This window comes from Pseudorca crassidens, chromosome 12, assembly GCF_039906515.1.
Source record: "Pseudorca crassidens isolate mPseCra1 chromosome 12, mPseCra1.hap1, whole genome shotgun sequence".
In the NCBI taxonomy this organism is placed as follows: domain Eukaryota; kingdom Metazoa; phylum Chordata; class Mammalia; order Artiodactyla; family Delphinidae; genus Pseudorca; species Pseudorca crassidens.
Genome location: NC_090307.1, coordinates 75,588,107 through 75,708,159, shown reverse-complemented (window position 1 = coordinate 75,708,159; position 120,053 = coordinate 75,588,107). Strand labels below are relative to the sequence as shown.

The 120,053-nt window shown below is 47.1% G+C and overlaps 3 protein-coding genes, 2 long non-coding RNA genes and 3 other non-coding genes across 13 annotated transcripts; 2 read left to right on the top strand and 6 right to left on the bottom strand.

The window, feature by feature from the left end:
• Positions 1 to 10,552: 10,552 nt before the first annotated feature.
• Positions 10,553 to 10,693, bottom strand: LOC137204231 (U4 spliceosomal RNA). The gene has a single exon (XR_010933470.1). It is a non-coding gene; the product is annotated as a U4 spliceosomal RNA (small nuclear RNA).
• Positions 10,694 to 11,358: 665 nt separating this feature from the next.
• On the bottom strand, positions 11,359 to 11,499 carry LOC137204232 (U4 spliceosomal RNA). The gene has a single exon (XR_010933471.1). It is a non-coding gene; the product is annotated as a U4 spliceosomal RNA (small nuclear RNA).
• A 4,090-nt stretch (positions 11,500 to 15,589) lies between these two features.
• Positions 15,590 to 27,870, top strand: SIRT4 (sirtuin 4). 2 transcript variants are annotated; one of them, XM_067700584.1, is made up of 5 exons: positions 15,590 to 15,656; positions 19,011 to 19,508; positions 21,981 to 22,116; positions 22,402 to 22,614; positions 24,786 to 27,870. In XM_067700584.1, exons 2-4 carry the CDS (start codon positions 19,012 to 19,014, stop codon positions 22,552 to 22,554), a joined length of 786 nt encoding a protein of 261 aa, XP_067556685.1. In that variant the 5' UTR covers positions 15,590 to 15,656; position 19,011; the 3' UTR covers positions 22,555 to 22,614; positions 24,786 to 27,870. The 2 variants fall into 2 exon arrangements, with proteins under 2 accessions (XP_067556685.1, XP_067556684.1); XM_067700583.1 differs by having other exon boundaries at positions 21,981 to 22,275.
• On the bottom strand, positions 20,376 to 29,318 carry LOC137203791 (uncharacterized). Of its 2 annotated transcripts, none has more exons than XR_010933293.1 (4): positions 28,565 to 29,318; positions 27,684 to 27,776; positions 26,078 to 27,308; positions 20,376 to 22,665 (listed from the first exon to the last, which is right to left on the bottom strand). It is a non-coding gene; the product is annotated as an uncharacterized lncRNA (long non-coding RNA). The 2 variants fall into 2 exon arrangements; XR_010933294.1 differs by lacking the exon at positions 20,376 to 22,665 and adding an exon at positions 23,270 to 24,388.
• Positions 29,319 to 32,282: 2,964 nt separating this feature from the next.
• On the bottom strand, positions 32,283 to 45,627 carry PLA2G1B (phospholipase A2 group IB). The gene is made up of 4 exons (XM_067701439.1): positions 45,535 to 45,627; positions 37,861 to 38,020; positions 37,246 to 37,373; positions 32,283 to 32,487 (listed from the first exon to the last, which is right to left on the bottom strand). Exons 2-4 carry the CDS (start codon positions 37,965 to 37,967, stop codon positions 32,363 to 32,365), a joined length of 360 nt encoding a protein of 119 aa, XP_067557540.1. The 5' UTR covers positions 37,968 to 38,020; positions 45,535 to 45,627; the 3' UTR covers positions 32,283 to 32,362.
• Positions 45,628 to 48,043: 2,416 nt separating this feature from the next.
• MSI1 (musashi RNA binding protein 1) lies at positions 48,044 to 70,606 on the bottom strand. 4 transcript variants are annotated; one of them, XM_067700578.1, is made up of 15 exons: positions 70,477 to 70,606; positions 70,267 to 70,307; positions 69,623 to 69,704; positions 69,440 to 69,524; positions 66,522 to 66,563; positions 64,917 to 65,009; positions 61,233 to 61,281; positions 60,001 to 60,083; positions 59,393 to 59,510; positions 56,761 to 56,841; positions 55,491 to 55,547; positions 52,632 to 52,700; positions 51,641 to 51,828; positions 51,125 to 51,188; positions 48,044 to 49,842 (listed from the first exon to the last, which is right to left on the bottom strand). In XM_067700578.1, the coding sequence occupies exons 1-14, from the start codon at positions 70,533 to 70,535 to the stop codon at positions 51,147 to 51,149; spliced, it is 1,089 nt and encodes a 362-aa protein (XP_067556679.1). In that variant the 5' UTR covers positions 70,536 to 70,606; the 3' UTR covers positions 48,044 to 49,842; positions 51,125 to 51,146. The 4 variants fall into 4 exon arrangements, with proteins under 4 accessions (XP_067556679.1, XP_067556680.1, XP_067556682.1 ...); XM_067700579.1 differs by having other exon boundaries at positions 51,641 to 51,795; XM_067700581.1 differs by lacking the exon at positions 55,491 to 55,547.
• A 176-nt stretch (positions 70,607 to 70,782) lies between these two features.
• On the top strand, positions 70,783 to 73,905 carry LOC137204167 (uncharacterized). The gene is made up of 3 exons (XR_010933448.1): positions 70,783 to 70,968; positions 71,686 to 71,759; positions 72,980 to 73,905. It is a non-coding gene; the product is annotated as an uncharacterized lncRNA (long non-coding RNA).
• Positions 73,906 to 107,366: 33,461 nt separating this feature from the next.
• On the bottom strand, positions 107,367 to 107,439 carry TRNAV-CAC (transfer RNA valine (anticodon CAC)). The gene has a single exon. It is a non-coding gene; the product is annotated as a tRNA-Val (tRNA).
• Between the last annotated feature and the right edge of the window lie 12,614 nt (positions 107,440 to 120,053).

The following is a 120,053-nucleotide window of genomic DNA, read 5'->3' as shown; positions in this document are numbered from 1 at the left end:
GACAGGACATTGGTGGACAGCCCTGCCAAACCTGAATTCAGGATCCTCATGGTGAGAAAACAGCCTCCAAGAAAGTAGATCCTCCATGGGATCACTCCACGGCCGAATGTTCTGAGGCCCTCTAGTCCATGGAATGTCAGTGTTTTCAGACATGTGCTGTTCCTTCCACCTGGATGGCTCTTGATGCCTCTTCCTGTCCCAGCCCACAGGCCCCTCTACTTAGCAGTGTGGGGTAGAGGTTAAGTGCACAGCTCATTGGACTGACTCCACCCAGGTTCTAATGCCAGCTTTGTCCCTTGCTGGTGGTGAATCTCAGACCATTCACTCTTTGTGCCAGTTTCCTCCTCTGTAGAAAGAAGATAAATAATACCTACCTGTCAGAGTCATCATAGGATTAAACAAGATACTACACCTTTACTACTTAGCATAATCCTTGTCACTAACAAGCACTCTCTAACTCAGCGCTATCCCCTAGAAACAAAATGCAAGCCACATACTAAAAATTTTTTAATTTTAAAATTAGTAATTAAATTTTTTTAAATTAGTAATTAAAAATTTTCTAGGAGCCACATTAAAAAAGATAAAAAGAAACAGTTAAAATTAATCTTAGTAGGGCTTCCCTGGTGGTGCAGTGGTTGAGAGTCCGCCTGCCGATGCGGGGGTCACGGGTTCGTGCCCCGGTCCGGGAGGATCCCACGTGCCGCGGAGCGTCTGGGCCAGTGGGCCATGGCCGCTGAGCTTGCGCGTCCGGAGCCTGTGTTCCGCGGTGGGAGGGGGGGCCACAGCGGTGAGAGGCCCGCGTACCGCAAAAAAAAAAAAAAAAAAAAAAAAAAATTAATCTTAGTATATTTTACCTAATCCAGTCTATCCTAAATGTTATCATTTCAACTTGTAATCAACATAAAAAATATCAATGAGATAGCTCACTTTTTTTAATAGGAAGTCTTTGAAATCATATGTGAATTTTACACTGACAGCACATTTCATTTCCACTAGCCACAGTCCAGTCCAAGGGCTCAGTAGCCACATGTGGCTAGTGGCTACCACACTGGACAACTACCACACAAATGATAGCTGACATCATTATTTGGGGGGGATTTCAACCTAAAAGCCATTTCCCCAGAAAACCATTCCCTGGCCTGGTAGACTATGTCAGGGCTCCTGTTATTAAGACCTTTTTCTTAGCACCCTGAAAGCACTCCTCATAATTATACAGTTGACTCTTGAAAAACACTGGTTTGAGTGGAGTGGTTCCAACTACAAGCAGATTTTTTTTTCCATAAATTCAGATAGTACTACACAACCTATGGTTAATTGAATCTGTGAATGCAGAACTGAAGATACAGAAGGCCGACTATGGCACTTAAGCATCCAGGGATTTTGGTATATTCGGGGCTCCTGGAACCAATCGCAGATAACGAGGGATGGCTGTAATTAAATACTTCTTATGCACTCATTTGCATCTGTCCATCTCCTACCAGATTCTAGGCTTCAGGAAGGCAGAGACTAAGTCTGTCGCATTCACTGCTCTACCCCAGTACCTGACACAGGACATAGCACATAGTAGTTGCTGAATAAAAATATGTTGTGTGAATAACATTTGTTAAGTACCCATTTAATGAATTAAGTTTACCACTGCACTAATTGATGTTGGGAAGAAAGAGGGGATTAAGGGGAAAAAAAGATTTGGAAGAATAAATTCCAGAGCTTACAATACAGATGTGGAAGTTTTCTTTACAAAAACAGTAGTTGTTCATTGCAGAAAGAATTTTAGAAAAACAACAACAGATAAACTGAGATATAAAAATTAAAAGTATCCATAATCCCCCCAAAATTAATGACCAGTTGTAGATTCTTCTAGACCAGCCTTTTACACACACTGACACACATATTGGGAACATTTATTGTTTAGCATGTGGGAAGCAACATGTTAAGTCTTTTACATTATCATCTCATTTAATCCTCACAAAGATCCAATGGGGGGCTTCCCTGGTGACGCAGTGGTTGAGAGTCCGCCTGCCGATGCAGGGGACACGGGTTCGTGCCCCGGTCCGGGAAGATCCCACATGCCACGGAGCGGCTGGGCCCGTGAGCCATGGCCGCTGAGCCTGAGCGTCTGGAGCCTGTGCTCCGCAACGGGAGAGGCCACAACAGTGAGAGGCCCGCATACCGCAAAAAAAAAAAAAAAAAAAAAAAAAAAAAGATCCAATGGGGGTTTTATGCCTATTTTCCAGGCCAGGAAACTGAGGCTCATAAATGAAGTCACGTGCCCAAGGCCACACAAGTAAGAAGTGGCAAAGTTGGGATCCAAACCCAGGACTGTCTGACTTTACAGTCTAGGACATGGCTCCTGAAGGGGAGCTTGGCGACTGTGTCACACACCCCTTGGCAAGTTCAATTTCCCCAGAGGGCTTGGACACAATGCCTTAGGAGGCCCTGCTGTTTCTGAATTTGGGGGGAGGGCACCCCCCCACACACTCATTGTCCTGCTTAAAATCTTCCTGACACCAGAATAAAGCCCAGTGATTTTCCACCAACTCTCTTTTCTCCTTTCTCAGCTCCAGTCACAGGGAAAGACTTCAATTTTTTTGGCTGCACCATGCAGCTTGCCAGATCTTAGGTCCCTGACCAGGGATTGAACCCAGGCCCTCAGCAGTGAAAGCATGGAGTCCTAACCACTGGACTGCCAGGGAATTTCTGGGAATGACTTTCAATTCCTCCAAGAGGCCACATCCTCCTGGCTCCAGAACCCTGCAGGTACTGATACCCCGGCTAAAAGGCATCCTGTCCTCTTTCTCTTGGTTAACTTCTCTCCTCCTTCAGTTCACAGCTCAACACCCCCTCCTCCAGGAGGCCTTCCCTGACCACCACCCAGGCTTGGATAATTGGTCCCACAACCTCCACCAAAGCATATAACTCTGTGTCAGGCACCATGGGGAGCCTTTTTCCTATATTATCTCATTTAATACCCACAAAATCTCTACAGCACTGGCACATTGGAATGACCTGGGAAGCTTTTATTTTATTTTATTTTTTTGGCTGCGTTGGGTCATCGTTGTTGCTCGGGCTTTCTCTATTTGTATTGAGCGGTTGCTACCCTTCATTGCCGTGCACAGTCTTCTCATCGTGGTAACTTCTCTTGTTGCGGAGCACGGGCTCTAGGCACGCGGGCTTCAGTAGTTGTGGTGCACGGGCTTAATTGCTCTGCGGCATGTGGGATCTTCCCAGACCAGGGATTGAACCCGTGTTCCCTGCATTGGCAGGTGGATTCTTTTTTTTTCTTAACATCTTTATTGGAGTATAATTGCTTTACAATGGTGTGTTAGTTTCTGCTGTATAACAAAGTGAATCAGCTATACATATATCCCCATATCTCCTCCCTCTTGCGTCTCCATCCTCCCTATCCCACCCCTCTAGGTGATCACAAAGCACCGAGCTGATCTCCCTGTGCTATGCGCTGCTTCCCACTAGCTATCTATTTTACATTTGGTAGTGTATATATGTCCATGCCACTCTCTCACTTTGTCCCAGCTTACCCTTCCCCCTCCCCGTGTCCTCATGTCCATTCTCTACATCTGCATCTTTATTCCTGTCCTGCCCCTAGGTTCTTCAGAACCTTTTTTTTTTTAGATTCCATATATGTGTTAGCATATGGTATTTCTTTTTCTCTTTCTAACTTCACTCTGTATGACAGACTCTAGGTTCATCTACCTCACTACAAATAACTCAATTTTGTTTCTTTTTATGGCTGAGTAATATTCCATTGTATATATGTGCCACATCTTCTTTATCCATTCATCTGTTGTTGGAAACTTAGGTTGCTTCCACGTCCCGGTTATTGTAAATAGAGCTGCAATGAACATTGTGGTACATGTCTCTTTTTGAATTATGGTTTTCTCCGGGTATATGCTCAATAGTGGGATTGCTGGGTCATATGGTAGTTCTATTTTTAGTTTTTTAAGGAATCTCCATACTGTTCTCCATAGTGGCTGTATCAATTTTCATTCCCACCAACAGTGCAAGAGGGTTCCCTTTTCTCCAGACCCTCTCCAGCATTTATTGTTTGTAGATTTTTTTAAAATAAATTTATTTATTTGTGGCTGTGTTGGGTCTTCGTTTCTGTGTGAGGGCTTTCTCTAGTTGTGGCAAGCGGGGGCCACTCTTCATCACGGTGCGCGGGCCTCTCACTGTCGCGGCCTCTCTTGTTGCGGAGAACAGGCTCCAGACGCGCAGGCTCAGTAGTTGTGGCTCACAGGCCTAGTTGCTCCGCGGCATGTGTGATCCTCCCAGACCAGGGCTCAAACCCATATCCCCTGCATTGGCAGGCAGATTCTCAACGACTGCGCCACCAGGGAAGCCCTGTTTGTAGATTTTTTGATGATGGCCATTCTGACTGGTGTGAGGTGATACCTCATTATAGTTTTGATTTGCATTTCTCTAATGATTAGTGATGTTGAGCATCCTTTCATGTGTTTGTTGGCAATCTGTATATCTTCTGTGGGGAAATGTCTATTTAGGTCTTCTGACCATTTTTGGATTGGGTTGTTTGTTTTTCGATATTGAGCTGCATGAACTGCTTGTAAATTTTAGAGATTAATCCTTTGTCAGTTGCTTCATTATCAAATATTTTCTCCCATCCTGAGGGTTGCCTTTTCATCTTGTTTATGGTTTCCTTTGCTGTGCAAAAGCTTTTAAGTTTCATTAGGTCCCATTTGTTTATTTTTGTTTTTATTTCCATTTGTCTAGGAGGTGGGTCAAAAAGGATCTTGCTGTGATTTATGTCATAGAGTGTTCTGCCTATGTTTTCCTCTAAGAGTTTTATAGTGTCTGGCCTTACATTTAGGTCTTTAATCCATTTTGAGTTTATTTTTGTGTATGGTGTTAGGGAGTGCTCTAATTTCAGTCTTTTACATGTAGCTGTCCAGTTTTCCTAGCACCACTTATTAAACAGGCTTTCTTTTCTCCATTGTATATTCTTGCCTCCTTTATCAAAAATAAGGTGACCATATGTGTGTGGGTTTATCTCTGGGCTTTCTATCCTGTTCCATTTATCTATATTTCTGTGTTTGTGCCAGTACCATACTGTCTTGATTACTGTAGCTTTGTAGTATAGTCTGAAGTCCAGGAGCCTGATTCCTCCAGCTCTGTTTTTCTTTCTCAAGATTGCTTTGGCTATTTTGTGTTTCCATACAAATTGTGAAATTTTTTGTTCTAGTTCTGTGAAAAATGTCATTGGTAGTTTGATAGGGATTGCATTGAATCTGTAGATTGCTTTGGGTAGTATAGTCATTTTCACAATGTTGATTTTCAATACAAAAACATGGTATATCTCTCCATTTGTTTGTATCATCTTTAATTTCTTTCATCAGTGTCATAGTTTTCTGGCAGGTGGATTCTTAACTACTGTGCCACCAGGGAAGTTCCTGGGAAGTTTTTTTTTTTTTTAATTGATTTTTATTTATTTATTTATTGTTTGCAGTACGCGGGCCTCTCACTGTTGTGGCCTTTCCTGTTGCGGAGCACAGGCTCCGGACGCGCAGGCTCAGCGGCCACGGCTCACGGGCGCAGCCGCTCCGCGGCATGTGGGATCCTCCCAGACCGGGGCCCGAACCCGCGTCCCCTGCATCGGCAGGCGGACTCTCAACCACGGCGCCACCAGGGAAGCCCCCTGGGAAGTTTTAAAATATATTTTTTGCCCAGAACTAATGCTCAGAAATTCTGATTGAATTGACCCAGAATGCACCTGGGCAAGAGGATTTTTAAAAGCTCACCAGGTGATTTTAAGTGCTCAGCCAGGGTGGAGACCCACTGGCTTCTGAGATAGATGTGATGATCCTGACACTCCTTTTACAGCCAGAGAACTGAGGTACAGAGAAATTAAGTAAGTAGCCTAGGGTCACGCAGTTAGTGAATAGTGGAGCAAAGATTTGAACCCAGAAAGTCTGGTTTCAAAGCTTCATGGAAAAAAAAAAATCAATTGGTCTCAGTTCATTTCCCCAATGATGGAGAGTATAAGCCAGCTCTCTTCTGAGACAGACACTGAAGGCCCCTTGGGCACAGGATATTTTTAACCTAGAGAAGCCAGTGATTCTTGCAGACAGCCTGCAGGGACTTACACTGGGAAGATTGTTTGGGGGCTGGTGGACCCGTTCCCTGATGAGATACTCCTCAGAGTCCAGCTTTTCTGTCCTCTGGAGCCAGTAGGTCCAGGCTGGCTTGGGCGACAGGGTGGGAGGGGGTGGGGTGGGGGTTGGCTCCATCTGGAACTGATGTTTCCAAGGATATTTCCATACATGGTGGAAGGGGAGAGGGTCAGGATTACCTCACCCAAGCCAGCCCCTTCTCTCTGCTTTCTGCCTGGAAAGGAGCTAGAGAACAACTAATTGTTGGAACTGGATATGAATTCACCCTCCTCCTTCTTCCCCTCCCTAACCCAGAAGAGTCCTGTGAAAGCTTCAGCGTTTCAAACGTACACATCGAATATTCTCCAGACGCTCTCCTATGTGGCTTTGTGGGAGAATACACAGTACAGTCTTGGGGGACCCAACTTGGGGGCATCTTTTAAAATACAAAATATGGGGAAATCCCTGGTGGTCCAGTGGTTAGGACTCCACTTTCACTGCCGAGGCTGCAGGTTCAATCCCTGGTTGGGGAACTAAGATTCCACAAGCTGCACGGTACAGCCAAAAAAAAAAAAATTAAAATGCAAAATGTGAACGGTTTTTGTGCAAGCAATCTCACCTACAGAAATTTCCCCTAGAAACAGCACACTAGTAGGCAAAATTCCCCCAAAAAAACCCTATGAGTAGGCAAAGATGCACATCCAAGGATGCTCATCATAGCATTGCTTATAATTGGGAAAAACTGGGAACAACCCAAATGTCCATCCATAGGGATTGGTTAGCTGAAGTGAGGTATATCCATATGGGAAGAGGGGAGCTATATGCTGACATGGAAAATAGGTCCACCATATATTAGTTTAGCAGAAAGAAAAAGGAAATAGTAGAACTGAATGTAAAATATAATCCAATGTTTGTTAATAATTAGGGTGACACGTAAATAGAACAATTTGGAGGAATAATCTCACATATCTGTGGCTATTTTCTCTAGCCATGGAGGTGGGATTACGGTGATCTTTGACTGTCACTGCCGCATATATACAATGTTTGGATTTTATACACCAACATGCAGTAATTTTACAACCAGAAAAAAATTAGGTTGTGAAACTGAAACCAATAATATGTAAAAATCACATGGATCCACTTGAAGATGGTTAATTTTACATTCTGTGAATTTTACTTCAATTAAAAAAAAAAAAAAGTCATTGTAACTCAAACTACCCAAAGAAAGATTCCAGTAGAGCTGAGAGCAAAATATCACATGTATGCTTTATAAATTTTACCTTTAAAAAAGTTGTTTTGCTTTCCTTAAGCTTTTTGTTCATATTTTTGGTGGGTTTTTAAAAAAAAGTATTTATTATTTATTTATTTTATTTATTTATTTTTTAAGGCAAATCCATTTACTCATTACTTTTGGCTGCATTGGGTCTTTGTTGCTTCACGCGGGCTTTCTCTAGTTGTGGTGAGTGGGGGTTACTCTTCGCTGTGGTGCACAGGCTTCTTATTGTGGTGGCTTCATCTTGTTGTGGAGCACAGGCTCTAGGCACACGGGCTTCAGTAGTTGCAGCACACGGGCTCAGTAGTTGTGGCGCATGGGCTCTAGGGAGCAGGCTCAGTAGTTGTGGCACATGGCCTTAGTTGCTGCACGGCATGTGGGATCTTCCTGGAGCAGGGCTCAAACCCGTGTCCCCTGCCTTGGCAGGCAGATTCTTAACCACTGCGCTACCAGGGAAGTCCCTTGGTGGTTTTTCCATGCTTTTCTTTCTTGTATGCTTACAAATGAGTCATTATTTTACTTACTTGCTATTATAAATTCTAAGAAAATCACACACACACACACACACACACACACACACATTCACATGAGTGTTTGCCAGAGCATCATCTGATTTTCCAATCAATACAAAATTTGCCATGGGAGGGAGCATTCATGTTCTGTCTCCTCCAGGCCTGTTCTGACACCCAGATTATTCATCTTGGCAACCAGCTAAGATGAAAAGAAATGGTTGGAGTGCATTTTCAGACCACACTATCAAGGAAATTTTTAGCTCCTTGAAATTTCAGCCTCTGGGTAGCACACGTCGGCTCCTCTTGTAGTTCCCACAATCGTAGTGGGGTCTTCAGGATGCCCCTTTGGGTAGTTATCTCTGACCCCCTCTTTCCATCATATATTTGCTCAATTGTAATACATTGGCTCTGCAGGGGACTCTTCTTCCCTTTCCTGGGACCACAGGTCCTGAACACAGGGTATTCCTTGGTCCCAGCAAACCTACCCTGGGTTCCAGAGAAGAAGTGACATTAATTTATCTTACTTAGCCATATTTTGATGACTGATCAGGAAGTGGTTTAAGGGAGTAGTTGTGGAAAGCAAAGGGCTTTTATTACCAAATGTCAAGGATTGTTCATTCCACAGATTACTGATTACATAGGGGAAAGTGCACTTTTACAATAGAGAGAGACCAGTTACTGCTTTACCCTGGCGCTTAAACTCAGCATCAATTATAGTGGCAGATGCAATACAAAGTTCATAACGCTATCGCTGAAATTCTGTTGAATCGAATCAAGTCTTGGTTACAGGAAATAAAGGGAACACAGTCAGTGAAGTTGGAATGTGAGGCTTCTACACGATAACTGTCTCGGACTCTTCAAAAAATCAGTGTCATGAAGGAAAGAGAAAAGGCAGCGGGGGCGGGGCGGGGGCTTCCCTGGTGGCGCAGTGGTTAAGAATCCGCCTGCCGATGCAGAAGTCACGGGTTGAAGCCCTAGTCCGGGAAGATCCCACATGCCGTGCAGCAACAGACACCATGTGCCACAACTACTGAGCCCACGTATGGCAACTACTGAAGCCCATGCGCCTAGGGCCTGTGCTCCGAAGCCACCGCAATGAGAAGCACGCGCACCGCAACGAAGAGTAGACCCCACTTGCCGCAACTAGAGAAAGCCCGCGCGTGGCAACAAAGACCGAACTCAGCCAAAAATAAATAAATTAATTAATTAAAAAAAAAAGTCAGGGGCACTTGCCTAGATTTTTTAAAACTGCAGGTGGAAACTAAAATGGAAATGGAAAGCCACTCTGGAAGATAATTTGACAGCTTCTTACAAAACTTGTACAGGAATGCTCTTAGCAGCTTTATTTATGATAGCAAAATACTAGGAACAATTCAAATGTCCTTCCATGGGTGAATGGTTGAACAAACCCTGGTACTTCCATATAATAGAATACTACTCAGCAAGGAAAAAGAATGAGCTAGTGATACATGCAACAACCTGGATGAACTGCAAGGACATATTGTTTGATGAAAAAAGTCTATCTCAAGAAAATCACATACCGTAGATTCCGTTCCTATAAAATTCTAGAAAATACAAACTAATCTATAGCGACAGAATGGGGGAGGGGTAGTGGGGAGAGTTGGGAGGGAGGGATGGATTGCAAAGGAACATCAGGAAACTTTGGGGAGTAATGGATGTGTTCGCCAGCTGGTTTGCAGTAATGGTTTCATGGGTGTATATATGTTCTCAAAACTCATCAAATCGTAGGCTTTAAATATGTGCAGTTTATTGAATATCAATCACGCCTCAGTAGAGCTGTTTGTAAAAAAAAAAAAAGGAATGGGGAGAAAGGTTTCTGTAAGAATTAAATGAAACAAAGCATCTTAAGCACTTTGCATGGAGTCTGGCACAGGAAGTAAGCAGTTCATGCGGAGTCTGGCACACAATAAGTGCTCCATAGTGGGTGGTGTTGGAACTCGGCTGGTCTTCTGGATGGCTCCATCACATCTCTCTATAACATTGGAATACTCTGTAATTATGTTATCTGTTTTCAAAACGGTGAGTTCCTTGAAGCAGGGACTGTGTCTGATCTTGCGCTCGGGCGGTTTTCCACAGTCTGCTGTTTTGAATCAGTAGAGGCTGTTCCACCACCTTCACCCTAACAAGCCGCATTCTTTTGCTAGAGAACAGAAAAATATTTTATGGGTGGTGGCCTAAACAGGTCCAGCTGTATCTGCCACGCCCAGAGCTCGGACTCCTTAGGCCTTCTGTCCGTGGACACGCCTGATCCTTTTAACAACACAAGACTATAAGCAGCCATTATAGTAGAAATCAGTACCCCACTAAGAATAAAGTGATTTAACTGCAAGCGAAGCTGTGCCCAGGACTCTACAGTACAACCTAAAAAAACCCACTGTGTTCTTTTTGTTTACTCGCTTTAAAAGGAAATGTTTGGACGACAGGTTTTCACGCTCACGTCTGTTCCTTCGAAACCGTGATCTTCGAAAAACACGGAATAGGCTCACCCCCTACTTTAAACGATAAGATCTAGTATTGTTTTAGTAAAAATAAGTAGAAAAGCCTAAAACAAATCTCAACAATCCAAACACTCATTCCTAGAAAGTAAGTACTAGAATATCTGTTATTAAACATGCGTCGCTCAGTCTCCGTAGAGACTGTCAAAAATTGCCAATGCCGACTATATTTCAAGTCGTCATGGCGGGGTATTGGGAAAAGTTTTCAATTAGCAATAATCGCGCCTCGGATAAACCTCATTGGCTACGATACTGCCACTGCGCAAAGCTAGAGAGCGTAAGCACGCACCTACCTCCCCCATGGATGACAACTGTCTTTACCGTGAGGGCGAGCGACTAACAACGAGCTGGGAGATATGAAGCATTTCCCTGCACACATTCCTGTTTAAAACACGTGTGCGCGAAGAGCTGCCGGGTATTAGAGCAACTCTTGTCGAACCCTAACCTTTCGAAAATAAGAACGCCTTTCGCTAAGGACGCTGGAGAATTTTATGCAAATTACCATGACATCACCAAGACGCTGCGGGTAAGACTCGCGTTCTAAACAACAGCGACAAGAAAAAAACCGAAACAGAGAGTAATGCGAGACGGGACGAGTAAATGGAAGTGTTGGTGTTAAAGCCAGAAAAATAAATATTAAGTATAAAGAACGAACTAAAACTGAGAAACAGGTATGAAACGAACTGTTAACAAAAGCTAATCGCTTATATTGAAATCGATAACAAAAACGACAGTAACACGTGCTAGGATTTTCTAGCAAGGCAATTCCCTACCTGGCAACGGTGAAAATTTGAAATTGGGTATATAGCTACTGGTCATTTTGAACTCTCAGCGTTCCTTCCACGCTGTTTGTGACTTAGGACTATTCAACGTATTCTCTCGTAGGTTTACGGTGGTTACGAAACACATACTTTTTTTAAACTTGCATTATTCAGTCTCCGTAGAGACTGTCAAAAATTGCCAATGCCGACTATATTTCAAGTCGTCACGGCGGGGTATTGGGAAAAGTTTTCAATTAGCAATAATCGCGCCTCGGATAAACCTCATTGGCTACGATACTGCCACTGCGCAAAGCTAGAGAACGTAACCCCCTACTCATCGTTCCCAATAAGCAAGGTTCCTATTTCAGAAAGGTGAGTTGGAGCCTCAAGGCAAAACCCTTAATTATTAATGGGGTGAAAATTATACAACCATATTAAGATGTCTCGGAAATATATAAGCTGTTTCTCAGTATTCAGTTGCTTGATTTCACTTAGTTTTGAGTGGAGAATGAAGCAAAGCATTGTGGGAGGGAACATGCTAATAAACTTAATTCAGACTATAAATTGGGGAGGATGAGAAATGTGCTCAGTGTAAGGGTGCTGTGGTAAAATACACATAACATAAAATTTACCATTTGAACCATTTCTAAGTTCAGCAACCATCACCACTGTACATCTCCAGAACTTTTTCATCATTCCAAACAAACTTCCCATTAAATACTAACTCCCCATTCCTCTCTCCCACAGCTCCTGGCAACCTCTATTCCACTTTCTATAAATTTGGCAACTCTCAGTACCTCACATAAGAGAATCACACAATTATTTGACCTTTTGTGTCTGGCTTATTTCATACCTTGTTTTTAAGGTCCATCCATATTGTAGTATGTTTCAGAATTTCGTTCCTTTTTATGGCTGATATTCTACTGTATGGAATTTTGTTATCCATTTATTCTTTGATTGACAGGAGGTTGCTTCCACCTTTTGGCTATTGTGAATAATGCTTCTATGAACATTGACATACAAGTATCAGTTTGAGTCCTTCTTTTCAATTCTTTTGTGTTTATATCTAGAAGTAGAATTTCTGGATGATGTGCTATGTTTAACCTGGAAGGGTTTTCTGTGGACATCTTAATTCAGAGGAGAGAGGCTATTTCTACAGTTCATGAGTTTGAAGTAACTTTCACTGTTACTGGCTCGGCAAGTGGAAAGCTACTAGAAACCTATGTCTGAACTTGTTTCAGCTCTGAGCTGTACTCTCCAAAAGACTTTTGGTTTTTGCTACTCACTAAGATGCAACTAGTACTCTGAGAAAATATTTCCCCCAAAATTTCATTATGAAAACTTTCAAACATGAAACGTTCAAAGTATTGCTCACTGAACATTTATGTAATCAACTAGATGTAAAAATGACATAAAAAGGCCTATTTGATGCTGATGTGTAGTTAATTTTTTTTCCACAGCCATAATTGGCAGGGTAGGAAAAAACAGCAGAAAAAAAGAAAGGCTAACAGTCTGATTAATTTAGAGTATTTGATTTTGATCCAGCCAAGGACTTTGTCATTAATTCCTAGTGTGGTGGAGTTGTGAGAAATAAAAAGACAAGGGTCATCCAAAGAACTTCTCAGCCCTTGAGAATGTCTCGATTGGGTGGCTCATTACACCCTGTCAGTAGCTATCAAGGGAAATTGTTTCACCAGCTGTCTTGGATGACTTCATCTTCCACAGATGACTTCCCAGCACTAAGAAAAATAGAAAACTCAGCTAACTTCTCCCCAGAACATGAAATTCTTTGGTGCCTAAAAGCACAATAATCCTGTGTTCCTGGCCAGTCTTTTAATGATGCTTATTCTACTTGAAGAACTGGAAAAATAATGTGGCTCTGAAGTTTTCCACAATAAAATTTGCCTGGGATTGGGGGTAGTGTCATGTTTTGACATTTCCATAGGTTTTAATCAAATACCCATGTGTGCAGAAAATATTCTGGATTACAATTTTGTTTTCTTTTTTTAAATTTTATTTATTTATTTTTGGCTGCACTGGGTCTTCGTTGCTGTGCACGGGTTTTCTCTAGTTGCGGCAAGCGGGGGCTACTCTTGTTGCAGTGCACGAGCTTCTCATTGCGGTGGCTTCTCTTGTTGCGGAGCACAGGCTCTAGGTACGCAGGCTCAGTAGCTGTGGCTCGTGGGATCTAGAGCGCAGGTTCAGTAGTTATGGCGCAGGGCCTTAGTTGCTCTGCGACGTGTGGGATCTTCCCGGACCAGGGCTCGAACCCGTGTTCCCTGCACTGACAGGCGATTCTTAACCACTGCACCACCAGGGAAGCCCTATAATTTTTTGACTTCATAAAAGTTCCCAGTATACATTTTTTTTCCAGTATACATTTTTAAAAATTAATGTATTTGTTTTTACTTTTGGCTGTGTTGGGTCTTCTTGCTGTGTGGGGGCTTTCTCTAGTTGCAGCGAGCCAGGGCCACTCTTTGTTGCCATGGGCGGGCTTCTCATCGTCGTGGCTTCTCTTGTTGCAGAGGATGGGCTCTAGGCGCGCGGGCTTCAGTAGTTGTGGCACACAGGTTCAATAGTGCAGGCTCAGTAATTGTGGCGCACGGGCTTAGTTGCTCCACAGTGTGGGATCTTCCCGGACCAGGGATTGAACCCGTGTCCCCTGCATTAGCAGGCAGATTCTTAACCACTGCGCACCACGGAAGCCCCCCAGTCTCTATTTTAATCCTTTTTTAATTTTTTTCCCAGCCAATGTGGTCAGGTTAACTAAGGTACAAAAGACTCACGTCGGGCTTCCCTGGTGGCGCAGTGGTTGAGAGTCCGCCTACCGATGCAGGGGACACAGGTTCGCGCCCCGGTCCGGGAAGATCCCACATGCCATCTTCCCACCTGCCACGGAGAGGCTGGGCCCGTGAGCCATGGCCGCTGAGCCTGCGCGTCCGGAGCCTGTGCTCCGCAACGGGAGAGGCCACAACAGTGAGAGGCCCGCGTACTGCAAAAAAAGAAAAAAGACTCATGTCAGGTGGCTCTCTCAGCCCAGTGACCTATTTGAGGTGTGGCTGGAGATATTGCTCCCAAACTACCGAAATGGGTTACTTTACCAATATTTACTGCTATGCATTCAATGAGAGTCAGACTCTGACTCCAGCTTTCATACTACTCCTTTGGGCTTCAGTTTTGTTTGTTTGCTTGTTTGTTTTTGGCGGGCACCGAGTGGCTTTCGAGATCTTAGTTCCCCGACCAGGGATTGAACCTGTACCCTCGGCGGTGAAAGCTCGGAGCCTAAAGCTGAAAGCCCTGGACCTCCAGGGAATTCCCCTCACTTCATTTTAAAATGGGGGAAGTGGTTCCTTAGAGTGGTCTTCAAGGTCAGTGCTAGCATATCCTTTGATATGTTCTAAAACACTTAGAAATCGATGTCTTATTTAGGCAATGCTACAGATCAGTGGTTCTCACTGGCTACATATTAGAAACAACTGTGAGGTTTGTAAACCGACTTGGTGCCCAAGTGTCTCCCCAGACCAATTAAATCAGAATTTCTGGGGGTAAGACCCAGGCATTGTGTTGGTTAATTTAGTAAAAACACAAGATGAGAAATAAGGGACTTCCCTGGTGGCGCAGTGGTTAAGAATCAGAATCTGCCTGCCAGAGCAGGTGACATGGTTTCGAGCCCTGGTCTGGGAAGATCCCACATGCTGCGGAGCAACTAAGTCCATGTGCCACAACTACTGAAGCCGGGGCGCCTAGACCCCGTGCTCCGCAACAGTAGAAGCTACCAAAATGAGAAGCCCTCACACCACAACGAAGAGTAGCCCCCACTGGCTGCAACTAGAGAAAGCCTGCACACAGCAAGGAAGACCCAACCCTGAAGACCCAACCACGAAGACCCAACGGAGCCAAAACAAACAAAAAAAAGATGAGAAAGTTGGAGAAGCCACGTGGGTAAACACATTAGTCCCTGTATATTATATTTCACTTTAATTGTTCATTTTAACTGTAAAAACATCAGTTTTTCAGCTATTTGTGAATGTATTTCTTCACAGCTCACTGCAAGGTGGGAACTTGATTCCGTTTCCATGAGTGGAAAGGTTCTGAAACACTGAAGTTGAGGATGAGTCAAACCTAGATCCATTACTAAAGCTTCTAAAGAATGAATTCCTAAGTTAACGCTGTTTGGATGTACTATTTTGCACTCAGAACAATGACGTCCAAGCTCTAACCGCTTCTCTCAAAGAGATGATGGGTAGGTAGACAGCTGCACATCGCGTACCAGGGTTCGAAGCCTCTGACCACAAAAGGCCAACAGGGGACGCTACTGGAAAACCTGGGTCCCTCGATTGTGAAGCCCAGAGGTTTGTGGGACTTGTAGTTTTTCTTGCATCATTTCAGGTTAATGAACTACATTTCCCAAAGTGCAAATACAGCCAGTCGGTCCCCCTGTCGGGCGCGGAGTGTCCCTTAAGCTGTGAAAGGTAAGTGAGTTCTGTGTGGGCTGCAGGTTTCTATAAATTGAGGATTCCACTTCTCCTCTTTGCCCTTTGATAGGACCTGGGAGAGAGCAGCTGTTCCAACAGAGCGTCTTTTCAGCGGGGTTTCCCGAGCCCTCCGGTCTCAGGAATCGGGATTATCTGTTTAGCTGTTCACTGCTGTGGAATGTCAGGGAGAAGTCAGGGTCCTGATCCCAGATCTGGAAAGCCCAGCATAAAATAATGTTTACATATGGGGTGCGTGTCACTAGAGAATTTCTGCATTTTATCTAATACTACATAAAGGCCTTGTTTTTACAGCTAGAAAAAGCTGGGGTAGAATGCCTTGTCAGGTCTCACTACCCTTCACCTTGTCCAAGAAGCCCTATTTGCAATTGAGGGTAAACTAATAGAATATGGGGGAAATAGAATAAAAGGTATGCATGTGCTTAATTACATTAATAAAATCAAAATCTCGAGAAGTCTGAGCAACAGTTTCATCAGCTAAACTGGAACGCTAATGTGCTTCTTTAGTTTATGAAGAAATAAAATAATTCTGATTTATAAAATGGGAAGTAGGTTTATGGGACACACGGTCCCCCAAGGGATAGTATTAATTAAAAATATACATGTATTCCTCTGATAGAGACATCTTTAGATATAGTCATATATTAACAATGAGCAATTAAGGGACTTAAAAAAGATATTGAGGTAAACCATTAACTTTTTGAAGTTTATAAGAAATTCAGTTCTGACCAGCCAGGTGTTACTGAGAGAGACAGAATAGGCCTTATATTATGCTAGAATTCTGCTTTATCAATTTTTTAGTTTACCTCCCTCCTTTTTAAAATAGATTTTATTTTTTAGAACTCCCCCCCCTTTCTTTTCAGAAACCAAAATATGCAGTTTCCCTTGGATGCAGAAAGCCTTGGCAGATTTGACAGCCATAGTTAATTTTCATCTGATGGCCCCAGCATAGGAGAGCTCTGGCTGTAGGTTCTTAGGAGATCAGGAAGACAGATTGGCTTGGGCTGTTATGAAATAGTCTAGTGTGGGGACAAAGTTTTATTTTGTGGAACATATTAGAAATTCTTGACCAAAACAAATTACTAAAAAGATAATAAAAAGGTAGGCTTGTTGTTTCAGGTTGGACTTCAAAGGACCCAGGAGGGTGTGGAGTCAGTTTGTACTGGTGAGGGTCAGTTGTTAAATATTCGGGAATTTACTGGCCAGTTGTTAGATGAACCATTGGTAGCCTGAAACTGGCCACGATAGGATTATTTTATTTTATCTTTTTTTGAGGAGGAGGGTAAAGGGGAAGCCAGTTTACCAACACACCCCTAGCAAAGGTCAATTTTTTCTCTAAGCCTGGGGCCCCAGTGTTCGTTACATCCGTGAGTTATTAGATGCTGAACTAGCTCACACCCTTCCAGATTTTACCAAAGATTGATTTGGATTACAAAGCAAGATTATAAATACCCTCTAAGTGGGGGGAAGGGGGCTTACCTTGCAAGTGAATTGTTTATCTGGGAGCTGTCCTTCCAGGTATTGCGGTCATTGATTAATTCACTATCAGTAGGCTGTTCTCATAAGCATGGAATCCACCCCTGGAAATATGGTCTGGTTGGATAGCTTTCTTTTTTTTTTAATTTTTTTTGCCTGCATTGGGTCTTCATCGTTGCGCGCGGGCTTTCTCTAGTTGCAGCGAGTGGGGGCTACTCTTCTTTGCGGTGCGGGGGCTTCTCATTGTGGGGGCTTCTCTTGTTGCGGAGCACAGGCTCTAGGCATGTGGGCTTCAGTAGTTGTGGCACGCGGGCTCAGTAGTTGTGGCTCGCGGGCTCTAGAGCGCAAGCTTAGTAGTTGTGTTGCACGGGCTTAGCTGCTCTGCAGCCTGTGAGAATCTTCCCAGACCAGGGCTCGAACCCATGTCCCCTGAATTGGCAGGCGGATTCTTAACCACTGTACCACCAGGGAAGTCCCTGGATAGCCTTCTTATTAGGTAAAAACCTGTACTACTCTCCAGTACATTTTTCTCATACCTAGATATTATCTTTCAGAGGACAGTATTGTATGCAATGCCAACAAATTCCTATTCCCCAGCCATTGCTCAATATGGTGCTGTTGGCTCTTGTCACCCTTCTCATAAAATATTTCAAAGTACCAGTTTGCTGATTATTAGATACCTTTTGGGTTGGCAGCTTCCAGATGTAAGTTGAAATCTCATTAGTAACCTGCTCCCAAATCCCGTTTAGGGTGGGCTGTTTTGGGGAAATAAGGATGCTACCCCTCCATTCTTTATTTTTTAGTTTCTTGCCTAGAGTTAGTTAGGGTTTGTCTATATATTTTTAGGCTAAGCTTAGCCCTTTTTTATCTCTATTCTGTTGATAATCGTGTGCTCTTGCTTTCATTTTTGTCTAGATCAAGGGCAACATGAGGCAGGCATATGTTTGAGTTACCTGCCCTAGTTCACTTTGTCTATTTAATTTCAAATATGTTTTCTCCAAATACTATATGACTGCTAAGCTAATATGGTCCAGATATTGGAGTTTTGTCTACCTCTAAGGCAAAGCATTCCACATTTTAGCTTCTCTTCAAACTTCTCCATTCTTTTCTCCCTGTCCCTCCCCCTCCCCCTGCCATTCCCCTCCCCCTTCCTTCTTTTTTTTTTTTTCTCTTTTTGTGGGGGAAGTTTTTTTTTCCTTCATCTCATGGCTTTTGGCATTTCTGTACTTCCACTGTTCTGGGCATACTAGAGCATCTGCAATCCAAACATTCCTCTAAGAAATTACTTTAAAAAAAATTTTTTTTTTTTTTTTTGCATGGCCTGTGGGATCTTAGTTCCCCAACCAGGGATTGAACCTGCACACTCAGCAGTGAAAGCGCAGAGTCCTAACCCCTGGACTGCCAGGGAATTTCCCACCACCAATTTTTTTTTTATTGTGGAGATAGGTAATATAATGAACCCCCATCCATGGACCCATCACCCAGCTTCAACAATTAACAACCCTTGGTTAATCTTGTTTCATTTATATACTCCACATTTTGTTTACCCATTCATCAGTTTTGTGGGTTTTTTTCCATTAAATTAAAATTAAAAAAAATTTAGGTGTAGTTGACATTTTCAGGTGTGCAACTTAGTGATTCATAATTTTTAAAGTTTATATTCGATTTATAGTTATTATGAAATATTGGCTATATTCCCTGTGTTGTACTATATATCCTTGTAGCTTATTTATTTTATATATAGTAGTTTGTACCTCTTAATCCTCTTCCCCATCTTGCCCCTCCCCCCTTCCCTTGGTTACCCTGGTTTTCAAAACCCAGTTTCTCACTTGATGCTTTTTTTTTTTCCCTCTCTAGAATGAGGATGAGCTTTGGGTTAACTTTCAGGACAGCAAAAGGCCGCTGGGTGCCAAACCTCAGCCAGCAGTGCTCACGCGGATCCACTGGGTTATTTGTGCCACCAAGTCCTCCTCTGGACTCTGAGAAGGTCAAAGAGTTACAGCGCTTTATCACCCTTTCCAAGAGACTCTTAGTGATGACTGGGGCAGGAATCTCCACTGAGTCGGGAATCCCAGACTACAGGTCAGAAAAGGTGGGACTTTATGCCCGCACGGACCGGAGGCCCATCCAGCATGGGGATTTTGTACGGATCGCTCAAATCCGCCAGCGGTACTGGGCGAGAAACTTTGTGGGCTGGCCTCAGTTCTCCTCCCACCAGCCTAACCCTGCACACTGGGCTTTGAGCAACTGGGAGAGATTCGGAAAGCTGTCCTGGTTGGTGACCCAAAATGTGGATGCCTTGCACACCAAGGCGGGGAGTCAGCGCCTGACAGAACTCCACGGATGCATGCACAGGTGCAGGAAAGCCTAAACAGTGTGAATGCAGACATGTGCTCCATAAGAGCAGGGACCTTGGCCGTCCTGGTCACTGTTGTCTTCGTTAGACCACGAGGAAATGATTTGGGAGGAAGTTGTTTACTTTGGGGTTGATCCCAGCAAACTCAGTGAGGGAATGGGAAGTGAAACAGGGAAGTGGGAAAGGCAGGGTAAGGTTTTGCTAATGAGTGGGTTACTGCTTGGGGCATCTGGGGCTCAAGCGTGTCAGGGGCTCTCTGACTGTAGAGCAGCTTCAGAACCGTCTCACTGGAAGTCAAGGGGAACTGGGGTGTTTATCCACTGCCTCCCATCCTTCATTGGCTGAGGGTCACTCTGGGGGAATTAACTCCCTAACACTTGACTCTGCTCCTCCGGAGAAGGCTTCCATGGCCAGGGAACTCCCTAAACAGGAGAGACACAGGAACTTATAAGAGAACTGTGGGAGGTGCCCTCTGAGTGTCCCGAGGGAACTATGAGCAGAGCGTATGCTACAAACTGCTGGGTCTCCAGTGCCTAGATACATAGATCACAGGATAGCCAGAACCCAATAAATATTGATGAAATAACCATATGTAGCCCTGGCAGTAACTTGTATCTAATTGGAGACCGTTTCCTTATCTGTAAGCCCCAGAGATCACCCTCTGAGGACTGAAATCAGTCTGCCAGTCATAGAATATTTATTGGGTGTCTGCAACACGTGGTGTGCTACTGGTGTGCCACTTGCTGGTGTGGAGAGGTCAAAACCAAAATATAAAACGTGGTCTGCTTAATATGTGAGAATTTTGTAATCTGTTTGGTGGGAGACCCAAAAATAACAGGTTTAACAACAAACCACTCCACACGTGATTGTTAAATTATGTGGTTCTTGATAGACATGTTTTACAGGTTCAGAGAAACAGAGTTAGTAAAGATTGGAGTAATCTTTTATGGGTGAGGTGGGGCTGGAGAATAGCTCAGGTATGACTAGGCAAAGGAGGGGAAAGAGGGCTTTCCAAATGAAGGGAACTTGTAGAGTCTGGCCTGGTCTCGTTGGAGGCTAGTATGAAATCAGATTGTCTGGGAAGGCTAGACCCAAATCCTGGATGCATTTGAAAATCATGCAGTGCAATTTGGGTCTGTTGTGAGAGACCAAAGGGTACTGTTAGTGGTTTCTGAGCAAGAAAGCAATATGATAAAAATAGCATTTGAGGAAGCCTGGACAGGATTAGAGAGTTAGAGTGGCTCAGGAAAGTCAGCTGGAAAGACTCAGACCAAGGTGGCATCAGGGGATGGGAGAGCTAAGGATGGCTATGGGTCCATTAAAATTTTTTTTAATGATGAAAATTTCAAACATCCACAAAAATAAAGAGAGTAGTATGATGAACTCCCACATACCATCACCCAGATCCAAAGAGTTTTATCAAGATTTTACCGTGTCTACTTATCCTTTCTCTGTCTCTTGAAATATTTTAAAACAAATCCAAGACTTCTTGTCATTTCATAGGAGGCCTTTTAAGTTGAAAAAAAAAAAAGCCAACACAGTCTGATGATTGACTAGATAGAGAGTAAAGGGAGAAAACTGACTAACAAGTTTCTTTCCAAGGGTTTCAGCCCAAGTAACTGGAGGAAGGTGATGGAGAAGCTGTGGAGGGGGATTGAAGACAGAAGTTAAGTTTGACAGGACCATCAAGGAGACTTGGACTAAAGTTTGGGGGAGAGGGCAGGAGTGGAGTCCTGTATAGAGGAGGAAACTGTTAGCACAGAGGCACTGTAGCAGTGACCACAGAGACACCCCAGGAAGGGACAGTGGAAAGAAAACAGGTTGGAGGCTGGAGGAGCAGAAGAGGAACCAACTTCCATTTTTCTTTCAACAGCTATTTAGTGAGTGCCTGCTATGTGCAGACACTGTTATGGGCGATGGGCACAGAGCAGTGGACAAAGGACTCAAATTTCTCTTTTTTTTTTTGGAGGGCCATGCAGCTTGTGGGATCTTATTAGCCTGACCAGGGACTGAACCTGGGCCCTGGCAGTGAAAGCCCGGAATCCTAACCACTAGGCCACCAGGGAACTCCCCAGAAAGTGTTTTAAAGAGAAGATGGCAATGGACAGCGGCAATTACAGCAGATGATTAGAGCAGAGGATGGAGGGGGAAGGGGGAAAAAAATCCCTGGTTTTGGCACTAAGTAAAATGTGGTAAAGGCTTTGCAGTCATGTTAAGGATAAAAGTGAGCTAGCAGAAGGTTTAAGCAGGGAGTGTGTAGTAAGGAAACAGATGCACGTTTTTCTAGAAGGTTGGCAGTGGAAGGAAGGTGGTAGCTAAAGAGGTCATGAAAAGGTATTAATAAAGCGGGGAAAACACGGTGGGTATCAGGGAAAGAAAGTGGTGACGGAGGAACTAGAGATGGTTGGGGGTGAAAGGTCTTCAGTAGCTTCGTGCCTCCCCAGCACAGCTGGCCTCCTCTCTGGTTTCAGGGTCCTCTGCTTGGGCTGCGGTGAGCAGACTCCCCGAGGGGCACTGCAAGAGCGGTTTGAAGTCCTGAACCCCACCTGGAGCGCTGAGGCCCATGGCCTGGCTCCGGACGGTGACGTCTTTCTCACTGAGGAGCAGGTACAGAGCTTCCAGGTCCCGCCCTGCTCTCGATGTGGGGGGCCCCTGAAACCAGACGTCGTCTTCTTCGGGGACACGGTGAACCCTGACAAGGTTGATTTTGTGCACAAGCGGGTAAAAGAAGCCGACTCCCTCCTGGTGGTGGGATCGTCCTTGCAGGTAACTGACTTGGTGTCGGGATGGTAACTGCCCCCTTTGCGGGCTGGGGAGCCCGGGAGAGGCTCCCTATTGGTTTATCTCTTCCTGCCTCTAGAGAGCTCTTATCTGCGTCTTCTGCTCCGACAGGTGTACTCGGGCTACAGGTTCATCCTCACTGCCCAGGAGAGGAAGCTGCCAATTGCAATACTGAACATCGGGCCCACACGGTCGGACGACTTGGCATGTCTGAAACTGGATTCTCGTTGCGGAGAGCTGCTGCCTTTAATAGACCCACGCTGACCACAGCCTGATATTCCGGACCCGGAAACTGGGACCTTCACTTGAATTCTGCTGCCAATGGTAAAATGCCTTCTCAGATACCAGATTCCAGTTCCCGCTCAACTGAGAGCACTGACAAAAGAGAGAAGGGTCTAGATTTCTTAATGTATGGCCATTCTTTTTTTTTTTTTTTTTTGCGGTACGCGGGCCTCTCACTGTTGTGGCCTTTCCCGTTGCGGAGCACAGGCTCCGGATGCGCAGCCTCAGCGGCCATGGCTCACGGGCCTAGCCGCTCTGCGGCATGTGGGATCTTTCCTGACCGGGGCACGAACCCGTGTCCCCTGCATCGGCAGGCAGACTCTCATCTGCTGCGCCACCAGGGAAGCCCTGCCATTCTTAATTGAAACTAATTTTTTAACGTGCATTACGCTATATTGTTCGAAAGACTGATTTTTGAATTCTAGGCACACAGCTATTTAAGACAATGTTCCATAATCTGCCATTGCGGGGCTTCCCTGGTGGCGCAGTGGTTGAGAGTCCGCCTGCCGATGCAGGGGACATGGGTTTGTGCCCCGGTCCGGGAGGATCCCACATGCCGCGGAGCGGCTGGGCCCGTGAGCCATGGCTGCTGAGCCTGCGCGTCCGGAGCCTGTGCTCCGCAACGGGAGAGGCCACAACAGTGAGAGGCCCACGTACTGCCAAAAAAAAAAAAAAAAAAAAAAAAAAAAAAAAAATCTGCCATTGCCTTTTTCCCCATTTTTAAAAAATAACAGCTTTATTGAGATATAATTCCTAGGCCATGAAGTTCACCCTTTAAAAGTACACTTTAAAAGTATATAATTAACGTGTTTTTAGTACACTCACAAAGTTGCACATTAATCACCACTAATTCCAGAATATTTTCATCATCCCAGGAAGAAACCCTGTACCCATTAGCAGTGATTCCCCATTCCCCACCCCCTGGTCCCTGACAACAACTAATCTTCTTTCTGTTTTTGCCTATTCTGGACATTTCATACAGTATGTAGCCTTTTGTGTCTGGCTTCTCCACTTAGCATAATGTTTTCAAGATTCATCCATATTGTAGCATGTGTCAGTACTTTATATCTATTGATATTTTCACCTACGAGTACAACCACTTTAAAAAAATATAACAGCTTTTTTTTCAGCTTTGAGATATAATTCACATATCATACAGTTCACTCATTTATTGCATACAATTCAATAATTTTTAATGTATTCCCAGAGGAGTACAGCCAGTTTGAAAAAGACTTTATTTTTTTTAGAGCAGTTTGAGGTTCACAGCAGAATTGAGCAGAAAGTGCAGGAATTCCCATATACTCCTTGCCCCTGTTCACTAACATGGTATTTATCGTTTACCTACTGAAGGACATCTTGGATGCTTCCAACTTTTTGGCAATTATGAATAAAGCCACTGGACTTCCCTGGCAGTCCAGTGGTTAAGACTCTGTGCTTCCACTACAGGGAGCATGGGTTTGATCCCTGGTGGGGGAACTAAGATCCCACATGCTGCGCAGCATGGCAAAAAAAAAAAAAAAAAAAGTAAAGCTGCTATAAATATCCATGTGGAGGTCTTTGTGTGGATGTAAGTTTTCAACTCATTTGGGTAAATACCAAGGAGTGAGACTGTTGGATCACATGACAAAAGTATGTTTAGTTTTGTAAGAAACTGCCAAAATGTCTTCTAAAGTGGCTGCACCATTTTGCATTCCCACCAGCAATGTGTGAGAGTCCCGGTAAAACCACTTTTTAAAAACCATTTTAATTGATGTATACTGACATACAGAGAATCGCAGCCATCATGAGTGGACAGCTTGATGACGATGTAGAGCATCTAAATCAAGGAACAGAACACTGCTAGCAACCAAGAAGTCGCCTTGGCAAATCACTTTTTAACTAGTTCTTGTTACTAGAATAATACATATTTATTACAGAAACTTTAGATGATACAGATAAGTAAAAAGGATTTTAATACAAATTACCCATAATCCCACTACAGAGATAACCAAAATCTAACATTCTGGTATAACTAAATCTAAATCTATTCTTACGAAAGTTGAATCAAGCAGTACAGTATTTTATTACATCCTGTTTGCACCTAACAGCACAGAGTGGCCATCTTGACATTCCCTAAATGCTGTGGGTTTTTTATGGTAGACTGATGTACACAATCATTTCCTCCACCCCACTGGCAGCTTATTTTGGCATTAACTTGTTTTATTTCTTTTCAGATCCCTAAGGATTCATCCCTGCTTCCTCTAACTGATCGAGGCTTACCAACTGCCGCCTGCAGAGGGCAGCAAACCGACACCTCTCTGCCAGCCCATCTCTGAACCCCGCAGCTTTCAGAGCCCAGGAATTAAAATCTTCTGGCTGATGAGATTTGCCCCTGAAGAGGACTTTTTCAAAGCCGCAGCTTCTTTTGATAGGAATACTGCTTTCTCTCCCTTTTTATCTCATCAGGCAGAAGAAATAGCCCAGGAAATATGTACCTCCTGAGTACTAACCTAGGGATCTCACTAATGTGGGTAAAGGGGGAAGGAAACGACTTAATTTATAATTCCGAATGCTTAAATGTCTTTAACTGAACCATTCTGATATATTTTTTGAAAAGACGAACAATGATATGAATGAGTTTTTTATAAACCAAGGAATAGAGGAAGCATTTTTTTAAATAGCACATTAGGTATGTGGGCTGTTACTTTTATATTTTTTAATCAGCTAAAAGTGAATGTGGCTTTATGACACGGTTCTCTAAGGATTTCTGCTTGATTTCAGCTGCCAGAATGAGACCAGCCTTGAACCTGGTCTGCAGAGAGGAAACAGTGAATTCCCAAGTGGGTTCTTAAATTGATTTGTTTCTGCTGAGGGAAGCAGCAAGACTTGTTTGATTACTGTGTTAGCCAGAGAGAATCATTGTCGCAGGCTAAAGCTTTCTGCACGATCTCATCAAAAAGCGAAGCGGATGAAAGAATCACAGCCTATTCTGGGTAGTCTTTTGTCTAAAATCAGGGCAAGCAATACATGTTCATCCTGCATCTGCCTAGGAAGCAAATTTCAGTTGACTGGGATAACCCAAGATCTTGAAAACACAGAGTTCTTTTCACCTGCACAGCTGTAGGTTCGCTCACAGCCATTCATTAATTCTGGAGAGTCGTAAGGCTGTGGTAAATCTCACTCCAGCTTTTTTGCAGATAGAGATGCTAAGGTGTTCTGAACCAGATTTGCTCAGTTACCCACAGTCAGTACCACCAATAATTGCATTCAAATCTGGGTCTTTTGAATCCCAAGCCATTCTCATCCACAAATCTCATAAACGGTTACTGACCAACACTGTATTTAGGTACTAAGGCTACAAAGATACAACCTCTTGCTCTCAAGTGGCTCACAGAGGATGTGTTACCTCCCGTACTCTCATCCTTTACCAGAATATGTCACAGAGTCATGCATGGAATGACAGGAGAGGAAATTTAGTCCAGCCCCCCTTCATTTTATTTTTGAGGAAACTAAGATCCACACTTACCTAAGGCTACAGTATGTTGTTTCAGAGCCAGGACGAGAATCCGAGTAGATCTTTCTCCCAGTTCTTTTAGACAGCAACGCTTCCTACTTGTCTGAAGATTATAGTTAGAAGGAAGTCAGCCTGAAGTAGAAGTAGAAGCCAACAGTACACCCGGCCAGGAATGGTTAAAATGTGGGCAGTGGAGAGCAGGTTAGGCTGCGAGGGAGGGAAGGCAGGCTCTTTCATCACCTAATGCTGGCACGATTTATGAAACCGAGTCTTGAGGGCCTTAGGAATGTTTGTTTTGTTCATATTTCCTCCTGAGATGGAATTCTTTGCAAAAAGTTTGTCTCAAGAGGAACCTGGTATTTCCTGAAGCTGATGCTTCTCAGGTCTCCTTACTTTACATCTTTTGCTCTCCACCAGCACAGCAGTCCCCAACCTGCTGTAAGTGCCCTCGGTTGGAATAACAGACTTCTACTAGCGGGTGCTATCAGCTTTCACTGCCCTGGTTACATGGTTGTAACTGCATAAGCCCAGCTTTGGCTGTGACTTTCAGTCATATCCTTCCTCGTTGCTTCCACAACTGCTCTGCTATCACAGTTTTAGTAAGTACAAGTCATGAAGGCAAACAAGTACAGAATACCTTCCCACTAACTCATATTCCTTCTTTCATGCTGTCATAAATTGAATATCCTCTCAGTTCTCCCTTAAATAACAGCATTTGTTGGGACTACCCTGGTGGTCCAGTGGTTAACACTCCGCGCTTCCACAGCAGGGGGCACGGGTTCGATCACTGGTCGGGGAACTAAGAGCCCATGTGCTGTGTGGTGCAGCCAAAAAATAAATAATAAGAAATAAAATAATAGCATTTGTTGAGCACACTATATCCCAAGCATTGTGCAAAGTATTTTACAACATGTTAGCTCACTTAATGAGTTAATCCCACATGAGATGCTTGGACATGCATAAAGGTCAGTCTTCAGTGAATGCCAAACATTTCCTGAGAGGATCAAAGTCAGGACGGATAGGAAATTCGACACTCCTAGGTAGGGTGACCAGCCATCCCAGATTGCCCAGTACTGAGGGGTTTTCCGGATGTAGGACTTGAAGTGCTAAAACAAAGATGAGTTGGTCACCTTGCTCTGAGGAATAGCAAAGGTTGCCACCAGCTATAATAGTTAATTCCAGATATATTATTCTTGTTGAGATTCAAGATGGTGCTCTGAGATCCAGATTGTTTCCGTAATTTCTGTCACAAAAGAGATCAATTCCACTTCATGAAGAAAAAAAAAAATTAAACTCATCCAAGAAAGCAGAATGTTTTTTTTTCTCGATTTAATAGAAAAGGAATATAGCACGGCACTGAAAGTTTTAGAAAATAGACAGACTTGGATTTCCAACCCTGTCTTGCTACTTAGTAGTTAGGTGAACTTGGGCAAGTTGTTTTATCTAAGCTTCAGTCTCTATAAATGAGGATAATAGGAGCTACCCAATTGAGTGGTTACGAAGACTAAACAAGGTAATGATGCATGTGTAGCTCACAGCACAGTGCCTGACAGAGTAAGCAGATATCAGCCATTATCACTAGAGTATGGGAGGAGGGTGGGAGGGGAAGCCATCCTACCTGCCAAACCTTTGTCTCCTATTGAGTATTCCTTAGAGTAGACTCACTCGGATCTTCCCCAGAGCCACTTTTCTTTTTTGTGTACCTGTTTGTCTTTAAAAAAAAAAAAAATTACAAAAGCCAAGCTTTGCTTGATGTAATAAAGCCTTTCTAAATAAAATAAAGCATATTCTTCCAGAAAACAGAAGCCTCCTATACTACTGGTGGGAATGTAAATTGGTGCAGCCACTGTGGAAAACAGTATGGAGATTTCTCAAAAAACTAAAAATAGAACTACCATATGACCCAGCAATTCCACTCCTGAGTATATATTGGAAAGAAACAAAAGCACTAATTCGAAAAGATACATGCACCCCAATGTTCACAGCAGCATTATTTACAATTGCCAAGGTATGGAAGCAACCTGTGTCCATCAACAGATGAATGGATAAAGAAGATGTGGTATAAATATACAATGGAATACTACTCAGCCGTAAAAAAGAACAAAATTTTGCCATTTGCAGCAACATGGATGAACTTGGAGGGCATTATGCTAAGTGAAATAAAGACAAATACTGTATGATATCACTTATATGTGGAATCTAAAAAATACAACAAACTAGTCAATAAAACAAAGAAGCAGACTCGCAGATATAGAGGAGAAATGGTTACCAGTAGGGAGAGGGAAGGGGGGATGGGCAATACAGGGGTGGGGGGTTATGATGGGATTATATGAAATCGTGTATGAAACTTTTGAAAATTGTAAAGCACTATAGAATTTAAAGTCTCTTTCATTCAAAAAGTTAAAAAAAAAGAGTATCCTTCCTTCTATTTAGGAAACAGTATTTATTGAACATTTACAACAAGCACTGTAGGAAGCATTTTACAACGCATTTACTCACCTTATTCCCACAACCCTAAGATCCACGCACTGTTACTTCTTTGGAAAGATGAGGATCCTGAAGCTCACAGACCTTATGTAACTTGCCCAAGGTCACCTAAAGTGACCAGGCCAGTAATCAAAGCCAGTCCAGTTTTGAACTCGCTCTCTCTTTTGAATGTTCTCGAAATTCGGTGGGGTAACTAAGCAACTGTACTTTGAGAAGGAAGAAGGGCAAGGCTCAAGAAACTTTCAGAGTGACCCCAGTTGTGTCCTAAAATATGAATAGGCAATCACCAAGCGGGGAGAGGGAGATCATTCCAAACGGAGGCAACAGCAAAAGCAAAAACATGGTCAGAACTGCAAATTCCTTCACCTTTTCTTTTTCTCTTGAAGGGGGTGGGGACTCAAGTGAGAACTTGGGACGCCCCAGAGGCCTTTGGCTCGTCCGAAATTTACTCGCTTCTCTCCTTGGCCATTCCTCCTTTTCGCCCCATTTTGATTTCCTGCACCCCACTTTCCTGGTCCCCTCGGTGCCTCCCCAGGATGAATGAAACGGAGGAGTTACCAGCCGGAAACTAGTAGAGGGAGCTGGGGGAAGAGGTGCGTGTGTGCAGGGAATGAGAGACCCAGAGAGGGACGCGCACGGTAAGAAAGTTGACCCCAACGTCACACGCACAGGAGGTCGCCGTCTTTTCACACTTGACTCGCCCACTCTGTCCTTCCTGCGGGATTCTGAAGGGCGGACCGCCTCCCACCTTCCGCGGACGCCAACCACTGCGCCTGCGCTGACTCTCTTCCTCCCCCCCACCCCGCCTCCTACCGAGAGCGAGAGGGGCGGGGCCTGAGTCTGGGAGGCGCGGAGGTAGGCTGGGGACTGGGCCGCTGTTCACCAATAGAAAAGAGGAACCGAGAGCCACGTGCCCAAAAGATACCCAATCACATTTCCTACTCCATAATCCTCCGTCCCTGGGGTGTGGCCAACGGATTGACAGGATTGGGCGCGCACGGTCACGTGACCCGAAAAGGTAAATACGGCAACGCGGTTTTTCCTCGCCTGCGGAAAATCGTTGCGCGACGCTCTACCTTCGTTGAACAATTATTTAATGAGCGTGTGTGATGTGCTAAGCACTGTGAAGATGCTGTGGCTTCTGGGATGTACGTAATCCAGACATTGTATTACTCTCGGTCCAGCTACTGTACAAGTGTTTCCCGTATTCCGTTTCCTGTAGTGAGCACCCCGCAGATGCTCTTTAAAGATCGTTAAAGGAATTAGTTCTCTCTTCCCCAACACTTGGGATGATAAAAAGAGGTAGGTTTTTACGTCAGAGGATATTTTTAGAGCCCAGTTGGAGTACTTGGGTGACTCTTTTCTCTATTTGTTGTTTATCAACCGAAAAAAATAGGAATAAGCAACAGTTCCCTAAAATCTTATTTTTCAGGACTTCCCTGGTGGCGCAGTGGTTAAGACTCTGAGGGCTCCCAATGCAAGGGGCCCGGGTTTGATCCCTGGCCCAGTACTAGATCCCGCATGCATGCCGCAGCTAAGAGCTTGCATGCCACAACTAAGACCCAACGCAACCAAAAAAAAGAAAAAGAAACTTATTTTTCTTCCATCTAAACAGGGGCTTGCAGTTGCCTTTCATAGAAGAAAGACGTTTATAACCTTTACAGTTCTTTGAAGGCTGAGGCCAGGTCTAACTTAATTGTGTATCCCTTGCAATCATACTGTAGCACAGTATGTATAGAAAGCCATTCTACCTAGGTTTGATGAATTTGCGTTTGACGATAGTCCCGTTCTTGCCTGCAAAAAGGTCCTGAGAGCTAATGACCAACACTTCATTCAGCAATTATTTATTGACTTCCGCATGTATCAAGGACAGTACCAGGCAGATAGGGATACAAAAGTGATGAAGACACCTCATTCTGCCTTCAGCAAATTCATGGTGTGATGGCACTTTTCCTCTAAATTATCCAGGTTTGGGTTCCAATATCCGCTATCCCATCTATGAGAGGGTGGCCTTTGACAAATCACTTGCCTTTTTGAGCCAGTTTGCTCATCTGTAAAATGGGGAGGTATATACTATAGAGCTGTTGTGAGGATGATGAGGTAATTGTGCAAAATGTTTGGCACACTCTGGAGCATAGAGCATAGCATATGTTATGTAGCATATGCCAGTTTGACAGAAAGAAAAAAAAAGTTTCAGAGAAGACTAAACTGAAGGCAGCTACTAACAATAAATCATTGTCTTCAGGCCAGTCCCAAATACATTGTGTCCTCAGCATTTTGTACTGTGTCTGGCCCAGAGAGAGTATTCAATAAATATTCATTGAATGGATGAATGAAATGAAGGAGAAACTGGGCCAAAAGACAAATCTGCACACACTCCTTTGCTGCCCACCATACACCCAGCAGCCTCCAGTGGTTTAAAACTGCTCAGTGATGGCTTCTCATAGTCCACATCACCCTTTCTCATCTCTTTGCTTTTCCAATTCAGTTCCCTCTGTGCCCCTCCCCACTCTTTCTGGTGAATTTCAGTGCCAGTGCAGTCATAAACCTTTGTAGAGAAACTTGGCCGAGTGACTTAGTGGTTAAGAACTCAGGCATTGCCAAGCAGACAGATCTGGTCAAATCCTGACTCTGCCATTTGTGTGATCTCAGGCAAGTGACTTCTCTGAGTTTTTAGTTCCTCATCCATAAAATGGGGGCAATAACATCGATCTCACAGAGCTGGTTTGAATGCTTACTGAGATGAGACACGGAAAGCCCTTAGCACAGTGATATGTGGTAGGTGCTCAAGATGTAGAAGTTGTTAATTATATTTCATGACTACAGTGTAAAAATCAGCTGTAGAGTGTGATGAAGGCTTTGAAGGGTTTAGAAAGGAGTTATAGGAAAAAATGTTTAACGCAGTTGGAAATGGAGGCAGAGAAATAAGGGGGTGATATTTGGCTCAAACTGAGGAGCCCACCACTTCAGGCAGGGCAGGGTCATGGTTAAGAGCGTGTGTTCTGTTGGACTTGCTGGGTTCAGATCCCTTCTTTGCTACTTACTAGATGAATCTTGGTGGGCAAGTGACCTGGCGTATTGAAGTTCAGCTTAGAAAAATAGGATTTGCTAATAGTGTCTAAATCTTACAGGGCTGGACTTCCCTGGTGGCGCAGTGGTTAAGAATCCACCTGCCAAGACAGGGGACACGGGTTCGAGCCCTGGTCCGGGAAGATCCCATATGCCTTGGAGCAGCTAAGCCCGTGTACCACAACTACTGAGTCTGTACCCTAGAGCCTGCGAGCCACAATTACTGAGCCCACGTGCCACAACTACTAAAGCCCGCATGCCTAGAGCCCACACTCTGCAACAAGAGAAGCCACCACAATGAGAGGCCCGCGCACTGCAACGTTGAGTAGCCCGTGCTCACTGCAACTAGAGAACGCCCGTGCGCAGCAATGAAGACCCAACACAGCCAAAAATAAATAAATAAATAAATAAATAAATAAATAAATAAATAAATAAATAATCTTATAGGGCTGTCCAGGAAATTTAGAGACACACAGTTCTGGCACAGAGTAAATTATCAGTGGTTGTTAATCATTATTAAAGTCTCATGGTACTTCCTAGAAATATGCCTCTAATTCAACTTCCAAGGCTAGAAGGAATGATGCTCACAAAGGACCAGGAAGTGATTTAGTCGTGTTCAGTAGATAGAGAATAAAAGAATCTGCAAATGGGAGGACTTTCAACAAGGTACTTTATTGGAGGGCATGGTGTAAGGTGAAAGCCATGGGGCAGGTAGGGAATCACAATTTCCTGGGACGATACTCAGCCCTTACAGTACTTCTTGGTGTCCAGGTTCTTGTGCTCCTTGTTGTACGGGACCTTTGAGAAGCAGATGGCAGCAGTGCGGTCACAGTTGCAGATGAAGGCCTCACAGTCATTGTTTTTGCCTGGAAAAGGGCAAGAACAGAGGACTGAGCCAAGGCAGTTCATGCTTCGTACAATCCAGGGGCAAGAAGAATTAACTGAAATGATCTGGTGGCCATTCCATTGGTGCAAATTTAGGGTTGACAGGTAAAGCAAATAAAAATACTGGAATTTCAGATCAACAATGAATGTAATATTTGGGACACAGACTAAAAAAATCATTTCTTGTCTATCTGAAAATCAAATTTAACTGGGCAGCCTGTTTTATCTGGTGATTCTAGGTGTGATAGCTGCTTTTTGGAAAGTTCTGTCTATTTCACACCTCTAAATGTACTCACTGCTTTTAAAACCCATATAACCACAGAACTCTGATAACATAGGCAAGCAATTGCAAACCATATGGAAAATACTATGACATATACTCAAGGCAGCAAAGTATTGTACATTTCAACAGTGAAGTTTCATAACCCAATTTCTCTAAAGTGCATATTTTAAAAACTACAGAATGTCCTTAAAATACAATATTATATAGACATTTAAAATAATTATGTCTGTATGTGGAAATGTTTCCATGATATTTTATTAAAGGGAAAGAATACATAGTATATGCCAAAAAAATTTGAAGGGCAATACATCTAACTGGTTATCTTGGGTATTAGGATTATAGGTGCCTTCTTCTTTCCATGACATACATTACTGTAGAATTTGAAATTACATTACTTTGACCTTGTTTACTTTTGTAACCAAAAGAAACAACAAAAATAACATTTAAAATACATTTCATGGAAATAAAAACCAAAATAAACAAATGGGACCTAATGAAACTTAAAAGCTTTTGCACAGCAAAGGAAACCATAAACAAGACAAAAAGACAACGCTCAGAATGGGAGAAAATATTTGCAAATGAAGCAACTGACAAAGGATTAATCTCCAAAATATACAAGCAGCACATGCAGCTCAATATCAAAAAAATAAACAACCCAATCCAAAAACGGGCAGAAGACCTAAATAGACATTTCTCCACAGAAGATATACAGATTGCCAACAAACACATGAAAGGATGCTCAACGTCACCAATCATTAGAGAAATGCAAATCAAAACTACAATGAGGTATCACCTCACACCAATCAGAATGCCCATCACCAAAAAATCTACAAAGAATAAATGCTGGAGAGGGTGTGGAGAAAGGGGGACACTCTTGCACTGTTGGTGGGAATGTAAATTGATACAGCCACTATGGAGAACAGTATGGAGGTTCCTTAAAAAACTAAAAATAGAACTACCATGTGACCCAGAAATCCCATTACTGGGGATATACCCTGAGAAAACCATAATTCAAAAAGAGACATGTACCACAATGTTCATTGCAGCACTATTTACAATAGCCAGGACATGGAAGCAACCTAAGTGTCCACCGACGGATGAATGGATAAAGAAGATGTGGCACATACATACAATGGAATATTAGCCATAAAAAGAAACGAAATTGAGTTATTTGTAGTGAGGTGGATGGACCTAGAGTCTGCCATACAGAGTGAAGTCACTCAGAAAGAGAAAAACAAATACCATATACTAACACATATATATAGAATCTTAAAAAAGAAAAAAAAAGGGTCCTGAAGAACCTAGGGGCAGGACAGGAATAAAGACGCAGATGTAGAGAATGGACTTGAGGACACGGGGAGGGGGAAGGGTAAGCTGGGACGAAGTGAGAGAGTGACATGGACATATATACAGCACCAAATGTAAAACAGAGAGCTAGTGGGAAGCAGCTGCAAAGCACAGGGAGATCAACTCAGTGCTCTGTGACCACCTAGAGGGGTTGGGATAGGGAGGGTAGGAGGGAGATGCAAGAGGGAGGGGATATGGGGATATATGTATACATATAGCTGATTCACTTTGTTATACAGCAGAAACTAACACAACATTGTAAAGCAATTACACCCCAATAAAGATGTTAAAAAAATGCAAAAAAATAAAATAAATTTCAGCTTTATTATCCATAATTTAATTATGTGTATCTGCTTACCTTCAATAATCTTATTAAGGTTTTGTTTCTCTCTGCTCCTTTCTCTTAAAAATCATGAATGTTTTCCTCACCCACTCCATTAAAGCATAAATTAGTGCTTAACGAGATTATGAAGTGTGCATAATGAAATAATTATTTAGTGAGTTATTGTTTTTTTCTTTTAATTTTTTTATTGAAGTATAGTTGATTTACAATGTTGTGTTAGCTTCAGGTGTACAGCAAAAGTGATTCAGTTATACATGTATATATTCTTTTTCAGATTATTTTCCGTTATAGGTTATTACAAGATATTGAATATAGTTCCCTGTGCTGTACAGTAGGTCCTTGTTGTCTATTTTATATATAATAGTGTGTATGTAGCAAGTTATTGTTAATCATGTGAATAAACATCTGCTGCAGGCTTCTTGACCTGCTTTTGGGGGGAGAAGGCAGTTGCAGTTAAAAATAATTATTTGCAAAAATATTTGCAAAATAATGTGTGTGTATATTTCTCCTGGGGAGAGTGTCTATAGCTTTTATCAACTTCGTAAAGGAGTCCAGAATCCATAGAAAGAAACTCTTGCTGATCAAGTTGCTGTGCAAAAATATGATTTCCCATATATTTGGCTTTCTGAAGTGGAGCACAACCTAAATCTCTGTTACCAGGAGACTGTGTAAGCAAATTAAGCTACTTTATGTAGTGATGAAAGAAGTAACAACGAAGACTATGAAACAGTATGGAAACATGGTCATAACATGGTGATAAGGGGGGCTTCCCTGGTGGCGCAGTGGTTGAGAGTCCGCGTGCCGATGCAGGGGACACGGGTTCGTGCCCCGGTGCGGGAAGATCCCACATGCCGTGGAGCGGCTGGGCCCATGAGCCATGGCCGCTGAGCCTGCGCGTCCGGAGACTGTGCTCCGCAACGGGAGAGGCCACAACAGGGAGAGGTCCGCATACCGCCAAAAAAAATAAACAACAACATGGTGATAAGGGAGAAAACGCAGAATGAAAGATTGTATCTAGACTGTGCATTCATCAAACATTTACATCCAGCAGGATGCCAAACTCTGCTCTAGATTCTGGGGATACAGCAATGAAGAAAACAGACAACCATCCCTGTCCCTGTGAATCCTACTTTCTATTGGAGAGATAGCAAATGAAGAAATAACATAAATGTATCAGCCATTCAGAAATTCTGTGGAGAAAATAAAGCAGAGAGAAAAACGATAATGCTGGAGAGATGGAGGGAATGTGTTTGCAATTTAAAAGAACACGTTGAGGGAATTCTCTGGCTGTCCAGTGGTTAGAACCCCGAGCTTCCATTGCAGGGGGCCTGGGTTCGAACCCTGGTCGGGCGTGGCACCCGGCCAAAAAACAAAAAATAAATAAAAGAACATGTTGAGGGAAGACCTCACTGAGAAAACAACATCTGAAGAAAGATCTAGAAAGAGGGAGTGACTCAATCAGATATCTGGTGGGGAGTGTTTCATGCAGAAGAAGCAAAGGACTTGTGATGGGCACATGCCTAGCCAAGTTAAAATGACATAAGCCTTATTCCAAAGATAAGGGTGAAAAGGAACACAGAGGCATGAAACCATTTATTTCTTAGGATGATGAGATGCCAGGTAATTTTTTTCTTGGCACTTGGGGAGTTGGATTATGGTTATTCCAGTGTTGTTGGTACGTTTTTTAAAAAGTGGGATGTATCTGTGAGTGCAAAATGAAGGGCAATGAAAATTCAGAATGCTGGTCTCACACGACAATACCCTACACCTCTCTGAATTGTCTGCTTTTCAGAACCGCCTTCATGAAGTGATACATTTCACCATGAGCGCTGCATAACTTAGTGGTTAAGACCAGAACCTTTAAAATCAGAAGCAACTGAGTTCAAATGCTGGCCCTACCTCTCATAAGTTGTGTGATTTGGGGCAAGTGACTATTCTTGAGCCTCAGCTTCCTAAACTGTAAAATGGGCTTAATAAAACCTATCTCATATACACACCTTGCCTAGTACCTGGCATGTGATGAAAACCTGATACGTGCTAATTCTTAGCTCTTTTTATGAAACAATGAAGCAGTATGGCATGGCAGTTAAAAGCAGAGGTTTTGGAGTCATATAGACCTATGTGCAAAAACCAAACACCGGGGCTCCCCTGATGGTGCAGTGGTTAAGAATCTGCCTGCCAATGCAGGGGACACGGGTTCGAGCCCTGGTCCAGGAAGATCCCACATGCCGCAGAGCAACTAAGCCCATGCGCCACAACTACTGAGCCTGCTCTCTAGAGCCCGGGAGCCACAATTACTGAGCCTATGTGACACAACTACTGAGCCCGCGCGGTACAACTACTGAAGCCTGCGTGCCTAGAGCCTGTGCTCTGCAACAAGAGAAGCCACTGCAATGAGAAGCCCATGCACCACAACGAAGAGTAGCGCCCACTTGCCGCAACTAGAGAAAGCCTGCGCACAGCAACGAAGACCCAATGCAGCCAAAGATAAATAAATAAATTTTAAAAAATTATGTAAAAAACAAAACAAAACACCACCATTTATGGGCTGTGTGCCTTTGGGCAATTAGCTCAGCCTTCTGAGCCTCAGTTTCCTCATCTGCAAAATGGGGATAATATATAGTACCTATCCCATAGGGTTGTTTCGAGGATTAAAGGAGACACTGCCCGGCACCAAGAAAATGATCAATCAGTGGTGACTATCATTACAATTATTTCTCCCCATGCCTACTGAGGGCCTTTGAGCCAAGAAGGGGGTAAACCTACTGTTGCAGGTGATCTCAGTGTTAGAACACGAGTATGAGTAGCTTTCAGTGTAGGGATTGTCCAAGAGGAATGTACAGCTGTCTAGTTTCTTGGCTTCTCTGTAGCAGTTGTCGTGTGTCTGGCAGCACCTGGAGAGGGGAGAGACAGAGCTGAGGCAGGAGCAGCGGTAGGGCAGCAGGTCTACCTGAACGTGCCCCCTCGGGAACAGGTGGGGATGTTTTAGCTGACCTGCTCTGAGAGGTACTGGTCCTTGAAAAATTAAGTCATTTTCTCAAGTTTACTGAAGGCGATTTTAAAATGGTTTCAGGAATACAGTACAAGCCTATATTCTGAAGATGCAGTGAGGGTTTCACCACTTCAGAAGATTGAACCCTTGCAGTGATGTTTTGTGTTGCAAAGTCCTGCCACTAGAGGGCAGCAGCACCCACTACTTTACATTCCCGACTTTCCGCTTTCCATCCCCGACAGAGGAGAGCATTGGATTCAGGCTTGTTTATATGAGGTGAACGTGTGTTATCTTCAGCAAATAGGCAAATCTCCTTTCTGTGCCTCGTGAGATCTTTGGCTTGTGCCCTCCCCCCATCCCAGGGATACTCTCCCGGCAGATCAACTCACGTGTCCAGTTCATCCACAGGGGTCCCTGATCCACCCAGGCCACAATAGCAGCCGTAGTCGTTGAAATCCAGCAAGGGGTCACTGCCGGGGATCGTGCACTTGATCATGCCGCGGAACTGCCATAACGCCCGGGGGCTGATGGCGCTCTGGGCAGCGCCCACTGCAGGAAGACACAGTCAGAGTTCGAATACGTCCTGGTTGGCTGCCGGCGCCCCAGGGACCCCACTGCCTGCTTGCTCTCTCAGACCCCGCGCCGTCCCCGTGACCCCGGCCAGCTGCCTACCCTGAAAAGAGCTGGATACAGGAACCTGGTAAAGTGAATAGGAATTTTCTTAACAGCTCACAAAACATAAAACTCACCATTTTAACCAAAGTATACAATTCAGTGGTTTTTAATATTCACAGAGTTGTGCAACCATCCCTACTAATTCCAGAACATTTTCATCACCCCCAAAAGAATACCCAGTACCCATTAACAATCGCTCCCCTTTCCCCCCTCCCTTCTGGCAACCACTAATCTGCTTTCAGTTTCTATGGATTTCCCTATGCTGAACGCTTTGTATAAATGGAATCATACAATATATGGCCTTTTGTGACTGGCTTCTTTCACTTCACATAACGATTTGAGGTTCATCCTTGTTATAACATGTATCAGTACTTCATTCCATTTTATGGCTGAATAATGTTCCACTGTATAGATAGACCACTTTTTTTTAGCTATTCATCACTTGATGGACGTTTGGGTTGTTTCTACTTTTTGGCTATTATGTTTATTTATTTTTGGCCACACCACGCAGCTTTTGGGATCTTAGCTCCCCAACCAGGGATTGAACCCGTGCCCCCAGCATTGCAAGCACGGAGTCTTAACCACTGGACCGCCAGAGAGGTCCTTGGCTATTATGAATAATGCTGCTATGAACATTTGTGTACTAGTTTTGGTGTGAACATATGATAGTTTAAAACTATCCCTGTTATTTATCCAGCAAATATTTATTGAGCACCTACTATGAGCTAGTCACTGTCCTGGGAGCTGGAGATACATCATCGAGCAAATTAAAAAATCTATAACCTCATTGAGTTTATGTCCTAGTTGGGGAGAAAAACAATAAGCAATAAAAGTAATAAATAAGGAAATCAGATATTATTTTAGAAGGTGGAAAAATTGGTGTAGGGCAGGGGAATCTAAACGGAGGGTTGGGTGGGGGAATGACAGGGTTGGGGGGGCAGGAATGTAAAGAACAGTGAGAGGCCTGTGTGGCCTCTGTTCTCAACAGGAAACAGGACAACCTCTTTTCTGCCCCGGGACCCACGCACCTCCTCTTCCCTCTGCCCGGCACACTGGTCAGCTCACTTTCCAAAAGGCTGGAACATCTTGGTTTAAACGCTACCTCTTCAAAGAGGCACTTTGACCACGCAAGCTCAGTGGCTCCTCTGCTACCATTTTTCTTCATGTTCTTTATAGTACCTCGAACAATCTGTATCCCTCTATCTAATGCCTCCCTCTCATAGGACCATAAACTCCTCAAGGACAGACCTCATGGATTTTATTCCCCAGGGCCTGACACAAAGGAAGCACTCAATAAATATATGAAGAGTTACATGAATGAAATCATCAATATGTGATTTTTTTTAAAGTAATTATTTATTTACTTATTTATTTGGCTTAGTTGTTCTGCAGCATGTGGGATCTTCCCGGACCAGAGCTCAAACCCATGTCCCCTGCATTGGCAGGCAGATTCTTAACCACTGCACCACCAGAGAAGTCCCAATATGTGAATTTTTTAAAGTGCCTGGCACATAGTACATACTCAATAATTATCTATTAAGTAAGTTTTCAAAGTCAGCCTCTAACTGAGTGTTTGCCCAAATCAAGCACAAGGCTTGGAACAGCCAACTTGGAAGCAGGATCTCTTTACCTCCTGTGTAGAGCCCTGCCTGTGAAATTTGGTGCCCTAAAGAGAAGATGGCGCTAAATGATTTGGGGATACTGTCCAATCGGCCATCAGTGTCATCTCTTTGCCCCATACCAGGCCCTTCCTGTGCTTGATCTGCTGTGGACACTGTAGCCGCGCCATGTGCTTAAGCTCCAGGGTGAAGGAAGGGCAGCAGCTTGTCGTTCTCCCCCAAGAGCAGCCTCCACGGTGGCAGCCCACAGAGGCTGTGTCCAGGAGCAGAGCCTGGAGCCTGCTCAGACGGGAGTGGCCTGGCTACCTTGGCCCATCTCCAGACACCCCCTTCTACTTCCCTCCACTTTCTTTCTCTCTGATCCAGCCAGCTCTGCTCTTTGCAGAGGCTAGACCCGCACAAAGCTACTGCTCCTGTGTGTGTGCGGGCGTGCGTGCTCCTCGGACGGGGAGCGTGGCTCGTTCATCTCTGAGTCCCCAGTCTCAACCCTGAGCCTGATGCCTTAGAGGCTGTAATACCATAGATGTTGAGTGAATGAATGAACAATGGCTGAATGGGGTGGGATTTGAATTCTAGGGAATTCTGATTCTATTAGTTCATTCAATAAATAGTGCAAACAGCACTATTCCTGCTCCCATGGAGCCCATGCTTAGGTGTGGGTGTGGGATAAAGAAAGAAATGAATCAACAACAGACACACTGCAGGCAAAGACAGGTGCTGAGAAGACCTAATACTGAGGCCATATGGTAGGGGGAAAGGAGAGGGGGCTCTCTTAGCTTGGATGGAAGGGGTAAGCCTTTCTGAGATGGGTCATCTGAGTTCAGACCTGAAGGTTGAAAGGGTGCCAGCTGCGGGGGGGATTTGAGGGGACCCCAGTATGGGACCTCTTAAGCCCCACGCTGAGCCCCACCTGAAAAAGACTCCAGGTCTGGTCAGCCTTGTGACCTGTGGCCCCCATTGCAGAGGAGACAGATCTCAGCTCAGGAAGGGGTGGAGCTGGGGGGACTCGCCTACCTGTGAGCAGAGCAGCCAACACGAGGAGTTTCATCCTGTTGTCAGTTGGTGCACAAGAGACTGATGTCATTATGGCCTCCCTTCTTATAGCTGCCCCACCGCCCCAAGATAAGACTGCAGTGTTTGCTTTGCTCCCTGTTGACTCTGGGTTGGCCTTGAGTCTGTCTGTTCCAGAAATAATCCTGAACAACAAGCAAGCCCTGGCAGCTGGGGGGCATTGGAAGTAGTGTACATATTTGTCATTAGTGCTTTTGAACGAAAGGGATTATTTCTGGAGGTGCACATCTTGGAATCTTGACCCTCACACCCACCCCTTTGCACTCAGCCCAGCTTCATCATTTGTGTGTGTGTGTATATATGGGGGGGGTGTGTGTGTGTGTGTGTGTGTGGCAAAGCTGTCAACCCCATTGAACAACTGGGAGAAGGGGGATGGGAAGGAAGTGACAGTTGCCTCCATGTCCTCTCACGTGCTTGAATCTGGGCTGTGGGTCTCGTTGAATGGTTCCCATCAATTATGCACTTTGCTGATGAGGAAACAGGTTCGGAAAGGTGAAGCAACTTGCCTCAGGTCACACAGCTAGCAAATGGCAAAGCAGGGGCTCAAACTTAGGTATGTCTGACTCTAAGGCACACACTTAATTTTTTCCCCACTACATCAATACCACTCCCCTCTCCCCATCCCCCACAGTGGGCTTGCAAGAAAACCCTGGGCTTTGGAATTCTAAAGGCTTGGATCTGACTTGTAGAATAAAAAGGGTTTTAGAATTGTCATATCAAAGGTCTAAATAACATTTTTAGATGAAATTCACATTGTAAGACTTTATTATTATTTATTTATATAGTTATTTATTATAATCTCAACCATTTTATTTTAAAATTTTATTTATTTATTTGGCCGCACGGCACGTGGGATCTTAGTTCTCCGACCAGGAATCGAACCCGTGTCCTCTGCAGTGGGAGCGCAGAGGGAGTCATAACCACAGGACTGCCAGGGAAGTCCTCCATTTTATTTTTAAAGTGAACAATTCAGTGGCATGTAGTACATTCACAGAGTTGTGCAACGACCATCTCTACCTAACTGTAGTAGATTTTCATTCTCCCCAAAGGAAACCCTGTCCTCATTAGCAGTCACCTTCCCCCAGCCCTCAGCAACCACTAATCTGCTTTCTGTCTCTATAGATTTACCTATTCTGGATATTTCACATAATATACAATATTTTATAATTGGTTTACTTGGTGCTCTCCCCTTTGGTTCTTATGTGATCTCTGCAACAACCCTGTGAGTTACGGAGACCCTATTGTTTTATTTTCATTTGTTTGTCTATTCATTTACTTATCTTTCTTGAGCAGAGAATTCCCTCATGCTCTCCTGCCACCTGCCCCCACCCTGCCACAGCCTCACCTATAGTTTCACCTGTTATTAATATCTTACATTAGTATGGTACTTTGTTATGATTATGTTATCAGAACCAATATTGATATATTATCATTATCAAAAATAATGATAATAAACTGAGGTCCATAGCTCATTCAGATTTCCTTAGTTTTTTTTAATATGAATTTATTTTATTTATTTTTACTTTTGGCTGTGTTGGGTCTTCCTTGCTGCGTGCGGGCTTTCTCTAGTTGCGGCGCGCGGGCTCCTCATTGCGGTGGCTTCTCTTGTTGCGGAGCACAGGCTCTAGGCGCGCAGGCTTCGATAGATGTGGCACGCAGGCTCAGTTGTTGGGGCTTGCAGGCTCTAGAGAGCAGGCTCAGTAGTTGTGGCGCATGGGCATAGTTGCTCCATGGCAATGTGGGATCTTCCCAGACCAGGGCTTGAACCCCTGTCCCCTGCATTGGCAGGCAGATTCTTAACCACTGCGCCACGAGGGAAGCCCAATTTCCTTAGTTTTTACCACATGTTCTGTTATGTTCCAGGATCCAATCCAAGATAGCACATTATATTAAGTTGTCTCTTTAGGCCCCTCTGGGCCATGGCAATTTCTCAGACTGCCTGCTGTTGAGGACCTGGGGAGTTTGGAGGGCTACTGGTCAGGTGTATCATAGGATGCCCCTCTATTGGAACTTGTCTGATGTTTTTCTCATGATAAGACTGGGGATTGGTTAATGGGTTTGGGGAAGGAAGATCACAGAGGTAAAGTGTCATTTTCATCCAATGGCTGTGTTAGGTTTGATCATCTCTTGTCTTGGGATGCATCTTGGGCACTTTCCAGATGAGGACACTTTCCAGATGAGAACTGCTAGATGAGGTTCAGCCTGGGGTGGAGCTGGAAATGGCCATGCCAAGACTTGAACGCACACCTGCCTCTTCCCACTGAGCCACTTCCCTTCGCCTTGGGTGAGGTTATGTTAGGTTATGTCGTGTGTGAGTCAGAGCAGAACCGGTAATTCTGACCCTGTGACCTCTGCTTACGCACGCACCCCACGATTCCAGCTCTCTGTACTTTTCCCTTGAGCATGCACTGGAGCCAAGAAAGAAGAAATCCATCTGGAAGGGCTTCCCTGTTTCATCCCAAATCCAGGAGCCCCAGGAAACGTCCTTCAGCTAATGCGGTAACACTGAAGCAACGTTTAGTAAGCAGATGGGGGAAACTAAGGCCCAGAAAGGGGAAGTGATTTATTTGCTTGGGCCTGACTCAGACCCTATTTGACCCAGGGTTCATGCTACCCCTCTCTTCATACTTGCTTTGTAGACATTCTACAACTGTCCAATATGGTAGCCATTAGCCACAAGTAGCTATTTAAATTCATTACTATCAAATAATATTGAAAATCAGTTTCTTGGTCCCACCAGCCACATTTCCAGTGTTCAATAGCTACATGTAGCCAGGGGCTGTTGTTTTGGAGAGTGCAAATATAGAATGTCTCCGTCATCACAGAAGGTTCTATTGGACAACGCTGCTCAGGATAGCATAGCACCTGTCCCAGTGCCGGCCCAGAGGTGTGGGGAGGAGGCCTGTGAGAGCTTCTGGAGAAAGAACAGGGTTAGCTTGGGACCCAACATCAGTCTGACAAATGGTTCTGCCTCTTCAGCCCCCAGAATGAGTGAAGGCTGCCCAAGGAAAGGGGAGGCATGGCCAGCAAAATGCTAAGTTCCCCTTATGTGGGGTTCTTTGGGGTGAGAACAAAACAGAGGAACAGGCACTGCTCCTGTTGGGGGTGGTCTGAGGAAGGAGGAGTAGCTGGTGCTACAAAGTCCTCTAAGGCTAATAGTATTAACTACCATTTACTGACCGCTAACTAGTCCAGGTCGCATGCTAAGAACCTGGCATAGACCTCTGAGGTAGGTCCAATGACAAACTCCAGTTTACAGAGATGATGGAGGCTCAGAGAGGTTAAGTGACTGCCCCAAGATCACACAGCAGGACCAAGATGTGAGTTGGATCTGCTGCTTATGATACCGCAATATCACCCCATGACAGGGAATTGTAGTAGCAGGTGGGAGTGCCAAAGGCCCCTGGAGCAGAAGGAGGTTTAGTCCTGCCTGCTTCCCTCCTTCTCTCCCCCTCCCCCAGCCAGCTAGAGGCCTTCCACAAGGGCAGGCTGGACAAATTCCCATGTGCGACTTATGCCCGGGCTTAGGCAAAGCACCTGGTGGGAGAGGGGTCAGGCCGCTACTGGAACCCTCTCCCCCTGGAAAGAGATGTGCTAAATGTTACAATCCAAACCTCTGCAGGAGACACAGAGGATTGGACCTGGCAGGTCACTGAGTAGCCCACCAGGCTGCTTGTACCGTGCTTGTACAGGCTGCTCTGTACCGTGACCCACTGCTGCCCCATGCACAGGTGTGTACAGTACATCTTCTCCCAGCCTGGGAAAAACACACTCTCCAGTGGAAAGAAGCTAAGTATAGCTTCTATGACTCCTTCAGGTGACAACGTACCCACACCCCAGCAAGGTCACACCTGCTCATCCCCTGGGACACGGCTCCTGCTTCCCCAAAGCAGCTACCAGCTACCATTTGCTGAGTGCGTCTATGTGCTCGGCCCTGTGCTAAGAGTGTCATGTTGTTTTTCAGCCTAACAACCATCTTCTGGCATAGTTATTGTTGTCATCATCTTCCCCTTTTTACAGATGATGAAACAGTTTCAGAGAGCTTAAGTAACTTACTCAAAGTCACACAGCTGGAAAGTGGTGGAGATAGGATTTGAACCGACATGTTCCTGACTCTTAGTCCGGCACTGAGCCCAGTATGTGGCTGTTGGGAGGTTCCCAGAAGGCTTTAGGTAACACTGGTCTGGGTTCAGTTTGGCTGGAGTCATCCTAAGGGGCTTATTCTCATCCCTCCTCTTATCACACCATCTCTGTCTCCAGTTGCATCTGAGCTCAGCTGAGAATATTTCTCAAACTGAGCACAACCACCGAGGAAACTGACCTTCTTCAGAGTCCAGGTCTTCAGAAACCCAGGAACTCTCCCCAATACTCCCTCTCCTCACCCCTTTCCCCATCCAGTCCCACCCCAAGTCCAGCTCTCAAGCCACACCCTTCTTCCAACTTCCAACACCCTGGTCCTTGCCCCAGCATCTCTTGCCCAGATGGTTGCAGCAGTCTCCTTAGTGTCTCTGTGCTCCCCTCCACAATCTCAAATCTGTTCCCTATTGTATAGGCTAATGACCTTTTCAAATGCAAACCTGATTACATCATGTCATCACTCTCCCACCCTGTTGGCTAAAACCCTTCACACCTTCCCAGCTGCTCTTATATGAGAAACAAAAGCAGCCTAGAGGCCCAGTCTGCTCTGCCCCTATCTACCTCCTGGCCTGTAGTGGGGTGGGATACCCTCTTCTCTAGACACAATGGACCTTCTCTCAGCTCCTTGATTGACGTTCTCATGCTTCCTCCCATTTCAAGGCTTTTGCCCCTGCTGGTCTCTCCTCCTGGTATGCTCCTCCACCCCCTCCCACCCCCAGCCTTGCCTAGTTAATTCTTACTCTTCTTTCAGATCTCAGCAGAACTTGACGCCCTGCTACAAACCCAAATGAAGTCATTGCCTTCAGGTGACTAATCGTTCTGTTTTTCTTCCAGGGATGGAAGGGTTCTTGGGATACAGCGCTTCCTGTTTTCAAACCAGAAAAGTCCCCAGCAAAGTAGGACAAGTTGGTCACCCTCTCAGTGCCTAAGAGTGACTTGTGCACAGTAGACACTAAGGGAACCGCAATGTGTGAACCGCAGCTGTCAGTCCCACTCGGGAGGGGGCGGCCATTGCTGAGCCCCAATTATGCATTTCCAGGCACCTGGGGCAGCCTGGGATTAATAGCAGCTACCGTTTACCAACCAGTTACTTTGTGCCTTGCCTGGTGTTGGATCCTGTCAGCCCTCCCCGTTTAATTAACAACCACCCGAGATACTCTTATGGTTCTCTTTTTAAATTTTTTGAAGTGAAATCCCCATAACATAAAAATAACCATTTAAAAGTGAGCAATTGGGACCTCCCTGGTGGTGCAGTGGTTAAGAATCCACCTGCCAACGCAGGGGACACAGGTTCAAGCCCTACTCCAGGAAGATACCACATGCCGCGGAGTAACTAAGCCGGTGCGCCACAACCACTGAGCCTGTGCTCTAGAGCCCGCGAGCCACACCTGTTGAAGCCCGCGTGCCTAGAGTCCCGTGCTCTGTAACAAGAGAAGCCACCGCAATGAGAAGCCCGCACACCGCAACGAAGAGTAGCCCCTGCTTGCCGCAACTAGAGAAAGCCCACGTGCAGCAACGAAGAGCCAACCCAGCCAAAAATAAATTAATTAATGGGCTTCCCTGGTGGCGCAGTGCTTGAGGGTCTGCCTGCCGATGCAGTGGGACATGGGTTCGTGCCCCGGTCTGGGAAAATCCCACATGCCGCGGAGCGGCTGGACGCGTGAGCCATGAGCCTGTGCTCCGCGGCGGGAGAGGCCATAACAGGGAGAAGCCCGCGTACCGCAAAAAAAATAAATAAGTAAAATAAATTAATTAATAATTTTTTTAAAAATGAGCCATTCAGTGGCTTTTAGCACATCCACAATGTCGTGCCACCACCACCTCTAGTTCCAAAATATTTCCATCACCCCAGAGGAAATCCCTTAACCATTAAGCATTTACTCCCCATTGCCTCCCTCCCTCCAGCCCCAACAAATCTGTTTTCTAACTCTGTGGCTCCTGGATATTTCATATAAATGGAATCTTATAATACGTGGCCTTCTATGTCTGGCTTATCATTCCCTTTAATAGATGAGGAAATTGAGGCTCAGAGAGGCAGAGGAAGCTCAGAGAAGAAGGGGAGGAGCCAGGTGTTGGAAACCCCACATCTAACCATTTGGCAATACCCACCTCCACCTGAGCTGCTTTTCCCACCTTACCCTCTTAGGATTCTCTGAGTTAAAGGCAAACCAGAGGAAGGGGTCCGCTGCTAAGCTTAAAAAAAAAAAGTGGTAAAATGTACATAACAAAATGTACCACTTTCTTACAGCCCCTCACCAATTTGCTACTTTTCAGTGTACAATCAGTGGCATTAATTATATTCACAATGTTGTGCACTACCTATTTATAAAACATTTTCATTATCCCAAACAGAAACTCTGTAACCACTAAGGAATAACTCCCTACTCCCATTCTGTCTCTATGAATTTGCCAGTTCTAGGTACCTCAAATGTGTGGAATCATACAGTATTTGTCCTTTTGTGTCTGGCTTCTTTCATTTAGCATAATTCTTCAAGGTTCATCCATGTTGTAGCACGTATCAGTACTTCATTCCTTTTTATGGCTGAATAATATTCCACTGTATGGAAAGACCATGTTTATCCATTTCATCTGTTGATGGATACTTGGATTGTTTTCCACCTTTTGGCTATTGTGAATAATGCTGCTATGAACATTGGTGTACAAGTTTCTGAGTCCCTGCTTTCAATTCCTTTGGGTGTATACCCAGGAGTGGAATTGTTGGATCGTAATTCAATGTTTAGCTTTTTGAAGAACCACCAAACTATCTTCCATAGTAGCTGTGCCATTTTACATTCCTACTAGCAAGGCACAGGGGTTCCAATTTCTCCACATCCTCACCAACATTTGTTATTTTCTGTTTTTTTGATGATGGCCATCCTAATGGGTGTGAAGTGGTATCTCATCATCGACACTAAGCTTTTGAGGCTGATGAAGGAGTTGGAGATGGGAGCTGGGTCGAGTGGAAGGTGGAGATTATTCCAGGAGGAAAATAGGAGAAGGGAAAAAGGGTATCGTTGGGGTACCTAGACCTGAACGCACAGAGAGATGCAAGACACTCACAAGCTCAGGCCCGTTTTCAAATAATTTATTAGGAATTTAAAACTGAAAATAAAACCTGGAAAAAGAAGTTACAGATGTGGAGAGAAGAGACACCGGAGGGTGGTAACTTGCTGGCTTCGAAACACCGTGTAACATCTTTTTAAAAAATTTCCCAAACAAATCAGAAAACGGAATTCCAGGGCCCTGAGCCCATGGATGGGCCCAGTGGGGTGGGGGAATCACAGGAAGGGGAGGAGAGGGAAGCTAAGTCTCTTATGACTCAGCTCAAACGTGTAGAAAATTAAAAATAAAAACCAATAAAATGCAGCTTCTCTTTTATTAGGAAACATTTAAAAAAACAACGAAAAAAAAAAACAAAAAAACACAAACAGCCGCGCATCTCGGTAACAAAGATTATTGCTTTGTGTTCTCAGGGCTAATAGGTTAAGCACCTCACACAGACAATTAACTCTCCAAAGGGGGTTTTCACAGGCAGGGACTATAATGGGGAAGGGAGCTTAGGACCCCAGCCTCAGACCTGGGGGAGAGGACACAGAGAGGGGGGACGATGGCGGGGGGCCTCAGCCCTGCCATGCCAGCCTGGTCACTCGCTGTTCATGAGGAGTCACGACCTGAGCCTCTTTTTCCTTTGAAGGGGGCTCGGGGGGCTTGGGGCAGCCAAGGGGCTCTGGCCACGGGACCATCCTGGTGGGGAACTTCAGTGAGAGAATTTGGGGGTTCCCTGAGAAGCCCTTTGCTTTCCCCTGGGGTCCGCCCCTTCCCAAAGTGCCCCCCCACCCGATGCCCACTTACGGAGGGGCTCAGGGCAGAAACCATGAAGGCCCGACTAGGTAGGGGGCAGGGGGAGACCTTTGGAGAGTTAATTCCTTTCCAGCAGTGGCTCCAGGTGAGCCCTTCTCTTCCCTCGTTCCCACACTGGGTTTTCGGGGTGAGCGGGCCCAAGGCCTTGACCCCTAGGGCCTGAGAGAGCGGGCCTGACTCGGCCACAGTTGAGGCCTGCAAGCTTACAGTAACGGTGTCTGAGGAAGGTAGAGAAACACGGTGGAGGGGAGACCTTTGCCAGGTGGGGCGAGGCGATGCCCTCACCCCCCAAGGGGCCTTAGAGAGGGGTGTGGGCTTCACCTCACAGTATTTACATATGATACAGGACGGGATGGTTCCAGGGGCTCGGCCTGGCCTACGCAGCCCTGTCCTCCTCTCCAGGGCTGGAGGGAGCTGGCCAGGGGCCCGCACCCACATAGACATTTTGTTCTCAGCTGGTGGGGGGGGCACCTGGCCCCTTGCCCCCTGCGGCCTGGGGCTTCACATTCACAACCTAAAAAACGGTTTCTTTAAAAAAAAAAAAAAAAAGGAAAGAGAAAAGGAGGGAAAATCGGAATAAAAAACCAGGGTTGTGGCTGCGGCCTGTAACAGGCCCCCTCCGCCCTCACTCTAGCTATGCACAAATACAAAAGCCTTCTCGGGAGTCCTAGGGGGGCGCGGCAAGGAGAGCGGGGTGCAGACCCGACAGGGGAGGGGAGAACCAGGGGCGGTGGGGGGCAACTGGCTAATCCAAAATAAATAAAAGCGGCAGGGCAGGTCAGGGGAGGCTGGGGAAGAGGGGGAGGTTAGTAAGGGGAGCCAGACGATGGATGTCCGGCGGGGGCGGGCAGCAGGGCAGGGGCCGGGGCCGGGGGTGTGGGGGGTGGGGGGGTGGGGCAGACGGTCGCGTCCGAGTCGCTGCGGGGGAGGGGAAGGCGGCTGCGGCTGAGGTGTCCCCGCCCCCTTGCTGGCTCACTCGTGGTCCTCAGTCAGCTGCAGGCCGGGGCGCTGGAACACAGCGGCAGGTTATGGGCGTGCTGCCCCCGCACCTCTCTGCGGCCCCCAGAACACAGGTATCCTCCTGCAGCCCTCTTTCCCTAATCCCCTCCTAGGCAAGCTTTGTTCGTACACTTCGCATTTTCTGTTCCGTTTGAAACCCTCCTTCCCATAGAGTTTTGAATGGCTGGATTTGTTCAAACGTCACCTTCTCAGAGATGCCCTCTGAACCCCTAAAGTAGGTAGACCCCTCACACACGATTTGGAATGATCTCACTTGCTCACTTGATTTTTGTCTGTAGAGTGAGAGGGGCCTTGTCTGTCTTCTACCTTCCCCTTTTCTGGAATAGTGCTCAATAAATAGTTGTTTGAATGAATGAATGAATGAACAAAGGAAATGTCACTGGGTCACAAAGTGCCCCACCATACACAGCATGATGACTGTGTGTGCAGGGTCCTCCCGTCCCCTCACTCTCTGTATACGCATATATGTTGAAAGTATCCTGTTTTACCAGTTGAGTAATACTCCATTGTATGCATGCAGTCTGTTTAACTGCTCTCCTGTTGATGGGCATTTCAGTTATTTGCAGTTTTAAAAATAAATGCCTAGAAGTGGAATCGTTGTGTTAAGGGCATGAATGTTTAGTCCGGATAAACCTGCCCTTTGGAAAACCTGAGCCAATTTGCAGATTGTCCTCCCCCCTTATCATGGCTGGGCATCATCAATCTTAAAAAATCTTCGGGGACTTCCCTGGTGGCGCAGTGGTTAAGAATCCGCCTGCCAAGGCAGGGGACAGGGGTTCGAGCCCTGGTCCGGGAAGATCCCACATGCCGCGGAACAACTAAGCCCGTGCGCCACAACTACTGAGCCTGAGCTCTAGAGCCCGTGAGCCACAACTACTGAAGCCCGCGCGCCTAGAGCCCGTGCTCCGCAACAAGAGAAGCCACCGCAATGAGAAGCCCGCCCACCGCAACAAAGAGCAGCCTCTGCTCGCTGCAGCTAGAGAAAGCCCATGCGCAGCAACAAAGACCCAACGCGGCCAAAAATTTAAAAAAAAAAGGGTGCTGAAAAAAGAAATCTTCGCCTGAGAGGCAGCACATTCTGCCTTATTGCGTACATTCTTTATGGAGCCGCTCCTCCTGTTCTTTGACCACTGCTGGGATGAAGGTCTGTCTCCTCGTTGGGCTGTGGGTTCCGTGAAGGCAGGGACAGGGGCCATGTCCCAGACTAGGCTGCCCAGTACTAGCCTTCCCAGTGCCACCCACACCCCAAGGCCCCTGCCCACCTCCTCACCTCCTGCCACCTGCCTCCTGCTTCAGTGGTACCCATTGGTGAAAGCTGTGGCAATCAAGGGGCCCTGGAAAGAAAAGAATTTGACTCCTAGATTCCTGGGGGCAGCAGAGAAAGCCCAGGGGCTCCTTCTGTCTCTCACAGGAGCCCCAGGTGAGGCACAGACCTTCTCTAGCCCTGCCCATATCGCCCCCACTAAAAGATTCTCCAGGGTAGGGCCTGGGAATCTGCATTAGCCAGTACCCTGGTTAAAAGTAGGGCACCCCTGAGCTAGAATCTAGCCTCCATGCAGGCAGAGATGGTGAGTCTCATTTGCACAGTATCCCCAGAGCACACCTAATGCCTGGCATACAGAAGGAGATTATTAAACGTCCACTGAATGACTGAATGATAACCCTCACTGTTCCTTGGTTGGTGACACTCTCTCCATCCGTCATCTCTCGCCTCCCTTCTGCCCCCACAGACAGACAAGGCCTCTCCCTCCTTCAACTTCAGGGTCCTCCAGGTCCAGCCACTCACCCCAAGACTGTGGCCAAAGCCAGTGCTGGGGGCGGGGCTGGCAGCGCTGATGTAACTGCTGACCCCCGAGTCCTGGTTGGCTGCCCCATAGAGCTCGGCCATGGGGCCCGGGCTGGTGGTCCCCAGGAAGCCCCCTGTGCGGCTGGGAGTTGAACCTGGAGGGGGAGCCATCGTCCAGGGGTGAGAGCCTGGCAACCCAGAAAGAAGACGGTGATAGCCCCGGCGCCCGCTGTGACCCCCCAGCATCCCCTCCAATCCGTTCCACCCAGCCTGACCTTGGCCCCTCCCCCCTGCCTCCCCCCACAACCCAGAGGGGCATGTGCGACGCCACCCAGAAATCCTCCAGGGTCCATCCACCCACCCACCCCCCCCAGCCCCAGCTCGGGCCCCCATCATCTCTTGTCTGACCACTCAGCAGCCTCTTCACTGACCTCCCCTCCCCTCTGGAGCCCCTTCACACCTGTACCCACCCTGCAGCTGCGTCCATTTTCTAAAATGGACATCACTCTGCTGCTTAAAATGTTCAGGGTCTCCCCAGGACCCGGTTCCTCCCACCTCCTCCCCACTCCCCACTCCTGCACTCCACCCATGCTAACTGGCCTCTAAGCCTTTGCACCTGCTCTTCCCTCTGTTGGGAATACTTTTCTTCCTGTTTGCCTTCAAATGCGAAGTTAAGAGGTGCAACCTCCTGGAAGCCTTCCTGAGAGGCCCGTGAGCTCCTCTGACAGCTGACATCCCCCAGCGGGCAGTATTATCCTTCCGTGTGACTGCCTTTTTAATACCTGATGCCCCACCAGCCTGTAAGCTCTGGAGGGCGGAGACCACGTCAGTCTCCTTCCTGGCCAGCCTGCCAGGTGCTCAGTTCATATTCGTTGAGTGAATGAATAAGTGAGTCCCTCTGAAGAGGGGTGGCAGGGGCACCTCCTCACCCCGCTAGAATTCTCTGCCCCCTGCTCCCCTCCCTCGCTTCCTGCACCCCAGAAGGCCTCACCTGTCCCTCGAACCACAGCTGCTGCTGCCGCTGCCGCTGCCATGGGTCCGTAAGCAGTGAGAGGAATGGCTGGAAGGAAAGGTATGGGCGGTTCAGCGTGGCAGCTGAGGGGCAGCAGGGGATGAGGGCAGAGCCTCTCCAGCCTTACCCCACCTCGGAGAGGTCAATGCAGCCCTGGGGTCAGGCAGAAGGACTCTCTTGGAGAAAGGGAGGCGAAAGGATTGCCTCCCAGGGATCCTCAGCTTCTCCCCTGGACTTGACGGACACACTTGAACAACCAAACCTCATAGCAGGTGCGGGTGGTGCACCCCCCACGAGCTGCTCTGAGCATCGCCTGCAGCTGCCCCCTTCTCCAGGGAGGGCCCTTGGCTGGACGGGGGCTACTTAGCCCAGGGGTATACAGAGATTATGTCCCTCTTCCCAACCCCAGTCAACTGGAGCCAGTGACTGACTGACACGGGTACCAAAAGCCAGGCTGTCGCCCCAAGGGACCAACCAGGAGGTGTATTAATCCCCCCCCTACCCCCCGGTGGGATCCGGCTGAAGCTAGACTCCAGTCCAGGCCACAAGCCCATTTCACTCCTTCTGCTGCCTGGCCGGCTCCCCTCGCTCCCCTTCTCCCGTGAGCATGTCCTCGATACATCGTGTACACGCAGTTCCCTGCCTCAGGGGCCCCTGACCACCACCGAGGCAGAAATGACCACTCCTTCCTCCAAGTCTCCTCATCCCCTTTTCTCTGACCCCCTCTTCAGACACAGGGATCTGGCTATTCCCTGTCTACCCCCCTCCCACCTCCGCAGCGCCTAGCACCCTGCCTTGCATACAGTTGGTGTTTAATAAGTGTCAGCTGAAGGAACAGTACTAGGAGGGACCTCTGCTTAAATAATTGGTTGGCATGAGTCTGGAGCTCCCTCAGGCCTGGGGGTGAGCGCCCCCTGCCACTTGGCTCTGCCACTGCAGCCCTTGAGAAGTTAACAATCCCAACCAGAGCCAGGGTCTGGGGAGTTTGCATTTGCCCTCTCCCATCCCAAGATGTGCCCCTGGGGGCTGTTTTGGTGACCCTGGCCCTGAACTGGACCTGACACTAGGGACCCTGAAAAACAACCCTGAAAGTCCTTGGCTAGGCCATTGGGCCAGGGGATTAAAGTTTAGGATAGCATTTCTGCACCGCTGGGAGACAACTTGCCTAAGGTCTTCATAGAGCTGGCACTTTCTCACTCAGACGTCACCTCCTCTGAGAAGCCTTCCCTGACCACCCCTGCTGAGGCAGCCCCTCGCCCCTGACACTTACACTTTAGCACATCTCCCCGTTTTATTTTCCTTGTGGAACTTCTCACCTTGAGAAAGTATCTGATACTTGTTTATTTACTTGTTTATTCCTGTCTCCCTCCACTAGACTATCAGCTCCAGGAGGGCATGGGTCTCGTCTGTCTCATTCCCTGCTGAATCCCCACTGCCTGGAACAGCATTTGGCACAAAAAATATTGATTAAATGCACGAAGGAAACACCCTCGTCTCTTGAAGGCAAGGGAATAGTCTGGACCCCAGACCTCCAAGAACTGCTTAGCCTTGAACCCACATTCTCCCTGGCCAAAATGTCTGCAGAGGGGATATTTCTTCCCTCGGTTCTTTAACGGCAGGGCTGGGCTCTGAGGTCTAGTCTGGGGCCCAGTTAGGCATTTCCACAAAGCAAATCCAGCATGCTCTTATCACAGCAGTAAAGCATTACTCATTTGTATAATAAGCATTTCTCTCTCTCTCTCTAGAGCACAAGTTCTGCAGATCAGAGCTTGGGTGTCTGGTCCCTGCTTTGCCTCCAGGGCTTGGCAGTGTCTCACACAGTAGGTCCTCAACACAAGAGTTCTGAAATGAGTAGGAAAGACCCCTTTTCACTCCCCCACTCACTCTGCTCAGGGAAGAGCCTCTATTAGCCCCACCACCAGGACTCCCTCCCCTTCCTTCACCCCAGGTTCCTCTTTCCCCTCCCCCATATTGGGGACCCCCTGAGCATCCCTTGGAAGGAAGGTCTCATCTAAAGCAGCATCCACGCTCACGTCCTCCACACACGGCTAGGTTGGGGGGGAGTCTGGGGATGGGGTGGGGGGAGAAGCGGGTTGAACAGAGAAACCCCTTGCAGCCCACCTCATCTGCACCCACCCTGCCCCGCCCCTTGCCCTTGGCCTGGGCCTCAGCCCTGGCCCCAGCTCCAGAGCTGAGCTGACTGGCCCAAGTAAAAACTCCAGCTTGAGAAATGGTTCAGGATGGCCAAGCACATCACCTACTTGCCCAGAAGTTGCAAACGGGCTGGATTTGGCCCTCAAATATGTTGCATTTGGCCTGCAGTGGTTTAAAAATTTGAAATTGGTTGCCAACATTTGAAAATAACTGAAAAATTCATTTGAAAGTGAAAGCTGGGTTTTGGGCCTCTCTTGGAAAATAAGATCTGTAAGGTGTGGGTCTGCATCCCCTCCTGGCAGGGTTGGCTGGCACTGAGTGGAGCCATGCCCACTGCCATGTCCTGACGTCCCCACCCGGCCCACTTTGCTCTGAGTTTGAGACCTTGGCTGGTTCACCACTGGCTCCCAGCGCCTACAAGGTGCTTGGCATACGGGAGGCGTTAGATAAATATTTGTCAAATGGATGAATGAGTGACTTCGCCTCCATCTGCTGGGCTTGGCCCTATGCCCCACCCTTAAGGGCCATGCAGCTACACAGACTGGCCAGTGCCCGAGTCTGCTGCATCCTCATAGACTGGAGGGCAGGAGAAAAGGGTCCCACTAGCTTTCCCTGGGAAGGTTCCTGGGTCATTCTCTTTCTCCCCATGTGGCCTGTGAGGTGTACGAAATCCGAGCGACTGACCTGTAAGCTCGGGGAGGACTGGGGCGCTCGGGAGAGGGGTCCGCTCTACACGGAATTCTAAAATGAAACGTAAAACAGCTTAGGAAGATGCAGGGAGGCCTCTTGGGCGTGGCCCAGGGAGGACAAATGCACCCACAGGGACACTGGGTGGGGGGACAGGCCATGCACAGGACCCGAGAGCTGGGAATGGGGAGAGCACGGTCCCCAGCAGGCAAGGGTGGGGAAGGAGACACAGTCACAGAGAAGGGAGACAGACAGAGAAGGGAAGAGTGGGCAGAGTTGCCACCTATACCCTGGGCACTGGGTGATGCTGGAGCTTCTGTTCCCACTGTTTTTCTTAAAAGTCTTGAAATTGCACTAAAAAATCTCCCAGAATCCATCTTTCCTCCTATTTTCTTTGGCGGGGGGAGGAGCTGGGAAGGAAGCATTGATGGGAAGCGATGACCCTAGAGCAGCTCTGCCACTTTCTAGCTGAGTCATCTTTGCAGTCACTTTTCCCTTCTCAGCCTATTTCCTCACCTAGAAGATGGGGATCACCATGCCTTCCCCCAGAGATTACTGTCAGGACTAGACAAAAACATGTGTATAGAGGATTCCAAGCTGGACTGCCCAAGGTGCAAGTGCTTAGGGGACCTCTAGAAAAATAAGACCAGAAAACAAGCAAACAAAAGCCTTGCAAAAATATGAAATTTGATATTAAAAAAAACATTGAATAGTCATCATGGGAAAGCTCAGAACTTCGTTGGGCTTCTCGCCACTTATGAGAAGGCCTAGTGTTGTTTTTATTTTGAATTACAAATGAGGGTGGTGATCATCTTGCTTTTAAATTGTTTTTCAGCATTCAGGGTCTCCAAAGGTCTTGTCTGCCTTGAAAGGGGCTCAGCATAGCACATGGTCATTATCGGTGAGTCCGTAAGGACACAACCAATGTTGGCCCTCAGGGAGGTTGCCCCACCACAAGCCCAATGCCCTTTTGGTGGAAGTGGCAACCCCGGAGGCGGGTAGGGAGGAGAGAAAGGCAAGAGGCGGGCAGAGATCAGCCTGGGAGGGAGGGGTGCCATGCAGGGCCACACGGGGAGTCCCCCCAGCTTCTGGGGAGGGGGGGATGGGTGGGGCGAAGGCGCTCCTTCCTCAGACGTGCCCTTCCTTCCAAGCCTCCAGCAGGCAGACCTCCCCCATGCCATGCACCCCCAGACACCGCCCATGAGGAGTCAGATTGCCCGGGAACCAGGGACATGCTGGCAGCAGAGGGACACTGGGAAGAACTTACCGGGGAACTGGTAGGTGTAGCCAGGGGCGAGGCCTGTATAACTCCGGCTGGCATAGGTCGTGGCTTGGAAACCAGGGTAACCTGATAGGGCAAGGGGACCAGTGTCAGATGCCTTACCTACAGCTCAGCAGGGAAGGATGTGAGCCTCTCATTTCCCTCCCCACCTTGTATCATGAATAATAATCAGTCATATTTACCATATACCTTCTGCATGCCAAGCCCTGTGCAAAGCCTGTTGCACACTTTACTCTCTCCTTAAACCTCACAAGAATCCCAAGAGGTACTATTAGGAGCCCCATTTTACAGATAGAGAAACTAAGGCTCAGAGAGGTGACACTTATTAGCTGAGAATAATCCAAACTCTTATCAAGGCCCTTCATGCTCAGGCTCCTGCCTCCGTCCTGTCCTCATCTACACCCTGCCCCTTTCTCACTTTGCTCCAGCCACATTGGCCTCCCTGCTGTTTCTCAAATTCAGCAAGCTCTTTCCCACCCCAGGGCCTTTGCACATGATGATTCCTCTGCCTGGAACACTCTTCCCCGGGTTTTCACATAACTATGTCCTTCTCATTGTGCAAGACGCAGCTCAAATGTCACCTCCTCAGAGAGGTCATCACACAAGAGACCTCCCTTTCATCAGTTAAAATATTCATCACGTCACCCTCCCTGGTTTTTCCCTTTCAATATTTATCATGTCACCCTGGTTTTTCCCTTTCATAGCACTGATGACCAATATCTGAACTTATCCCAGGATTTCTTTAAGTGCTGATTTTCTGTCTTTCCCATCTTTTATTTTTGTCTCTCCAAAACACCAACACGGTGCCTACTACTTAGTATACATATATTATAATAGATATTTGCAGCTTTGAAAGAAAGATCACCTAGTGAGTAATAATGGTGTAATTGGGATTCAAATTCAGATGTGACTGGCTCCAAGTCTCTTAACCACAATTCTCACTACTGGTTAGAGGTTTTCTTTTTTCCCCCCACTTTTTAAATGGGGTGAAACCAGCTAATGAATTGCTTTGAAAAGAAAATTTTCTCAATATTCCACAGGAGGCTAAAGAGACAGAACAACTAAATTCAATACTTTATTCTAGCCTGGAACTTGCTCTGGAGGACAAAAATAGTTATAAAGAACATTACTGGATCAACTGATAAAATCAGAAAATAGATAATAGATTAGATTAAAATATTCTATCAGTATAAATTGGTAATTATAATGTGGTTTCATGAAAGAACATCCCTAATCTTGAGAAACACACAGTGAATTATCTAAGGGTAAAGGGCCAAAATGTAATGTAATTTACCCTCAAATGATTCAGGGAAAAAATCACAAGTGTACTGTGTGTGTGTGTGTGTGTGTGTACACATACAGAGGGAATGATAAAAGCAAAATGGGTATGATACAAACGATAGGTGAATCTGGTAGAGGGTATATGGATGGTCTTTGTACTACTTTATTTTTCCAACTCTTCTGAAAATTTGAAATTACTTCCAAATAAAAAGTTAAAACAAAAACTTCAGGAGAAGACAATGCTCCACTTGGCGGGTACATTCCTCACCCCTCTATCTGTGATCCCACTCCTGACCCTCTAGCCCATGCTATAGCCCCTCCTATGAGTCCCCAGAGCACCCCTCCCCCATCCCCAGCATAAAGACCCCGTTGTACTGTTCTCTTTCTGTGTATATACATCTTGTCTCTCCAGGGAGACTGTGACCTTCCTGGGGGCCCAGCTCAGACTTTTCACCCTCAGTCGTGGGTCCCAAGCACTGCTGATTCGTGCTCAACTTCCAAGGCTCACGGTAACCTTGACCTCCTCCGGGGAGCCTCCCTGACCCCCAGGTGGATTTAAGTGTCTCCTTGGGCCTCCCACAGCCTCCAATCACTGTGGTGACACTGCCCATTCACTTCTGTCTCCCACTTGATGGGAAACCCCATGAAGGCAGGTCCTCTCTCTCAGAAGCTGCTCAATAAATATTAGTTGAATGAACAAGAAGCAGCAGCCTTCTTTCTACCTTCCCAGAGGCCCTTGGGTCTGTAAATGCTCTTCCATCTGCCTGACCACTTTTTCCCTCCCCTGCTCCCTGCCCTCCCATAACTAGCTCCTACACAACCCACAGACTCAGCTTAAATGTGACTTCCTTCTTAGCCCCTCCAAGTCTTGGTCAACTTTGCTATGACCATGCTCCCCTGGCATCCTATAATTCTCATCCTAAACCTATTTATTTATGTTCTTACTTATTTTTTTCCCCTGCCAGACCATAAAGCTCCAAGGAAAGTCACCGTTGTACTTCCTGGCATAGGGCCTGGCATTTATAGTTGCTCAATAACTGTTTACTGGACAGATGGGTGAACAAAAAATAGAATGGACGGATGGACAGAAGGACCAATTAATGAGGAGCAGCTGGACCATTCTTTTGGTCACCACCAGAGGGCAGCACCCTACAACCAAATCGGCCTACCTTCATTAGGACCCGCAGACCTGAGATCCTCGGTCCACACTCCTACCCAACCACTCAGACAGACAGGAGGGCAGACCACCGAGGAGATGCAACACCCATGCAGCCCCTGGTAGCCCCGGGAGCAGTTCTGGGCAGGAAGAAGCCGCAGATGCAGGCCTAGCACATACCCAGCATGCCGATGCCCAGCATGAAGGCGTCCATTCCATAGGGCATGACTCGAGACCTCCCCCGGGCCGAGCCAGTCGGTGACATCACCTCTTTTGGCTGAGCTTTCTTACATTCCACCTGCAATGAGACCTGGCGGTCAGTCCCTCCTATAGACGCAGGTCACCCTCCTATTCCCTGGCAGGCCTCTTTATTGTTAATTTCATGGTTACTATTTCTGGAGGAATCACAGAGTGCTAGAGATCAGCTTTGCATGCAGTAGTTCATCGAATGCTTACACCAACCCTATGATGGAGGTACTGCTGCCACTCTCATTTTACAGATGAGGAAACTGAGGCTCAGAGAGGGGAAGTCATCTGCCCAATGACTAGACTAGTAAGCGGCGGAGTAAGGATTTCAACCCGGTCCCTCTGAGCCCACCAGCCATGCTTTCTCACAGCTGTGGGACACTGTCTTCCTGTCCAGATTTCCAGCGGGTGGGAGAATTGGCTCTGCCCCACTGACTGTGAGGCCCCTCTGCCTGCCTGCAGAACCTCCAAGCAGCCCTGGCTGGCTCAGCCTGGAGCCCTAGTCTCCCTCTGCACCTCCACCCCATCCAATCCCGGCTCACCATTTTGTTGTTGATTTCGTGGAAGTGGATTTCACACACTTTCTCCACGATGTCCTCGCTCTCAAACGTGACAAAGCCGAACCCTAGAGGGCAAAGGCAGGCTCAGAACAGGGCTCATGGTCAAAACCCAGCCCCAAGTCATACCAATAACACCACTCCCCCCTCACAGGCAAGTGTCTAAGCGTTAACAAGAAGCTTTGTTCCCAGCCTAGCAACCTCTCAACTACCCGATGAGACAGGGTTTCAGCTCCCAAATCACGGATGTGAAAACCAAGGCTCAGCGAAGTGACTTGCCCAAGACCACGTAGCAAGTTAGAAAGAGGCAGAGCTATGATGCAAACAACATTCAACATGCCTTTTCTCTTCCTCAGATGCTTTCCAAGGAGGGGAAAAGAGCACACACAAATACTTTTTAAAATGCACATGAACGTGTACAAATATATTTTTGTACACAGATACACAGATATATGGTACACCTAGGTACCCATATATCACAGAGACACTCACCAGTGCTCACAAATGCATAAAGGCCCCTGTGTACATGTACAGTTACTCTGACACGCTAGATCTACAAAACTATTCAGACATAGACACCCTCACATGCACAGACAAAAACACACACACACCCACCAGCACATACCCCACTCCCCAAACAGGCTAAAAGGCCCAAAAGCTCTGAAGGCACTGGAGAAACAACCCCGCCTCCTCCTGGGTGTGCCCCAGGGGCTGGAATGGGATTTCTCAGAAGGCAAGGCCCTTGGGAGAAAAACAACCAGGCAGTGTACACCCGGTGGCCCAGATGCTCACAGGTTCAGGGGCAAGGGTCCTGGGGGCTGGGCTCAGCCGATGGGTGGGGCGAGGAGGCAGTGGCAGGAGCAGACTGCCCGGGGCTGTGGAGTCAGCCTGATCCGGGGGTGGCCCGGTCTAAGCTCTGGTTACCAGGGACAAGGTAAGCCCAGGCAGACACCGGCTGGGGCGGGGGTGGAGGGCTCAGCTGCAAGGGGAGGAGAGGTCTGCTCCTCTGCTCCTCTCGGGTGTCTGCAATTCGGCAAGTTTCTAGCACAGGAAACGGCGGGACAAAAGCCTTCTGTAAGGCCAGGCCCCGGAGAGGATGCAGATCCTCGGGGATAGGATGTCAGGAGGCGAGATGAAAGGGCAGCTGTGACCTGTAGCCCCCTGGCTGACCACAGGCCCCCAGCCTGGCCTGGGAAGGGGGAGGGGGCCAAACTCACCTCGGTGCCGGTTGGTGGTTTTGTCAAACATCAGCATGGCATCGTCCACCTGAAACAGAGCTACCGTGGACGACCCACCAGACACGGGGGCCTCCACCACAACCCAGGAGCAAGGGCTCCGACACCCGTTCCCCTCTTGCCCAGTCCAGGCTTTATCTTAAACCTGCTCCCTGGGTAGGGGACAGCTTTCCATCTGCAACCCCAACTGGGTGCCACAGCACCACCATTCAACCCTCAAAATCTCAACGGGCCAGCCTGAACATATTAAGCACCAAACATATGCTTGGCACTTTGCCCCACCATCCTCTCCTCCATATTCCTTGCAGGGTAAGATCCTCATTTTGTAGATAAGGAAATGGGCTCAGAGACGTGAAGTCACCTACACAAGGTCACCCAGCAAATCCCAGATCAAACCTGGGAGGAGGAGGCATAGAATGGGTGCTAGAGGGGAAAATATAGGAGTAAGATATGAGGTGGGGAAGTGAAAGCCTCTTTCCTTTTTTGCAAAAGGCCGGGAGGACAGCCACTACAGCCAGACCCAACTCCCCTCTCATGGTACAGATCTTTTCCTCTAATTGAGGTTTCCTTTTGCTAGAGGCTGTAATTAAAGCAAGTAGAGTTCAGTGCCTGGGCTTCTTGCCTCCCACTGATTGGGGGAGGGGAAAGGGGTGGAGGAAGGAGGAGGATCTACATTAATCCCCCATCCCTTGGACTCCAGTCTTCTCTTCTTGCTACTCCCTCAAGGCATCCTCTCAGATACATGGACAGTCAAAGTTCTTTGCTTCCCTTCTGCAGTCCGAGCTTCCCTTTGCCTACATCTGCTGCTTCCCTCCTTGCCCTCTTAATTCTTCAGCCAGTGTCAGCTGTCTCATGGGGTTAAGCTAAGGTCTGATTCACCCTCGGTGGAAATCAAGGGCTGCCTCTGATACTGCCTCTCCCCCCTCCACATCCCACTCCAGCTGCTGACCCTCCCCCAAATGGTCAGACACCCAAGGGATAAAGGAAAACTTCCTGAGGCCTTGGGGCACAGCCTCTTACCCACTCTCCTTTGCTCTCTTTCCAGGCCGTCATCTGCCTTGTTAAAGTGGAAAGGGCAGCCCCTGAACTGGGTGGTCCTCCAGTTCTTCTTAGGCACCAAGCGGCACTGGGCCCCTGACTCTCCCCTAGGAGAACCAGGACACACACACACACACACACACACACACACACACACACGCACACACCCCACCTCCACTGACCCAGGAGGCAGCTGGGTCCCTGGAGAATCTCAGAGGGATATTACATCTCCCTTCCTAAGAAGCCTCCTGCCCCAGGGCCCTGCAGCACAGTGCCACCCTAACTCCCATGCTATGGACCCATTCTGAGCCCACATCCCAAATTAGCTAGACCGTCCAAACTGGATGGACAATGCATGTTTAGCACAGGGAAAAGAGAAACCCAGAAAGGAGGCTTGTGATAGAAGCACAAGCTTTGAGTAGGACAGGCTGGAATTGGAAAGTAAGCTTGGCAAGCAGCTTTATGTCTCTATGATTCAAGTTCTTCATCTGTAAAATGGGTATACACAGTGTCTTATAGGGAGGAGTTAAATGAGATAGTGCGTGTAACACTCTTAACTCACAGTACCTGGGATACAGTAAGTGCTTAATGAATAACAGCCATTATTATTATTATTATTATTATTACTTTTATTATAGAGGGGCTTACCCACAGTCACATGGGGGAGGGTGGCAAAGCTACAGACAGAACAGCTGGACACCACTGGCTTTGAAGTTTCCATGAAGACAGTGCCTGTGTCAGTTATGACCATGACCACCCTACTGAGCACCTGGACTTGTGCTACTGTGATTATTTTTTCAACGAATGAGTAGATGAACCAGCCACACCCTCCTCCCCCATCCTGCAGCTTTGAGTTCCTGCGGGACCCAAAACTGATTCAGCCCAAATCCACAGCCCTTCCTCCACCCAACCTTCCCACTCTACCTGCGCTGGCCCCCCAGACCCTTCAACCTGGGCCTTGGCTGGACAGACCCAGAGTGGGGCACCGGGGTTGAGGCCAGGGCACAGAGCAAGGAAAGTGGCTGGGGGTTCAGGGGACCCCCACCAGTGTCCCCCTCCTGGGGCCAGCTGAGGGGAGAGAGGCTCCCAGCCCAGTGTCCTTAATAGGCTTTGGTCTCCATGGGAACACAGGGGCAGGGGGGCTCGGGCGGGGGGAGGGGAGGCGGCCGAGGCCTGCTGACCAGTGGGAGCCGCCAAGTTCGGCGGCCGCTAAGCCTGAGTGGCAGCCATGGCGGCTGACCATTGTTCCCCCCTCGGCGGCGGCCCCTCGATCCGGGCGGGAGGCCCCCCGCCGCGGGGCCCTTGGCATTCCCGGCTGTCCCCCTCTCTCCCTGGCAGCCTATTCTCCAGCTCCCCCTGGCCTCCCCGGGCCGGTTTCACATGCCAACGCCGATTTAGGCCCGAACAAAAGACGCGGCCGCTGACGGCTTCTCCTGGGGCCCGGTTGCCATGGCAACGCCGGCCCCGGGGGCAGGCGGCCTCCAATCACAGCTGCTGGATCAGATTAGTGCGAGCTCTAATGCTCGGCGCTCAGACACAAAGACACCCCACCGGAGCCGAGCGGGGCCTGCTGCTTCCCAGGAGCGCCCTTCCCTCTGGGGCCCAGGCGGCCGACCTGCCCTGGGTCCTGTGCCCGGGTCCCCGCTGAGGCGCCTGAGCCTAGGCCTCTGGCCCTTGCATCGCCGGCATCCGCTGGCCAGGGGACCTCCCACCCTCTCCCCGTCTACCCTAGAGACGGAGTGTGTGTGTGGGGGGGCTGGAAACCCACCCAGTCCCCAGCTCACATCCCATTCCCAAGCCACGTTCTCCTGTGCCCTTTGCCTAACAGGGAACTGAAAGAGCCTTGACGGGAAAGTGAGATCCAGCCTGCAGCCTGTCTCAGGTCAGAAAAGACCAGGGACCCCAGCACTAAGCACAGCAGCCCTACTTCAGCCCCAGACTTAAAACTTGGTCCCCTCCTAGCCATCTCTCCATGCGACCTTGATGTTCACATTGCTCCCCTTTCTGGGGACACCCTATTGTCTCATGTCACCACATCTGCTTCTGCATGGACTAAATGGCCCAGAAATGTAAGCTCCCTGCACCTCAGAGCTAAGAAGCAGTCCTCCGGGACTGATCAGGAATTTGGGGTGGTCTCTTCAGCCCCTCCCCAGTAGCTAAGAGATCGGCACCCTCCCCCTCAGCTCCCACCTGTGCAAGGAGGGTCCTGAGTACAACTGGGAGTCATATTTATTGCTTCCTTATCATCCTCACCAGGAAGGAGTGGGGGAAGGTACAACCGCCCGTGGACTGGACAGGTGCAAACTCCCAGGAGGCCAAGGGGTGACTGGATTGAACTGGCTTCGGGAGCACAGCCTCCCTCAGGAGAGTGAAGATAAGCAGGAGAAGGGCAACAACAGGGACAGCTACTGTGTGGCTTCTCTCCCTGGGGACGTGTCCAGAGTCCGAAGCCCACAGATAGGCCAGGAGCCTGAACGGTGGGTTGGCCCAGCCTCACCCACAAAAGGACCCAGCCCCCTTTTCAACTCTTGCAGGAATTGGAATGACCTGGCTGGACTCCACTTGCTACTGACCAAAATTCTACAGGCCTGTCATACCCCCCAGCCAGCACCCCCAGTTTTGACCCACCTTCCCGAACTGCTCAAAATACTGCTTCACGTCTTCCACCGTGGTGTTTACTGACAGCCCCCCAACAAAGATCTTCTTCGTTCGAGTCACCATCTGTTAGGGGAGGGAATGAGAAAGTGGGCATCTGAGTCCTGTGGCCTACCGCCACCAGCAGGGGCTCCAGCCCTCCTGCCAGGGCGCCAGCTGACAAGCTCTCTGTGGCCCCGGCTACTCGGAAGCTCCCCCTCCCCCCAAGCTCCCCCTTGGACCGCTGCCTCTAGGCCTGTAACGGGCAGCTGTGTACCCCACACCCTGGCTGGCTCGCTTCCTGGGGTCTGTGTCAGGAAGGGGAATGGCTTAGTGACCCAGACCTACAGCCTACCTCAAAGACCCCACCAGCCCCTCCTGGGAGAGGCCAAGGCCCATCCCAGGGTCCCCCTGAACTCAACACCGACATTTTCCTCATCAACCTCCTCCCAACCCAACCTCTGGCTGCCCCGTGGCCCCAGCCCTGTTTTACGAAGAACACATGGTCCTAATTACCCCAGGAGCGCATGGCTAATCCATGGCAATTCCCAGCCCCATCCTAACACTAAAGCACCTTCTGTCACCAAACTGCTTAATGGAATTAACCCAATTCCGACCATGTGCTCCCTGGTGCGGCTTCCTTCAAATACCTGCTTCATAATTGCTTTCAGGCCCTCTGCTGGACTCTTTCAGTGATGCCCTTTTCCTGTCTCCTAAAACCTGCCTCTCTCCCTTCGCAGTGGCAGGAGCTGGGCACCATGACTCAAAATCTTAAAGCATCCCAGTTCCCACTGACCCCTTGCAAAGGAGGAATTGAGATCTTCTGAGGAGGGACCTAGTCCCAGGACACATGATAAATCAGCAGACTCAGGGGTCTTGATCTCTGTACTATAGTCAGCCTTCTGCCTGTCTCCTGTTTTCGACTGCTTAAAAATTAAGATGTGGCTAGTTGCCCTGGGCTCTGGAATAGGCTCCTGTCCTGCACCAAAAGTTTTGAGTTCTGTATAGCTCAACTGCTCAGAAATCTGTTTTCCATACACCCAGAAAAACTCGCCACAGCACCAGGGAAAAAGAATACTTGGGAGGGCAGCCACAGTCATCCAGCTTGAAAGATAACAGGTGTCAGACACCACGGTCCCTTCCCACTCTTCAAGCCCAACACACCTCACCCCAGAGGTGGGGGGTGGTAATTGGGGGGTCAGAGGTAGCTCCCTGGCCTGACTTTAGCTCAGCTTCAGAGAGTAAGTCTGGGCTGTGTTTGACCCCCCAGAGGTGCTAGGCACAGAGGCTGTGATCTCCAGAGTCAGAATTAGACTCAGGGTCCAAAGTGTACTGGCTTCAAATACAGGGCAATGAATCACCTGAGGGGTTCCTTCTTCTCTCAATATATGCAGCCCCCTCTCTCTAGTCCACCCCAGAGCACAGATGGAAAAATGCATGGTGTCCGCAATTCACAGAACAAGGACGTGAAGAGTCCTCCCTCCTCCCATCCCAGTCCATGCCATTAACACTCTAACCAGAAGCCTCTTCCATAGAAGGGAATGCTGGGAAAATCACTGCTGGTTGTACAGAGCTGCTCCCAGACACACACATACCTACCTTAGGCTGTGCTCGCCGAGGAAAGGCCACCTTGGGATCAATCTGAAAGGGAAGAGAGAGGTAGAGGGGCGTTGGTTATCACACTCAGCCTGAAGATCTGAGGACCTCTCTCATCCCAGGACACAGAGGTGACAGAAACCACCACAGCCTCTGGCAGGAAAATGTAACAGTTAAGCATTTAGGCCCTAGAGCCAGGCTGTTGGGTTCAAATCCCACTTACACTGCTTCCCAGCTGTGAGAGCTTGCACAAATTACTTAACCTCTCTGAGCCTCAGGCTTGAGCTCACCAGCAAAATGGGCCAATACTAACATCCACCTCAAAGGGCTGTCTGCAGATTATTTGAGGTAATGCTTACAAAGCACTTGTTGTCTAGCCCTCAGCAAGAACCAGAAAAAAGTAAACAAAGTGTTATTCCTTCCAGCACCAGGTATATCGAGGGCCTTCCTGCCTGACAGATACCTGTCCAGGTGAGGTATGCGATCCAGACTTCGGAAGCCTTGTGAATGGAAACACTCTTTGCCTGAAAAAGGCTTCAAGATAAGAGTTCATAAACCACCAAGGGTAGACTCAGTTCTGTTTTCCCAGTACCATCGACATCTAACAGCCCTTCTTGAGGCCACAAACAAACAGTTCCCTGATAATACAGCTCGGCTTGGGGTGAAGCAGAGCGCAGGTTTGGTGACACGCAAGAACACGGGATTTGAACTCAGAAACTTTGGGCCCCTGGCCAAGCCTGTGATCTTGGTAACTTGCCTGATCCCTCTGAGCCTCAGTTCCCCCATCTGCAAAGTGGGGACAATAGCACCCACTTTTCCCAGAGGGAGCTGCAAGGAATCAAACGAGATAATGCAGGTGAAAGCATTCCTTTGTGAACTGCCCTTCATTGCACAAACAAAGGTGCTATTACCAGCAGGCCACCTTTGCCCTTGGCTGTGAACAACCAAAGGGGAAAAGCAAGATGCACCTGGGTACTCCCGGGTACTATATTCGTTCTGACAAACAGCAAAAGCCAGAGCACGAGACACTGTGATCAATGCACGACCTATGAGGCCCAGTCATTTCAGAGTTTCTTGCCACTCACATGGGTGGAAACCACTCAGAAGTTCACCAGCCAATCGCACGGAAGATCTATCTTTCCCCAGAGCTCCTTCAGTTCAAAACTCAGGCTAGTTCTAGGCAACGGGTTCTGGTCCCTCCCTGCCCGAATGGCACAAACCAGGGCCAGCCTCCCTGGTTCCCCCTCTGGAATCTACCCACAGAGAAGGAACCTCCAAAATCCACACTGGGCAATGCCTCCTCTCTCCCCAAATGCCAAGGGGCTCCAGGGATAATCACAGCTGCCCATTCTCCTGTCCGAAGGTATGATTTCGTACCTCGATGGACATGTTCGTCCTTCTATTTCTCCTGGAGGCTGCCAGAGCACACCTCAGACAGTCCCCATGTGCAGACACTGATGGGGAGATGGTACCCAAGCTATGTCCTGCAGGGCCACACACACCCAATCCCTGACACACCTTACCTCCACTCTGACTCACAGCTGGCAACATAAAACCCAACAAGTAAATAAAAGGTGAAAGTCAGAACCCAAAATAAACTCCCCACAATAAACCTCCCTTCCCAGGCTGAAGAATGCCAAACACAAAGCCCTTGCCCTTTTCAAGTCCCGAATCTCAGAAGGATGCCCATCTCATCCTCCTTCCTCCCCTCTCTCTTCCTCTTATCCATCTTCCATGCCCCCACCCTCAGCTCCAGCCCCAGCCCCAAAATCTCTGCTTCCTGAGCGCTGCAGAAGCCATCAGTGCATTCTGAGGACAGGGGATGGTAGGAGAACAGGCAGCTTGATGGCAGATAATCACCAAAAACAATAGGCCACTGTCTCTCCATTCCCAGCTTGGGTCACTCAGTCTGCGCCAAGAAGATCCTTTCAGAGCCGGCAAAGTTGAGGCCTGGCCTCATTTGCTCATTACTGCAAGCAGGAGTGGGAGCCACTGGGCAGAGATAACAGGAGCCGGGGACAGGAGGTAATTTAACAAATTCTTGGGCACAACCAGCTATTGTTGCAGGTAAACAGGAGCCAATGACTGACCCAAGCAGGGAGGCCCAGGGCTGGAGGAGAGTGGGGGAGTGTGGTGAGAGATCGCACTGTCCCGGCCCTCTGGCAGACAGTCACCCCATCACAGAGGAACCCCTCCTCTGCTTTCTCCTCTTCCCTCTCCCCTTGAGCTGGGGCCTGTGCCAGCGCCCCCTGCAGGGCCCAAGACACTGGGGGAGCAGTGAGACAGCAGCAAAATGTTCCTGGAGTTTGAATGCCCAACAAGCAGCTTCTCCTCAGATCTAGCTGGAAAGGGTTGTCTCCAGGCAAGCTAGCTCCCTTCTCATAAATCCCCTCATGAGCAAAGCAGGTTCACGTCTTCCACACAAAGCAAGGAGCTCATTGACCAAAAGTCAGGGGAGGAGGGAGGGAAGGAAGAAGGGAGGGGGATTCAGTGATGCTTTGCCATTGGTCTGGAATGGGGTGGGGGGAGCCAAATACTAGTTAGAGTTCAGAGAAGCCACGGGTGGGTCACTGCAGCCCTGACTCACCCAATTTGGGCTAGGGGTGGGACCTAGCCCCACCCCAAACTCCTCTCTGAGGCATCAAGATTAGTATGTACAAGAAGGGGATGGTAGCTGCGTCTTCCCTCACCGGTACTGGAGGGGTTGGGGGGTGTAACATCTCCTAGCTGGCCTGGGATTTTCCTGCTCCATCTCCCCTCAACTCTAGTGACAAAGTTTCAGAGTGTGGCAGCCCTTCTACTCAGAAAACTCCCTCCTTCCTTCAGGACCCCATCCAGCTGTCCCCTGGGGAGAGGCCTGACCCTCTCCTCCAGCGACCTCCCTCTCCCAAAGGACCCCCGAAGCCCCGAGGGCCACTCACTGTTTTGGAGTCGAGCTCGTGCCGCGATTGCGCCAGTACTTTATCCACCCCCGCCTGGTCCATGAAAGTGACGAAGCCGAAACCCCTGCGCGCGGTAGTGAGGGAGAGGCAGATGGTTACAAGGCAGTGAGTGGCGGCGGAGGGGGGCGAGCCGGGAGCAGGAGGAGGGGGTGAGGGGCTCACCTGGATCTTTTGGTCAGGGGGTCCCGCATCACCAGACACTCCTTCACCTCCCCGAACTGGCCGAAGTATTCGCGCAGCCCTTCTGTAACCACACACCCGCCTTCGGACCAGCCCGCGCCCCGCGCCCTTCCCCCCTTCCCGCGTCCTTTGCCCCCAGTGACCCCGGCTCGGCCCGGCCGCCCCCGCGCCAAGCAGGCTGCACGCTCTCCACCGCTTCCCCCACCCCCGGTCCTCACCCGGCTCCCGTGGAGCCTCCTGGCGCCCACTGGGGGCCCCAGGAAGCCGAGGGCCGAGCTGGGCTGGAGGGGGGACGGCTCCGGCCGGGTTCCCGCCGCTCCGGGAGCCGCCTCACAAAAGTTTGAGCCGCAGGTGCGAGCGGAGTTGGCGCTGCCGCCGGCGGGTCCCGGGGGCTCAGCCCACCCCCCGATGCCCCCTGAACCCCTCATCTCCTCCCCTCCACCCGCTGGGCCGTGCGCGCTAGCCGATCGCCCTGCGCTCTCGGGGTCTCCGGGCGGGGCGCGAAACAGGGCGCGGAGGCGCCCGGGGTCAGCGGGGCGCAGGGCCGGGCTGGGGTGTCCGGTTCCGGGGCGCCGGGGGGTCCCGGGTGCCCAGCCGGGCCGGCAGGCGCTCCCGGGCTCGCTCACCCTGCGTAGTCTGCCAACTGAGTCCCCCGATGAACATCTTGCTGCGGGAGGAGGAGAGACACAAAGGGCCCGCGTGAGCGCCGGGCGCCCGGGCGCAGGGGGCGCGGGCCCGGGCCCCGGGGAGGCCCGGCCCGACCCGGATCGGCCATGTTGGCGGGGCCGGGGCGGGCGCGGGCCAGTAAGGCCGGGCCGGGCCGGGCCGGGCCGTACCAGGGGTCGTGCGGCGAGTCCGGGGAGGCGAGGCCGGGCTGGGGCGCGTCAGTCTCCATCGGGAGCCGCGGGCGGCGCGGGCAGCGGAGCGGCGGCGGCGGCGGCGGCGGCAGCGCTCGGCGCGGGGCAGATGAGGAGCGCGGCGAAGGGGGCCGGACGGACAGGCCATGCTGCCCCCTCCCCCGACCCCGCTCGGGCGGGCGGGCGGGGACGGCAGAGGGGAGGGCCCGCCGGGGGCCGACCTGCCGGCTCCTCCCCCCGCCGCCCTGCGAGCATAAATCCCAGCGCTCGCCGGTCCGCCCGGGCGCCCGCGGAGGCGGCGGCGCCGGGACCCCGCTCCCGCCGGGCTCCCGGGTCCCCGAGGGCGAGAGAGACCCCGAATCCCGAGGCGGGCCGGGACCTGGGCGCGGCCGCACCCCCCATCCACCCCGGCACGGGGGCCGGGCCGCGGGAACGCCCTCTCGGAATGAAGCGCTTCCCGGTGCCTTCAAGGTAGCTCGGTTCCGGATCTGGGGCCCCCCAGTCCTTCTTCTCAGGTCCCCGCTATCCAGAATCTAAGAGGTCCCCAATCTCCCTGGGTCGGGAGGGAGATAGACCCCAATCCCCTCACGTTCCGACTGGTGAGGATCCCTCCATTCCCCCGGTCCGAGCGAGAATCACCCTCCGAGCCCCCAGTTTCCGCCGAACCTAATTTAGAGTTCCCCCCTCAGCGGCCCTCAGTCCGCTCCCAGTGTCCCATATCCCCCATATCCAATTCGGGGAACCCTCTCGGTGCCTCGCGTCCCGAGCGGGGAGCCTTCATTCAGCACCGCGGTAGAAATAGTGTCCGTTCCCCTCAACCCTTTCTGAGAATCCCTCTCAGGTCCCCCAAATCCCTTCCGTCCTCAGCCGTGGACTCTATAGTCTGCTGAGAAACCCCCTGCCCCGAGCCCGGGTTCTTGGTTTGCCGCTGCCCGCAACCCCCTCCAGTGTGAGGAGTCGCCACAGTTTCCCTCACTCCCCGGCTCCCTCGTGTCAGCCCTACACGGACTTCTGTCTGGATTCGGGAAAGCAGGTTCCAGAGGCTCAGCGCCCAACTCCCCACCGAGGCTGGGGGAAAGGTCAGCGCCTCCAGAGCCTCCCGTTTCCAGTTTAGGAGCTCGATGGCTCCGCTGTGCACCTTCCCCTCTGAATGACCCCCCACCTTTTTTTTTTTTTTTTTTTTTGCAGAGTTCTAAGCCCCACTCCATCGGATTGGAAGAACCTAGGCTGCCTACCCACTGCGTTTGGAGTTACTTCTCTCGGTCCGTCTCAATTTAGAGTACTCCCATGGAGGCAAACGCCTTCCCGTCTTCCTTCTCCCCACACCCCCATCTTCTGGGTCTCTGAGATCCTCCAGTGCTTTCACCCCAGCCTCCTGGGGCCATCTCATCCACGCCTTAAACTCCCTCCTCTAGCCTGGGAACCCCGAGGAAGTCCATCCTGGATCACCTCCGGACCCAGGCCACTCTCCCTCTCCGCCACCTCTCCAAATCCATGTCCTCTCCTCAATTCCTTGGCTGAAACCAGCCAAGAAAGGGTCAAAGTCAGAGGCTAAGGCAGCCACTCCTTCCCAAATCCCCAACACTGCCGGGGGTCTCAGTGCCACACAACCCCCTCCCTCCCAACTCACCTCCTACTCCTTCCCCCCCACTCTTCAATCCACTCTGTGTAACCCAGTGACAATCCCTGATGACGAGCCCCTTGCTCACCTTGACCTCCATCCTCAAGTTAGCCACCTTTTATTAACGTGTGCAGGAGCTCTGGGCAATGTAACCCTGACCTCTGGAAGAATGCCCATCCCCCTCCTCTCAGTATATTTTCCCTGCCCCCACCCCACCCCAGCCACCTCTAGTAGAAGAACAGGAGAGACTCAGGTTAATGGTTTCCTCAGGAACCTTCTGGGAACACTCAGCAGGTATATCCTGCCACCCTGTGTGCATAACACTAAAAACAAACTTGCTTTTTCCTGTTTTTATCATCTGACTGGTCCCACAATTTCTCAGAATCCCCTGAACTGGGGGTGCGGGGCACCCCACACAGGGTATTTCTCACCATCTTAATACAAACTGGAACATCAGGTGTGTCCTGGGAGAGACATGGATAAGGGTCAGCAGAGAGCACCTCCGGTGTTAGAGAACTGACCATTCCTGGGTCTAAATTTCAGGTTTCCTGTGTGTAAAATGGGGCCAGTGGGGAGGTGCGGGGAGGAGGGAGCCCCAAAGCGCCCATGAGCATCGATTTTGGTGCTGGTGCTCTTGGGAGGGTAGGAAACGGGTAAGGGTCATTTGTGCAGAGCCAGCCAAGCCCGGTGAGATAGGAACCATTTATTAGCATCCTCATGCAGGACCTCAGAGGAGGAAGTTTCTACTTGTTGTCACTACCTGTCACGTGTGGGGTGAATTTACAGAAGTCCCCTCCCACTGTAGGTTCTCACTGCAGGTTCTCATCCCAGTCTCATTGCTTCCTTCCACTTTGTTCACAGCAGGGGTGAGGAGTACTTCTAGAGGTAGCCCTCCCAGGACAATGCAGCTGTAAATGGATGATCCTCACAGTAAATTGAAGATCTCAGCGGTATTAAGAAAAAACGATCTTTAGAGCAACTGGCCCAAACCCCAGAATTAGGAGATTAGAGGATTCGGTTCCAGCTCTTTCTCTCTTGTATGACACACCCTGAAAATCACTGAGAGAATTAAAGCATAAATTGCTTTATACTTTAAAAAATCCTTTCGAAAAATACGGTGGGCAAATGACATTCCGCCCAAGCACCAAGAAGCAACTTGGCACATTCATTCATTCCACAAATATTTACTGAACACCTTCTACGTACCAGACACTGTCTTAGGTGCTATATTCCTACAACCTACCTTGGCGAAACTTGCTTACTAGAGACAGGAGTCAGATAATAAATAAATAGATAAATAAATTAGTGATTTGTCAGTTACATGTTGGTAAGCGCTGGGGAGAAGGAAGGGGGCTAAGGAGGGTGGGAGGCATGGGGGAGAGGGTGATAAGCAATTTTAAATTAGGAAAGTTCTCACAGGGAGGGTGTTGTTTCAGCAAAGAATTGAAGGAAATGAGGTCCATTAATCTGTTATCCAGAACTCTCATTTAAGCAGAATTTCTGCATCTCTTAAATGCAATGATAGTTGATATTCATAAATTGATTTCCCCTGCTCTAAAACAGTGGTTCCCAAACTTTAACGTGCATAAAAAAAAATCACCCAGTGATTTTCAGTAGACTCAGGGTAGACGGGGGCTCTGAAAAATGCATTTTTAAACAAGCACCTCTATCTGATGATGCTGATAGCTGAGGTTTTCCTTGGACCACTCTTGAAGAAACACTGCTTTAAAATATACTAAAGAGTCTTCTAGAATGACAACAATAACAAAATTAAAGATTAAATTACAGCCTGTGTGGTTTTGGTGTTGAGAGTATTTCACTGTGTTCTCATTCTTTGAAAATGCAATGCCCAAGCAAAACACTGGATTACCCAGAACATCCCATTTCTTGTCCATGCAGGAGAACGGAAAATTTACCGTAAGCTGATTAGGAGCCAAACATTTATAATCAGTCTGTTTTATACCCTTCCCCCCATTTTTGCCCTAATTTCTCTCTATACTTTTTACTTTTCTCAAATTCCTGAACTCGACCAGCAGGCAATTGGCTGGGGGTAATGAGAGCACTTGACCAAGAGTCAAAGGATCCATAGGTTGGTCCTGGGACCACCACTGTTTCTGGATGGGTGAGTCTAGGGATTTGCCACTCAGCCTTCTGGACTTCCACTTACTCTCAGAGCTGCTGCAAGACTTAAGTGAGATCATGCGTATGAAAACACCTTAGAAATTCTGAAGCACTGTGGAGAGGTAAGGAGACACCGTGACTGTGCATTCCCAGGTCCAGTTAACTTGGTCCAGTTCAGATTCTGTTCCCTTCAGGACAGTGTGGAACTGGCATAAGGATGTACATATAGATCAATAGAATAGAATTGAGAGTCCAGAAATAAACCCTCACATTTACAATCAACTGATTTTTCGATAAGGGTACGAACACAGTTCAATGGGAGAAGAACAGTCTCTTCAACTGGATAACCACGTGCAAAAGAATTAAGTGGTACCTCTACCTCACACCGTATACAAAAGCCAACTCAAAATGGTGCAAAGACCTAAAACTAGAAAAAGAAAGATAGATCAGTTGGACACCATTAAAATTAAAACATCTGTGCTTCAAAGGACACCATCAAGAAAGTGAAAAAAACAACCCAAAGAATAGAAGAAAAAGTTTGCAAGTCATATATTTGATAAGGGGCTTGTATCTAGAATATATAAAGAAGTCATACAACTCAATAATAAAAAGATAAATAACTCAATTAAAAATAAGCAAAGGGGTACTTCCCCGGTGGTGCAGTGGTTAAGAATCTGCCTGCCAATGCAGGCGACACGGGTTCGAGCCCTAGTCCGGGAAGACAGCACATGCCGCGGAGCAACTAAGCCTGTATGCCACAACTACTGAGCCTGCAAGCCACAACTACGGGGCCCGTGTGCCACAACTACTGAATCCTGCGCACCTAGAGCCCATGCTCCAAAACAGAGAAGCCACCGCAATGAGAAGCCCGCACACCGCAACGAAGAGTAGCTCCCACTTGCCGCAACTAGAGAAAGCCTGCGCGCAGAAACGAAGACCCAATGCAGCCAAAAATAAATAAATAAAAATAAATAAAATTTTTAAAAATGAGCAAAGGATCTGAATAGACATTTCTCCAAAGAAGATATGTAAGTGGCCAATAAGCACCTGAAAAGATGCTCAACGTCACTAGCCATCAAGGAAGTGCAAATCAAAGCCAAAATGAGATATCACTTCATACCCACTGAGAGAGCTATCATCAGAAAGATAGATAATACCAAGTGTTAGTAAGGATCTGGAGAAATCGGATCCTTCGTACACTGCAGGTGGGAATGTAAAAATGGTATAGCACTATGGAAAACAGTCCGGAAAAGCAGGTCCTCTAAAGGTTAAACATAGAGTTACCATATAACCCAGCAATTCCACTCCTACGTATATACCCCAGAGAGAAATGGAAACATAATCCACACAAAAACTTATACATGACAGTTCATAGCAGCATTATTCATAATAGCCAAAAAGTGGAAACAAGTCAAATATCTATCAACTCTATACAATGGAATATTATTTGGCCATACAAAGGAATGCAATACTGAGATTTGCTACAACATGGATGAATCCTGAAGACTTGATGCTAAGTGAAAGAAGCCAGAAACAAAAGGCCACATAATGTATGATTTCATTTATATGAGATGTCTACAATAGGCAAATCCACAGAAACGGGAAGTAAACTGGTAGTTGTCTAGCATTTGGGAGGTCAGGGGAGGGGGGAGATCTAGGGAAAGGGAAATGACTGCTTGTGGGTACAGGTCTCTATTTGGAGTGATGATAGTATTCTAAAATTGATTATGGTGATAGTTGCACAATTTTGTGAATATACTAAAAACTATTGAATTATAAACTTTAAATGGGTAGTTTGTACTGTATGTGAATTATATCTTAATAAATTTGCTACCAAAAAAAAATCTCTTACCTATTATAAACCTCTTAGCCCAGTGTCTATACATCAAAATGCAATTGACTTTCTTTTGCCCCATGGCACCTTGTTTTTTATCATTATTGTTATTATTATTATCATCCAGAAATTATTAAGTACTTTCCATATACCAGACATTGTACTAAGCACTTTTCAGGGATCTTCCCATCTCATTCTCCCAGCAATTCTTCACGGTAGGAACTCTTGTATTTTTATTTTACTGACCAAGAAAACAAGTCTTAGAGAAGTTTAGTAATTTGTCCAAAGTCACATAGTAAATGGGAAAAGTAATAGCTAAGACTTATTGAGCAATTACTACATTCCAGGCACTGTATTAAGCACTTTGCTTCATGAAACTCATTCAGTCATTACAACAGCTCTATAAGGCAGATCCCGAAACGGAAGCATCGAGAGGTAAACTTGCTAATAAAGATCAGATTGGTGGAAAGTGGGGGAGCTGAGATTTGAACTCAAGTCTGATGCCAGAATTTCCACCATGAACCCCTACATCATATTATCTACCTATTTTAGTATATAACAATGCACTTATTATAGGGGTTCTGGACTGTCTGTTAGGCTGGTATGAGAGCTACTTAAGGGCAGGGTTTCTGTGCTAAGCCTCTCTGCAATCTCTTCCACCATCATCTCCATCCTCAGGACCATACCTTACATTAGATGTTCAATAAGTACCTGCCCTAGAACCAGTCAGTGTGGTAGCGCTGGAGGATGCCATGGTGAATGAGACAGGCAGCTATCCCTACTCTTGCAGAGCTTATAATCTAGAGCCAAATACAAGAGTTTTATTTACAGCTTTTTAAGCAAGTCATTTTAATCACTGCGATAATCCAACGCAGTAGGTTCTATTAACATGCCTGTTTTACAGATGAAGAAACGGAGACTTGGATACCAGAAATGACATGGCCAGGGTCCCGCGGCTAGCAAATGTGTGGGGCCAGTCTAAACCCAGCTCAACCTGACTCAAACGTTACGCTACATTCTGTCTCCGTTTTTTCCCTCTGACTTTTCCCCCTTGTCGGGGCAGGGAGAGAATTAAATAAACTATTCTGCTTGCCCAGCTGAGAACACCCACAGTCTGTCCAGACCTGCTGACTCTCCCACTTTCTCACTGTCGCTTCCAATGACAGCCAGAGTCAGTTTGATGTGTTGGTGAAAGGGGGATGCTTTTGGAGTTTAACGGTTTCAGCACCTGAAGTCGCCTCTCTGCTGTAATTAACAGTTTGATTTAGTCTGGTCAATCAATAATTCCACAATTCTGGGGCTGAAGACAAAGATGCTAAGGGCATGCCTCCTTTATTTTTTTAAATGTTTATTTTGGGAAACTGAAACTGCAGACCTGGAGAACAGAAACCGCAGGTCTGTCCGTGCTGACTGTGGGGGAAGGGATGCCAGTCTGTTGGCAGGGGCTTCCGGTTACACTCAGGCAAAGCATAAAGATGAAGGGCTGGCTAGAGGAGTGGGTCCCATCTATGAGTCCTGTCTGGGGAATAAACTGCCCTTTCCCTAGAGACCAGGTTTTCAAGTATCCCAGGGAAATTGTTTTTGGAGTCAGTGAATGTAGTAGGAAAAGCATTAGACAGGGAGTCAGAAGCCTGGGGCTCCATCTCTGACCTTGAAGCAGGTTCTTCCCCTCTCTGAGCCCTAGTTTATTCATCAGCAAAATGGACGGCAGCCAAATTATTTCAGACATGAGAAATTGGTTTCATTTTTTTTTTTTCCTGTTGATTAGTAGTGGCTGGGGCAGGGCAAGGATAGAACGCTGTGATTGATTAGCGATGTCTGACATGGATACAGCTAATCCGGGAATACAGGAGGAGTGCTATATATCTGCCTTCCCTAAGCTATCCCTAAGTCTCTTCCAGTTTTGGTCTTCTAGGTACTCTCGAACAAGAAGGACAAGAATCAAGAGCTATGCAGCCATCTACAGGTATCAGGCAGCCAAGGGAGGAAGCAGCAAAGTGACAATTTTATTAATAATGATAATACTTGGGAACTTCCCTGGCAGTCCAGTGGTTAAGACTCTGCAATTCCACTGCAGGGGTGATGGTTCCATCCCTGGTCAGGGAACTAAGATCTCACGACACGTGGTCAAAAAAATAAAATAAAATAAAATAAATAAAAAAATGATAACACTTGATTCTATAGGTGGAGGAAAATGTCTGAAAGAATTTACATCAAACCGTAAACCATTAACATCAAACGGGGTGGGGGAGGGGGCATTGACACACATTGTGTGTTAGTATGCGAATGGATTTTTCCTGTGGGTACGGATTCATTTTAACAATCAAAAAACATAGTAAAAGTAATTTGGGTGAGACTAAAGACTTTTTCAAGAATGGTCATAAGAGCATTATTCATAATAGTCAGAAATTGGAAACAATCCAAATGTTCATTAATAGAAGAATGAATAAACTATGATACATTCATACAATGGAATACTACGCAAAGATAAAAAGGGACAAATGACTGATACATGGATGAATTTCAAAAACATTACGTTGAGCAAAAGAAGCTGAACCCCTAAAAATACATACTGTATGATTCCATCTATATGAAGTTCTGGAACAGGCAGAACGAATGCATGAGGAGAGAAGTTGGAATAGTGTTTGTCTTGGGTGGGGGGAAGGGAGCAGATATTGACTGGGAAGCAAGAAATTTTCTGGAGGATGAAAATGTTCTTCCACACCAGCACTGTCCAATAGAACTAAGATGTAATCCAGAGCTGTCAACCACATACAATTGTTAAGATATATTTTACATTAGTTGATATCCAGTGTATATTTGGTCCTTATGGCTCTTCTTAGGTTGGACCAGCTGCATTTCAAGCGCTCAGTAGTCACATGTGGTGAGAGGTCACTTTAGTAGACAACACAGGTCTTCATTTGGGTTGTAGTTATATATAAAAATTCATCAAGCTATGTGCTTAAAATTTGTACATTTCACTTTATGTAAATTATAGCTCAATAAAAAAGAGAATCATACTTTACTAAAAAGCCAAGATTTTAAAAAATTAAAAGGAAGATAGGAAGAGACAGTGGGGATAGAGTAACCAGGCAAAGAAAGAATGAGCTACATCCATAAATCTATTTCCCATCTTAGCAGGGAAATCTACCTGTACTCAGGACCCTCAAGACTGGGTCAGAAAACCACAAAAGATTAACTTTGGCAGAAGCTAATCAAGTGCTTAGTTTTCAGTCTTCAGCATCATATCCTAATTTTTCTAGTGTGTTACGTGTAGCATGTAACTTATCACAGTAAAAGTAAATATAGACAATTTTACTGAATCCTTGACATTTGCTCCAGATGGTGCTAAGAACTTTCCTGCATGATCTCTTTTACTCCTCTTCACAGCCCTCTGAGGTTGGTTCTACTATGATCCTCCCATTTTGCAGACCAGAAAACCCAGGCTCAGGAACTTGTCCAAGGTCACTCAACTCAGAAGTGGCAAAGAAGGGATTTCTATGCAGGCCTTCTGGCTTCTGACCTGGTATTCTTAACTGATACCTCTACTGAAGCTTGAAAACGCTCCACTTGCTTTAAAACAAGAAAGAACAAAATGAAGAAGAAAAAGAAATAAACAAATGAGGAAGAGCAGACTCAAGGTTATGTCTATAAATAACATCACACTTGCTCCCTGACCTTCAGACATGCTCTCCTGGCAGACAGAGGAAGAGCTGGGGTTATATAGAGCCTCAGGCTGTCTTATCTGAATGTCCATGGAATTGTGCGTCACGCGGGAATGTCATTCCACCAGGAGTGTCCCAATTTCACAAAGGTTGAGAACAGCTGCCATGAAGAGCCTCTGATATCTACTTCTTGATTTACAGATGGAGAAATTTAGAGATCCAAAGAGAGAAGGGTCAGGGGGCTTCACTGGTGGCGCAGTGGTTGAGAGTCCGCCTGCCGATGCAGGGGACACGGGTTCGTGCCCTGGTCCGGGAAGATTCCACATGCCGCGGAGTGGCTGGGCCCATGAGCCATGGCCACTGAGCCTGCGCGTCCAGAGCCTGTGCTCCGCAACGGGAGAGGCCACAACAGTGAGAGGCCCGCGTACTGCAAAAAAAAAAAAAAACAAAAAACAAAAAAAAGAGAGAAGGGTCTTGCCCAAGTACTCAGTGGCTCCACCTTTGCCTCTTCACTTTGCATTGAATTAATCCAATATGCCTTTTCCACTGAGTCAGGTCCTTTGGAGGAATCTATACCTGAATGAGACTTGCTGCCAGTCCTTGAGGGGTTTATGCTCCAGTAAAGGGACAAATTACCATATATCAAGTAAAGTATGAGGACCGTAAGAACTTAAGAGAGTTTTGCAGGCTCAGGAGAGGGGGAGTACAGAAAGTTGGAGAGGAAAAGGAAGATTGGCATTTGAGCTGGATCAGAAAGCAGAAATAGAGGAGTGGGCACTCCCTGCATGAGAGCCAGTGGACACCCGTGTTGACTGAATTGTGTACGCATTTCCTACACTGACTGCCTAGCATGGTGCTGGGTCTACATTAAGGCTCAAGCAGTGTTGGTTGACTGATGCAGGATGAACTCACTCACCAGAAATGGAGAGAGAAAGATGCATTCATTCATTCATTCAGCAAATACTTACTAAATGTCTGTTATGTTCCAAGCATAGTTCTAAATGTTTTACCTGGGACTTGAGTCAAATATACCATCACCAGGCCCACCTCTCTTTATCCGACATAACAGAACAACAATAATAGTAAGAGTAGGAGCTATAATTACCATTTATCACATGCGTACAATGTGCCAGGTGCTTTGCTAAGCAATTTACATTAATTGACTCATTTTGTCTTCCCTCCCAAACTGAGGTAGGTACATTTATTAACTTCACTTGACAGAAGAGGAAACCCAGACACTGAATGGACGTATAACATACTAAGGTTACACAGCAAAGAAACAGGGAGCTGGGTGTTTTTTTTGTTTTTTGTTTTGGCTGCGCCTCACGGCTTGCGAGGATCTTAGTTCCCCTACCAGAGATACAACCTGTGCCCCCTGCAGTGGAAGAGCGGAGTCCTAACCGCTGGACTGCCAGGGAATTTCTGGGAGTTGGGATTTTAACACAGGCTGGTTCTAAGCCACTCCAGAATCCAATCACTTCTATGCATCATCTCATCCACCACCAAGTCCAGGTGCCACTCCCTCAGCAAGATGCCTGTAATGTATACCTGTTATTCCGGCAGCTGCTGTTGCCCTCTGCCTCGGCTGAAAACCCTCCAATAGTTTCCTGCACTGGTAGAACAAAATCCAGACCCTTACAGTGGCCCAGAAAACTCCAGATAAACTGGTCTCTGCCTCCCTCTCCAGCTTCATCTCCCCCACACCCTACCTCCCCGCTTTTCTTCGATCATCTGGCCTTACAGAGCCTGGAATCACCAAGTTCTTTCTCATCTGAGGGCCTTTGAACCACCTTCCTCCAGCCAGGAACATCCGTTCCCATCCTGGAGCACCTGCCCTTAGCCTTCTTCTCTGAGCCTGCAGCACCCTTTAGTTAACCTGGAGCACCTTCACCTTAGCCTAGACACCCTTCCCCAGCCTGATCATGCTTCCTCCACCCAGGAACATCCCTCCCTCCTTTCTGTGCCTGGTTCCTTCCTTTCCATCTTTCACATTTCCGGATAAATGTCACTTCCCCATGAGACCTTCCCTCATCACTTCTCTGATCCTTTATTCCTTTGCCTTTTCCTCACTCCTTCTCCCTTGTAGCACCTGCCACAGTGAGGATTCCTGTGTGCCTATTGCTCGGTTAACACCTGTGTATCCCTAGGTCATAAGCTGTTTTAACGACAGTTTTCTTCTGTTCCCCGTCGTATGGCTGCCACATAGAAGGCACGCTACAAATCTTGGTAGAATGAACAAATAGGCAAATAGGGCGGTAGACACATTACCCTCTTTAGGTGTCAAGGAATACTAATAATCACTGTTATGTTTCAAGCTCTTCTTGCAGGGCAAGAACTTTCACGAGCTGTTTCATTTACTCAGTAGATAACGCTATGGTGCAAGTATAATTATTATTATCTCCATTTGACAGATGAGGACTCTGAGGTTCAGAGAAGTGTTACCACCTGGCCAAGGTCACATGGCTGGTAAGAGAAAGAGCAGGCCACCCAGGCCTCTCCACTCAAGGTACCTCTGTCTCACCCATCACACAACACTGCTTCTCAGAATGCGGGCCTGCCCATTCCAGGATTGCCTCTCCCCGCTTCCCTCCCCTATCCCTTCCTTCACTTCCTCCAACGAGGGGTACCTGCCTTGAATTCTTCAGCTAGAAGAAGAGGATCAAAAGGTCTGTCAGGGCCTGGCTCCTTAGTATAGTAATAATGATCATTGTTATTGTTTATAGAAACATTACCAGGTGCCAGACCCTGTACTCACTTGTAACACAAACCACCCTGCGAAGTAAGAACTATACTATCTGAGGCTCAGAAAAGCAAAGCCATTTGCCTGAGTTTACACAGTTAGGAGATAGAGCCAGGGTTCAAATACCTGCCCCTCTGACGTCAGACTTTGTAACCCAGAAGAGGGAAGTCGGATCCAATCTGGAGCATTCACTCCCAGGCCTTCCCGCCAGCAGTCCCAGCTGTTCCTTTAGAAGGACTGCTGACCTTGCCCTGTCATCAGGACCAGCAGGCCCCAGAGAGGGGCGAGAGCCCTGGGAGCACTGAAGACGATCCACCAAGGAAAGACCAGGCCTTCTAGATGTATTTTGTTCTATTTCGTCCATTTTTGTTTGTTTGGCCCTGCCATGGGGCTCATGGGATCTTAGTTCCCCTACCAGGGATTGAACCTGGGCCCTCGGCAGTGAGAGTGCAGAGTTCTAACCGCTGGACTGCCAGGGAATTCCCTATCTCATCTTTAAAAATTATCTTTTGTGTATGTTTTATAACATAGATATTATTGTACATGTATATTTTATAAATAAGTATATCTACAGGGACTTCCCTGGCAGTCCAGAGGTTAAGACTTCCACTGCAGGCAGTGCGGGTTCCATCCTTGGGCAGGGAACTAAGATCCCACATGCCCAGGGTGTGGCCAAAAATAAATAAATAAATTAAATAAGTACATCTACATATACTAGAGATATGGGCTCAAAGGTGATTTCCTCTTAGGGGTGTATGATCACAAAAATTTGGAGATCATTGGTTAAGGCAGCCAGGACACGGATTAAAAACAATTGATAGAATATCTAGAAGCAAAACAATGAAGTTAGGTCCCTACCTCACACTATATTTAAAAATTTACTCAAAATAGATCGAAGGGGCTTCCCTGGTGGCACAGTGGTTAAGAATCCGCCTGCTGATGCAGGGGACATGGGTTCGAGCCCTGGTCTGAGAAGATCCCACATGCCGTGGAGCAACTAAGCCCGTGAGCCACAACTACTGAGCCTGTGCTCTAGAGCCCGCAAGCCACAACTACTGAGTCCGTGTGCCACAACTACTGAAGCCCATGTGCCTAGAGCCAGTGCTCCACAACAAAGCGAAGCCACCACAGTGAGAAGCCCATGCACCACAACAAAGAGGAGCTCCCGCTCGCTGCAACTAGAGAAAGCCCACGTGCAGCAACGAAGACACAATGCAGTCAAAAATAAATAAATAAATTTACTTAAAAAAATTTTTTTAAATTAAAAAACCAAAATAGATCGAAGACCTAAAGCTATAAAACTCTTAGAAGATGGGCTTCCCTCGTGGCGCAGTGGTTGAGAGTCCGCCTGCCGATGCAGGGGATGCGGGTTCGTGCCCCGGTCCGGGAGGATCCCACATGCCGCGGAGAGGCTGGGCCCGTGAGCCATGGCCGCTGGGCCTGCGCGTCCGGAGCCTGTGCTCCACAACGGGAGAGGCCACAGCAGTGAGAGGCCCGCGTACCGCAAAAAAAAAAAAAAAAAAAAAAAAAAAACTCTTAGAAGAAAACATAGGAGTGAATCTTTGTGACCTTGGATTTGGCAATGGATTCTTAGTTATGTCGCCCAAAGCACAAACAACAAAAGAAAAAATAAACAGACTTCATCAAAATTAAAAATTTTGTGCATCAAAGGACACTATCAAGAAAGTGAAAATACAACTGACAAAATGGTAGAAAATGTTTGCAAATTATATATAAGGGTCTAGTCTCCAGAATATATATAGAACTCTTACAATTCAATAATAAAAAGATAAACCACCTAATTAAAAGTGGACAAAAGACATGACTAGATAATTCTGTAAAGAAGATATACAAATGGCCAATAAGCGCATGAAAAGCTGCTCAACGTCATTACCCATAACAAACAAAAATGCAAATCAAAACCACAATGAGATACCACTTCACACACACTAGGATAGCTACAGCAAAAAAAAAAAAAAAAAATTAAGAGGGAAATTGTAAGTACTGGTAAGAATGTGGAGAAATTGGAATCTTCCATGCATTGTCATAGGTATGTAAAATGGCTTGATGCTGTGGAATGCACTTTGGTAGTTCTTCAAAAAGTTAAACAGAATTACCATATGACCCAGCTCCTAGGTATATACCCAAAAGAATTGAAAACAGGTATTCAAACAAAACTTGTACATAAATGACTATAGCAGCACTATTCACAATTGCCAAAAGATGGAAACAACACAAATGTCCATCAAGGAATGAATGGATAAACAAATTGTGGTATATCCATGTGGGGGAATATAATTCAACCATAAAAAGGAATGAAGCACTGATACCTGCTACAACATGATTAACTTCAAAAACATGATGTTAGGGGCTTCCCTGGTGGCACAGTGGTTAAGGATCCGCCTGCCAATGCAGGGGACGTGGGTTCCAGCCGTGGTCCGGGAAGATCCCACATGCCACAGAGCAACTAAGCCCATGTGCCACAACTACTGAGCCTGCGCTCTAGAGCCCGCGAGCCACAACTACTGAGCCCGCATGCCACAACTACTAAAGACCACATGCCTAGAGCCCGTGCTCCGCAACAAGAGAAGCCACCGCAATGAGAAGTCTGCACACCACAACGAAGAGTAGCCCCCACTCACCACAACTAGAGAAAGCCCGCGTGCAGCAGTGAAGACCCAACGCAGCCAAAAATAAATACATAAATTTATTAAAACAAAACATGATGCTATGTGAAAGAACCCAGAGACAAAAAGGTCACATATTTTATGATTCCATTCATGTGAAATATCCAGAGCAGGCAAATCCATAGAGACAAAAAGGAGGTTAGCAGTTGCTAGGGGCCAAAGGAGGGTGGAATGGGAGTAACTACTTAACAGGAACGGGGGTTGCCTTTGGAGTGATGAAAATATTTTGGAACTGGATAGAAGTGATGTTGCATAACATTTTGAGTGTACTAAATGCAATGGAATAGTATACTTTACATGGTTAAGTTAACCTCAATAAAACAAAATTAATTATTATAAAAGAAATACATGATTGTGGTAAGAAAATATTTTTTCCAACAGGACAGAATGGTACTGAGGTCTCTTCCCACTCCCCATTTCCACTCCCCAAAGGAAATAAACACAAATACAATTTATTATGTATTCATCTTCAAATATTTTCTACCCGTATAGAAATGTGCAGTACGTGTGTGTGTGTGTAGACGTTTCCTTTTTCTCTTACACAAACGGGATTATGTTATGCTCAGTATTGCCTTTTTTCGCTTGGCAATATATCAATGACTGTTCCATTTCAATACATTCTTTTTTTTTTTTTGGAAACTAAGCTGTTTATTTTTTCTTTTTAGTCTTTTTTTTAAGTGTACAGTTTTTCTCATTGAAGTATAGTTGATTTACAATGTTGGGCCAATGTGTGCTGTACAGCAAAGTGACTCAGTTATACGCATATATACATTCTTTTTTTTAATATTCTTTTCCAGTATGGTTTATCTCAGGTATTGAGTATAGTTCCCTGTGCTATACATTAGGACCCTGCTGTTTATTCATTCTAAATGTAATAGTTTGCATCTACCAACCCCAAACTCCCAGTTCATCCCTCTTCCTCCCCCCTCCCCTTTGGCAACCACAAGTCTGTTCTCTATGTCTATGAGTCTCAACACATTCTTCTTAATGGCTCCATTATATGAAAGTGCTCTCCCATCTCTCCATCTTTAGAGTTCTGCGTTCCAACTCCCATTCTGCCACAGACTTGCCCATGACTTTGACCTCGGTTGTTGCTTCTTCACACAGCATTGTGAGGAGTCTTTAAAACCCAGCAGGTGCCTGGCCCCTTGGGCTTTGTGAGAATGACAGCTCCTTTCTCCCTCACCCTGCCCTACTCTGGGACCAGCTGAGGGTACTGAAGCGTAATGCTCATGCTCTAGAGTCTAGAGTCCCCCTCTTACTAGCTGTGTGACCTCAGGCAAGTTCCCTAACCCTTCTGAGCCTCAGGTTCCTCGGTTGCATTGAGGATTGTAACAGCCTTCCAGGAGGATGCACGGGAAACACTGAGCCCAGCCCAGAGGCTGGCGTCATAGGATCTTTCAGGAAGAAAAGGTGGGTTGAGCCCTGGGCCTGTGGCCACCTGTCTTTGGGTAGGGCTCTAACACAGGGTGCTGAGGCGGGAAGGTGAGGCCAAGCTGGGCGGCCCTGAGAACCCAGGAAGGAGGCGAGGCTGGAGTGGAAACGATTAGAATGAGAACAAACTGGCCCCTGAATAGAAGCTTTTATTCCTGCCGGAGAGGGCTTTGTTCCCCAAACACGTGACACACAAAAGCCTCTACTTGAATTTGGGAACCCTAATTGGTTCTCAGGTGGGGGAGGAGAGGGGTGTCCAGATTTAGGGATTCCTTAAAGGGACAATGCTAGGGAGAGCTGGGCTTAGGGTTCTTTTCTCATTGTCAGGGGGAGGGGATGGGGTGGAGTGGAGGGAGAAGAGCTGGACCAGTGGGGGTGGGGGAGCAGTTCAGAAGAGGAGGGGGAGGGGAAAGGAGGGGAGATGGGAAAAGAGGGAGAAGGTGGAGAAACTCACAGGCTCCCACCCCCTGGCTCAGTGCTTGGAAAATAGTAAGTGCTGAGGGAAGAAAAGGAAGGAAGGAAGGAAGAAAGGAAGGAAGGGAGGGAGGAAGGAAGGGAGAGAGGGAGGGAGAAAGGAAGGGAGGGAGGGAGGGAGGGAAAAGGAGGAAGGGAGGGAGGGAGCAAGGGAGGGAGAGAGGGAGGGAGGAAAGGAGGGAGGGAGGGAGAAAGGGAGGGAGGGAGAAAGGAAGGGAGGGAGGGAGGGAGGGAGGGAAAGGGAGGAAGGGAGGGAGGGAGCAAGGGAGGGAGGGAGCAAGGGAGGGAGGAAGGAAGGAAGGAAGGACGGAAGGAGGGAGGGAAGGAAGGAGGGAAGGAGGGAGGGAGGGAGGGAGGGAAAGAGGGAGGGAGGGAAAGAGGGAGGGAGGGAGGGAGAGAGGGAGGGAGGGAGGGAAGAAAAGCACGCTTCTTACCAAATCCCATAAGCCTTGCCTGGATAAGGCCCTTCCTCCTTCCCCAACCTCTTCCCCCCCCACTCTCTCTCCCATGCTGCAGACACAATGCTGCCTTTTGGCTCCTGGGATACCCCAAGCTCCACCCTGCCCCAGGATCTTTGCACTTGCTCTTTTTTTTTGGCTGCATTGGGTCTTTGTTGCTGCGTGCGGGGCTTTCTCTGGTTGCAGCGAGCAGGTGTTACTCTTAGTTGTTGTGCATGGGCTTCTCACTGCGGTGGCTTCTCTTGTTTTGGAGCACAGGCTTTAGGCTCACGGGCTTCAATAGCTGCAGCACGCAGGCTCAGTAGGTGTGGCTCATGGGCTCTAGAGCGGAGGATCAGTAGTTGTGGCACACGGGCTAGTTGCTCCGCAGCATGTGGGATCTTCCTGGACCAGGGATGGAACCCGTGTCCCCTGCATTGGCAGGCAGATTCTTAACCACTGCACCACCAGGGAAGTGCTTTGCACTTGCTCTTCCCTCAACCTGGTATGCTCTCCTGCCTCCCCTCCAATCTTCCCACAGCTATCCTGAAGTTCAAGTATCACTTCCTCAAGAGAAGTCTTCTTGGACCCCCATGATTCTAGCTCATCACCTTGTTTGACTGTCTTCAAGGCCCTTATCACTTACAGAAATTACTTGCCTATTGTCAGATTCCAACTCCAGGAGAGCAGAATGATGGACTATGTCCATCTTGTGCCCATCCCTGTCCCCAGCACTCAGCACAAAACTTAACACACAGCAGATGGTCAAGAGACCTGAGGAAAGTGGCAGTGGCTGCTGTCACTTCCCAGCCCCCAGAGCCATTGTTTTTAGGGTCAGCTGGGCTCATGACTCCCTTTGAAACTTTCTAGTTGGGTGGCCTTGGGCTAGTCACTCTCTGCCTTCATTTTCCTCTTCTTCAAACAGTACAGAACCCACTTCGCAGGGGTATCTTGAGAGTTGAAGAGAGAATGTAAGCACCGAGCAAAGATTGGCATATAATGAGCACCTGATAAAAAATAGCCACGGGGCTTCCCTGGTGGCGCAGTGGTTGAGAGTCTGCCTGCCGATGCAGGGGACACAGGTTCGTGCCCCGATCCGGGAAGATCCCACATGCCGCGAAGCGGCTGGGCCCGTGAGCCACGGCCGCTGAGCCTGCGCGTCCGGAGCCTGCGATCGCAACGGGAGAGGCCACAACAGTGAGAGGCCTGCGTACCGCAAACAAACAAACAAACAAACAAAATAGCCACATAGGTAATAGCACAGTAGATATTTCTATGGAAGGCGGAGAAAGGATTCCCATTTGCTTGTCCCCAGCCGTGTGACAGGCACTCCCATATGGTATTTTAGTGAATGCTTATAAATAATGTTTTAAACAGGCTTTGTTTTTTGTTTTTTTTGGGGGGGTGCTGCGCCGGGTGGCTTGTGGGATCTTAGTTCCCCGACCAGGGATTGAACCCTTGCCCTTGGCAGTGAAAGCACGGAGTGGAGTCCTAACCACTGGACCTCCAGGGAATTCCCCTGAAACCGGTTTTGATTGTCCCCATATTACAGATGAGAAAACTGAGCCTCAGAGTGGTTAAGAGACTTGCCCAAGATCACACAGGTGATAAGCAGCAGAGTTAGGATTTGAAACCAGCTCTATCCCTGTGCTCCGCCCATTCTCATCCAAAGTCTTTCTTTGACTCCCGGTGTCGAAGGCTGGAGGGGCAAGGAGAGATTCAGCAACCTGAGGGTAGGAATGGGCAGAAGAAAGACCCTGAGGGACCCGCAAAGATGAGGCCCTCCATTAGGACCAGCCCAGGGCCTCATTATACGGGTAGGTAGAGTCCTGCATTCTGAAGCCATGGGCTCTGTGCTTCAGCTACGTATTCGAGCACCTACTCTGTGCCATGCACCAGGATACAGCTCTGAACAGGACATATCCTACAGTTGTGCACTAATGGAACCAAGGAGGATTGAAACAATCAGTTTGAAATCCCGAGTGAGCATAATCATTTTCCCTATGGCCTGGGGTGATGGTACCCACACTTTGCCAGAGCTGAAGGTATTATCGGGGACTTTTCCTGCTCCCAGCTCCAGCCTGGGCCCTGGGTGCAGGGTCCCTTTAAGAATTGTGTCCCCCTCCCTCTCTGCGCCCGCCCCCCCCCATAATTAGCCAGCTAAAGAAAGAGCTGGCTCCAAATGGGATTGTGCAGACCCAGCTTTGGGCCCTGAGGACGTGGGATCGAGGATTGTTATGCTAATCGCCTGAGATCAGCAGTTCCCGTGCCCTTCAGATGGCAGGTAGTGATGCCGGGCTCTGCCCAGCGGCTGTGGCTGTAGTTCTGCAAGGGAGCCGGCCTTTTCCTCCTGCTTCCTGCTTCCTCTGCCTCCCCGCTGCAACTTACCCCGTAGGACTCGCCCTGTCTGTCTTCCACCCTGCCTCGTGGCTGGGATGCTTGGCCTCTCCTAGAAATGTCCAGCCCAGCTCTTTCCACTCTCCAAAGAGAAATGGGTCTTATTGTCACCTGCTTGCCTGTGGAGTGGGTGCTGGTGGGAGATGCAGATGCAGGAGGAGAAGGTACCCCGTTCCTCCTTATAGCCCACTCTCATTTCTGGCACTGAGCCTCATCTTTCCTGGGTACTTCCTGCCCCCCATCTGGAAACTGGGGCTTGGCCACTTACTATCTATGCCATCATGAGCAAGTGACTGCCTCCCAGAGCCTCGGTTTCCTCATCAGTAAAATAGGTTGATAATAATAGTACCTATCACAAAGGATTGAAATGCAGATGGAATGAGAGCTGGCATTGAACATACCCAGCTCATCAGTTGCTACTATCAACCCAGAGGTTGATAGTAGCCCTGGTGTAGCGTGTCAGCCTTGTGCTGAGTCCTTTTTTACGGCATTATCCCATTTTGCCTTTCAACCGTCCTGGGAGGTAATTATCATTATCACCTCCATTTTACAGATGAAGAAACTGAGGCTCAAAGGAGCAAATTCACTTGCCCAGGATCCACCCCGAGCTGGCCTGTTCTCTTAACCTCTATTCTGCAGTTTGGCATGTAGCCATCCACCCTGCAGAAGGTGAGCTTGGTTGGTATGAAAGATGCTCACATAAATGTGTAATAGTTATATATTTAATGTGCAAGAGAATAAAATAATAAAACTGGCATTTCAAGCCTATGAAATAGTATTCACAAATAGTATTGCTTAGGTTAAATATATTTACATCCGTACAATGACTTGCACAAGTCTGATCATAGCAGTATTATTCATAGTAGCCAAAAACCGGGAAACAGCTGAGACATCCATCAACAATAGAATGGATGAACAAACCGTAGTACAGTCATACAATGGAATAAACTTACGGATCCAAGCCACAAAGTGGGTGAAACTCACAGACAGAATATTGGATGAAAGGAGCCAGATTCAAGAGAGTACACACTATACAATTCCATTTATATGAAGTTCAAGAACAGAGGGAAGTCAGATTAGCGGCTGCCGACTGGGGAGGGTCTCAACAGGGAACCTTCTGGGGTGATGGAAATACAGTGTATCTTGATCTGGTGTGATCACATGGGTGTCTGCGTAGGTAAAAATGCATCTGGAGGTACATTTAATATTTATTCAAGTTGATGTATGTAATGTTTGCACCAGTAGATCACTGTTAATAATTTAAGTTTAAAAATAATAAATTCATTTAAAGAAAAGTAGTGAATAAATAGTTCAGGGCATATGCAGATATGGCCAAAAAGCAAAAAAAACTCCAGTGACTGAAGTTGGGAGAAGTATCCAGCCTAAGTTTTATTCCGCTTCCCCTTCTCATAGAGCGCCAGATAAACATACTGGAAGCCTAGTGAAATTTGAATTTCAGATAAAAAACCGAACACTTTTAAGGTATAAGTATGTCCCATGCAATATTTGGGACATGCGCTGATTTTTTTTCTTTGCTTTTATGTGTTGTTTACCAGAAATTCACATTTATTTGGGCGTCCTGTATTTTTATTTGCTAAATCTGGCAACCCTAGCCTCTCGGGACCCCACCCGGTCTCGCAGCCCGGTGCCCACCGCAGGCGGGAGCGCCCGGCGCGGTGCAGTCACGCCGGGCGCAGCCTGGCAACGCGGCCACAAAGGGAGCCCGGGAGGCGGAATCTTTCCACATGCCTGATCAATGGGGGCGCGGAGACGGCGGCGCAAACAGGCCTGAGACAGGCGCACAAAGAGGAGGCCCCTCGGCCGCTCCCGCCTTCCATTGATCCCGACCCTTTGTGGCTCGGACAAACGGGGGCACGGCGCCTCGCGGGTACTGGCGCATTCTCCTTAGGGGGAGAGGCCCTAAGGCCCGGGAGGACCCCCGCCCCGCCAGCCCGCCCCACCGTTCCCCCTCCTGTGGGCTCCAGGCCTCAGGTGTGTGTTGGGGGTGTCCAGATCCCTTCAGGGCCACTGGGCAGGGCACAGGGTGGGGTCGGACCAGGCCAAGGAAGGCTGTAGTCCAAAAAGGTCTGGAGCCTGCCAAGTGGGGTCTGCCACCCACATCCGGTCTCTTGAGGACGCCCCAGTCTGCCCTGGCAGGCCTTCTGTCCCCCCGGTTACAGGCAGGCCTTGCAGTCCTTATTTTTTTTATTTATTGAACAAATATTTATTGAGCATTTGCTCCAAGCTGTTCCCACTCTCCTGCCCCCATGGCCATTTAAACTGGCCACTTAAACTCCTCTTCCAAGTTATCACCTCTCTGGGAAAGCATCCCTGACCCCTCTCCCACCCCCAGGTCAGGTAGGGACTCCCCCTCTCTCACTGTGTGTGTGCCGCCTTCCATCATAGTAGGAACAGCTGACAATTATTGAACACTTACTATGCTCTCTGTGCTAAGCATGTGACGTTACCTGTCTCTTTTATCCTCACAACAGCCCTCTAGGTGAGAGCGGCTATGATCTCCACTTTCCAGAGGCGGGAACTGAAGGTCGGTATGTTAAGGTTGTCACCCAAGGTCACACAGCTAGCAAGGAGCAGAGTGAGGATTTGAACGCGGGCAGTAGATTCCAGAGCCCAGGCATCCTCCCCACTGTGCAAGCTTCCAGGCTCTGTTCAGGATTCATTACTGTGACCCAGCTGGCACATCCCTGATGTCTCACTTACCCCATCGGAACATTGACTGCACTGTCTTATTGTGTCTATTTGCCTATTTTCTTCTGTTTTCCCCACTAAAGGGATAGGTCTGTGACCTCAGCACCCAGCACAAATAAAGGTGCCCAAGGTATATTTGTTGATCGGCACTATTGGGTTTGAGAACATTTTGCTAGGCCCTGGGAGAGGGAAGAGGGAGGAAAACCTAAAGGTGAATCTGATACAGTTTCTGCCCACAAATGAGCTTGAAATCAGACACTCAAATAATATAAGAAGGGTTGCAGGGCTCGGGAGTGCTCCGGAGTCTGGTGCACAGTTTTTTTCCCCTTTAAAAACTATCAACTTGGGGCTTCCCTGGTGGCGCAGTGGTTAAGAATCTGCCTGCCAATGCAGGGGACATGGGTTCGAGCCCTGGTCCGAGAGGATCCCACATGCCGCGGAGCAACTGAGCCCATGCGCCGCAACTACTGAGCCTGCACTCTAGAGCCTGCGAGCCACAACTACTGAGTCCGTGTGCCACAACTACTGAAGCCCATGTGCCTAGAGCCCATGCTCCGCAACAACTCACTGTAACTAGAGAAAGCCTGCACACAGCAACAAAGTCCCAACACAGCCTAAAATAAAATAATTTAAAAAAACAAAAACAAAAAAAACAAAAACAAAACAATCAACTTTATTGAGATACAATTTACATGAAATAAAATGCACCCATCTTAAGTGTCCAGTTCAGTGAGGATTGGCAAATGCATACACCCATGGAACAAGCATCCCTGTCAGATGTAAAACATTTCCATCTCCCCAAAAAGTTCTCCTGTGCCCCTTTGCAGTCAGTGCCCGCTCTCCCACCCACCCACCCCCCATCCCCGGTTCCCAGGCAACCACTGATCCGCTTTCTGTCACTATAGGTTAGTTTGCATTTTCTAGAATTTCATATAAATGAAATCATACAATGTGTACTCTCTTGTGTCTGGCTTTTTCCGCTCAAATGCTAGTTTGGAGATTCAACCATGCTGTTGAATGACCCCTTAGTTTCAAATCCCCTCTTTCCTGACCTCTTTGAGATTCAGTCTCTTCATCTATAAGATGGGAATGGATGCTGTGAGGGTTTTTTTTTTTTCTTTTAATTAATTAATTTATTTATTTTGTCTGCGTTGGTTTTTCGTTGCTGCATGCAGGCTTTCTCTAGTTGCAGCAAGCGAGGGCTACTCTTTGTTGCAGTGTGCAGGCTTCTCACTGTGGTGGCTTCTCTTGTTGCGGAGCACGGGTTCTAGGTGCGTGGGCTTCAGTAGTTGTGGCTCACGGGCTCTAGAGCGCAGGCTTAGTAGTTCTGGCTCACGGGCTTAGCTGCTCTGAGGCATGTGGGATCTTCCTGGACCAGGGCTCGAGCCCATGTCCCCTGCATTGGCAGGTGGATTCTTAACCACTGTGCCACCAGGGAAGTCCCATCTGTGAGGGTTTTTGAGAGACTGTCTGCAGAGTGCCCAGGACCTACACATAGTAGGTACACAATAAATGTTCTAGATTAGTATAGCGATTCTGGTAGACAGCAAGCTCCATGACACAGTAGGCATGGGACCTGCACACAATAGGCATTCAGTAAATGCTCTTGATTATCAGAACCTTTCTGCTAGACTGTAAGCTCCACGAGGACAGAGACCTTATTACAGATGGTGAGTCCAGAGGCTAAGAGAGGTATAGCAACTTGCCTAAGATCACACAGCTAATAAGAGGCAGAGAGTTGAGACTGAGCCCAGGCAGCCTAGTCCTGGGATTCTTACTGTTTATTTCTGTTGTTTTTACTGTTGTGAAAAATATGGGGTCAAAAGCTATGGGGTCTTTACTCTTAATCACTATACAAAACTGCCTCACAAACATTTTTCTCCTCTCCCACTATCTCCCTGAACCTTTTTGTCACCTTCATCTTTACCGACCTCCCATGGAGGCAACATAATGTAAAAAAGAACACCTATACTACCACTAATATATTTTTTGAATTTATGTACTGGACAGTATTCTGAGCCCTTCATATATATTAATTAATGTAATTCCCCAACTACACTGTAAGGTCTGTTCAGTGTTTCTGCCCATTTTGCAAGTGAGGTGGCTGAGAGGCTGCGATTTTGGAGCCAGGACATCCTCCTTTTGAAGCCGGGCATGGCCACATTCTCCATGGAACTCTGGTAAGTCTCTTCCCTCACCAGCCTGTGTGTTCCCTCTCCAAGGCTTCCTGAGAGCCCCTCCCTGGCCTGCCATTTTTCTGGGCACTTCTTTCTGACCCCTCAGCACGGCTTTCTCTTCCTGCTGATTCTAAGTTTCTTTCCCCAGTCACTCCCTGGGCCTTGGCAAGCCCAGGCTACAATTTCAAAAGGAGTTGAGTTCCTTCTGGAAAGGGGTTGGGACTAAGCCCTCCCCTCCTCCTGTCTCTTCCCATAAATACCCCCTGTGTGCAGCACCCAGGGGCCCCAGGGAGCCAGGCTGCTGACCTGTAATTAGAAACTTTTCTCCCTTCCTCAGCTGGGAGGAGGAGGGTCGGAGTCTGGGCCAGCCATTTTGTTTGTCATGAATTATTCAGGAGATGGGAAGTGGAGTCGAGAGGGCCCCTCTGCTGACCAGACATCTCAGGCCCTGCCCAAAGCAGACTAATCCCCCAGCTCTGCCCCTTTCTCTGGTTCAGACCCAGAGAATAAACAAGCTGTGTTCCAGGCGTGTTTACAGAGGGGGGTTTTCATCCCGTGAGGGAGGTGTGTTCTTCAGCTGAAGGGGGTGACAGGGACTTACCCAAGGTCACAATGCTATGAAGAGGACAACTGAGCTGGGATTCAAACCCAGGAATGAGGCTGGACAGAGGGCCAGGGATTGGGAGGGGCGGGGAGCAGGAAAGGCAGAGGTGCTTCCCCTTCTCTCCTTGCCGCCCTTGCTAAATCTCTGGGATGTTGAGAAAGGAGATAATGTTAGAAAACTAAATTCATGGAGCACCAGCTGTGTGACAAGCAGGAATTATTTTGCAGACAATTCAATTTTCACAACACTCTGAGGAACGTGTTATGCCCATTTTATGGATGCAGAAACTGAGGCTCGGGGGGCTTCCCTGGTGGCACAGTGGTTGAGAGTCCGCCTGCCGATGCAGGGGATGTGGGTTTGTGCCCCGGTCCGGGAAGATCCCACATGCCGTGGAGCGGCTGGGCCCGTGAGCCATGGCCGCTGAGCCTGCGCGTCCAGAGCCTGTGCTCCACAACGGGAGAGGCCACAACAGTGAGAGGCCCGCGTACTGCAAAAAAACAAAAACAAAAACAAAAAAATAACTGAGGCTCGGGGAGATAAAGGGAGTTTTTTCGAGGACACATACAGCTGGTTAGTGGCAGCAGAATGGTCTCAAACCTAGCACATCCCTCCATGGCACACTCTTTTTCCATCGTTCCTGGTGGGTGGGAAGGCATGGGTGGCAAGGAATCCTGGCTCTTAAACCCACAATGATCCTTGGATCCAACTTCCCTGTTGTCAAACCTCTCGGTAGCCAAGGCACTGGATCCATGGCTCTGCTCCAGGAGAAATCCTTTGAGAATCATGAATGACTCTAAATGAGCCTCATGATGTTATCTGCCATCCCACACTGGTTAGCCTTGGCAAGGTAGCCCTTCAGAAGGCTCAGGGCTTCCACTGTGGCATGAAGCTGGCAATTCTGAGATAGACCAGCTCTAAGTGTAGTTCTCAGAGTGGCTAATAGAATAGGATTTGGAAAAGGACTGCCTGGTTCCACTCCTTACTATCTGTACCAACTTGGGACAGTTCCTTAAGCACTCTAAACATGTTTGCCCATTGGTGAAGTTAGAGGATGATAAGGAAAAAATATGAAGAGTAAATATGATAATGCATCTAAAGCATTTAGCATAATGCCTGGCACACTGGCATTATTATTCTCAATAAGAATTGTTTATTATTATTATTCCTGATAACACCCTCTCCTTAAGCATGGTTAACAGAAAGGTAGGACCTGCTAGATAAACATGTGTCTTCTTCAGGAAATAGCACCCCAGTTTCCCTGAGGAGCTCTCCCTCAACCAATATCAGTCCCTGAACCTTGGATGGAGCTTACTCCACCCCTGTGATCCAGCCTGGCCACAGGATTGGTTGAAAGATGGACCTGTGACCCAATGAGAGCCAATCAGAGAGAGCCCTGAGATTTTGGCTGGGGAGAGGCAATCTCTTTTCCACTAGGAGGAGAAAGCAAGCATGGGGCTTCTGAGGGCCATCTTGTCACCCTGGGGAGGAACATATCTGCCAGAGAATGAAGCCACTGAGAAAAGCACAGCCAGACATGGCAAGGACATTGGAATCTTTGACCACCTGGATCCAGTTGTGAGCCACTAAATAATAATTATTATTAATGATTAATGTTTTTCTTTGCATCAGTTTGAGTTGAGTTTTCTGTTGCTTACGACCGAGCGTTCTGACTAAATATACCAATTATGTCCTCTCTTTCTCCGTGTATAAATAATATATATACAAACATATATATACATATATATATGCACACACACATATATATGTGATATATATCTTTAATTAAAATGACAGTGTATATTGAAGACTCACTTCTAATTATTACTTTTGTTTTACAAACTTAGGTCAAGAGGGAATGCCAAGTAAGACTTTAAGATTCACAACACCTACGTACAAATTACGGGCCTTTAACTCGCTAAACTTATATTGCCATGGAGTCACAGACTTAGAGTCATGGCTTGGCTTTAACCATGGTTTTCCTTTCTGCTTTCAGGAAAACATTTAATTTCCACCCTGGGCGTAGTCTATCCCAGCTTCCTTGTGGTGCACTGTTTCTGTCTGCCTTTTGTCTGTGTGCTGGTGGTGTCAGAGCTGGTAACTATCTGTTTACAGTTTCAGACAGAAGCATTAATTGCTTTTTGAACCTCCCATTTTCCTCTAAGAGCTCCCCGCTTGACTGTCTCCACTGTCTCACTGTATTTCTTTCTGCACAAAGAGAAATGTCTATTTTTTCCCATAAAGTCTGACCACCTGCAAATCCCTACATATTCGCTTGTGAGTAGGCAACATGAGAGAAAACCATGTAGGCAGCAAAATATCTGTGTTGAACAGAGTTTACAGGACAAGTTGTCACAACCCAGAAGTTTCTAGGCCAAACAAGGAGGCAGATGTGGGGTGGTAGGAAAAGCCCTGGAATTGGAGTGAGACCAACTTTTGAAATCTGTTTTCTTCGCTCACTTGCTGTGTGACCTGGGGCAAGTTACTTCATTTTGCTGAGCTTCAGTTTCCTCATCTATAAAATGGGCATGATAGTACCTGCTTCACGAGGTTGGACAACATAGCTGCTAGACAAAATCACTATCCTCTGGAAAAGCACTTTCCTGTGCTCTTTACTTACCTGGTGTGGGTTCAAAACAATAACAAAACTAGCATTTATTGAGTACGTACTATGGGTTCAGCATTCTTTCTTTCTTTCTGTTTTTATTGGGGTATAGTTGCTTTACAATGTTGTGTTAGTTTCTACTGTACAGTGAAGTGAACCAGCTATATGTATACATATATCCCCTCTTTTTCTGGATTTCCTTCTCATTTAGGTCAGCACAGAGCATTGAGTAGAGTTCCCTGTGCTATACAACAGGTTCTCATTAGTTATCTATTTTGTATATAGTAGTGTATATATGTCAATCCCAATCTCCCAATTCATCTCACCCCCCTTTCCCCCTTGGTGTCCATATGTTTGTTCACTATCAGCATTATTTCAAGTGGTATTCAGCCTTACAATAAACCCTATGAAGGAGCTACTATTATTAGGCTCCCATTTTACAGGGGTGGAAGTAGAGGACCAGAGAGGGTAAGTAAGTTGCTGAAGTCACACAGCTCAGAGGCTAAGCTGGAATTTGAACCCAACAGTTTCACTCCACAGCCTTCTCTTACCCATAAGTACATGGCCCTCACTGAGGTAGCAGATACCAGCCACCCCACTGGAGGCCAGACAGGGCCAAAGGCTGGGTTGCTGACTCCTGGGGCAAAGCACATCATTCTGACTTCCCTGCCCTGATGGCCAAGTCTACTCCACAGAGAACTTGATGTTTCCAAAGTCCAGAGCCCTCTACTCTTGGGAGGCATGGTGGGAATAAGGACACAGTAATTTAGGTTTGGAATCCAAATCCTGCCCCCCACCCCATACACATAATCACACTTCCTGTACACCAAAAGGGAAGGGGAGAAACCAGGGAGACAGGTCATGTGGAAACCTGAGCGGGGGACTCTGTGCACATACATCCCCACATGTCTTGCTCAGTCAACCTCATGACAGCACAGCACATGTTAACACAGGCATGTGTTAACGTGGGCATGCACCCGTGCAGTCACACAGGGAACACATGAGTATGTGTGACCTCACAAGTACATGCATCTTTCCCCCACACTTACACGTCCACCCACCCCACCCTGCGCTGAATTCTTGGGCTTGGTCAGACCTCATTAAGCAGTGTAATGTAAAGGTTAAACACACAGACTCTGGCTCCTGACTGCTGGGTTTGCGTGTGTGTGTGTGTGTGTGTGTGTGTGTGTGTGTGTGTGTTTTGTTTTGTTTTGTTTTTTGGCTGCGCTGCAGGGCTTCTGGGATCTTAGTTCCCCAGCCAGGGATTGAACCTGCTCCCTTGACATTGAAATCACAGAGTCCTAACCACTGGACCACCAGGGAATTCCCTGACTGCTGGGTTTGAATCCACACCAGCTGTGTGACTTTGGGCAAATCCTCTCAGCTTTCTGTGCCTTGACTTCCCCATCTGCAAATGAGAGCAATAATAGTATCTACTCCCTGAGGGTGTTAGTATCAGGAATTTTATATATAGCACATATATAATGTTGATCCTTCAACATTGATCCTTCAATGTGATGTTGTATCCTTCATCCAACTCATCAGCTTCTCCAGAGGCAGACTCAGAGATGGAGCTTGGCATGCAGAACTTTATTAAGAGTTGTTCCTGGCACCAACACCTGTGGAAAGGAAAGGAAGAAAGCAGGAATGGGTAGAGGGAAGAGTTGGGCTGTAATGCAGTCTCAGTGGAGGCCTCAGCCAACCCTCTGGAGAGCTCTGAAGCTGCGACGGTCCATCACAGTTGTCCTGAGTTGACATGAGGGGGCTGAGCATTTATAGCTGCATTTACCAGTCCAAGAACATGAGCTACCCTGAGAAAGGGGCATGACCTTGGTGCAATGGCTCCCTTCAACTGCGAGTAAGCCACAGAGAGGACTCAGCCATGACCTGTCAGCCACCAACACCAGGGAAATGTATACCTCAGTTGCAAAGGGGCATCAGGACAGTGCACCACGGCATCTGCTACACAGCCCCCAGACCACAGCCAGGGGAGGGGGCATTCTCCCCTCCTCTCATCTCTGGACTCCAAACAAGGACCCTGAAAATAGTGAATCAAGGAACAGGAACCTCAACTTTCCCTGACTTGGACCAGGGTGTTCGCTTTTGCCTCTGAATTCCATGGCACCTTATTCAAACCTCAGGACCCTATATAGCACATCCTTGAATAATAGTAAGTGGTGTTAACATTAAGGAGCATTTGCCCAATAGATATGAACCAGTTGAGTATCTTAAATGGATGAACTCATTTAACAATTACAACAACTCTATGAGGTGAATATAATACTGTTATCTGTACTTTACTGGTGAAGAAACTAAGACACCAGAGAGGCTAAGTAGTTTGCCTAAGGTCACAGAGTTTGTGTGGGGTGGAGCCAGGATTCTAATTTGGAGAGTCTGATTCCAGCACTCAAGTGTTAACCAGCATGCCCCTGTGCCTAGTGGTTAGTGTTAGCATGGATGATGTATATCCATGGATGGATGGATGGATGGATGGATGGATGGATGGATGGACAGACAGAGAGAAGGACTGGCAAATGGATGAACAAATCAATGGATATATGAATGCATGAATGGATGAATGGATGGGTGGAGAGTTGAATGGACAGATGGATGAATGGACAGATGGATGGATAGATGGATGGATGGATGGATGGATGGATATCTAGTGTCCTGGCCTTCTTGGAATTTTCCATTCTAGTAGCTGCTTCCCCATTAGAGCAACTGGGTCCACATGAGCAGGGAGTGTGGTCCAGGCCTGAGCAAGGAAGACAGATCTAGACCTTCACCTCCTGTAGCTCTGACCTTTAACCAAGTGATGATGGGACTATGTAACAGAAAGAGACCTCAGAAGCAATGGCAGAATCCCAGGCTTGCCATCTCTGTGGCTGGGGAGAGCCTACCTGTCTGGGCTACAGAGGTCTCATCTGTAAAATGCAGTGACTGGAACTTCTAGGTCAGACACCCTACAATTCTTTGAAGTGAGAACTCAGGCTAAGGCCCTTAGTCCTCTTTCACCTGTGGAGACCAGCCAATTCTAATTTATTTCTTCCAGGCACCATCTCCTTCTTTACCGCCTGTTTTTTCAGGCTTTCCCCAGAATGCACTGCTTTTTAAAGCATTTTTCTTCTCCTCTTCTATCACCTCTTTTCTGTTCATCTTAATACTTCATGCTCCCCACCATGGAATGGCCATTGCTGAACATGCACTGGGGCTGCCCGATTTCCTCCCTGTCTGGGCATGTGGGTGCTTAACTGCTATTTCCTTTTTTTAATGACTGACAGGCAGCACCCAGCCCTGGAGGGGAGATGCACAGCTGGAGCTGTGGTTCTGAGAGACTCTGAATCTTGCTGGAACCAAAAAGCCCCACAGGAAGATTTTCTAAGGCAAAGAATTTTGGAACTCCTACAGTCTTAACTCCCTGGATTAGTGCCCTGTGACCAGACAATGGAGCATAGGGGAAAAAAGTTCAGCAATCTGGGCTTAGGCTCTTTCTCTGACTTTGGGCAATTCACATCTCTTTTCTGCCTCAGTTTTTTAAATCTGTAAAATGAGAGCTTGATCAGTCTATGAATTACACAAAGGGAAGCAGATTACCTGGTTCAAACCTCAGCCGAACCACTTACCAGTTACGTGACCTTGGGAATGACATTTACTTCTCTAAGCCTCAGTTTCCTCATCTGTAAAATGGGGATGGTAAGACCACCCACTTCATAGGGTTCTTGTAAGAAGTAAATGAGATAATGTGTGTACAGTGCAAAGCACAAAGTAAACACTTATTAATTGGTGGAGGCTGCTGCAATGTTAGAGAAGAGAAAGAAAGGAGCTAGCTGGCAGCAGACAGGCAGAGATATATATTTAAACTCCAGGTGTTCACACCCAATCTTACCAAGCTGAACCCTCCCCCACTCCAGAATGCCTGTGCCCTTCATACAGAGTGAAACAGACAGGACATTTCAGAGATTGTGGGTGGGGATGTAAGGAAAGGTAACACTTGAGAAATATTGGACAATGCTTTTTAAAAAAATATATTTATTTATTTATTTTGGCTGCGCCAGGTCTTAGTTGCAGCATGCGGGCTTCTTAGTTGCAGCATGCATGCGGGATCAAGTTCCCCGACTAGGGATGGAACCTGGGCCCCCTGCACTGGGATTGCGGAGTCTTACCCATTGGACCACCAGGGAAGTCCCTGGACAATGCTTTTAAAGTACCTGAAAAATGAGTATTGCCTTTAGCCCAATAACTCCGCTGCTGAGATACAAGGACGTTATTTGACATAGAAGAAAAAATGTAAGTATAAAGTGCTCATCTGAGTTGTTTATAATCACAAAAACTTGGAAACAACTTTGCCGTCTTTAAGAGGGGAATGTTTGAGTGAAGGATATTTTGTAACTATTAAAATTATAGGGAATTCCCTGGCAGTCCAGTGGTTAGGACTCCGCGCTTTCACTGCCGTGGGCTGGGGTTCAATCCCTGGTCAAGGAATTAAGATCCCGCAAGCTCCGTGGCTCGAGGAAGGGGAGCAAACAAAATTAAACAACTATATTTGCAAGTCGTTTATAACAACATAGAAAAGCATATAAAAATAAGCTAATGAATAAAGGGAAAATACAAATTTACATATATAGAAGGAATGGTGTTGAAAAAACCAAAATCAACTCCCCATAGAAAATGCTGCAGGGAAGCATTCAAAGTTTATACACTAAAATGTAAACAGTAGTTATTTCTGAATAGTAGGGTTTGAGTGGTATTTACTTCTTAACTTTTCTACAAATATATCCTTTGTGTATATTTTTCCACTAGTACATTTTTCAGAGTTAAAAAAAAAAACTTTAGAAAGAAAACTATAAGGAAATAAACCAAAATGTTAACAGTGGTTGTCTTTGGATGGTATAGGGGATTATATTTTCTTTAATCAACATTGAATTTCTTTAATGAACTTTGTGTTTACTTAATGAATATTGTACTTTCTTTAATGAAAATATATTAGAATTATATATAGCTAAACTACATTTTTGTTAACTAGTTTAAAATTATGAATATAACGTGTCACATTAAAAGAAAAATTCAATCAGTACACAAAAGTATCAGGTGAAAGTAAAAGTTCTTGGACCTCTCTTTATCCCTTAGTCTCTTTCCCCAAAAGTAACTGTTACTAGTTTCATGTGTGTTCTTCCAGAAGTTTTCTGTGCATATACACTTAGATATGATTATCCATTAAAATATATATATATATAGAGAGAGAGAGAGAGAGAGAGAGATTCACACAATATAAATGATTCTGAAACGTGCTTTGTTATTCAATGCAGTATAGATTTTTGGGTATCTTTGCATGTATGATATTCTACTGCAATAACTACAAAACATTCCACTGTAATGTGACATTATAATTTATTTAATTAATCCTGACTGATGACCATCAAGGTTGATGATGAACATCAAGAGTGTTGCTAGCTTTTGCTTTTATAAACACTGCTGCAATGAACATATTTGTTTATAATATTTAACTTTTTCCCACTCATGTGACTATATCTGTAGATAGAATTTTATTTTATTATTATTATTTTTTTTTGCCACACTGTGTGGCCTGTGGGATCTTAGTTCCCCAACCAGGGATCAAACCCTCGTCCTTGACAGTGAAAGTGCGGAGTCCCAACCACTGGACCACCAGAGAATTCCCTGTAGAATAGAATTTTATTTTATTTATTTAAAAATAAATTTATTTATTTTTGGCTGTGTTGGGTCTTCGTTGCTGTGTGCCGACTTTCTCTAGTTGCGGGGAGCGGGGTCCACTCTTCGTTGTGGTGTGCGGGCTTCAGTAGTTGTGGCTCGCAGGCTGTAGAGTGCAGGCTCAGTAGTTGTGGCCCACGGGCTTAGTTGCTCCATGGCATGTGGGATCTTCCCGGACCTGGGCTCGAACCCGTATCCCTGCATTGGCAGGTGGATTCTTAACCACTGCGCCACCAGGGAAGTCCCAGAATAGAATTTTAGATATGGAATTGCTGAGGCCCAATGGTTTGTGTATTTGAAATTTCAAGATATAAGGTATTTAAAAAAAAAAGATAGAAGGGCTTCCCTGGTGGTGCAGTGGTTGGGAATCTGCCTGCCAATGCAGGGGACACGGGTTCAAGCCCTGGTCTGGGAAGATCCCACATGCCGCGGAGCAGCTAAGCCCGTGAGCCACAACTACTGAGCCTGCGTGTCTGGAGCCTGTGCTCCGCAACGGGAGAGGCCGCGACAGTGAGAGGCCCGCGCACCACGACGAAGAGTGGCCCCCACTCGTTGCAACTGGAGAAAGCCCTCGCACAAAAACGAAGACCCACCACAGCCAAAAATAAATAAATCAATTTAAAAAAAAAAGATAGAAGATATTGCCATCCAGCAACATAAATACATTATATACATTTATAATATTTAAATATATTTAAATATTATATAAATATATAATGTATTTATATAATGTATAATATATAATGGATTTATAAAATATGAAATATACATTATATAAATATATATATGTTTATATACATATATATTTATACAAATTTAAATATATATACTATATGTATATAAAACACATGAAGAGAAAAGACAAATGGAAGAAAACCTCAATATGTTAAGTAGTGCCAAAAGTGTTTGTGCAGTATAAGTATGCAAAATAAACAAAAACAAAACCGAAAAACTTTGTGCAGAAATAAATCATCAAAGGCTACATACCTAAATATTAAAAGTGATTTTCTTTGTGTGGGATCATGGGTAGTTTTATTTCAGTGTTTTACACAGAATATAAATTTCTTTTCTAATCAGAAAACAGTATCACAGATATTATGAAAAGTACTTCTTTTTTAATTACAAAAGGCAATACATAGTCATTGAACTAAGTCAAAAATAAAGAAATGTGTTAGAAATAATGTTAATAATGTCCTTCTCCTCACGTCCAAATTCACTCCCTGAGGTTAACAATGTTGAAGGCCTGGTGAGAATACTTCCATACTCCTTTTCTAGAGCAGGTTATTTTTACACCGGAAAAGAAAGAATGAATAAAAGACCTTAAAAAAAATTCTTTTTTTCAAATTAGGACCTCCACTGCCCTTTTGCAGACCATCCCCTCCCTACCACCCACTCTGCCAAACTGTGCGCCCTCTTTCCACGTCCAAACTTGCCTTCAAAGAAACCCACTTGGGGTCCAGCTCCCCAGGGGCACCTGCGCCTCTGCCTTGGTGCAGCCCCACGCCCGCCGGGCCCGGGCCTGGGAGAGTCAGGCTCCCCGCCCTGGGCGGCGAGGGGCTGGGCCCAGCGGGCCCAGGGCTGCCGGCGAGGCCTCCCTCCCACGTGGGTGGAGCCTGTGCCCAGCCTCCCTCCCACCCGCTTTCTCTAGGAGTAATTAAGAGTGAAATCCTCCTCCTGGTGACCCCGGTGCTCCTGGCCCGGGCTGATTTACACATGAAAGGTCTACGGAGGGCCTGGGCTTTCTCCTTTTCACGTTCACAATGAGGCGCGGCCTATAAATAAAACCTCTCTGAGAAACGAGAGGCTTCAAAAATGTCTTTGTGCGTGTGTGTGTGTGTGTGTGTGTGTGTGTGTGTGTGTGAGAGAGAGAGAGAGAGAGAGAGAGAGAGAGAGAGAGGGAGACACGGAGAGAGAGAGAGGGAGACACGGAGAGAGAGAGAGGGAGACACGGAGAGAGAGAGAGAGAGACCACAGAAACAGGAGAATGAAAAAGGGACATCCACTTAAGAGTTGGTATTTTTTATTGAGTGCTTACTCTGTGCTTGGCCTCCTCACATCGCTCTTGTAAGACAGACATGATGGTGCCTATTTTATAGATAAGAAACTGAGGTTCAGGGAGGGGAAGACCTGCCCCAGGTCCCACAGTGAATAAGGGGGAAAGCTTGGGCTCGGGAAGTGGGTTGAGCATGAGATACAAATGGCGTCCTAGGCCTCCATTATGATGGTTACAGGACTGTATGGATTTGTCAAAACTCATGGGGCTATACACTAAAAAGAGAGAATTTTACTCTATGTAAAGCATACTGTAATAACCCTGACTTCAAAAAGGTAAAAGAAAAAAAAAACATACACCCACAAAAAAACCAAAGGTGCCCATGGGTCAAGGGTGAGGTCCCCTGGCTGCTTGGGGATTTTCTGTACCCTTCCATCTAGCAGGACTGTTTCCTTATACCTCTGTATCCTCATACTTCTGTATCTTCAGGCTCAGGGCCTGATATTGGAGAAATGTAGATACTAGGGAAATGTTTGCTTGCTTCAATGAATGAATGAACTAAATAATTCTCTCTGGATCCATTTCTCCATCTACAAAATGAGAAATTGATGAAACACTAAGGTGAGCTCCTGCTAATCAGCTCAGAGGTCACCTCCTCAGGGAAGCCTTCCTAGATCCCCTCCCACTCTCAGGCTGGATCTGGTGCCTCTTCTGGGCTCTCACAGAGCCAGGTTATACTCCCATCTCTGCACTGATCACACTGTATGTTATTTCTTGGTTCTGTGTGTCCTTCACGTGAATATTCAGGTTCTCTGCGGTAGGGCCTGTGTCTGTTTTGTACTCCCAGTGTGTGGCACATAGCAGGTGGAATGTCTGATGAATTAATGAATTAATGTATTTATTAGTTCTGGTCTGAGGTCCAAAATTGAATCATGCTGGTGTTGGCTGGAGCTGGGCAAGGGTCTAAAGCAGCAGAAACGGTCCAGGGCACAGAACCAGGAAATCCCTGTGCAGCAGAGTTGAGTTGAAAGGCCTTACTTCTAGAGCACCAAGAAAACAATCCTGCTGTGGCCTCTGCAGGAAATCCAAGACTCCTCCTGCACCAGGCAGGGGGGCCTGGGAAGAGAACAGTCAGACTCTGGAGAGTAGATGGTTTGGAGCGGGGCTCCCCTGGCACTGGGAGCTGGCAACCTGCCTGCGTCTGTCTGGGGCAGGGTTTGGGGTTGGACATGTGAGGCACATGAATGTTGTCAAGTCCCAGCTCTCCTTCTTCTTAGCTGTCGTTCCGCCTCACCAAGTCTCAGTCTCCACGTCTGTGAAATGGGCAGGGAATAGAATCATACCTACCTCAACGCGTTTATTAGGAGGGCAAAGGGATATAATGAGGTCAAAATGCCTGCTCTTTTGTACTGCTGAGAAAGATTTTCAACCCCCTAACATGTTTTCCCTTTTCTCCCAGACGTATTTCACCCTAATTAGAGAGGCCTCTTGTGAGTTCCTAATAATATTAACTCTTCCTAAGGTTTATTGGGTGTCTGCTGTGCATCAGGCACTGTTCTTAGTTGCTGCACATGGGATCTTCATTGCTGTGTGCGGGATCTTCATTGCAGCGTGGGGATTTTTTTAGTTGCGTCATGTGGGATCTAGTTCCCTGACCAGGGATCGAGCCTGGGCCCCCTGCATTGTGAGCACAGAGTCTTAACCACTGGACCACCAGGGAAGTCCCAAATCTGTTTCACTTAATTCTTACAACTCTGGGCAGCGGGTGTTACCCCCTTTTTACAGGTTGGGAAACCGAGGCTCGGAGAAGGGAAGTAAAGGCTTCAAGTAAAACTACCAGCAAGGCATTCAACTGGGGCAAGAATTTAGACTTACTCGATGAAGTAACTACCCACCAGGATATCGTGGGTAGCAAAGGAATCAGAATAAAAGCACGAAACCTTTACAAAGTGAGGAGGAGATGCCTTGCGGTGGGAGGTAAGGAGTAGAGACTAGGATGTGACTGGTTCATCTCTGGATCCTGGCACACAGTGGGCCCTCAAGAAATCTTTGGTGCTTGGTTGAAGAAATGAGGAGTAATGAATGAATGAATGAAGTGAGAGACTTGGAGCAAGGCCCCTGCTCTCTCTGGACTCAGTTTCCCATCTTTAAGTGGTTAAAGGCTAAGGTTCTCCTACTCAGAAAAATGGGCAAACGTAGACAATTTTGTACTCCATTTCCAGATGTTCACAGAACACCCTCCTGAACCCCCGCAACAGATTCCCTAGGAGAGGGTGATCCATGGAACACTGAGTAGGGAACCCCTGAATTTGAGGATCTGAGGTCCCTCTAGCTGTGATGCTAATAGCTGTAATGATAACAACAAGAGCAATAATAATAGGATTCAGAAGTTTTCGGACACTGACTCTGGGCCAGGCACTGTTACTTCATTTAATCTCTTCACAGCCCTGTGAATAATAATGATGCAGGCATTGTCATTATCATCTCTACTTTGTAGGTGAAGAAATTGAGGCTTAGAAGGACTCATTAACTTGCTCAGGTAGCATGGCCAAGCAGTAGGGGTCCTGGTTTCCAATTCAGCACTGTGGACACCAGAGTTTCAACTCTCCCACCTCCAATCCAGGGGAGTATAAACATATAAGCCCCATGGGGCTCTTTCAAGGCCAAAATCAAGTTGCTGTATTTGGAGAACATATCAATATAATGCTGGCAACCATTCATTCCTTCAAGCATTCATTTAACAATCATTCATGTGCCAGACACAGACTGGCTAACGGAGCCTCACAATGATCATGGTCCCTCCCCTCAAGCAGCCCCATTTATTGCATCCTTCCTCTGACACCCCCAGCACCAGATTCAGGGTGTGAGCAGCTCCATGGCAGATTCTCAGGCCCAGCTCCAGTCCCTGGAATAAGACTCTCTGAGGTTAGAGCTGGGAATCTGCATCTGACAAGTTTCCCGGGTTGATTCATAGACACTGAGATGTGGGAACTCCTGGATGGAGGGTGAGGTGACCTGGACAAGCAAGCAATTGTTTTTTAAATTTATTTATTTATTGGCTGCATTGGGTCTTCATTGCTGTGCACGGGCTTTCTCTAGCTGTGGTAAGCAGGGGCTACTCTTCATTGTGGTGTGCGGGCTTCTCATTGCTGTGGCTTCTCTTGTTGCAGAGCACGGGCTCTAGGCGCGCAGGCTTCAGTAGTTGTGGCAGGTGGGCTTCAGTAGTTGTGGCTCGTGGGCTCTAGAGTGCAGGCTCAGTAGTTGTGGTGCGCGGGTTTAGTTAGGATCTTCCTGGACCAAGGCTCGAACCCGTGTCCCCTGCATTGGCAGGCGGATTCTTAACCACTGCGCCACCAGGGAAGTCCCAAGCAATTGTTACACAGAGAAAAGTTTTCTCTATGGATTATGGAGGTTGCCGGGGAAGGCTTCTTGGAAGAGGGGACCTTTAAGATGAGACCTGAAGGGTGAGTAGGAGTGAATAGACCAAGGGGAAGGGGAAAGAGACACAGCAAGGAAGAAGCCAGTCTCTGTCTTTAGGGAATTCAGAGGGGGGAAGAGGGGAGTGAGGGGAGAGGGGATGGAAAGTGACAGCAGCTTAGCAGAAGGGTGTGCCCAGGGGGCTCTGGGAATGTGGAAAAGGTGCCTGACTCAACCTGGGGAATCAGGGGTGACTCTGCAGAGGAGGTGACTGTTTTCCAACACCCAGGTATAAACATCTGCTTCATCACATCTTGAGTGAAGAGAATGGGCGTGGAAGAGATCCAGGGCTGGTCAGAGGTGTCATCTCCCAGGACGTTAGAGGCCTCTTATCAGCCTAGTAACAGTGGGCGGAAGCCACATCATCCTCTAATCTGGATGCTGTTTTCACCTCCATTGTCAATGCTAAGCCTTTGCTTGTTTGAACTAAGTCCTTCCATCTAGAGTTCTTAGTGCACAGTAGTAAATGGTGGAGGAGAATTCCTTTGAAATGGGACCCGGAGAACACCTGCTTAGATCCACCCAATTACAGAAGAAGCGCAGGATCTCTTCCCTCTTGGAATGACCCTCCTGGACATCATTGATGACTCATATTAGGTGGATAGTAGGACTCTGGCCCTCGCCAGCCTGGATTCAAATCCTCTCCCAGGACTTCCCTGATGGTGCAGTGGTTAAGAATCTGCCTGCCAATGCAGGGAACACGGGTTCGAGCCCTGGTCCAGGAAGATTCCACATGCCGCGGAGCAACTAAGCCCGTGGGCCACAACTACTGAGTCTGTGCTCTACAGCCTGCGAGCCACACCTACTGAAGCCCGAGTGCCTAAAGCCCGTGCTCCACAACAAGAGAAGCCACCGCAATGAGAAGCCCGCGCACCGCAACGAAGAGTAGCTCCCGCTTGCCACAGCTAGAGAAAGCCCGTGCACAGCAGCGAAGACTCAACACAGCCAAAAATAAATAAATAAATAAATTTATTTAAAAAAAATCTCCTCCCAGCCATTTTCTAATGACCTGTCCTCGTACTATGTTACTTGACCTTTTGATGCCTCAATTTTCTCCTCTGGCAAAGGAGGCTACTAACAGTACTTACTATCTCCAAAGTGTTATTTTGAGAATGGAATGAATTTTCCTATGAAATGCTTAGAAGAGTGCCTGGCACACAGCAGGACCTCAGAAAATGTTGCGTAGGGACTTCCCTGGTGGTGCAGTGGTTAAGAATCCGCCTGCCAGTGCAGGCCATACAGGTTCGAGCCCTGGTCCGGGAAGATCCCACATGCCGTGGAGCAACTAAGCCCGCGAGCCACAACTACTGAGCCTGCCCTCTAGTGCCTGTGAGCCACAACTCTGAGCCTGCATGCCACAACTACTAGCGCCCGTGCTCCACAACAAGAGAAGCCACCATAAGGAGAGGCCCTTGCACCACAATAAAGAGTAGCCCCCGCTCCTGCAACTAGAGAAAGCCTGTGCGCAGCAAGGAAGACCCAAAGCAGCCAAAAATAAATAAATAAAATAAATTTATTTTTTAAAAAAGTTGGTAATTAATAAGAAACAAAAGCACAGATTATGATTTGTGCTATAAAAAAAATGACAGTGGCTGTAAAGAAAGAGGAGCTCTTTTAGAGAGAGTGACCAGGGAAGACCTCTCCAAGAGGGCTGATATTTAAGGGGAGGCATATCACATGACAAGTTGGGAGAAGAGGGTTCCAGGTAAGGGGCACAGCGTTTGCAAAGGCCCTGAGGTGGGAATGAGATTGGCTTGTTCAAGGAAAAAGAAAGCTGATACAGCTGGAGTGTGATCCTATTCTTTTTGTTGTCATCTTCCAGCTGAAGAAAGGAGGCTCAGAGAAAGCAAATGACTTGCCCAAGGGCACACAGGAAGTGCTGGCGGCAAGATTTGAACCTGGGTTCAGTTTGACCCAGGAATTTTATTTTTTCCAGCAGTGTTCAAGTTCATTCAATGTTTACAAACTTGAAAGGAGACCTAGAGTCTGATGTAAACCTGGAGTCTGATGTAAGCCTGAGAATGGGGCTCCATCCCTGGTGAGGTTTAAATAGACCTCCTCTCCATCAGAGTCATTGGTGCCAATGACTGCCAACTTCACAGAAAATGTGTAATGTTGGGGTCAATGCTGTGTGCATAACTACGGGGTGGGGTGTAGGCTAGAAAATAATAAAAGAAACAAAATAAGAAACAAAAAAAGAAACAAAATAAGAAAAGAAGCGGTATCCTCACAGGCAGGCAGGTGAGCCTTGTCTTCCTCCCCTGCAAAGTCTACAAATGGAAACAAGGTTATAGGTGTCATTTAAATCAGCAATGGTTCTAAAGGATGGGCCGATGGGGAACTCTTACCTTCTAATTTATTTCTGTCTGCAGTTTTTACAGTTGGCATTTTGTCAACAGAAGAGGAACAACAACATCAAAATAATAATAAAAATCTTCAGTGAATTCCCTGGTGGTCCAGTTATTAGGACTCTGTGTTTCCACTGCAGGTGGCATGGGTTCGATCCCTGATCAGGGAACTAAGATCTTACATGCCACGCGGCCAAAAAATTAATAATAATGCAATTATGCTCCAATAAAGATGTTTAAAAAATTAATAATAATAGTAAAAATAATAAAAATCTGGAACGTGAAAAAAATTTTAGAACAATTAGTATTTATTACTGTGCAGCTTGGCATGGGAAATGCAGACAGTGGGTGACTGTCTGGGTGCAGTTTAGGATGTAGCTGTGGGGCACACGAAATTGTTAGATAAACACAGAAGACATGGACTTCCCTGGTGGTCCAGTGGTTGCGACTCCGCGCTTCCAATGCAGGGGGCGCGGGTTTGATCTCTGGTCAAGGAACTCAAATCTCATATGCTGAGCCACGCGGCCAAAAATAACCCCAAAAAAACACAGAAGACATGATGTTACATTGTATGGTAGAGACCGAAAGTTGTGTCAAAAATTTAAAAAGCAGAATCATTTCATTAAAAAAAAAATTAAGCACCTGGTTTGTGTCAGGCACTGGGTTTGGTGTTGGGATACAGGAGTAAGCAAGGTTGACAAGGTCCCTGCTCTCATGAAGCTCCCCAGCTACTTAGAATTTAGTGAGATGAGGAGTGGGAAGAGCATTCCTAGCAGAGGGAACAGCATGAGCAAAGGCCCTGAGGTTGGAAGGGACTTGGCATATTTCAGAAACAAAAAGAAGATTAGCTCAGAGGATGACTGAGGTGTCCTTAGTGAAAATGGTAGCAATAAGCAGTGACTGTATATCCTTCAGGACCTTGAAGGTCAGAGTGAGGTGCTGGGTTTTAACCTCAGGGAACAGGAAGCCATTGAAGGGTTGCAGAGAGGAGAGGTCTAGTCAGACTTGCCCTTTAGAAGAATCACCATAGCTGCCCTATGGAGAAAAGATTGAAGGCGGTGAAGCTATAAGGAGATGGACCAACACTCAGGCTAATGCAATAGTCCAGAGGAGAGAGAAGAGTGGCCATGACGAAACAGGAATGGAGAACATTAGACAGACATTTCCAAAGTAAAATCCACTTGGTGATTGACTGTCTGTGAAAATGAAAGAGAAGACAATGAGAAAGATCGACTCCTAGTTTGTTAGCTTGGGGACTGTGTGGATGGTGGCGTCATTATAAGGCCACCTACCCAATGAAAAGGGACACCTAAAATTAATGAACCAGTAGGAGAGTCAGCCATGGAGACAACCACCATCACACACGGTACAGTGAAATGTGCTAAAAGAGAGGGGCTAACAGGGCCTCTGGGGGCAGAGAGGGAGCGGGGATAGGTTCTGGCTGGGGAGCCTCAAAGGGAAAGACATCACAATAAATGAAGCAGTTGGAAGGAGGCTGGAGGCAAGGAGGCTGGGAAGGTGGCAACATGATGCGGAGCTTGGAGAAGACCTATGTGGCTGATGCACAAAGTGGGTGGAGGTGCCCCTGGGAGGCCCTGCATGCCAATCCAAGGAGTCAGTGAAGAGAAATTACACCGTGTTCTAGAAGAGGACTTGGTCCTTCTTATAGTTTAGAAAGTCACTGATCAGTGTGTGAGAGGCAGTAAAACAGGTGTTCATCTATGTACCGAATATCTTTTGAAGGATCATCAGAAATCTCTAGTATAGTAACTTTCTTTGGAGTAAAACTGGGTGGTTGGAGAACAGGGATGGGGAGGCTTTTCATTCTTTATTATTATTTTATAATTTGTACCATATAGATGTATGTATTCGATACTTTAATACTCAAAATAATTATGAAGGAAAAACATGTACTGGTAAAAAGCATACTTTGGGGTCAGACAGGCATGCATTTGAATCCTGGCTCTGTCAAACTTGTCTCCAAATTTGTCAATATTTGCATCTCTGAGGCTTAGTTTTCTCATCTGTAAAATGGGGATAATAGTAGTTCTTACTTCAAAGTGTTGTTGGAAGGATTAAATGAAATAATATATGTCAAGTGCCAGTACCACAGGAAGGCTAGGCTAAACAAATGCTGTTAGTATTAACAATTAATAATGGTAACTGGGCTTCCCTGGTGGCGCAGTGGTTGAGAGTCCGCCTGCCGATGCAGGGGACGCAGGTTCGTGCCCCGGTCCGGGAAGATCCCACATGCCGCGGAGCGGCTGGGCCTGTAGCTGTGGCCGCTGAGCCTGCACGTCCGGAGCCTGTGCTCCGCAACGGGAGAGGCCGCAACGGTGAGAGGCCCGCGTACCGCAAAAAAAAAAAAAAAAAAAAATAATGGTAACTTAGATGGGTACACACCCCCTCCAAGGATGTCTCAGCTTGACACACGGTGGGGGAGGGGCGGGGGGAGTTGGGGAGGAGGCAGAGTCAAGGGAAGGGATTTGGAATCAGACTCAGCTGAGGTCTGCCTCTCTGAGCTACCTCTCTAAGCCACAATGACCTTCGTCTGCAAAATGGGACGCTAGCACACCTCCCTTCTAAGATCAAAGAGCTACTGGATAGGGGCAATTAGTCAACTGCCAAGAGCAGCACCCTGTGAGTTATGAGTTGTGAAGATGAAGATTTTCAGGATGGCCTCTCTCTCTCCTCCTCTGTCTCCCAGGCCCCAGGAACCTTTCAGTCTTTCCTCTCTGCCCCCAGTGTGGGGTGGGGTGAGGTGGGGTGAGGGGACATTCTCTAGAAAGTGAAGTTTTCTTGTTCCAATCCGGGGAAGATTCAGGAGACGTCTCAGAGGCAAGGCCTTAAGAAGGAGTCCCTGAGCCCGAGCTCCCTCTACCTCTCTCTCACGTTCCACCTCTCTCGCTCCTTCAAGACAGCCACGTTGAAGGTCGCTGGCGCGACTCATCTGTGGCCAGACTCGTGGGCGGCGCCCACACATGCGGAGCCTGCCACCCACAGGGAGAGTGCGGTACTGCAGGTGAGGGTACCAGAGAAGCCCCCATTCATCCAGTCACCCTTCCGTCAATTACTCAGGGCCTTTCCTGCGCCAGGCAGAAGGGGTCCCTGCCCTCATGGGGCTTACAGTCTAATGGGAAGAATACCAACAACACAAGTTCTGGTATCAACTTCACAGTCTGCTTTTTGGTGAGAGCCTTTGTTTTTATAGCACAAGTAATAAATATTCATTGTAGAAATTTTTAAAAGAAAATTAAAACCCAGACATACTTCTCTTAACACGTAAGTATAACCCTTACAGCATTTTTCCATGCACTTTACCAAAATGGAAATATACATTTCATCATATTTCGTAGCCTGCTTTGTTGTGTTTAACAGCTTTATTGACATATATTTCACAGACCATACACTGGTACTGTTTTCAGCTTAATGTAACAGCAGATGATTAATAATAATACAATACAAATTGCTTCTATTTGTTGAGCAAGATGCTAAGTGTTTTTACACATATCATCACATTCAGTCCTCCCAACAATCTTATTAGGTGGGTATGTACTATGAGTTTCCCCATTCTGCAGATGAAGAAACTGAGGCACAGAAAGGTGAAGTGATTTGTCCAGCAAAAGTAGCAGAGCCAGGATTTTAATCCAGCTTTGAGGGACTTCCCTGGTGGTGCAGTGATTAAGACTCTGTGCTCTCAATGCAGGGGGCCCCGGTTTGATCCCTGTCAGGGAACTAGATCCTACATGCATGACTCAACTGAGTTCAAATGCCACAACTAAGGAGCCCATCTGCTGCAACTAAAGACCTAGTGCAACCAAATAAATAAATAAATAAATATTTTTTAAAAATCCAGCTTTGACTGAGAAACTGAGTTCTTAACCATTTTGTTATGACTGCTCTGTGCCAGGCTGTATGGGAATTCAGAGGAATCTTAGAAAAGGGTGAGGGAGCACTCCTGGAGCTCAGAGTGGAAATGAGGAGAAGGAATAGTTTTCAAACACAATGTAGTGAACTTAAACCTTATTGGGGTCCCAGAGGCCAGGGGCACGGTGTAACCAAGAAAGGCTGCCTGTAGGAGGTGAGAACTGAGCGGGGTGCGTGCAGACAGAGATGCACAACAGGGTGGGAAGGGCATTTCCAGACAGGAGAGGCCAGCCTGTACAAAGTCTCAGGTGCAAAGCTGATCACCTCTCTCCTAGCTTAAAAGCAAGTCTTCTTAGTACCCTTTGGATAAAATCCTAACTCATCATAGCCTGTAGGACTGTAGGGCTCTAAGTTCTTTTTTTATTTTTATTTTTTAACATCTTTATTGGAGTATAATTGCTTTACAATGGTGGGTTAGTCTCTGCTGTGTAACAAAGTGAATCAGCTATACACATACATATATCCCCATATCTCTTCCCTCTTACGTCTTCCTCCCGCCCTCCCTTTCCCACCCCTCTAGGTGGTCACAAAGCACTGAGCTGATCTCCCTGTGCTACGCGGCTGCTTCCCACTAGCTATCTATTTTACATCTGGTAGTATATATAAGTCCATGCCACTCTCTCACTTCGTCCCAGCTTACCCTTTCCCCTCCCCATGTCCTCAAGTCCATTCTCTATGTCTGCAGGACTCTAAGTTCTTGCTCCTTCTCTCCCTCCACACCTCCAACGTTAAGGCACCATTTGGAATTCTGGATACAGTACCCGTATCTTTTCTCTGTGGTGATGTCTGCCTGGAAAACTCTCCCATCTCCCTTCCAACCAAAACTTGTCCTTGACTCACTCATATTTATTTGGGGGGATGGTGGCATGACTTAGATGTCACGTCCTACAAGAAGCCTTCCCTGACTGCCCTTCCCTAGTCCAGGACAAATGCCCTTCTGCTCTGCTTCCATAGACCTTGTTCCCCCTCCCCTAATCATGGCAATAATAATAGTTAACAAAAAATTATTGAGCACTCACTTTGTGCCAGGCACCGTGCTAAAGTCACTTGAGTTTATTTTCTTTTTTGAATTTTATTCAATTTATCTTTTTATACAGCAGGTTCTTATTAGTTATCTATTTTATACACATCAGTGTATACATGTCAATCCCAATCTCCCAATTCATCCCCCCACTTCCACCACTTTCCCCCCTTGGTGTCCATATGTTTGTTCTCTACATCTGTGTCTCTATTTCTGCCCTGCAAACCGGTTCACCTGTACCATTTTTCTAGGTTCCATATATATGCATTAACATACAATATTTGTTTTTCTGACTTACTTCACTCTGTATGACAGTCTCTAGATCCAACCACGTCTCTACAAATGACCCAATTTCTTTCCTTTTTATGGCTGAGTAATATTCCATTGTATATATGTACCACATCTTCTTTATCCAGTCGTCTGTCGATGGGCATTTAGGTTGCTTCCATGACCTGGCTATTGTAAGGGGTGCTGCAATGAACATTGGGGTGCAAGTGTCTTTTTTTTTGAATTTTATTTTATTTTTTTATATAGCAGGTTCTTATTAGTTATCCATTTTATACATATTAGTGTATATATGTCAATCCCAATCTCCCGCAAGTGTCTTTTTTTTTTTTTTTTTTTTTTGCGGTACACGGGCCTCTCACTGTTGTGGCCTCTCCAGCATTTGTTGTTTGTAGATTTTCTGATGATGCCCATTCTAACTGGTGTGAGGTGATACCTCATTGTAGTTTTGATTTGCATTTCTCTAATAATTAGTGATGTTGAGCAGCTTTTCATGTGTCCCTTGGCCATCTGTATGTCCTCTTTGGAGAAATGTCTATTTAGGTCTTCTGCCCTTTTTTGATTGGGTTGTTTCTTTTTTAATATTGAGCTGCATGAGCTGTTTATATATTTTGGAGATTAATCCTTTGTCCGTTGATTCATTTGCAAATATTTCCTCCCATTCTGAGGGTTGTCTTTTCGTCTTGTTTGTAATTTCCTTTGCTTGGTCGCTTGAGTTATTGAAGCAGTATCACAGAGTGATTAAACGTGCAAACTTTGAGGCCAGACTTCTTGGATTTGAATCCCAGCTCAATCACTTAGAGGGTGTGAAACTTAGGCAAATGACTTCACCTCTCTTCGTGCCTCAGTTTCCTCATCTGTGAAACGGGGATAAGAATAGTAGCTGTCCCATAGGAGTGCTGTAATGACTACACTAATGCATGTGAAGGGCCCAGTACATGGTAAATGCTTAATAAATATTAGCTAATAACTATTATCCTGTTAAGTCCTTGTACTAACTCCAATTCACAAGCGAGACTCTAAGAGGTCACTTGACTTGCCCATGATTATGTAGCTAAGTAGCTGACCTGAGACTTGAACCTGATACCAAGGTTCATGCTGTACTGCCCCTCATTGTAGAACTCATCACACTGGTTGTAGTAACTGTTTACTTGTCAGTCTCTCCCTCTAGACTGGGTGTTCCATGAGGTCGCTGCTGTTGCCCCAGTCCAAGGACACAGTTGAGACCCTAATTACATGAATTGATGATGCTAAGCATCTCAGATGATGGAAGTGGTGGTCATAGCACCCCTCTAGCGTGCTTGGAAAACAGCTTCAGTGCCTTCTGCATAGTGCAGGCCACATACCCCTCTGCTCTGCTTCCATAGAACCTGTACCCCTCCCCTGATCATGGCAAAAATAATAACGAACGATAATTGAGTACTTAATTGAGACTTGGGATTAGTCTCTCGGCAGACAAATATTTATTGGTCCAGGAACTGGATGAACTCTTAGCTGGGAGAAACCACAGTAGAAGTAGCAGGCAGAATGCCCCAGATAAGCTTTCCCCTAAGCAAGCCCTGTCCTTGGCTAGGCAGCCTCCCCCAGTCTCCCTCCAATCCCCGCATCAGCAGCTGGCCCCAATATTGAGGTGCCTGCCTGCCAGCTCCCTGTTTCAAGGAAACAGAGCACCAGAGACCTTAGTGGCTTCAACATGAGTGTAAACATCACCAGCTGCCAGAGAAGATGACGTCAAATCCAGGCCTGGCTGGCCATGGCCTTGGGGAGACTCCCTGCACAGAGAAGCCAGATGCCCTGGGGTTCACTGTGAGAGGACGCACAAGCTGGGAACTGCCAGCTCAGCACCTTGAAAACACATTTGATGGTTCCATCCATTCTCAAGGGCCCCATGACTGGAAATATTTTTCTTTCCAAACCTACTGAAGTCAGAAATTATTAGCTCTTTTTTTTTTTCTTGCTAATCTTGCTAATGCTTATTCAGAGCATCAGATTAGCATGAGCTTGACAGGGTGACCTCTCGGAGTTGGTGTCATTCTACCTAAAGCAAAGTCTGTATGGCTTTGAGGTTAAAAGAACTGGCTTGAGTCCCACACTGCCTGAGTCCACAACTTGCCTAAAGCTTTGTGATCTTGGGCAATTTCCTTCACAACTTTGAGTCTCAGTTTCCTTATCTGAAAAATGGGGAGAATAGTATCTAGCTCACAGGATCATGGTTGGGATTAATGTATATTCAGTGAGGTCCTATCATGTGCCAAGTGGTCACACCAGTGAACAAAATATAGTCCCTGCCCCCATGGTATGTGGTGAGGAAAGGCAGACAATAAACCAATAAATATTTAATACAGCAGATGGTGGCAAGTGCCACAAAGATAGATAAGGCACAGTAAGGAGGATAGAGTGTCAGGGCGGGGAGGAGCTATTTCACTTCAGGGTGGTCTGGGAAGGCCTTTCTGATAAGAGATGGCTTCTAAGCAGAGTCCTGAGTGAAATAAGGAAGCAATTCATGCGGCTACTGGGTGGGTGGGGGGGATCTCTTCTAGGCAGAGATATGAGCATGTGCAAAGGTCCTGAGGCAGGGGCATGCCTGGCATGTTCAAGGAAAGGCAAGAAGGCCAATGTAGCTGGAGTGAAGTGGGCAAGGGAGCAGGTAGACTACATGATGTCAGAGAGGTGGCTGGGGGCAAGGTGTGTAGGACCTGGCAGCCCACTGTCAGGACTTTGGCATTTACTCTGAGATGGGAACCACTGAGGATTTTGAGCAGAGGAAGAAGATGATCTGACAGGTTTTCCCCTGGCTGCCACGTAAGAATAGGCTGTAGAAGGGCCAGGTAGCAGGGAGACCAGTTAGGAAGCTGTTGCAATTGCCCAGGTGAGAGATAACACCTTTGATTAAATTGGTAGCAGTAGGTGGTAAGTAGCTGTCAGATTCTGGATAGAAAATGTGTGTGTGAGAGAGAGAGAGAAAGAGAGAGAGAGAGAGAGAGAGAGAGATATCAAAGGTGATTCCAAGGTGTTAAACTTGAGGAATGGAGTGCCCATTTACTGAGGTGGAGAAGACAATTTATGTAAAGTGTTTAGCATAGATGAGGGCATGAAATAAGTGCTTAGTAAATATCAACTATTTGTTGTATTGATGATTTTGGTTTCCTGGGCTGTCTAAACTCAGTCACCCAAAGCTCTGCAAATGCTGAGCATACCTGGCAATAACATCATAGGCATCATGCCTGAGAATGTACTGTGGGCCAAGCATACGACAGACAGAATCTTTACCTAGCA

Bases quoted from the DNA above. Each gene is read 5' to 3' on its own strand.
- SIRT4 (XM_067700583.1), top strand. From the start codon at position 19,012: ATGAGGATGAGCTTTGGGTTAACTTTCAGGACAGCAAAAGGCCGCTGG. The intron at 19,509-21,980 runs GTGCAGGAAAGC...CTCTGGTTTCAG, and splicing joins CTCCACGGATGCATGCACAG to GGTCCTCTGCTTGGGCTGCG. The intron at 22,276-22,401 runs GTAACTGACTTG...CTGCTCCGACAG, and splicing joins TGGTGGGATCGTCCTTGCAG to GTGTACTCGGGCTACAGGTT.
- PLA2G1B (XM_067701439.1), bottom strand. From the start codon at position 37,967: ATGATCAAGTGCACGATCCCCGGCAGTGACCCCTTGCTGGATTTCAAC. The intron at 37,374-37,860 runs GTGAGTTGATCT...TCCCCTCTCCAG, and splicing joins CCTGTGGATGAACTGGACAC to GTGCTGCCAGACACACGACA. The intron at 32,488-37,245 runs GTAGGTTTACCC...GCCCTTTTCCAG, and splicing joins CACTGAGATCACCTGCAACA to GCAAAAACAATGACTGTGAG.
- MSI1 (XM_067700578.1), bottom strand. From the start codon at position 70,535: ATGGAGACTGACGCGCCCCAGCCCGGCCTCGCCTCCCCGGACTCGCCG. The intron at 60,084-61,232 runs GTGAGTTTGGCC...TTTGCCCTCTAG, and splicing joins AACCACCAACCGGCACCGAG to GGTTCGGCTTTGTCACGTTT. The intron at 56,842-59,392 runs GTATGTGCTAGG...TTGCCCTATCAG, and splicing joins GCTGGGCATCGGCATGCTGG to GTTACCCTGGTTTCCAAGCC.